General features: G+C 41.9%; 3 protein-coding genes and 3 non-coding genes across 9 annotated transcripts; 3 read left to right on the forward strand and 3 right to left on the reverse strand.

Moving 5' to 3' along the window:
• Nucleotides 1-2,171: 2,171 nt before the first annotated feature.
• Nucleotides 2,172-38,455, reverse strand: NDUFS1 (NADH:ubiquinone oxidoreductase core subunit S1). The gene is made up of 19 exons (XM_004601302.2): nucleotides 38,303-38,455; nucleotides 35,631-35,695; nucleotides 34,265-34,356; nucleotides 33,273-33,380; nucleotides 31,741-31,817; nucleotides 29,848-29,929; nucleotides 29,626-29,756; nucleotides 29,030-29,215; nucleotides 24,494-24,628; nucleotides 23,303-23,417; nucleotides 21,075-21,220; nucleotides 20,648-20,776; nucleotides 17,915-18,044; nucleotides 14,033-14,193; nucleotides 7,944-8,098; nucleotides 6,426-6,601; nucleotides 5,547-5,681; nucleotides 5,028-5,100; nucleotides 2,172-2,491 (listed from the first exon to the last, which is right to left on the reverse strand). The coding sequence occupies exons 2-19, from the start codon at nucleotides 35,689-35,691 to the stop codon at nucleotides 2,400-2,402; spliced, it is 2,184 nt and encodes a 727-aa protein (XP_004601359.2). The 5' UTR covers nucleotides 35,692-35,695; nucleotides 38,303-38,455; the 3' UTR covers nucleotides 2,172-2,399.
• Nucleotides 22,448-22,552, reverse strand: LOC129400546 (U6 spliceosomal RNA). The gene has a single exon (XR_008627769.1). It is a non-coding gene; the product is annotated as a U6 spliceosomal RNA (small nuclear RNA).
• Nucleotides 38,456-38,635: 180 nt separating the features above from the next.
• On the forward strand, nucleotides 38,636-41,686 carry EEF1B2 (eukaryotic translation elongation factor 1 beta 2). The gene is made up of 6 exons (XM_055120526.1): nucleotides 38,636-39,076; nucleotides 39,657-39,779; nucleotides 40,474-40,600; nucleotides 40,873-40,939; nucleotides 41,255-41,380; nucleotides 41,487-41,686. The coding sequence occupies exons 1-6, from the start codon at nucleotides 38,997-38,999 to the stop codon at nucleotides 41,639-41,641; spliced, it is 678 nt and encodes a 225-aa protein (XP_054976501.1). The 5' UTR covers nucleotides 38,636-38,996; the 3' UTR covers nucleotides 41,642-41,686.
• LOC129400652 (small nucleolar RNA SNORD51) lies at nucleotides 40,723-40,799 on the forward strand. The gene has a single exon (XR_008627842.1). It is a non-coding gene; the product is annotated as a small nucleolar RNA SNORD51 (small nucleolar RNA).
• Nucleotides 41,031-41,167, forward strand: LOC129400680 (small nucleolar RNA SNORA41). The gene has a single exon (XR_008627867.1). It is a non-coding gene; the product is annotated as a small nucleolar RNA SNORA41 (small nucleolar RNA).
• A 3,601-nt stretch (nucleotides 41,687-45,287) lies between the features above and the next one.
• On the reverse strand, nucleotides 45,288-96,748 carry CMKLR2 (chemerin chemokine-like receptor 2). 4 transcript variants are annotated; one of them, XM_055121754.1, is made up of 5 exons: nucleotides 96,438-96,748; nucleotides 77,807-77,916; nucleotides 75,704-75,780; nucleotides 57,824-57,884; nucleotides 45,288-49,444 (listed from the first exon to the last, which is right to left on the reverse strand). In XM_055121754.1, the coding sequence occupies exon 5, from the start codon at nucleotides 49,414-49,416 to the stop codon at nucleotides 48,349-48,351; it is 1,068 nt and encodes a 355-aa protein (XP_054977729.1). In that variant the 5' UTR covers nucleotides 49,417-49,444; nucleotides 57,824-57,884; nucleotides 75,704-75,780; nucleotides 77,807-77,916; nucleotides 96,438-96,748; the 3' UTR covers nucleotides 45,288-48,348. The 4 variants fall into 4 exon arrangements, with proteins under 4 accessions (XP_054977729.1, XP_054977726.1, XP_054977728.1 ...); XM_055121751.1 differs by having other exon boundaries at nucleotides 75,704-75,868; XM_055121753.1 differs by lacking the exons at nucleotides 75,704-75,780; nucleotides 77,807-77,916.
• Between the last annotated feature and the right edge of the window lie 47,431 nt (nucleotides 96,749-144,179).

The raw sequence follows: 144,179 nt of genomic DNA on the forward strand, positions 1-144,179 counted from the left end.
GGTGCCCGAGGATTGAACAGGGGTCGGCTGTGTGGTAGGGAAGCACTCTATCTGCTTACTATCTCTCCAGCCCCCTAACGTTTTGTGAAAACATATTTAAAGTTTTAATGGCACATATTTAGGTTCAGTCTAATGGTATAATCCTTAAGTTTTTTCAGATTGCATTTTTTACCTAAGAACAGTTGGTTTGAAGATGTTCTCATCATTCTCAATCCTTCAGTCCTAAGAATTGTCCTGATTCCTTGCAACGTAAATTAGTACTATGAAAAGTTTGAAAATTTCTCAGAAAGTTAAAAATAGGATAGTGGAGATGACCCCAAGGGCCTGTACCCATGCTTTGCATGCCAAAGGCCTGGCTTGGATCCCTTGCACTGACTACTGAGTACCGGTCGGAGCAACCCTGTGCACTGTGATGTGGCCCCAACACATAACAAAATATGTAAAAAAAGGACCAAAGTGATAGCACAGCATGTAAGGGCACATGCCTTGCACGCAGCCAACATGGGTTTGATTACCTGTACCCTGCCAGAAGTGATCCATAAGTGCATAGCCAGAAATAAATCCTGAGCACTACTGGACATGGCCTCTAAACAAAACCAAAACATTTACAAGTAGAACTATGGATATGATTTAGAAATTTAGTTTCTTGGTTTTTATCCAAGGTGTGTTTATGTCGGGGGTTGGGGCTGCAGGAGTATCGACAGGATGAGGCAACACAACTGAAAAAAGATATAAGCCCCGTGTTCTTTATGAATCAATCCTAACGTTCAGTGATGGATGAATGTACGGTAAAGAAGCTGGGGCATATATATCACATTTACAATAAAATACTATATATCACTACAATTAACTCTATAACTGATATTACATAAATATAAAAAAGAATAAATTTTTCTTATAATTTGTGACATAATGGATTGTTATATCTTAAGGGTGCTATAGTAAGTAAAATATCAGTATGGAAAGAAAAGACAAAATATAATCTTACTTGTATGTGGGATCTTCATTTTTTTATAACAGGAGTCATAACCAACAGTTCTCAGGGGGCTATGTGGCACAAGGCACTTAAGTCAGGACTTCACATATACTAGATATGTGCTCTACCACTTGAACTACACTGCTGGTCCTATAATTTGAAAATTAACCACAAGTGTGCTGGGCATGATACAATGACTTCTTGAAGTTTAAAGGGCACTATCCACAGATGTGTGGGAGGTATGTTCAGGCATAATGCAAGTATCACTTGTACATAACCTTTTTCCTATACAGCAAGAACTAATCCTGTTGTATTGTGCATGTAATTACTGGTCATTTTCCTTTCTCCTTAAACACAAGGGTTTGAGTTCTAAATGTTAAAAAAACAAACAAAAAAACAGAGGACTCAGGGACGCAGGGGTTTGGGAGTCAAAAGAACTAAGATCTGAGTAATATTTTTGGTGTCTGGCTATGGATAAGCTACTTAAAATCTTGGTCTACAATTTCTTTTTTTTTTTTTTTCTTTTTGGGTCATACCCAGCGATGCACAGGGGTCACTCCTGGCTCTGCACTCAGGAATTACCCCTGGCGGTACTCAGGGGACCATATGGGATGCTGGGAATCGAACCCGGGTCGGCCGTGTGCAAGGCAAACGCCCTACCCGCTGTACTATCACTCCAGCCCGGTCTACAATTTCTTATGTAAAATGAAATACTAGATAAAAGGTAGAAAAGACCAAATATGATGGTGTATGTACAACCAGAGTACTTAGCACACTGAAAATGCTGAATTAGTTGTCAAAGACTGATCACTGGCATGTGTTTACATGTATATACTATAAAAAATCTATTTACTCAGTGTAATATGTTTAAATGCCCAGAAAGAGTAGAATAAAGTTAGATCATCCTAATAGTGCTCTTGAAGGCTAAAGTTAGTGGACTGTAAATAAGCTCTTTCATTCATCTTATAAAGATAAATGCTCTACAAAGACAATACACATTCTCATGTAAAGAAATTTTCTTTGGGGCCAGAGAGATAGTATAGCAGGTAGGGCATTTGCCTTGCCTGGGTTCAATCCCAGCATCCTATATGGTTCCCTGAGCAGTGCCAGGAGTAATTTCTGAGTGCAGAGCCAGGAGTAACCCCTGAGCATTGCTGGGTGTAACCCAAAAAGCAAAAAAAAAAAAAAAAAAAAATTAAACTATCAGTATACACATTTATTAAAACATTCAACAATGCTCACACAATACATACATGTGTTTGAAATCTCAGTTCTTTGATAACTGCAATAATTTCAATAAGCATGGTAGAATCTTAAATAGTACATCATTGAGGTTATTTTTAAGGAGATAAACCTCTGAACAATCATTCTACATAATTGTCCATTAATGATTTGTAGCAAAACCGGGTTCCAAATAGATTTTTCAGCATATGGATGGTTCTTCTACAGCCTGGGCACCCTCTGTAACAGCTTTGACACATTTGGCCATTGTCTGTGAGGCTCTGCTAATGGAATCTGAAAGACAGCAAGAAAACGTGCATTTTGGTAATACAATTTCACAAAATAACATGGTGAAATTTCCTTGTTGGAACATAATCAAGAACAAATATAGGTACTATAAAATTCTATGCACCCATAAATAAATTACCAGTATGTTCAACCAAAAGGATAAGAACATAAGTACTTTGTTAACTTCCCTTTTAACTTGTACCAGAGCCTCACACATGCAAGGCATGTACTGTACTCTAAGCCACATACCCACTATTTTTTTTGCAGGGTAGGAGGGCACACCTGACAATACTCAGGAGACCATATTGGGGCCAGGGGATCAAACCCAGGTCAGCTGCATGAAAATCATCCTGAGAACAACTGGGCATGCCCGCCCCCCCCTCCCAAGCATTAATGTCAGAAAAGAAAATATATGTTACTGAAAAAAAAAATCACAAAACAGTATGTACAATAAGTTCCACTGAATCATTTATGTTATGGGTAATTTTTATGCTATGTAAATATTTCAATAAAATCATTACAAAAAAAGTAAATGAATAATCTCTTTTTGTTCTGTTTGGGGGAGAAGGGACTGGGCTACATCTGGCAGTACTTGGGGTTTATTCTGTGCTCAGAAGTAAACCCTGGTGGTACTTGATAAAACATGAGGTGCTGGGAATCTAACCAGAATCAACCATATTCAAGGCAAGCACCCTACTACATGTACTCTCTCTCTCTCTGGCTCCTGAAAAATCATACTGATTGTTTGTTTAAATAAATAATATATGTAGGGGAAAAGAAAGATCAAATACAGTTATTTCTGAGTGAGTAGTGGGATCACGGGATATTAAATTGTTCTTTTGGGCTTAGCCATATGTTCTACAATGAATATAACTTACAAAATACCTAAAATTTTTCCTTAAGAGTAATTGGATAAAAACTATACCAAAGCACACCCACATCCCACTGCGAATGGTATCTAAGCTCATCTACTGGCCCTGTTCCGAGACTCCTAATTAAATCACGAAAGAGATCAAATAGCTGCAAAAATGTACTGAATACCAGTCCCTGGGGCAATCTTGGGAGGAAGAGGGCCAAGTTCCTGCCCTGTCAAAGCCCTGGCAGCTGCACTGTCACTGCAACAGCTGCTATCACGCCTATGGCTGGACTTTACCACTTCACAACTGAGCTCAAAAGAAATGACAAAATGATAAAAATTTCAGGTACACTGGGGGTTTTTTGGCTGAAATCTCTAGGTCTTATCAGAGTGGTGGTGGGTGACCCCCCCAATACTTCTAGAAAACCTGGAAGCCACACCCACATTCCACCTCCATCTCTGTGTAAGCTCACTGCCCAGTGAAATATTCTGGATTCTCTGGAGCATGAGGCCAAGGACATGGCCACACAACATCTCCACATTCTACAATACTTAGGGGCACACCAGATTGGACGGGAATGTAATGTAGAAGCCAACTATGCTCAACTAGTAAAAACATTAACACAAAATGCTCAACCAGCAACAACAGCTTAGTAAACCCTCAGAAAAGAACTAATGTCCCCATGGTGAAAAACAACAATTTTCACAAATTTTCTTTTACTAAAGTACTTTTTCATCATTCCATTAGTAATTTAGTGGTAATAAGCAATATATAGAATTATCTGGGGCCCAAGATAATGGTGAAGGGAAGGTCACAGAGGTGGTGAGACTGCTGTTTGAATGCTGACTGTGTATGTAACAAATGCATCATGAGAAACTACATAAACCACAATGTTTAAATAAAACAGGAAAAGAAATTTAATATGAAAAATGTTTTAAAACCTGAGGAAAAATAAAAGAAATCCTATAAACAAATTCCTGGGCCAGAGAGAATTCCAACGGATTGGAATGTGTGCTCTTCATATAAACAAGCTGTTCCTATCCCAAGATTACATATGGTCCCCTGAGCACTGCCAGGAGTAAGTCCTGAGCACAGCTGTGTGTGGTCCAAGACACAACAACAAATTGGATTCCTTAAAAACATTCCTAACAATTCATATTAGAAGCACTGTTTAAATATTTCACATTCAAATATTTGATTGTATTACAGTTCTCAGCAATCTTCAGTCATTTGCCACTGAGAAAAATTCTCTCAAAATTCCTACAGAGTGGGGTTGGAGCGATAGCACAGCGGATAGGGCGTTTGCCTTGCAAGCCGCCGACCCGGGTTCAATTCCCAGCATCCCACATGGTCCCCTGAGCACTGTCAGGAGTGATTTCTGAGTGCAGAGCCAGGAGTAACCCCTGAGCATTGCCAGGTGTGAACTAAAAAAAGTTAAAAAAAAAAAAAATTCCTACAGAGTGATTTTCTAAGCAATTTTACATAAAATCCTTAACTACTCTTGGATTTTTAAACTATGCTTACATTTCAAAAACAAAAATTAAAAGCAAAATTTAAAAATGTGAATCACATCCACTCAAATAGTTGAAAATTTTCAAATACCACTAGCAGGCTGGATTTACAATTCATAATTCTCAATTACCTGACCGAATTCCTTCACACTTTTCGTATTTTTAATCACTTACCTGTCATGTAAAAGTCTTTTATAGTTAGCTGAGGTGGAACAAGAGGATCAGCAAGAAGTTGCTGGTTCACTAGCTATAAAAAAAAAAAAAGAAGAGATAAACAAAAGAGATAAACGGGAGTACAGATAAGTATTCTAGTGGATATACCACTGTAAAAATTACATATATAGATAGAAAGTTGCCAGCAATAGATGCAGGGCTTCCTTCCCTCTGGCCTTGCCTCAGAATGGGAAGGCTCTTCCTCATGCAGGCTTCGAACTACAGCAAACAAACAACTGGAAGCCACCCTCACCCCCTCCAAGGACCCTCCCTTTCTTGGATCATTCAAAATAATTATCCAGAGGTGGAGGGAGGGGAACTGGGGGACATTGCTGGGGGGAAATGTACACTGGTGAAGGGATGGGTGTTGGAACATTTTATGACTAAAACCCATCATGAACAACTTTGTAATGGTGTATCTCACATTGGTTCAATAAAATAAATTAGTAAGTTAAAAAACATATAAGCATTTTTTTTTACCTTGGAGAGCTCATTTGCTTGCTGGAAATAATTAGCCCCTTCAATATCATCATATCGAACAAGATTAGGAGAGACTTCTTCCAACCTGTTTCTGACTTGATCAAGAGTATCATATGGAAGAGTAAAGCCTGCAATCTGTAAAAAATCAGGTATCAGTAATTGATAAAGCTTCAGTACTTAAAAAGAAATTTCCAATTATATATAATTAAGTAAAACAATTCAATACTACATTTTAAAATGTACTGGTGTTCTTTAGCACACACACACACACACACACACAGAAATGGAACTGTCAAAAATAATTCATAAACATACATCAGTCATCTTTAAAAAAGTAGGCTGATAAGTGTTTGGGAATATGGCTCAGCAGCAAAAATGCACTTTCTTTGCATGCCTGAGACCTGAATTCAACTGCCAGCAAACATGTACATATATACCTAAATAAACAAATGAGATAGACAACTCAGGGAGACAGTGCCCCAGGTTTGATAGTTTGATCCCCATTTTCTAGCACCACAAGGTCACCAGAGCAATACTAGGGTTAACTCTCAAGCAAGGGGACAAAAAGGACTGATTATGGAATAAATTATTAAAGAGAAAATGCTATACTGTACCTAACCATTTCTGCTAGCCTACCACTGGTAGTATGCAAAATCAGGAGACAACTTTATCAAATTACACCTCACTAGCTTCACTTTATGAAAAAATGAAAAAAAATGTTTTTGGGTACAAAAGTCAAAAATAAAAATTTCAAATTCCTGTTTTCTTTACACATTATTTAAACATCTCTGCCTTTTGGGCTTAAACTTTTTGTTACAGTGAAAAATCAATCAAGCTAATGTATCAACATCCTTTTAGCAGCCTCACTAAGACAAATACCTCAGAGAGGGCTCTTATAATTTTCCAGTCTTCTCTTGCCAAGCCAGGAGGCGTCACTGCTACTTTAGTTTGCTGGGCTCGGCCCTCGGTATTGACATAAGTAGCCGATTTCTCTGTGTAAGCAGCTCCTGGGAGAATAACATCAGCTATCGGAGCTCCCACATCACCATGATGTCCTAATGAAAGGAAAAATACATTTTAGTAAAAAAGTGATTAGTATATACAAATACAGTAATCATCCATGTTCAATTGTTTTTCTGTCTTTGGGCCACACTTAGAGATGCCCCAGGCCTATTTCTGGTTCAGTGCTGGGGGAAACACATGGTGCCAGGAAATCAAACCCAGAACTGGCATTTGCTCCAAACCTTGGAAGCATCTCCTGACTCCTAAATCCCATATGGTCTGAACGCAGACCCAGGAGTGAGCACTGAGCAAGGCTGGGTGTAGCCCTTACTCTACTCCCAAGTAAAATAAACATATATGTATATAAATTATATAATATATACATATATATACACACACACGCGTTTTAAAAAATAAACTAGTATAATCCAGGCCCCCTGGGCAATGCCAAAAGTGGGGTCCCCATCACACTCTCCAAAGTAGTGGTGAAGTATTTGGATTAAAAATTGAAGTTTATTTTGCTTAGAATTTAACTACCTTTCCCAAAAAAAACTGTTATTAAAGCAAGCATTTTAGGGGGATTCTGCTTTGCTAGATCACACCCAGTGTTCCTCAGAAGCTACTCCTGACTCGACTAAGGGATAGCTTCTAACCAGTCCTCAGGGGATGACATGCCATCCGAGTGACTTCTGAGTGACCTCTTTGGTCCCAAATTATAAAAATTGGAAAGAATAGGGAGGAGGCAAATACACAAATATGCAGACGATCATACACACACTATAGTGCTCCACTAGGTATGTTATTTCTCTTGATAATTATAATGTGGAAATTGCAGATGTACACTAGTGAAGTTTGGCAGGCCGAAATGGTAGAGTGAAATGTAAACAGCAAGACTAGATTCAAAAGGACAAAAATGGAAAATTATAGAAAATAGTACACTGAAAAATAGTAACTCACTAATGGAAAGATAATTATTTGTCTGGGGGCCACAATGGCAATGTTCAGGGATCATATCCGGTGCCAAGATCGAAAACAGGCTGACTGCATGAAAGGCAAGTGCTTTACACTTGCAGTATTTCTCCAACTTCCCATGTTCGTTTTTTTTTTTTTCGGTTCTTGGGACACACCAGGTAGTGTTCAGTGGCTACTCCTGGCTTTGCAATCAGGAATCACTCCTGGCAGGCTCAAGGGTCCATATGGGATGCCCAAGATCAAATGTGGGTTGGACACACAAGGCAAGCAGTCCACCTGCTATACTATCTCTCCAGTCCCAACATGATTTGATTTTTTAAAAGGCTGGTATGCATATGTGAAATACACTGCCTCCTAACTGCCACACCGTTTTTAATACACACAATGTCCTATTCTTTTTCCTGAGTCACGGGTATTACTTACCTTGATAAATAATGAAACAATCCTTTGGCAAATCCTGCCGAGTGATACAACCTCCATCTGCTCCTAGCAAAAATAGCACTTTGGGAGGGTTCTTCCGAATTGCTTCCACCCCAGGTTTATAGCCAAGATCCAAAGCAGCTACCTGGCTTGCAATCCTATAAAACAAATATTAATTTTTAATCAAGTTGCAGTGTTTTCATTATAAAAAAAATTAGTCTCATTTCCATTCCATGCTGCCAGAGACCTTCTCTTACCCTTTCCACCATTATTTACTTAATTGCAGTGCTGTTTTATTATTTTGTTTTCGGGCCACAGCCAGCAGTGCTCAGGGCTTACTCCTGGCTATGCACTCAGAGATCACTCCTGATAGGACACAGGGGACCATGTGGAATTCTGGGTATGGAACCTGGGTCAGCCATGTGCAAGGTCAGTGTCCTGCTCTCTATACAATCTCTCTGGCCCCATCCTTGGCCTTTAAAAAAAAGCCATTTAAAGTATGTATCAAGAACCAGAGACAGGCTAGAGGAGTACATGCTTTGTTAGATATACAGATGGTTCTTTTTTTTTTTTTTTATAAAAAGAGGGCCAGAGCTAATACAGAGGTAAAGCACCTGCCCTACACATGCCCAATCTGGTTAGATCTAACCAGGCCTCTACATGTCTTTTTTTTTTTTTTTCCGCTTTTTGGGTCATACCCAGCGATGCTCAGGGGTTACTCCTGGCTTTGCACTCAGGAATTACTCCTGACAGTGCTTGGGGGACCATATGGGATGCCAGGGATCGAACCCGGGTCAGCCGCGGGCAAGGCAAAAGCCCTACCCACTGTGCTATCGCTCCGGCCCCCAGGCCTCTACATAGGGGCCCCCAAGTATTGCTACAGATAAATACTGAGCAAAGCAAGAAATACCTGAGTACTAGATGATATGACCCAACCCTTCCTTCCCTCCAAACTCCAGGTGCTCGGAGGGGGTTAAAAATACCTATAAATGTAGTAAAAAAAAAAGGCAAAAGAAGGGCTGGAGAGATAGCACAGCAGGAAGGGCGTTTGCCTTGCACACGGCCGACCCGGGTTAAATCCCAGCATCCCATATGGTCCCCTGAGCACAGCCAGGGGTAATTCCTGAGTGCAGAGCCAGGAGTAACCCCTGTGCATCGCCGGATGTGACCCAAAAAGCAAAAAAAAAAAAAAAAAAAAAAAGGCAAAAGAGAATTAAGGGAGCCCAGATGGCTCAGTGGTAAGTACTTGCTTTGCAAGTGTGAAGTAGTGACTTTAGTCCAGGCCCTGTTCCACTTATACTGATGTTCAATCCTAGCAGAGCTGTATGCTAGAGGGGCCCAGGCCAAAAACCAAGTATATCAGATCTCAGGCTACTACAACAAAAAGGGAAGGAAAAGGTAATAAACTGTTTGTTTTGGATCACGCCCGGAAATGCTCAGGGATTCCTTCCAGCAGTGCAGTATTCATGGGACCAAACTATGTCAGGAATTAAATTCCAGCAGACAACTTGGCCCTCTTGAACCTGGCACACAGGAGTCTCCAAGTACTCTATTGGTAACCCCTGGTCACCACCTAGTCCCACTCAAACACAACTTCCTACAACCACCCAGATCCAGGTGGAACACAAGACATAAAGGGGAGATGGAGGAACACACCCACACTGACTGGCTCACGACAGCAGTTTGGAAAGAACTTCTGAGAAAAAAAACTATGCAATACACCTCAGTAAGATTTCAAAGTAATAGTCCTCATTAGTGATGCTCACTGCAGTAAGATCAATAGAAAAGAACCAACAAAGAGAAAGAGAAAAAACCTGAGAGAAAGTCCAGGTTAAAGAATACAGTACATGCCGACTGGTTCAGCCCTTCTGGAAAACAATTTGGACGATTCTCAAAAAATTAGATATTGAATTCCCATTTGACCCAGCAATACCACTGCTGGGAATATATCCCAGAAAGGCAAAAAAGTACAATCGAAACAACATCTGCACATGTATGTTCATCGCAGCACTGTTTACAATAGCCAGAATCTGGAAAAAACCCGAATGCCCCAAAACGGATGACTGGTTGAGGAAACTTTGGTACATCTATACAATGGAATACTATGCAGCTGTTAGAAAAAAGGAAGTCAAGAATTTTGTAGTTAAGTGGATGGGCATGAAAAGTTTCATGCTGAGTGAAATGAGTCAGAAAGAGAGAGACAGACATAGAAAGACTGCACTCATCTATGGTATATAGAATATCAGAGTGGGAGACTAATACCCAAGAACTGTAGAAATAAGTACCAGGAGGGTGACCCCATGGCTTCGAGGCTGGCCTCACGTTCCGGGGAAAGGGCAACTCAGAGAAGCGATCACCAACTACATTGTAGTCGAAGGCCATGTGGGGGAAGGAAGTTGCGGGCTGAATGAGGGCTAGAGACTGAGCACAGCGGCCACTCAACACCTTTATTGCAAACCACAACAACTAATTAGAGAGAGAGAACAGAAGGGAATGCCCTGCCACAGTGGCAGGGTGGGGTGGGGGGGAGATGGGATTGGGGAGGGTGGGAGGGACGCTGGGTTTACGGGTGGTGGAGAATGGGCACTGGTGAAGGGATGGGTTCCCGAACTTTGTATGAGGGAAGTATAAGCACAAAAGTGCATAAATCTGTAACTGTACCCTCACGGTGATTCTCTAATTAAAAATAAATAAATTATTTTTTTAAAAAAGCCATAATATAACATAATATAGTATAATATAATATCTCCCTTATAAATATAAAAAAAAAAGAGTATAAGAGAATAAAGTGAAGATTATTAGCTACTTAAGTGGGGATAGGTGGGAGGGGGTATGTTGGGGTTCTTGGTGGTGGAACATGTGCACTGGTGAAAAGATGGGGGTTTAATCATTATATGACTGAGACTTAAACCTGAAAGCTTTATATTTTTTTCATAGTGATTCAATAAAATAAAAACTTAAAAAAAAAAAAAAGAATACAGTACAGAGGAGGGGTTTAAGATCGTGGAAAAAGTTGACAAGCCAGTGAACTTGAAAATAAATTATGCAAATGTATCATAGTTTTTTCATCCAGTCATGTGTTCAGGGGCATTTGGGTTGTTTCCATATTTTTGCTATTGTCTACAGTGCTGCAATGAACACAGGAATGCAGATGTCTTTTGCACTGTGCTTTTGGCATATATACATAGTAAAATACTACTTGGCTCTAAGAAAAGATAAAGTCATGGAATCTGCTGTAACGTGGATAGATCTGGAGAGAATCATGTTGAGTGTGAAATCAGCCAGAGGGAGAAGAACGTACTCAAAATGATCTCTCATATACAGGATATAAAGAGACTTCGTAGGGCAATATCAAATGTCCAATGGGAATAGAAACAAAGAGGAGGAGAACTGGTCTTCAGTAGGAAGCTTGCCACTGGGACAGGGAGTGGGAGGGTATACTGGTAGTGGACACTGGTGAAGAGACTGCTGTTGGAACAATATACACCTGAAACAATTAAAAATATCTTTGTGACTTTGTTATTCACAGTGATAAAATTAAAAAAGAAAGTAAATAGTGATAACCACCACCAAAGGATCAATATATATGTATACACATATATATGTATATATATATACACATATATATGTATATATATGTGTATACACACACACACACACACACACACATATAAAATAGAGATGGGAGCAGAGACAGAGCATAGGGTAAGGAGCTTGCCCTGCATATATGTACCCAGCCTGGGTTCAGTTCCTTGCATTGCATATAGTCCCCTGAGCATCACCAGAAGTGACTCCAAAGCACAGGTTCAGAAACAGCCCCTGAGGAGCAACAGGTGCAGCCAAATCCCCCCAACCCCAATGTAAGCAATATAACTCCATAAAATAAAATGTAAGCGATATATGAGACATCATCAAAAGGACTATTCACAAATGGGTTCCAACAAGAGTAAGAGAAAAGAGGCAGACTTCTTAACTGGAAAAATAATAGACAAGGACATCTACAAGCTGAAAAAAAGAGTTAAGACTGTTCAGGGTAGGAAGAGAGCTTAAAGGGCTGAGCACATGGTCTGCATGCAGGAGGTCTGGGTTAGATCCCTAGCACTGCATGGCTCCTGGGCATACTGGCACCAATTCCTGAGCAACAGGCTGGAAGTAACTCAAGCACCACCACGGATGGCCCAGAAAAAAAAATCCCCACCAAAAAATTAAGAAACCCAGGGGCTGGAGTGATAGCACAGCAGGTAGGGCATTTGCCTTGCATGAAGCTGACCCGGGTTCGATTCCCAGTATCCCATATGGTCCCCTGAGCACCGCCAGGAGTAATTCCTGAGTGCAGAGCCAGGAGTAACCCCTGTGCATCACCAGTTGTGACCCCAAAAGAAAAAAAAAAAAAAAAAACCCCAGATTCATGAAGTTCAATGGGTTCTAGACAAAATAAATCCAAAAAGAGAAAAAAGAAAACACATTATAATTAATATGACAAAAGTAGAAAATTGAAAATCCTAAAAACAGTAAGTGAAAATCAGTCACATATGGGAACCTCATAATATTATGCACAGCTGTCTCCACAAAAACTACAGGCCAGAAGGTATGGCCAAAATCTGTACTAAGAACCAAAGAGAAAATATTTCCATCTGAGAATATGCTATCCAGCTAGTTACCACTCAGCTTATTTGTTTTGTTTTGTTTGTTTTTTGTTTTTTGGGTTTGGTGCCAAAATTAAAAACAAACAAAATCAGCTACACAATCCTTTGTGTAGGGGTTGTGTTGAGGAGACAGTACGGGGGGGTGGGGGGGGTAGTACAGTGTGCAAAAAATGTACTCTAACCCCAGTCTGATACCTGGCCACATGGCTCCTTATCAGAGCATTACTGTATTTGGTGCTAGAGGTTCATGGGCCCCCTGAGACTATCACTTGGGGGACCTCCCCACCAAAAAGTGAATTTCTAATCACAGGAGACAAGAAAAAACTAGTACTTAATAATAAGTGATAAAACAAAACAAAAAGACATGCACATACACCATGATTATAACTATTTAAGATTATTGGGACTAGAGAGACAGTATAGTGGGTAGTTTTGCTTGTCTTGTATTCAGCAGATGGGGTTGAATATATAGTCCCCCAAAACTGTATCAGGAGGGATACCTGAACACAGGGCCAGGAGTAAGCCCTGAGCACCGTTGGGTACAGTTCAAAATGAAAAATAAACAAATAAATAAACAAATAACAAATGGGGGAAAAAAGAAAACATACCAGATAATATAAATATCTGCAAACTGTAGAAAAAAGATACTTTCCATTTGCATATACCTTCATTCTTCCAACTTTTCTAACTTAAACTTGCATTAACAAAGTCAGAAAAAAGACTTTACTTCAAATAATTTTTGTGTTACTTTCATTTTTATCATTTATTCAAAGCCAGACAACTGCAACTTTTTTCACCCTAGTTTTTGGGCCACACCCGGGAATGCTCAGGAGTTAATCCTGTCTCTACACTCAGGAATCACTCCTGGCTCCTGGCAAACAGGAGACCGTACGGGATACCATGGCCACATGCAAGGCAAGTGCCTTACTTATACTCTCTCTGGCCCAACAATTGCAATTTTAAAACCAAAGTACAGAAATATATCATTTTCAATAGTTTGTCAATTTGCACATTAGGGATCAAATCCAGGCTTCAATAAGCATGTACTCCACCACTGAACTACATCCTGATCTTATTTAAGGTACTTTTATTATCTTGAGTTCTTCCCACATAGAAAGTAAAGATTTCTACTTTACTGTTTAATGTTGCTAATATTTTTTTATTCCTTTTTTGGGTAACACCCGGCAATGCACAGGGGTTACTCTTGGCTTTGCACTCAGGAATTATGCCTGGTGGTGGTCGGGGGACCATATGGGATGCTGGGAATTGAACCCGGGTCGGCCGAGTGCAAGGCAAACGCCCTACCCTCTGTGCTATCACTCCAGCCCCCAATGTTGCTAATATTAAGCCATTTGAAATCTAGGTATCAAAATTGTAGGGTAAATCTAAATGGAACATACAAAATTACTAGAACTTTATGGTATATAAAACAATTATGCAACTTACCTATGAAGGATATTCATAACTTTCCAATCACCAGAAGCACCACTACTTAACCGGACTTTTTGAGCAATGTTGGAAACAGCTGCAAGAATTGCTGCCCCATCATTTCTTTGCAGTGCAGAGCTGCCTAAAACCACCATTGGTTTTTTGGCTTCCTTTAGGACCTGTTCAATTTTTTAAAAATAGTTTGATTAAAAATTACAATATAAGCCTAAAAATGTTGTCCCAAGTTTTAATTCTTTGATGTTACGTAACAAATTTAATACAAACTTAATCATTAACTTGCCAGTACGATGATTATACAGCTAAACAAGTGTCAGATAAAAGATTTTCTAGAAGTAAAGACTTAGAGTGAAAATTATAGCTATAAGTCAAAAGGATTATAGGTAGGTCTTAGAAGAATTGTGGAACTATCAGTATAGAGATAATTCACTTTACGTGTTCTATCTACTCACTATGTTCCACACAAGGAGGTAACAATTGCTTGTTATAAATAAATGACCGCAATAAAGAATACTTAAAAACTTCATGGGCTTGGGGCTGGAGAGATAGCACAGCGGGTAGGGCGTTTCCCTTGCATGCGGCCAACCTGGGTTTGATTCCCAGCATCCCATATGGTCCCTTGAGCACCACCAGGGGTAATTCCTGAGTGCAGAGCCAGGAGTGACCCCTGTGCATTGCTGGGTGTGACCCAAAAGCAAAAAAAAAAAAAAAAAAAAAACTTCATGGGCTTCCTAATCCATTTTTTAGGTTTTGGGGTCACACAAGTGCTCAGGACTTACACCTGGCTGTGCTTGGGAAACAGTTATGCAGTGCCAGGGATGAGAGAGCGCATCCCAAGAGCAAATGAAATGACAAAACTGGAGAAAAGAAAAACAAGGAGTCAGTTACGGACTACACTAACACAATGTCAGTCTGTTGTCTGTATTATTGTCAATAGCTACCCCCAACGAAAGGATTAGCAAGAGAAATATGGCTAGACACTAAAGTAGGCACTTAGCCACAAGATAAATTCCCCAAGGAAGTAAGAAGAGTCAGAGTTGGAGATATTTATCAAGACTCCAAGAAAACATTGACTCCAATTCACCAAGCTTCTCACTTCAAGTTGAAAAGAAAAAAAAAAAAAAACAGCTTAAAGTACTCTACTCTGAGATAACTTCAAGGGCTGGAATGCATGTCTATTTATTTATTTGCTTTTTTTTTTTGGGGGGGGGTCACATTCAGCGATGCTCAGGGGTTACTCCTGGTTTTGTACTCAGGAACCACTCCTGGCGGTGCTTGAGGGACCATATGGGATGCCAGGGATCGAACCGGGTCGGCCGCGTGCAAGGCAGACGCCCTACCCCTACCCGCTGTGCTATCGCTCCGGCCCCCTGGAATGCATGTTTAATAGCCCCAAATTTGATCTTGGGTGTGGCATGGCCCCTGAAGCACCTCAAGGCATAACCTTTATGGCTCTCAAGCACTAGTGAGAGCAATAGTGAATTGCTGGATCCTACCGCTGAACAATCTGGCCTGCACTGCCCCAAGGATTATCAGAAAGAATGGCCACTGGGCCTGAGCTCTTTGGTTGAAGCCAAAAATAAAATAATAAATAGGTTCAAAAAAGTGCCATAAGACTATTATAAAATACTTTCTTCACAGAATCAGAATATTAGAAAAAAAAAGAAAATATTAGAAAAGTAACAAATCAACATATCATTCCAGAAACAGTAAAAAAAGAAGGAAAAAAAACCCCACAAAAACACAGGATGAGAAAGTCAAGCTACAGAAATTACATGAAAAAAACTGAAAGCTAACAAAAAAAAAAAAAAGAATGAAGATAATAGAAAAGGTAGAGAAGATCTAGTATCTGCATTAGTTAATGGATCTGTGGGCCAGTGAATGCCTTCTATAACATACACGTATTCTCTCTCCACACATAACAAGAAAACAACAAATTAAAAAAAAATAGCAAATTAAAAAAATAGCAAATTCTATAATGAATAAAATCATCCTAAAGAATACTAGTTCTGGGGCCAACAGATGAGGAAAACAGGGACACTTTGCAGTAAATGACTTAAACACTTTGTCTTTGTTTTGGGTTGTTTTGTTTTGGGGGGGGGGTCACACCTGGCAGTGATCAGGGGTTATTTCTGGGTCTGCACTCAGGAATTACTTGTGGTAGGCTCAGTAAACATTTGGGGATGCCAGAGATAGAGCCTGGGTCAGCCGCATGCAAATACCCTCCCTGCTGTACAACTGCTCTAGCTCCACACTTTTTTCTTAATAAGGGTTTATTCAGCACTGCTGGGAGGCCTGGGAGCACTCCCAGTAATATGGGTTGATGTGCTGGAGATCACCAGGGTTATTTCAGTAGTTAGTTTAATCACTATAACCCTAAAAGGAGAACTTTGCACTTAATGTTCAGAATAAAATATATACTATGCTCCATGAAAAGAAAGGTAGTAGAACTATACACGTTAAGACATTCAGCACTTTGGTGGTGGGTATGGTTATACTCTATCCCTAAAATATAAATTATTAAAAAAAAAATAACTTAAACATTCTCTAAAGTGTGTGTGTGGGGGGAACCCCAACTGTGTTAACTTCCCTTCACTTCTGCCCCCCAAACACATGCTTTTTGAAATCATTAAATTACAGGGATAAATAATATATCGTAAAGCATCAAAGAAAAAGCACGAGAAAAATCAGGACACTGGAGAATGAGAATGACTATAGGCTTCTCTACAGCAGCTAAACAGTGTCTATAATGCTAAACGGAAAAAGTGACCCTAGAATCTTATATCCTGTGACTGGTCTACTGAGGAAAAAAAGGCAGCCTTTTTTTTTTTTTTAAGGCATTCTTAAGCAAGTAAGAATTCAAATAGAGCACTGATAAGTCTTTCTTGAAAAAATTAAATAGAGGCTAGAGAGATAGTATAGCAGGTAGGGTGTTGCCTTACAGTTGGCTAACCCGGGCTTGATCCCCAGCAACCCATCAGATCCCCAACCACCACTTATTCCTGAGTGCAGAGTCAGGAGTAACTCCAAGCATAGCTGGGCATAGCTCCAAACCAAACCAAAACAAAAACCCCTGTAAAGCCTAGGTATCACAATGAAATATAAATTAAAACTCAGTCATGAAAATACCAAGTAAATGGAGGGGTGAAAATTTCCTCCAGGAGTAACTCTTCCGGTAAAGAAAAGTTTAACCCTACATCCCCACCCTCAAAGGATAAGACTTGGGGACTACAGACAAGAACAGTTAGCATGCCTAGCATGCACCTGACTCAAGTTCAATTCCTGGCACCAGAGTCGAAATGAGTCGTTGGGTCTTCACATTTACCATCTCCACCACGGGTAACTATCACCAGGAAGGCCCCGGGGAGCCCGAGTAAGACTTGGGAAGCCTGAGCAAGACTTGGAAAGCCACCTCACACACACACACAACAAAAAAGATTCTTTCTGTAGTTAATAATTTAATTACTGGTAAATAAAAATAACATGCAGAGCACATATTTTTTTTTTTTTTTGCTGTTTCGCTATCTACTCTCCCAACTTATTCTATGTATGGAAAGGACTATGGTTTCATCAACAGTTATTTGAGGATTATGAATGTCTTAGCTTCCATATTCTTTTTGCTTCTGTTTTTGTCCCTCACCCAAAAAAATACTGCTTAAAGGTTTCTCTCCTGCAGTTCTTAGGGGAACACTGGTGCTAGAAATCAAACTCATGGCTCCTGCACACAAAGCATGTATCATAACGCTTTGAGCAATCTTCCAGGACCCTGGCTTCCTTTCTATACTGCTGTACTTTTAAACAGTAATCAGATATTGACACAAAAGCACCACCAACAAAATACTTAAATGTTAAGATGAGTTAATAAATGCAACTTGAGAGCACCTGGCTGAATGGATGGCTACCGGAAGCAATGTCTTGAAGAACCTTGGGGGAGTCTCCCAAATGGTCATATCTGTAAGTGAGATCCACTGGACTGCCTATAAGGGCCACTTTCAGGTCATTATGAAGCCAGCTGAAATAAAAATAACAGCATGATTTATAATCCTAAATATTTTATAGCTAACTTTTCAAGCATTTATTGATTAGTTTAAAGCTAACTATTAAATCTACTAATATTACAAATATTGGAAAGATATAAAGTATTCCAGGATATAATTATGTACCTGTCTAAAACAAAATTGCAAAAACATACAACGAATTAACTCTAGAAGAAATTCAATGAATTATTCTACTATATAAGAATGCTAACTGAAAATCCACTATAAACAGACATTAAGTTTATAATGTGTGATTTTCTCTTTTTGCCCTATTTGCACAGTAGTCAATTATTTCCTATCTATAAGACCATTTAACTATAGAGACACAGTATAGGGGCTAAAGCTCTTGCTTTCTTATGCTAACCCTAGTTCGACTCCTGACACTCCAGGGTCTCCTATGCCACCAGGAGTCAAGTACCAAGACTGCAGTAGTCTCCAAATATGGCTAGGCGTTGCTCCAACTGAGCTCTCCCAAGTAAACAAAGTTTATGAAATTAAATTATGCCATTCATATTTTCTATGAGGAAGTAGGGACTGGGTTCCTCCAGAAATAGTTATAAATGCAGTAATTATATATTCTGGTTTGACAATACTGGATTTTACCTATAACTAACTCCTCCTTTGCTCTCAACAATCTCCCACTTTAGACAAAAGATCTTATGATCAATCTATTCATGTATCTCTAAAAAATGGAGTTTATGAAATAACGTGTGCTGTTCACAAAAATTTCAGAGAGGACTAATTGCAATTATTGACTCCATACTAGAACCTGGGAAGAAAAAAATTATTATAAAATAAATTATGGAAAAATCTGAAAACAATGATTCTTGCAATGTAATACTGCAATCATAACTAAATATCTGGGTCCAGAGACACATCACAGGGGTTAAGGTATTGACCTTGCATGCATCCTATGTACTATTCATGGTCCCCTGTAATGATCCCTAACTATAAAGTCAGGAGTAGCCTCTGAGTATGACTAAATGTGGCCCAATTCCCACCCCCTTTTCACAAATAAAAATTTTATTTTTTAATAAAGAAAATGTTACCAGTTTTAAAGAAAAATTCACATAAAAATATTTAGGGACTGATGCTGGAGAGACAGTACAATGGATAGGGTGCTTTGCCTTGCATGAGACCACCCTGGGTTTGATCCTCAGCATTCCATAAGTTCCCCCACAAGCACAGTCAGGAGTGATTCCTGAGAATAACAGGAGTACTAACGGGTGTGAGCTGAAGCAATAGCACAGTGGTAGGGCGTTTGTCTTTCACGCGGCTGACCTGTGTTCGATTCCTCCTCCCCTCTCGGAGAGCCCAGCAAGCTACCAAGAGTATTGCACCCGCACGGCAGAGCCTAGCAAGCTACCCAGGGCGTATTGGATATGCCAAACACAGTAACAATAAGTCTCACAATGAGAGACATTACTGGTGCCCGCTCGAACAAATTGATGAGCAACGGGATGACAGTGACAGTGACTAACGGGTGTGGCCCCAAAACAAAAACGAAACAAAAATGGAAACAGAAATTTAGGGCCAAAAGAGCTTGTGTATAAATTACATTTAAATTGTCTCCAAAAAATTATATTCACATGTACTCTCAAAAATAATAATAAATGTAACGTATTCAATATGCCAAAAACAGTAACAACAAGTCTCATAATGGAGACGTTACGGGTGTCCACTTGAACAAATTGATGAGCAAGGGAACGACAAAGTTGCTACAGGGCAGTGCAACACCAGTTAATATGGGTGAATGGTAACAAAAATGGTATACAACAATAATTTCAAGTACCTTGAACTATTTAAAAACAAAGTTGCCAAAGCCAAGGTTCAGGTGCGAAGGCATTTGCACTGTATGCAGCTGGCAAAGGTCTGGTCCCTGGCAGTGCATGGTCCACCAAGTACCCACTAACAAAAAGCCAGGAATGGCTCCTGAGCACCACCAGGTACAGTACCAAAACACACACGAAAACACACAACCCCCCCACAAAAAACATATACACAAACCTCCCAAAACAAAAGGTGGGGCAGGGGAAGTGATCAGCAGAAAAAGTGGTAAGAATATACCTATTAGAAATTGAGCTTCAATTATATACTGGATTCTCTTCCCAGTATCATATGATTCAATACTAGGAATCAGATGATAGATCATTTTTTCATATATAAAATAGACTAACTACTTTATAAATTAAATGCATATGTATTTCTAGCAATAGCACAGTTGTAGGGTGTTCACCTTTCACACAGCCGACCCGTGTTCGATTCCTCTGCCCCTCTCGGAGAGCCCGGCAAGCTACCGAGAGCATCGCACCCGCACGGCAGAACCTGGCAAGCTACTCATGGCGTATTGGATATGACAAAAACAGTAACAAATAACTCTCACAATGAGAGACAGTTACTGGTGCCCGCTCGAACAAATTGATGAGCAACGGGATGACAGTGACAGTAACAGTGTTATTTCTAGCAGTGCAAATGGATTGAATCTAGAACCTCATACATACAAGGCAAGTACTCTACCACTAATCTACCTTTTTGGCGCTACAAATATTTAAAAACCCCGATAAATATTATTACTAACCTCTTTCGAATTCTAGCATTAAATAGTGGTGCCTCAAAACGTGGATTTGTACCAACCAGAAGAACAAGATCAGCCTCTTCCACACCAGCAATTGTAGTATTAAGAAGATAATTGGAACGTAAATCTGTGCTAGAGATACAAAATTAAAAAACATGTTTACTTTCAAACTAATGCACATAACAATTTCTGAAATACTATGTCATCAAACCCACAGCACTTCTAGGCAAGAAATGTTTATGACACATTCTGAAATTACATAAAAGCTTCATATACTTATTGATTCTTCTATAGCTCCTGAAGTTTTGATCACATACTCTGATTTGTATGTGAAAATTAACTAGTTTTCCTTGGACATGTTACAGTTGTAATTTTTTTTTTCCTTTACAACTTACAACCAAAAGAGAAAGAAAGCCTTGAAATTTCTTACCCTGCTCCTGCTGTGGGGAAGACCTCTTCAGTGCACAGACTGTCAGAGTCCACTCTATTAAGTAAATCTTTAAGAGCTACTAAGGCTTCTGCATCCACCAAGCCACCTGCAATAGCTGCCACATCTTTGCCCTGAAAATTCTGTAACTGAAAGTGGACAAAAGGGGTAAGACCAGGGTTGGAGAAATAGTAGAATATAAGGCACTTGCCTTGCACAAGGCTGACCCGTGTTCCATCCCTGGCGCCCGGCCCCCCCAACTCCCATCTCTGAGTCCGCCAGGAGTGGCTCCTGAAATCCACTCACTGGATGTGGCCCCCAAAAAACAAATAAAAAGATATCATCAAGAAATTCTAATTCAACAAAGACCTAGTGAACTGTTCAAAAAAAGTAAAACAAGAGCTCATTCTCAAGTTAAGTATAAAAGACAACCAAAAAAAAAAAAACCCTATAAAAGGTTTTACTCCAATTTTTTTTTTCAGTATTAAAAAGTCTTTTGTTAAACAGGGAATGCTTCAGACATTTGTGTCATCCCGCCCAGATGAGATCCAGAGCAGCCGCGCATGCACGGCCCCTCTGCCCCTTAAAGACTATGATCCGGGAGGTCTACTAACCCATTTTGGCACCCCGCGGCTTCTAATAGGAATGCATCTAGACTGTGAACTGAGCTACAATCCCATGCTGCCCGGGGAAGGGGAAGGATTTTCTCTCTCAACGCTTTCTTTCTACGGGGGAGATAGTAGCGACAGCCGCAACGCCCACGTGGCATCCGCCATTTTCTAGAACTCACAACCCAGAGGTATGAACTTACAGTGATGTGGCGCTCAAGAGATCATGGGATGGGGGTGTTACTGGCACGCTCTCCACCCAGATGAGATCTGGAGCAGCCGCACACGCATGGCCCCTCTGCTCCTTAAAGACTATGATCCAGGAGGTCTACTAACCCATTTTGGCACCCCGGGGGCTTCTGATAGGAATGCATCTAGACTGTGAACTGAGCTAAAATAACAGAAATCTAAAACTGCACGGCCACTGTTGCGGCCGCACGAGCTCATGTAATCTTCATTCTCAGCAATGGAAAACAAATTATCAAATGATGCCTTTTCAGTAGGTTTGATTGTTAGGAGAAAATTCCAAATAATAATAGTGAGTTCTCTGTTGAAATACTGAATGTATTCAAAGTATAGAGAGAATAAAGTGAAGATCATTAGCCACTCAGATGGGGGGTGGGTATGGGAGGGGGTTATATCGGGATTCTTGGTGGTGGAACATGTGCACTGGTGAAGGGAAAGGGGCTTGATCATCATATGACTGAGACTTAAATCTGAAAGCTTTGTAACTTTTGTCAAGGTGATTCAATAAAATAAAAATTAAAAAAAAAAAAGAAATTTGTCCAAATTTGTCCAAATGGCCCTTGCACAGAGGCCATGCGAATCTTCTCAGTATCATTTCAGTTTTAGTATTATGTGCTGTTAAAGTAAGCTTTTTACTCCAATTATTAATCTAAAACTGAGAAGCAAAAGCATACATGGCGCCAAAGCTATTAACAGCAATCTGTTTGGATATTACTTTAAATTAGGAACAAAGTGGCAAAATGAAATCTGAAGACCAAATAGTGTGGGTTTATCATCACTAAACATTAAGTTAAAGTTATCTTCCATTCACTCTCGTCTTTTATGTACTCTGCCTTTCTCTAACCATCTTCTCTACTTTTGTTCTGGCAAGCATATTCAAAGAACCACTTTTGTAGGCATCCTTGGTAAGTTAGTCAGAGATTCCCCCATGCTCTCTTTTATATAATCCCCTGCACAACTACACATAGTAACTTACTATAATTGCCTAGTTAGCATCTTTTTGACTACCAGACTGTGGGAGGTGGGGATCAAAATGTTAGTAGTGAGGCGAGAGTGACAGAATGGTGGAGAGGGCATTTGCCTTGCACATGGCCTACCCGGGTTCAATCCCCAGCATCCCATATGGTCCCCCAAGCACTGCCAGGAGTAATTCCTAAGTGCAGAACCAGCAACCGGGAGTAACCCTTGAGCACCACTGGGTGTGACTCAAAAAGGAAAAAAAAAAAGTAGTTTTTACATTTAGCATAACAATTATTTCTCAATAAACAATTAAATGAAAGGTAATTTTGGTAAGAGAAAAAAGCATTGAACAGAGACAAATCCCCTCTTCTCTACAAAAATCACAAATACTACTTATTTTATATTTCAATTTGTTACCATTCCAGCTACACGAGAGAGTGCATCCTCCCAGGAGGTATAGGTTAAAAGTCCCTTTTCGTTTCTGACCATCGGCTCGGTAAGTCTCTGGCGTTTTAGCCCATCATAGGCAAATCTAGATAACAGAAATTATATTGTATGTAATCTGTGAAATCTGACTGGAGGCAACTATCATTTTCAGGTTTAAAATCAAAATGTTAACAGCTGGATGGAAATCATTACTCTAGGCTGTTCTTTAACTTGTAGCAGCAATGTTAGCTGGCTGTGCTTGGGGATATAGGCCTAGTGGTAGCAGGGATTGAACCCAATGCCTCAAATATGGAAGGTATGTGCTCTTCCACTTGAGCTAGATCCCTGGTTGCTGAAGGCTTTTCTGAGCTACACTAATCTTTTATCATCAACTCAAAATAGAATATTCAAACAGGACCAAAGAAGTTCTTTTCAACTACCTAAATAATCTAAAAACTACAATGATATGGGGCTGGAGCCATAGCACAGCGGGGAAGGCATTTGCCTTGCACGCGGTAGACCAGGGTTCAATCCCCGGCATCCCATATGGTCCCCCAAGCACTGCCAGGAGCAATTCCTGAGTGCAAAGCCAGGAGTAACCCCTGAGCATCGCTGGGTGTGACCCAAAAAAAAAAAAAACTACAATGATAGCTAATAAAGACAAACCCTTTTTAAAATCTTTAGTACCACTAGATTATGTAAGATCAAACTTGCATTTATCCTCTTTTTTTCCAATGAACAAATGAAAATAGATTAAGCAACTTAATCTACATCAATTTCTTTGGAAAAAGAGATATTGCTCAAAAGTTAATTTAAAAGCCAATGATATACCTAGGACTATTAATATCAGCTTTATTGAATTCTCTATATAAACACTAGAGTTTCCAATAATCTATATTCACTAGCTCATTTGGAAACATGAGCTATTCTTCAAACCTAGAATCAAGTGACTGGCGAGATAGGTAATAGGCTTGAGGATGCTTTGCATCCAGAAGGTTTGAACTTGATCCCTGGCATCACAGAGTTCCGCTGAGCATTGCTAAGACCTATCCCCAATAGACTCTGAATTGAGAGTAGCCACTGAGTACCACTGGGTGTGGCTCAAAAACAAAAACAAAAACAAAATTGGTATAGTTTCCTTCAAATCAACTAATATGTCAAAGAAAACAGTATAGCATATACCTGGTTTTATCAGAGATCCACTCTTCATTGATATCCTCATGCATCCTTGGCAAAATCCGCATCACCTCTCCAGTTCTTGTGCTTACCACAATATTACTTCCAACTGCATCCATGACATCGATGGATTCTGTCTTTCTGAGAAAATAAACACAGGTATTTGTGGTTTTGAGAGTTAGAAATGAGGAAAATGTTTCTGATACCTGTCTTGTCATATAACATTACAATACCAATCCTTCACTATTGTAGATTTCCCACAATCAATGTCCCGTTTCCTTTCTGCCACCTCACCCACCCAGTCTCCCTCCCAACCCCTCTTACTCCCCTCACTCCTCTTTCTCTCTCTCTCCTTTTATGCCCTGTGATTTGCAATAAGATACTGAAAGGTTGTCACGTTTATCATTTTACCTCCTTTCAACACTCAGTTCTTGTCCAGAGTGATCATTTCCAACAGCCACTGTCATAGTGGTCCCTTTTCTGTCCTAATTGCTCTTTCCCCCACTATGTCACAAGTTCCAAACAGCCATTTGTGGCAAGCTACCAATCACAAACCCGTCTTAAATCAATTTTTAATTTTTGCTTTGTTTGGTGTTGGCCCATAACTGATAGCGCTCAGGGCATATTTTTGTGCACTGCTTGGGGGGGATAAGGGGGTGGGGAGGGGAGGAGGAACACTCCCAGTGGTGCTTCAGGGAAACCGTTCAATGCCAGGGACTGAACCAGGACTTCTGCATGCAATATACCAGGACTTCTGCATGCAATGTACATGCTACAGCCTACAGCCCTTCAAGCAATCTCCTTGCCCCTCTGCCTCAATTATTTTTTATTGTGTAGGTGGTGGTGGGGATCAAACACCAGGACATCACAGATACAAAGCAAATATTCTACTAGCTGAGCTATACACTTGCTCCCCAAAACAGTTAAAATTACTTTCTGAACTTCAGAAAAAAATGGACCCAGAAGAATTCCTCATTTAAAATATGTGTGTGTAGTCTCATATTTTAATGCCAAATCAAAACTTCTAAATTACAAAAGGAAACTTGAAAACAGAGTCAGAGAGAGTACAAAGGTTAAGGTGCTTCAACCCCAAATGTATGATCATCTAATCTTTGATAAGGGAGCAACAAATATGAAGTGGAGCAAGGAAAGCCCCTTTAACAAATGGTGCTGGCATAACTGGACAACCACATGCAAAAGAATGGGCTTAGACCTCTCCACCTGGCACCATGCACAAAAGTCAGATCAAAATGGATTAAAGACCTCAACATCAGACCACAATCCATAAGGTACATTGAAGACAAGGTCAGTAAAACGCTCCACGATATTGAAACTAAAGGTACCTTCAATGATGACACGCAACTGAGAAACCAAGTGGAAACGGAGATAAAAAAAACAGGACTATATTATTATTATTATTATTTGCTTTTTGGGTCACACCCAGCAATGCACAGGGGTCACTCCTGGCTCATGCACTCAGGAATCACCCTTGGCGGTGCACAGGGGACCAAATGGGATGCTGGCATTTGAACCCAGGTCGGCCGCGTGCAAGGCAAATACACTACCTGCTGTGCTATCACTCCAGCCCCAACAGGACTATACTAAACTAAGAAGCTTCTACACCGCAAAAGATACAGTGGCAATCTACAGAATGGGAAAGGATATTCACCCAATATCCATCCAATAAGATGGATATTGAATACAAAGGCAATCTACAGAATGGGAAAGGATATTCACCCAATATCCATCCGATAAGAGGTTGATATCAAGGGTATATAAGGCACTGATTGAATTCTACAAGAAGAAAACATCCAACCCCATCAGAAAATGGGGCGAAGAAATGAACAGAAACTTTCTCAAGGAAGAGATATGAATGGCCAAAAGGCACATGAAAAAATGCTCTTCATCACTAATCATCAGGGAGATGCAGATCAAAACAACTATGAGATACCACTTCACAACTGAGACTGGCACACATTCAAAAGAACAAAAGCAACCGCTGTTGGCGTGGATGTGGGGAGACCCTTCTACACTGCTGGTAGAAATGCCAACTGGTTCAGCCCTTTTGGAAAACAATATGGATGCTCCCCCCAAAATTAGAAAATTGAGCTCCCATCTGACCCAGCAATACTACTTCTGGGAATATATCCTGGAGAGGCAAACAGGTATAGTAGAAATGACATCTGCATTTCTATGTTCATTGCAGCACTATTTGCAATTGCTAGAATCTGGAAAAAACCTGAGTGTCCGAAATCAGATGACTGGTTAAAGAAACTTTGGTACATCTATACAATGGAGTACTATGCAGCTGTTAGAAAAGATGAAGTCATAAACTTTGCATATAAGTGCATTAACATGAAAAGTATCATGCTAAGTGAAATGAGTCAGAAAGAGAGGGACAGACATAGAAAGAATGCGCTCGTCTGTGGGTTATAAAATAACAGAATAGGGACTGGAGCAATAGCACAGCGGGTAGGGCGTTTGCCTTGCACTCGGCCCAGGTTCGATTCCCAGCATCCCATATGGTCCCCTGGGCACCGCCAGGGGTAACTCCTGAGTGCAGAGCCAGGAGTAACCCCTGTGCATTGCCGGGTGTGACCCAAAAACCAAAAAAAAAAAAAAACAGAATAGCAGACTAACATCCAAGAATAGTAGAAATAAGTACCAGGAAGTTGGCTCCATGGCTTGGAAGCTGGTCTCACATGCTGGGGGGAAAGGCAGCTCATATAGAGAAGGAAACACCAAGTAAAATGTGGCTGGAGGACCCGCTTGGGAAGGGAGATGCGTGCTGAAAATAGACTACAGATTGAACACGATGGCCACTCAATACCTCTATTGCAAACCACAACACCCAAAAGGAGAGAGAGAACAGGAGGGAATGCCCTGCCACAGAGGCAGGGTGGGGCAGGGGGATGGGATTGGGGGTGGGAGAGATATTGGGTTCACTGGAGGTGGAGAATGGGCACTGGTGGAGGGATGGGTTCTCGAACATCATATGATGGAAACACAAGCACGAAAATGTGTAAAGCTGTAACTGTACCCTCGTGGTGATTCACTAATAAAAAATATATATATATTTTAAAAAAGGGTTAAGGTGCTTGCCTAGCAGCTGAGACCACAGCACAGGTTTAAATTCCCAAAGTACCACCAAGTGTGGTCCCCAATTTAGCAAAGAGCCCAGTGAAGTTCCTGAGCACTTGGATGTGGCCTCAAAACTAAAATAAAAAATCCCAACCAAAATGAGAAAAACCACCCAGAAATCACTTTGAAGGGGTTCCAAAGGGCCAAATCTGGGGCAACTGATGACAGGATTCCAAAACCTGTTAAATATGTTTATAAATTCTGCCCACAAAATAAAGCTGGGAAAAACTGAAATTAATTTAGCGTGCAGGAGTCTACAAGACATACACCATCCTAAGATCCATTTATGCGTGGAAAAACCTGTCAAACTCTGAGATACATGGCACCCTGTGGTATTCTGATCCTAACTAAGCCTCTTTTCAGTATTGACTGGGGGCACTGCAAGGTGGGGTAAGCTATGTAAATTGCAGATAAAGTGTTACTTGAGCAGAAGATCAATCCTGACACCCCACTCAGAACCTGCCAGGAATGATTCCTGAGTACAGAACCTGAAGTAAGCTCATCACTGAGTATGGTCCCAAAACAAAACAAAATAAAACAAAACAAACAAAAAAAACCCACAAAAAAAGATCTTTTATCAACAAAATAAGGCTTCCTACTTATTGCCTGCTACCTACCTCATTTCTTGATTTAATCAGGAGAATCAGAGATCTGCCCCCCAAATTAGGAATAAAATGTTTATCCTAGACTTTTAATAAACTGTCTTATAACAGGATCTGACTAAATAGGTACACATAAGAATTGAAAATATGATGAAAAACTACAAACAAAAAAATCAGAGTTTTACTAGAAAGAATCAGTGAATAATTTTGTGATTGAAGAAACTTTGAAACTGGGGTTGGAGACAGAATATGGTGGAGAAGGAGCTTACAGTCCACCGACCCTGGTTTGATTCCCACCACAGATGGTCCACTGAACGTTGCAAGGGTGCTTGCAACTGAGAACTGTCACCAATAGCCACTGAGCACTGACCCAAGTGTGACTCAATCTCCCATCCCCTACATTTAAGAAATGAACAAAAATAAAGTCACCTTTGAAAGAAAGCAAGGATGCTAATGGTAATTTGCACAGGTTGATCCTTATCTTCCAGCAAAAGGATTTTACTTAAAAGGTCCTTAACTGGCACAGTGGTAAAGCACCTGCCTTTTCAATTGCCAACAACGCCCACGCACCAGCTCTGCAACAAAGAGTGTGACTGCAGGTATGCCACCACATAATGTGCTACTCCCTGTGAGCACCACAACCAAGTGTACATGACCCCAACCAAAAGGGTGGCAAGTATTTACAAAAAATTAAGACATTTTAAAGTAAAAAACAGCGATCAAAATAATTAGGAGGAAAATAATTTTTGAACAGCAGATTAAACAACAAAAATACAAAAAAACAAAGATGAATGAATACCTTGTTTCCCAAGGCCGGGCAGTAAATGCATAAGGCTTAGAGGTTAGGGCACCTACAGGGCAGATGTCGATGATATTCCCTGAGAGTTCAGACATGAACATCTTTTCAACGTATGTGCCAACTTGCATATCATTTCCTCTGCCTGTTGTTCCCAAATCATCTACTCCTGCAATTTCACTTGCAAACCTGCAAAATAAAAATGCACCACCAAACAGTCACATCCAGCAAAAGAAATTTTCCTATTAACAAATCACAAATAGAAATATTTTCTAAATACTAAAATATATGCATATATTCTCAATGGCGAGCATAGATGCTGAATAAAAAATAATTTAGTAAGTGTTTGTACTTGAGGCATAACACAAAAGAAAACTGTGTCCACCATGTGTATATATAGCTCAGCAAGTTATGAGTTAATGCTTGCCGAGCAAATAAAGTTGATATTAACGGAATTTTAGCTTGTGGAAAAATATTTAAAAACAATCTCTTTCTTTTCCTGCCAAATCAGTTTTCATCCTTTCTCAGTGTTGTTATTCCACCAAATTCTGCCATTAAGTATACAAATGATAGTCCAATAGGGAAGGGGAAAAAATTACCGAATGCAGCGAGTACACTGTATACATCTAGTCATGATGGTCTTTACCAACGGCCCAATGTTTTTGTCCTCCACAGCACGTTTCCCCTCTAAAAATCGGCTCCTATCATTTCCAAACATCATGGACTGGTCCTTGAAATAGATGATGAGTATTAATCGAATGCTGCTAATAAAATAAACAATTCAGCCAACAACAAAAAAAATTAAGATTATATACACATACCTGCAGATCACATTCACCTCCCTGGTCACAAATAGGACAGTCCAGTGGGTGGTTTGCTAACAAGAACTCCATCACACCTTCTCTGGAGGGAAAATTGTAGCATATAAAATGACACAGGTTACTGATACTCAAAATGCTGACACCTAGGATATTTAAATAACCTTCAAAAATGTATGGTCTCTTATGTATTATTTACATTTTAAAAAAATTTGAATTGAATCACAGTGAGACACACATTTATAAAGTTGTTCACGATTGGGTTTCAGTCATATAATGTTCCAACACCCGTCCCTTCACCAGTGTACATTTCCCACCACCAATGTCCCCAGTTTCCCTTCCGACCCACTGCCCCCATGGTAGGTACTTTTCTCCCTCCCCTCCCTTCTCCCTTCTCTCTCCCTCCCACCCTCTCTTCCTCTCCTCCCCCCTCTTTCCTTTTCGGCCTTATGGTTTGCAATGTAGTATTACTTTTATAGGTTACCAGAAATGCCAATGTAATTATTTCAGTAGTTATTAAACATGTAACATTGAAAAGTTTTGTGTAAATCTTGAATTGTTGGAGAACCAAAAATATGAAATTGCATAATTCATCCCTCCCCAAATAAATTCTGACTTTGTTTTGTTGCCACATCCAGTGGTGTTCAGAGGTTCTGCACTGGCTCTGCACTCAAGAATTACCTCTCGGGGGCTGGAGCAATAGCACAGCGGGTAGGACGTTTGCCTTGCACGAGGCCGATCCGGGTTCAATTCCCAGCATCCCATATGGTCCCCTGAGCACTGCCACGGGTAATTCCTGAGTGCAGAGGCAGGAGTAACCCCTAAGCATCGCCGGGTGTGACCCAAAAAGAAAAAAAAAAAAAAAGAACTACTTCTCGGAGCTGGAGTGATAGCACAGAGGGTAGGGAGTTTGCCTTGCATGCAGTCAACTTTGGTTCAATCCCCAGAATCCCATATAGTCCCCCCGAGCACTGCCAGGAGTAATTCCTGAGTGCAGAGCCAGGAGTAACCCCTGTGCATCACTGGGTGTGACCCACCCAAAAAAGAAAAAAAAAAAAAAGAATTACTTCTCATGGTGCTCGAGGGATCAGATGGGATGCTTGGGATCAAACCCAAGTCAGCCGTGTACAAGGCAAGCTACCCTACACTATGTACTATAGTTCTGGCCCACACTAAATTCTGACCTTTAACAAAATAGAACAACTTACAAAAAGTTGATGGATAGTGCTCAGAAAGTATTTACATCAATTTGAAACAAATACAAACACATAATACTAATCATTTCAGTAGAGTAATAAAATACTTCCCAGATTCATTGTTAATCATAAAGCAAAACCATCACTATTTTTTAAAATTTTTGTTTGGTGGGTTTTGGGGCCATAGCCAGTGGTGCTCAAGGATCACTCTTGGCAGTATTGGAGGATTGAGGGATGATAGGATCATACGCTGTTCTGGGGACTGACCTGAGTTGGTCTCATGCAAGGGACATGCCTAAACCCCTGTACAATTTCTTGTCTAATCCTTTTTAGTATTAACCCCACTTTAAGAAATACAAAAAACCTGTAACATCACGTCCTTTAGTATGCATATTTTTACCATTCCCAGAAACCAAATATGACAACTTCTTTGTAAAACGGTACCAAATTTCTGAGGGATATTAAATATTAAAATGTGCAAACTTTGCTCTAAAAAATGCTATGCTCTGGGCTGAAGAGATAGTATAGCAGATAAGCACTTACCTAGTACAGCGGATTTAATCCTCAGCACTCCATATAGCCCCCCAAGCACCACTAGGAGGAATCCCTTAAGCACAGAGCCCAGATTAAGCCCTGAGAAGCACTGGATGTGACCTCAAAACAAAAAAACTAAAAGTTACACTGAGTCACAATCAAGTACCTGGCTTTCTTAGACTTCTCAGAATTTGTCAGGATGTTCCATCCTTTCATTACTGGCATGGCACAGGCAGCCACAACCTGAAATTCCAACAACAAAAATTTGTAAGTATTTTTATTTATCAGCAATTACAAGCAACCCAATGCACATTACATATTTGAAAACAAAGAACAAAATTTTTTCAAAGTCCAATTGGGGCGGGTGGGGGGGATTGATCCCAAGCAGTGTTCCAGTGTGGAGGCCCCACTGGCAATTCTCGGTGATTAGGGCCATCAGATCAACGCAAGGGCCTGAGGATGAGATGCTGCTCAGGCCCTGTGGTACTGGGGCTTTCCAGGGATACACCCAGGTGTCCTAACCATCATACCAATTCTTTTTTCTCTCTTAGAGAGCATGGCAAATCAAGGAGCTATACCAGAATGACTTTTGCAAGTGGAGATTGTTAGCCCTGGGGTTTGAACTAGACACTTTACACTTACCCGGCAGGAGCTTCAAGAAGTCAATGACTGAGTCATCTTGTGGGCCCCAAGAAAAAAGGTTTTCGTTTCCATATGCTCAATATAATTATCTAGCACTTTGTGTTTGTCTTGGAAGCAAAAAACATTCTACTTCTTAATTTATACCAACAGCTGTACCTCTCTATCTTATTTTTGGTGGAGGTGTTGCCTCAGAGATCAAGGCAAATAACGACCTGCCTCTGAGGTCTATTACCAACCCCCAGCACAACTTTTTTTACAAGAGGTTCCTAAATTACAAGAGTGTCAAGGTATTATAAAATTAAAACTACCATAGTCAGGGGCCAGGAGATAGTACAGAGGGTGTATGAGGCTGAGCCAAGTTCCATTCCTAACATCACGTGGTCCCACTAAGTATCCTGAGTGCAGCTGAAGGTTCCCAAACACTGCAGGATGTAGTCCTGGAAACACTCAGCACTGAGGTTGATCGGGTTATCCCTGGCACCACAGGGTCCAAGGTGCAAACCCGCTCTGCCTAACTGGCTGAGAATTGCAGGAAGAACCCCCAGGGGCCACAAGCATCCTCCTCCCCACCAAAAAAATTCAAATGAAATTGCAAGTAAGCTTCCCTTAAACTTCCCCTAAATTGCAACCCCTTCCACTAAACAAAAATGGCAATGGCTAAAATCTAATGTATTGCTTGACTATTTCACATCCTAAATGTGTTATAGAGCCATCTGGAAATACTGACAGCTATTTTTTTAAAAAAGTCATCTTTAAATTTCTAAATTATATGGCACTTATAAAGCACTTGCATATACCCTCCACTCCCCACAACACCATCATGGGTCACAGAGCCAGGAAAAGCTCCTGAGCACTACAGGATATGGTCCAAACCCCCATCAAAAAAAGATAAAAATCAACAAGAGAAAAAAAACACTAATTTTATACGTAGAAAAAAACAGCTAGAAAAAAGAAAAAAAAACAGCTAGATTCTCCACCATAACAATATTCTAAGGCTGCAAAGTTTAAAAATTTCTACCTTCTATAGCATGGTGTGGAATTTTAGGTATCAAGTACCTTAGGAGCTTTCTCAATTTCAACAAGGCACATCCTGCAGTTTCCAGCAACAGACAATCTTTCATGATAACAAAATCGAGGAATCTGCATGCCAACCTTCTCACAAGCCTGTTGAGACAAAAATAAAATGCACAAGATAACTTTATCTTATTCTTATCTTGTTAAATATAGGAAATCTAAAACTGAGGCCATCCCCTACCTATACAACTACTCTTTTCTATAAATACCTATATCCACATCTATTCTGTGCTTACACCTTGCATGGTACAATATGAAGAAGTAGCTGCAGGCTGTGGCTGAGATTTTTTTCCCCATTTTAACTTTGGACCACCGTATACAAAATTTCCCTGTCTGGGGCTGGAGATAGTTAAATGGACCGGAGCATATATTTTGCATGCAAGAGTTCAGGCACTGCTAGATGCTCAGGGATCCCTCATATAAAGGATATCTTTATATAAAATGTGAAGGTTTTTTGTGTTTTATTGCTTTTCCAGTAATACCAAACCATGGTTAAGGCTTACTTTGGCTTTTGTGCTCAGGGATCACTCATGGCAGACTCAAAGGACCATGTGGGAAGCTAAGGATTGATTCCACGTGAGACACAGGCAAGTCAAGTGCCTTAGCCACTGGACTATTCTCTGGTCCTGAAATATGAAGGGTTTTTAAAAGCAAACTTATTTTCACATGATTTTACTACCCAGTTTCCTTCATAAGGCTTATTTGGGAATGGGAGGAATTGGAGTGATACCTGGTGGCACTGGGGAAAATTCCTGGCTCTAGGTCTAGTGCTCAGGGACTGCGTGGTGTTGGGCAAAAAACAACTTTGCTACAGGCAAGGTAAGTGCCTTATCCTTAGTACTATGTCTCTGGCCCCATACCCTACCCTCAGCCCCCTTTTGAGTATCAAATAATATAAAATTTTAGAACTGTATAAAGAAAATAAGCTATTTTTTTTTTTAATCAGAACATAAAGAGATTCTCCATATACCTACTTGGAGAACAGTAGTTCCTGGTTCCACCATGACAGACTGACCATCAACAAACACTTCAATCAAATTGCTCGCTGCAGTGGTGGTTGTTCGAACTGTGTATCAAAAATATTGCCAAAAAAAAACAAATGAGAAGTTAGTATTATTACAACAGAGAATAATGGGTTAAATTAAACTCTACAAGTCTAAAATTCTTTCCTCATTTTACACTATTTATACTAATTCTCTACTGAGGATTCTCTACAGGATATGGAATTACTTTTAATAGCAGTTTAAATTGAACATTTTAACATTCATGAAATACATACTGCGGAAATGAAATGCATACAGCAGAATGACTCACCCCCTCCCCATTTGGGCACTGATGGACAATCCCTACCTTTTTTTTTTTTTTTTTTTTTTTTTGCTTTTTGGGTCACACCCAGCAATGCACAGGGGTCACTTCTACCTCATGCACTCAGGAAATCACCCCTGGCGGTGCTCAGGGGACCATATGGGATGCTGGGATTCGAACCCGGGTCGGCCGTGTGCAAGGCAAATGCCCTACCTGCTGTGCTATCACTCCAGCCCCCCTACTACTTTTTACTTTTTGGGTCACACCTGGCGATGCACAGGGGTTACTCCTGGCTCTGCACTCAGGAATTACCCCTGGCCGTGCTCAGGGGACCATATGGGATGCTGGGATTTGAACCCGGGTCGGCCGCGTGCAAGGCAAACGCCCTACCCGCTGTGCTATCTCTCCAGCCCCTCCCCTACTACTTTTTAATCTACAATAATTTCTATTTACTTTTTCTGCTTTTATTTTTAAAATTGAGGGCCAGAATATTAGTGTAGCAGGTAGGGAGTTGACTTGCATGCAGTCAAGCTGGGCTCAATCCCCACCATCTCATATGGTTCCCCCATATAGGAATAATTTGAGTGCAGCCCTGAGCACAGCTGGGGTGGCCCATAAACCAAAAATTACAATGTATTGAGTAGCAATGGTTTACAAGAGTAAATATTTATATATGTTAGGGGTGCAAAGATAGCATACAAAAAGCCCACTACCTAAATGACAAACCCCTTACAACCCATTTGTTTTGGGGGAAGTGGGGAGGGCACTAAACACAGCAGTGCTCAGGGATCTAAATACTCAGGGATCACTCCTTTCAGGGCTCAGAGGACAGTATGTGGTGCCAAGGATCAAACCTGGTTGGTCGTGTGCAAGACAGACAAATCACTTGCTGTACTATCACTCTGGCTGTCTCTCATTCCTTTTCAAAAAGCAAGGGTTTAAAGACTTTCAAGAAATATGCCATACACCCATGAAATTTACAAGAGAGAAAGCTCTGTATGTACAAATAAGTATGCATAAAAATAAAATACTCACCACATCCTTTAGGAGATTTAGAAAGGCCAACTAAGGCCCTTCTTACAGGTATTCTTAACATGTTGCTAAGAATAAAAAAAAAAAGAATTATATTATTATAGGGAAAGAAATCGTAATTATATTTTTTGTAATATGGTTTTAAATAATTCACATACTATTTCATAGGAGTATATACATATAATGCTAATATTTCCCCTCAAATACTTAGGATGGATGAAAATACCCACTCTCAAGAGATGAACTGACTTGCAGAAAGAAGGAAAAGCTAAAATAAAGGACAATGTGGGCTGAGAGATAATTAAAAGGGCTTGCCATGCACTTAGCTCACCCAGTTTGAATCCCCAGCACCACCAGGATACTCCTCCAATAACCCCCAAGGACTGTCAATGTGACCCCAAAGCCAAAGAACAAAAGCGAACAAATAAAAAAAAAGAGAGGAAATTTTGTTGCAATTTCCAACTATCAACAAATGAGCAAACTTAAAGTAATTTACAAAGGTTGTGGGGGAAGGGCACACCTGACTATGCTCAGGGCTTACCTCTGGCTTTGCATTCAGGGATCACTCCTGGTAGTTTTGGGGAACCATATAGGGTGCTAGGGATCAAACCCACATAGGTCACGTGCAGGGTAAGCATCCTGCTGTACTTCGCTTCAGGGCCACTTTTACTACACAGTAAAACAAACTTCAAGAGCAACAGTGAACTCACAAGTAATATAAAATAAAGTATCCTTTTCTGCTTTCACTGCCTACTAGCATGCTTTCTAAATTCACAATCTGTGATACTGAGTTTTAGCTTTGTTTTGGTTTTGGGTCACATTCAGTGGTGCCCCAGGTTTACCCCTGGATCTGCACTCAGGGATCATTCCTTGGGGAGCTTGGGGGACCTATGGGGTACTGGGGAACCAAACTCCAGTCAGCTATGTTTAAGGCAAGCACCCTGCCCCAAGCACCTTGCCTATTGTTCTAGCCCTGCCATACTTTATTTTGGTTCTGAGCCACACCAAGGACGCCCAGGGGTTACTCCTAGTTTTACACGTACAAATCAATCCTGGTGGTGCTTAGGGGATGGGGATCTAAACTGGGTCCACGGGAAGCAAGGCAAGTGCCTTACCTATCGCACTTATTTCTTTGGCCCCTGTGACACAGAATTTAAAGACATCAACTCTGTCATCTACCAGTGTGACTCTGGTGAACCCAACTTTCTGTTTTACATAATAATAAAAACAGTATTTCCTAGACTATGAGTTATTAGTACAAGTCAACGGTAGTTAGAGCCAAATTCAACTTAAACTAGTTCTTTCACAGAGGAAAGAAAGTTTTGTTTATTGTTACATCTGGCAGTTCGCAGGGAACCCCCTACTGGAGGTGTTCAGAGATCCATTGTGATGTTTGGGTAGCTGTGTTCAAGACAACTTTCTTAATTCCTATACTATCTGGCTCCTGAAAAGGTTTTCAAGTTTCTTCCTTAACCTCCCATCTCTTTATTATTAGTAAGCAGTGCACATTACCTATATTATTCCTCCTACAAAGCTGCAGGACAGTTATCAATTTCAATTCTACTCAACTTTATAAACTCCTTGACAAAGAACGGTGCATTTTCACCACTTCCCTTTCCTGAGAAACTTGCCCAGTGCCTTAACAGAAATGATCAAACAGTCTCATCAAAAAGTTCCCAGGATGAGCGCCTATACCCCCTCTGAGAATCTAGGGATGGTTAAACATAAACGTAACCAGAATTGGCGACATGAGCGCTACTAAAAATTAAAAGAACAACAATCAATATTTCACGCTACAATGTGAAAACCTGAAAAGCTATCCTTTCGCTCCCAAAACAACACAGAGCCAGGAGTAAGCCCTGCGCACCTCTCCCCACTGCAACGTAGCAAGCTCTGGTTTGAGAGGGACACAGTTCCTGACTCCCCGACTGCTCCCGAGTCCCGTTTCCAGCTCAGGACAAGACGTGCCAGAACCAATTTGCTCCGAGCGCATCCACCGCCAGGGCCCGGCTTTCCAACTCCTACTACTCACTGCACCGCTCCCGACCCTCCTCTACACACAATTCTTGGGGTGTGGGAAAGGACACGGGCATCCGAGAGAAGAGCAAAATCCAGGTGCCCCCCTCCACCCCCCCGCGCATCACGGCCCTTTCCCGATGTCGCGCGGGAGAAAGCTGGTGCGGCAGGTGCGGTGGCGCCGTCACTCGCGACCTTGCGTGCGCCACCCGGGTCTCCCCCCAACCCGAGCCCACCACGCAGCCAGAGAGAGACGCGCATGGTTGCCAAGGAGACAGCGGCCACTCCCGAGTGGTCCAGGAGCGGGGCCCGGGCTTTGAGTGGGGCGGAGGACGCAGAAAAGGACTCGGCCTTCAGGCGACGTCACCTGACCCGTCCAGGCGCCTCTTCTGCGGGCCAGGACCGGTCCGCACTTCCCCCCCACCCAAGCCTGCACCCGGGCCCGCGCTCCCTGCAGCCTCCTTATCCTCCTTCCTGCTCCATCAGTACCGGAGGTCGTGAGGATTCCCGAGGCGGGGGAGAACGGGGGGGCGGAGGACGCGGCGCAGTCAAGGGCAAGAGGAGAAAAGAGCCGCCTGGGCCCAAGGGAACAGTCTTGTCCATAAATAAACTCCTGGAGCCGAGCCTCCTCGGCTCCGTCCGCCCAAACACGACCTCACCTTCTCCCGGGAGCCGCGGAAACCGCTCTGGGGGAAGTATTTGCGCCTGACCCTTGCCTTCAGAGGTCCGGCCGCTATCTCAATATGGCGGCCTCGGCACCTCCGTCAGCGGACCTGAACGACGGAAAGCCGGGAGGGACCAGAAACCTCAGGCTCCGACAATTCGCCCGCCAGGATTGAGTTCTACGCTTTCCGTCCACCGATGAGGGGCGGGCCTAAGGCGCCGCAGCGAGTAGGCGGCAGCGGCGACGGAGGTAAAGCGGAAGAGACCCTCACTTCCGCCGGAAGTGAGAGGGCGGTCCTTAAGGCGGGGCCTCTTTAGCCGGTTCCGGCGCTTGGAGGAGAGCTGCGGCGACTGTAATTTAAAAAGTACATTCTCAGTTAACTATTGACGCCCACGAAGAAGAAAGAAAAAACGGCCCCGGGAAGCGGGGGGGGGGCGGCGGAAATGGCTGGGCGATGACATTACGATGTCGAGACTTTCCCGTTGAGAAACGGACCGATGAGCATACTTTGACCTCTGACCTTCGACCGGACGCAGCGGAGGGAAACGCCTCCGCGTCTATATAAGGGATTTTCCGGCCTCTCGCGGCCCTTTTTTTCTGCCTCTTAGCGCCGAGCGCTTCTCGCCTTCTCGCTCCGCGTTACCCTCGCGGCGGACTCGTGCCAGCAGCAGCAGCAGCAGCCAAGCGCCATGGGTTTTGGAGATCTGAAGAGTCCCGCAGGCCTCCAGGTGCTCAACGATTACCTGGCGGACAAAAGCTACATCGAGGGGTGAGCGGCCGGGCCAGGGGGAAGCCACGTGGTGCCGCCGCTGCAGGAAAAGGAGGGAAAGGTTTAGCGGCCGGCCGGGGGAGACGGGCTCGAGATACGCCGGCTGCTCCTGCCAAGGCATGCGCCCAGGCTGCCACGCGTCTTGGCGGCGTAAAACTTAGTGGGAGATGCTTTCAAGGTGGTCTTGGGTGGCGGCGGACGCGAACATATGGGCCCTGATTTTGTGTGTGTGCGCGCGCGGCTTAGAAAAAAAATTAAAAAGGGGCTGGAGTGATAGCACAGCGGGCAGGGCATTTGCCTTGCACGCGGCCAACCCGGGTTCGATTCCCAGCATCCCATACGGTCCCCCAGCACCGCCAGGAGTAATTCCTGAGTGCAGAGCCAAGAGTAACCCCTGGCATCACTGGGTGTGACCCGAAAAGCATTTTTATTAAAAAAAGCAACCAAAAAGCCCAGACTGGAGCACCTTCTGGGCCGGATGCCGTCTGGCCGAGCGTCCCACGAGTTTATTAGGCCGAGGTGGCGCGGGTGCGGCGTTGGGCGGGGCGTGAGCGCTCATCCTCCTTGGTGCCCTCGGTAGGTACGTGCCGTCGCAGGCCGACGTGGCGGTGTTTGAAGCGGTCTCCGGCCCTCCCCCTGCCGACTTGTATCATGCCCTTCGCTGGTACAACCACATCAAGTCCTTCGAGAAGGAGAAGGCCAGGTAAACCGGACCTTTTGGGTCTCCACCACCGTGTTTCGCTTTCCAAAAGTTGAACTGTAAGGATTTTTTTTTTTCTCCCCTCCTCCTCACTTGGCCCAGAGAATTGGACCCAGGTTCCTTTAGAACAGTATTGCGGGGAGGGGGAGGCGGGTCATTGTAAGCTGAGTTTCTCTGTTCCTTTAGGAGGCTAAGAGACTGAAGCCCTCCATTTTTTCACAGAACAGGTAGAACATGGACAGCAGCAATGCAACTTGTCCCCACACTGCCCTGCCAATTGCCTCCACCCTGACCGGGGCGGGCCCACCTCTTAGGGTGAGAGGGTGGCTCATTCGTTCAGTTCTTGGCCATTCTTCTGAAACCGCCAGCCAGGGTGGAAGTTTGGGCAAGTGGACTCCAATTAACTAGGAATGGAACTGAGCGTACTTAAAATTTCAAACAGAAACTTTCATACTGAAAGAGTAAACCATAGTGAGTATTGCATATACTATCATTGGAACATGCTACTAATGTTGGTTGTGGGAGGAGTTAAGTAGATAAAAGTATTTTTTTACCTGGGAGTGTTGATCAATTACTAGTGCAAAGGGGGGAGGTCTCTTTAAGTCTGGATAGAGTACGTTCTCACTATAAAACTACATTCTGTCAAGGTTCTTGTGTTTGAATTTGTGCCCCCTTCCCTTTCTTTCCCCCACCCAAGTCTGCCAGGGGTGAAGAAAGCTCTGGGCAAATATGGCCCTGCTAATGTGGAAGACACTACAGGAAGTGGAGCTGGGGACAGTAAAGATGATGATGACATTGATCTCTTTGGATCTGATGATGAGGAGGTACTGCATAAATTAATAAGTTGGGTCTATCGTGCTTAGGGAAGCACAGGCTTGGTAACATAATTGCCTGGATTTGGTCCCTGGCATAAACTATATTACCCTGCCTTTTAAAAATTTTCTCACTGGTTGTGTGATGAATAAAATCAAATCACCATCTTTCGGCTGAGTTCCTGATGGATTTGCTTTTTTCTGATAACAGTGGACTTTATTGTGAGAACACCAGCCAAGAAACAACCAGCTTTGTGAAAGCCTTTCATTTTTTTTCTTTACAGGAGAGTGAAGAGGCAAAGAAGCTAAGAGAAGAACGCCTTGCACAGTATGAATCAAAGAAAGCCAAAAGTAGGTCACTTTATAATTTGTGTTTAAGCTTGATGTCCCTTATCCCCGAAGTAATTTTCCGATTTATTGAGTTGGTCGTTGTCTTAAAACTCACCACAGCTACTGGTCTGCAACTGCTCTAAATGTGGCAGTTGTAGCATTCCTCTGTGGAAAAGAAATTGTAGCACAATTAAATGCCTCTTTCTTGGCAAAATAGAATGTAGGCATATACATGTGTGAACAGCACTATGGAGATGATACAGTTTCAGACTTTGAGTATTGTGGTTAAGAAATGCAGTTGAGTATTTGAATAATTCTGTTCCTTACCTTTTTTAGAACCTGCAATTGTGGCCAAGTCTTCCATCTTATTAGATGTGAAGCCTTGGGATGATGAAACGGATATGGCAAAATTAGAGGAGTGCGTCAGAAGCATTCAAGCGGATGGCTTGGTTTGGGGCTCTTGTAAGTTTAATGTTTGTTTTCCAAAACTGGCATCTGGGCTATGCGTGTGGTTTCAGCTTTTCAGTTAGAACTTTCCTAACTTGAGATTTTCCTTCTCTGTTTTTAGCTAAACTAGTACCAGTAGGGTACGGAATTAAAAAACTTCAGATACAGTGTGTTGTTGAAGATGATAAAGTTGGAACCGATATGCTGGAGGAGCAGATCACTGCTTTTGAGGACTATGTGCAGTCCATGGATGTGGCTGCTTTCAACAAGATCTAAATCCATTGTGGATACTTGCTCTTCAATAAAGGCTTGGAGGAACAACCCGTGTCTTGTGACTCTTAAATATGAGAATGACACTTCCACTATGAAGGAAGAAACTTCACTATGTGTAATTTGCAAGTAACACATTGGGCATAAAAGAGCAAACTGCCCTATAAAACTGAGTGTTTCATATATTATGTGAGCAAATTTTCTAAAATATTAATAGAAATGGACTTAGTTTAGTACAATATCAGCTTGTTAGTGATATCTTCATACACTCTGATGCCGTTTTTCCCCAGAGTGCATCATATTTGCCTTACTTGAATCAGGGAGCTCAATTTGTAGAAATCTTATAGCAATAGTTTCTGGTAACTGGACTAATAGCTTTATCGTTTTTTCGCTCTGGGGCTTTACAAGAGTTATATAGTTTTTTGTGCTGGTTTTTCTTGGAAGAGTTGGAACTTAAAATTTTGGAGCTAAGGGGAACTGTCCTGGGGCTAGAGCAATAGTTAGCAGTGGATAGGGCATTTGCCTTCAATCACCTGGCGTTCCATATGGTTCCCCGAGTACTGCCAGGAGTGATTCCTGATCACCAGGGGTGATCCAAAAAGCCAGAAAAAAGAGCTGGCCAGGATCCTCCAGCCAGTGTTACTTGAAACTAGAAAAGTTTGGGAAAAAATCTTAAAATCTTGCATGATCCAGAGGTGAGAGGCCTTCTCCGGAGGAAGGCTTCTTGTCAAGAGTTTGTCATGAGGGGCTGAAGAGATAGTACATGTGCCTGACACACTGCTGATAGGAGTTTAATTTCTGGCATTTCATAATGGATTGTTGTAAATTCACTAGGAGTATTGTGGCCCAAACTCACCCAGTCTTCCCCCCCCCCCCCAAAAAAAAATCGTCATGAATTAGGGTCGGGGCAGATGTTGCAAGTGTATAAGTTCTGTGTGACGTCAAGGGATAACTTGGCTTTAAGTCAAAATGACTTACAGTAGCACTGTGAGGAAGTTCCCTTGATTCTCAGACTGGTTCCTGAGCTTTCCTGGGTGTGTCAGATTGGACTAGTTTAAGAGGTCTGACTTGAATTTGAAATCAACCTTGTGTGGTTGGAATGACAACAGTTTGATAGGTTATGTCACACACCCCTGTGTGGAGTTAGGTTCCTATTTCTGGCCACAGAAGCACTTAAAATATTCACTTTTTTATAAAGTTCATGATGATTCATTACATTCACCATTCCAACTCCAATCCCACCACCTTTTACCTTCACCACCATTATTTCCAATTTTCCCAACCACCAGCCAAGCCTGCCCTAATTTAACTCATTTTCTAAACCACTGCTTTCAGTTCAAGATCTAATATGCTTGGCTAACTGCAGCTCAGGGCACCAGCCAGGAGTCACCACTGGACAGAGCTGACCCCCCCACCCACACTTTTTTGGGTGTGGAGTACAGTTACAGACTTAGCAAACTTGAATGCTTATATTTCAGTCATACAATGATAGTACCCATCCCTCCACCAGTGCCCATTCACCACCAATGTTCCCAGATCCCTCCACCCTGTCCGTCCCCTTCCCCTCCCCCTGTGGCAGGCACATTCCCTTTTACTTTCTCCTTTTGGTCACCCACACTTTTAGGGTAGTTTTTTTTTGGGGGGGGTCACACCCGGCAATGCACAGGGGTTACTCCTGGCTCTTCACTCAGGAATTACCCCTGGCGGTGCTCAAGGGACCATATGGGATGCTGGGATTAGAACCCGGGTCGGCCGCGTGCAAGGCAAACGCCCTATCTGCTGTGCTATGGCTCCAGCCCCTTAGGGTAGTTTTAATACCGATTAACCTTATGTGCATATATTGGTTATGTGGAAGAAAAAGAACACTCAGAAAACCTTTACTGATGGAGAAACATGCACATTTCACAGACTGGACTGGATCTTATTTTTTGGCCTGGGCCGTATCTTGCTGTGTTCAGGCCTTATTCCTGGTATAACTGTTCAGGGAGCAGTCCTGGCAGGGTTTAAGGTGCCCATATGCAGTACCAAGGTCAACTCAAAACAAGCACCTTAATTCTGCTGTACTATCTACCCCTCCCCAAGGGCAGGAATCTTTTCATCCACCTTATATAAAATTGTTAAGTGAAACTGGCGTATTGTACTGAGGTACTATTGATAGAAGCTCATCTGGTCAAGTTATGGTCAAATGCTACAAAGATCCATATGAAAATTTCATTTACTGGGGCTGGCATGATAGCACAGCGGGTAGGGCATTTGCCTTGCACACAGCCGACCCGGGTTCGATCCCCGGCATCCCATATGGTCCCCTGAGCAACGCCAGGAGTAATTCCTGAGTGCAGAGCCAGGAGTGACCCCTGAGCATTGCTGGGTATGACCCAAAAAGCAAAATATATATATATATATATATATATATTTTATTTACAGGGGCCCGAGCAATCGCAGCCAACCCTGGTTCGATTCCCGGTATCCCATATGGTCCCCCAAGCACCGCCAGGAGTAATTCCTGAGTACAAAGCCAGGAGTAACCCCTGAGCATCGCTGGGTGTTATCCAAAAGGGGAAAAAAATTGCAGATGCGGGTGGAGGGTGGCAGGTGAGCCTTGCCAAGAGTGATTCCTGAGCACAGAGCCAGAGGGAAGCCCTGAGCACTGCCAACTGTAGCCCAAAAAAATAAAAACAGCTCATGGGGCAGGCGGGGGGGGGGGCAGGGAGGGCGCATATGTAACTTCTCTTTTATAGTAGTTTTAGGAAAGAGTGTGAATACCTGACCTTGAAGGTTTTAGTTTTATAATCTCACTGCAGTCATTGTAGGCCAAAGATAAATATTAGAAAATTCTAGCAGAAGCAATGTTTTCCCCATCTTAATCTGACTTCATTTATATGTCACTACCTTGAATGTAGGAAATTGCTTAAAATCTCAGGACAATTAAATTTGACATGAGTGTATTGAATAAAATCCTCACCAACCAGTATTTAGTCAAGTAGACCAGCAGAGGGCAGCACATCACTTTCTAGAAAACCAGAGAGCCTGTGGATTCTGGAAATTTCCTTTCACTGCATCAAAGAGGTTCAGTTGAACCTAGTGAATCACTGTATCACTGTTATCCCGTTGATCATAGATTTGCTCGAACGGGCCTGGTAACGTCTCCATTCATCCTAGCCCTGAGATTTTAGCAGTCGCTCTTTACTCATGCTTCGCAATGGTGCCTCAGTAGAGATTCTTCAGGGTCAGGGAAATGAGACCCATAATAGTTACTGTATTTGGCATATGAATACGCCACAGGAAGCTTGCCAGACTCCCTAGTAAACTCTTAGTAAGGGCTCCCAGCAGTAAACTCTAGGTAGTTTACCAGTTTCCTAAGAGGGTGAACTAGGCTATCAGATTTCGCGATATAACTAGGCGAAAACTAGGCGCTTTTGAGAGCTTGACTTTATAGTCTCTGGATGTTGGCCGTTGATGGGATTACATAGTGAATACTAACTAAAAATAATTCACACTACAACATATTAAAGGCATTGAGTAACAAATAGCTCAACCAAGAAAGTGGTTAAAAAAAATTAACAATTTAGTTGAGAGTGAAATTTTAGAATGGTTAATTAAACTATAAATGTCTGATACAATAAGTGGTGAACAATGAAGCATATGATTAAAATTTAGAGTCCAGGGCCTGGGATAAAATATTTAATGATAATTTCATATTCTAAAATAATACATTAACATAGTTTAGAATTTGAGAGATTATATAATGAAGTCCTTTTTGTCTTCCTGGCTTTCTGTTCACCTTCATAAACACAATGTCACCAGGTTCTTATATATTTCTCAGAATTAATCTAAGCATATGCCAAGACTGCTGTAACATATAACACATAACTGTTCTGCACTTCGCATTTGGTCCCTAGAAACAGGCTTGAATATCTTGGAAATTATATCTTAAATATTCCATACCAGTACATAGAAACATACAACCATTTTTTAAAGTTACATAATCCATCGTCTTATTTTAACCTGTCCTTCGGCTCTCTCGGTCACTTTCCATGGTCTTGCTGTCATGAACAGTACTCGTATTAACATCACATGTTAATATGTCCGACAGTATACAGACGCAGCTGTTTTTGAGCCCAAGAACTCAGAGGCATAGACACACATAAAATAATAGATTGTCTGAGGAGGGAGAAATAGTACAAAAGAGGGCATCTGCCTTGCAGATGGCCAGCTTGGGCTTGATCCCTGGCACCACATATAAACCCTGAGCACAGAGCCAGGAGCTAGCACTGAGCACAGCTTAGATGTGGCCCCCCAAACCAAAAAATTTACGGGGGGGTAATTTAGAAAAGGATAATTGAGAGAGAAGAAAAGCGCCTGCCATAGAGGCAGGCAGGGGGGGTGGGGGTGGGGGGGTGGGCGTGATGGAACCTGGGGATACTGGTACTGGGAAATGTACACTGGTGGAGGGATGGGTGTTGGAATACTGTATGACTGAAATCCAATCATGAACAGCCCTGTAATGGTCTAGCTCACAGTGATTCAATAAAAAAGTTAAAAAGAAAAAGATAATTGAGCACAATATTTTCGCAAGCCTCCTAAGTGATTCCAATGACTAAAATCTTGTTAATTTTCATATTCAGCATTAGCGCTGGGCAGCCTAGGAGTTTAAAATGATTCATTCAAAATACCACAGTAAGATGCTATTAAAATACAAAAAGCTAAATTACATGAGGAGGTGATTCAAATACACATAAAATTGGTAAAAATCAAAGTTATTTTGTGGCTAAGCAAGTAAAACTCTGAGATTCCTTTTTCTTCCTTGGATTCTTTAGCTTTTCTCCTGATCACGGGATCTAGGATTTGTCCCATGAGGACCAAGAAGGCAGAGACCATGAAGTCTGGGGGTGATGAAAGTTTGGGGTATACTAAACTATGCCAAACTAGATCTAATTGTCATGACGTCAAGGAGATTAAAAATAGAAGCATATTTCCCACTGATTGGTGGTGTCTGTGCCCCTTTGCAACGAATCTGAGCTGTCAGGTGACTGCTTTGACTAATGGAGTACAGTGGAAGTAATACTGAATCAAGAGTTGGGTATAGCCTTTTTATTTTATTTCATTTCATTTTTTTTTTTTTTGGTTTGGGGTCACACCCGGCGATGCACGGTTTTCTCCTGGTTCATGCACTCAGGAATTACTCCTGGCGGTGCTTAGGGGACCATATGGGATGCTGGGAATCGAACCAGGGTCGGGCACATACAAGGCAAACACCCTACCCACTGTGCTATCGCTCCAGCCCTAGGCATAGCCTTTAAGGGGCGTAGAAACATCCATTTGATCTCTTGTCTGGCTACCCTGAGGTGCCATGTTAGAATAACTGTACAGAAAAAGAAGAGAAGAAAGAGTGAGGAAGAGACACGTGTGGGAGAAGAGAAAGATCTACAAGGGAGGGAGGGACCTGCTCAGCCAATGTCCCGCTATTCCAAGCTCCCGCCACTTGGGTCTTTCCAGTTTCACTGAGGCTCCAGATATTTATGCAGTAGAGAGATAATATTTTCTTCTGTTTGACCATCAGAGTTGTGAGTTTTTAAAATAATGATAACAATAATAATAGTAATAACAAAAAAATTGATTGTTATTTTAACTAGACTTGGGAGCAGATTTTTGGGGGAAGGTTGCACCTGGCTGTCAGGATTAAATCCTGTATCTGTACTCAGGGATCACTCCCAGATACACATAATCAAAAATAGTTAAATTCAATGTCTAAGTATCATTATATAAATAATTACACAGACTAAAGAAATTAATTACACTCGTTTCATTTTAAGGATGCCACTCACTGTCATCTCGTTGCTCATAGATTTGCTTGAGCGGGCACCAGTAACGTCTTAATTGTGAGACTTATTGTTACTGTTTTTGGCATATCAAATACGCCATGGGTAGCTTGCCAGGCTCTGCTGTGCAGGCGAGATACTCTCGGTAGCTTGCCGGGTTCTCCGAGAAGGGCGGAGGAATCGAACATGGGTTGGCTTCATGAGAGGCGAACGCCCTACCCACTGTGCTATCGCTCCAGCCCATTTTAAAGATATCCAGGGATAAGGTTCAGTGGTAGAGTATATACTTCACTTGTCTGAGACCCTGGGTTCAATCCCTCACACTCAGTCTGTTTTTTTTGGTTTTGTTTTTGTTTGGGGCTCACATCTGGTGATGCTCGGGGATTACTCCAGGCTCTGCACTCGGGAATCACTCCTGGCAGTGCTCATGGGACCATATGGGATGCCAGGATCAAAACTGGGTCGGTCACATGCAAAGTAAACACCCTACCCTTTATATTATCACTCTAGCCCTCAGTGGGACCCACTCTTAAACATACATAAATATACTTTAATAACATGTTTTAAGTCCCTTCCTCATCTATGTCATGAGAGCTTTATAAGTTTAAGGAAAGATTGACAAACAATAACTAATATTGCCTCAACAATATTTACTGATGCATCCACTGTATACTTGGCAAGAATGACTCATCATTTAAATTGCTGAGAAAAGGGGAAAATAAAGAGAAGTCTGTTTTTAACTTGTGGGGGTTAGAAATGGGTTGCCAATAAACTGACTAAAACATTAACAAATTAAGGTCAGCTGTATATCTGGGAAGCAAATAATCTGACAGCATCTGTCAGGGCCCCCCCGCCCCACAAAAGCCTGATACCGATTTGGGCGAGAGTGCTGTTTCATTGGGCCGTTTCCAGGAGACACTGGGTCCTGGTTTCAGAGTTCTTGAGCTGTTCACTCACGGTGCCTGAACAGCTGACTTCCCAGAGTGTGTACTTCAGTATCTCAGCAACCGATGCCCGAAAGTGCACTTGGAACTTCTTACTAATCAGTACATAAAGGATAGGATTCAGACAACTATTGAGAAATGCCAAGCCAGTGGATAGGGGGATTCCAGCCTGCAGCACCTGATGGAAAGAACCAGTGTGGTGAATCGTGAGTTCCCAAATGCTGAACAGGTGATAGGGAGTCCAGCAAATCAAAAAGGCCGTAACGACAGCCAGGATTGTCCAGAAATGCTTACTGGAGACCAAGGTGCTTCGCTTCTTCACCTTGAAGATGAGACACAAGTAGCACACACTCATTGTCAACAAGGGGAAGAGGTAGCCCGCGGTGACTTTCACCCAGGTCAGAATGTGGTGCCTTAGCAACGTCAGGTCAGGATCATGCTCATGGTAATTAGTGTAGCAAAGAATGTGATTATTAGACTCCAGAACATCCCGAAAGTATAGGGTCGGACCGCCCATTAGAAAAGCCAAAAGCCAAACAAAGAGAGTCACCAGAAGGGAGTTTTTTAGGGTTCGGTGGCGCTGAGATAAGACAGGATGGATCAAGTGAAAGTAGCGGTCCAGGCTGATCACTGTCAGGAAGAAAACACTGGCAAACATGTTCAGCTGGGCAATGAAGGAATTGGCCTTGCATAACCAGCTGCCGAAGGGCCAGTGGAAATTCATGGCCACATAGGAGATGTAGAGGGGTAGGAAGAGAAGAAAAATGAAGTCTGCAATAGCCAGATTGAGGAACCACAGAGTGCTGACAGTCTTCTTCCACTTGAATCCTGTGAACCAAATGACAATAGCATTTCCCGGAATTCCCAGAACAAAGGCTAAGCAACACAACACCAGAGAGACCCAGTGAGCAACCCCCAAGTGAACTTTTTCCTCCAAGTCAGGCTCTAGGGCATAATATTCTAAGGCATCGGAGTAGTTATCAAAGTCTTCAAATAGTTTTTCCTCTAGATCTTCCATGATCTCGCTAAGTAGAGAATGAGGAAATCTGTAGGAGCAAAGGGGGGAAAAAAAAAACAATTTTAAGAGAAGAAATTTCAACAAACAATAAAGAACACAGGATAAAAATATTCCATCTTTCGCATAGGATACTTTGATTAAACTTTTGGTGTCCAAGGTTTGATGGACCTTGCTTTTCTTCTGTTTATTCTCAAAACTTTGTAAAGTGTTCAGCACAGGGTAAATTTAAGTGATGGCCTCTGTAGCACTGTAGCACTGTCGTCCCGTTGTTCATCAATTTGCTTGAGTGGGCACCAGTAACATTTCCATTGTGAGACTTGTTACTGTTTTTGGCATATCGAATACACCACGGGGAGCTTGCCAGGCTCTGCCGTGAGGGTGGGATACTCTCGTGAGAGTGGGATACTCTCGGTAGCTTGCCGGGCTCTCCAAGAGGGACAGAGGAATCAATCCCGGGTCGGCCATGTGCAAGGCAAACGCCCTACCCACTGTGCTATCACTCCAGTCCAAGTGATGGGCTCTAATAGTACAAATTTCTTTACAATGCTTATAGAGGTGATTAAAAGTGATTCTAATATTCAACAAACATTTAATATTTTTATTAATATATTAATAGAAATTATTATTTCTATTAATAATAATAGAAGATGCAAAAGAAAACAGATTAATACTAACCTGTAATTACCAAGAGATGACTTTAAACCCTGTATTTGAACTCTACTTGCTTAAGCTCTAGACAATTGAACTGCTGCCTCAGCCCCATCTACCCTGACTCACATGTGAGCACTAGAGTTTCCCTCACTGTTTTGCACCCATGTATATTTTTTATTTATTTATTTATTTATTTATTGCTTTGGGGGTCACACCCAGGGATGCTCAGAGGTTACTCCTTGCTTTGCACTCAGGAATTACTCCTGGCGGTGCTTGGGGGACCATATAGGATGCCGGGGATCGAACCCAGGTCGGCCGTATGCAAGGCAAACGCCCTACCCGCTGTGCTATCGCTCCGGCCCCCATGTACATTTTTTAATTAGTTTTGGAGGTTCTCATAAACTCAGGAGACTCATGGGCTTCTGGCTGTACTTGGCCAACTGGGCTGAGCGTCAATACTACGGCCCAAGGGTGTGGTGCTACCCTGGAGTGCCAGGGAGCACCACAGCCACCCCAACTGTGGCTCTGGGACCTCCAGTGTCACACCTGGGGAAGCTTGAGGGCTCCTGGACTATACCTGGGGGCCGAACCCCTGCACTAGCTCCTAAGCACCCCAAACAAAAATGTCTTAGCATGCTCCCAACCCTAGATGCAGCCAGCATCGGAATTCTTAATATTCAGCTCAAATGCCATATTTCCTGAAACTACCTTCCCTCAAATAATGGCAATATATAATTGCTATGATTATAATAATAGTCCATGTTACTGGGAATTTTCTAGACTAATACTATTTCAGTCACATTAACATGTTCTGCCCTTTACTTCCATAATTTAAATGTCGCCAGGAGCAGGTGACTTTAATGGGTGCGGTGGTCCGGGTCAGGGAGACAATGGGATATCAATGTACTGAAGAGCAGTGGATGTGCTTTCAGTGACTGCTTTTCTGGCCAACTGTTCCCATGTGGAAAATGAGGGCTGAGTTGTGCCCGAGTTTCAGAAGAATGGCTGGATATCTATCTATACTTTTTAAAGGTTCCAACTTGCATACTACTGTTTTAAAGCGAAACAGCTGGAGGCGGCATTCAGCACAGCTGCAAATTGGTGGCCCGCGGGCAGCAAACTCTTGACACTGCTGACTTTTTTCAACAGAGAAGGAGGAAAACTATACATTAAACTGTAAACTCAGACTTGGCTTTCTGTGAATGATTTGCCCCTGGGTCACAGGGAAGCAGCTGTAAAATGTAATGCTTCTCAGAAGCCTCTTGAGAGAGCCCTGCATGAACTTTCTGACTAAATTATATATGGAAGTTATCCCCTACAAGTTATCCCCACTTGGAGAGGGGATAACTTTTCCACAAGAAAAAAAAAATGTCATGGACATGATTCTGGATTTGGGGGTTTAGATTAGAGTTGACAAGAATGACACTGCTGAGAAAAGCAAAATAATGGATCAGCAGAATGACCAGAGATATTTTTTTGTTTTGTTTTTTGTTTTTTGGATCACACCTGGCGATGCATAGCTGTTACTCCTGGATCATGCACTCGGGAATCACTCCTGGCGGTGCTCAGGGGACCATATGGGATGCTGGGAATTGAACCCAGGTTGACTGCGTGCAAGGCAAATGCCCTACCGCTGTGTTATTGCTCCAGCCCCAATGACCAGAGCTTTTCTTTGGAGCTGTGACAAAACTACTAGTGCTTGAGAGGAGATGGTGGGTAGGTAGGTGAGTAAATGAGCCTCACTCTGCATCCAGAACTCTCTGCTCATATGACTGCCTTAATGTGGCTCTAATACCCACTGTTTGTACCTTCCACTTTGTAAATGGTGCTCTGCTGCAATATCAACTCAAGTTCATTCCTAGCTCAAAGTATAACTTGGCAGTTCTCTTAACCTACAGGCGACTGGTTTATTGCCTATTCCTAGTGCTTTTTACTAGGTTCCACTTTTAGATGGTAATAGGGATGGGCATTAGTGTCAGAGCAATGCCTATTATTATATTAACATGGAGTGCCATTTTGAATCATAGCAATATTATTCTCCAGGCCTCTGGACAACATTGATCTCTGTTATCATGTCTGTGACTCTGCTCCTTTGCACTCTCCAGTACCATGCTTGGCAGGGGTCCTGACCACCTTCACAAGAAGCATTGTTCTGACACTAACTCCCATCCCTTTTACCATCAAATTCTGTACCAGATGTTCCTAGTCCAGGACAGATTTTCAGTGACTATTGGGCAATATCTAGATGTGTTGACTGTCACAAGATGGTTTAGGAGAGGGACGATATGTGCTACTAGAATCTGGTGGATAAAAGTTAGGAATGCTATAAGACATCCCATAGTATATAGTCCTACCTACAACAAAGAGTTATCTTGTCCCCAAAACCAATGGTACTAAAGTTAACAACAAACTCTCCTGTATTCGTATTATTCAGTCTGAACTCCAGCTGCTGAATCTGTCCCTTACTTGTGGGGTTTCTGATCTTAGAATCTTGACTTGTGCTAGTGTACTATATCCCACAATCAGGCAACAATGCAATCACAGACTTTGCAAGTTACTGGTCTGTTGTTGTTGTTCTGAGAGTCACAACTAGTGGGTCATGTGGGCTACTCCTAGTATGTGCTTGGAGGTCACTCCTATTGGTGCTTGAGGGACCATGTAGGTGGGGGATGAATTCAGGTCACCAACATTAAAAACTTGCTTTGAGGTGGATGTGCTCTCTCTTTCTCTGTGGATCTAGTATATGTGTTTAACAAGTGTTAAAAATGTTTTATGTATTAGTGAAGGGAAGCAAACACTAATGAAGGGATTGATGTTGAAGGTTTTATGTCTGAAACTCAATCATGAATAGCTTTGTAAATCATGATGCCTCCATGGGGCTAGAACAATAGCACAGTAGTAGGACGTTGGCCTTTCAGGGTTCGGTTCCTCCACCCCTCTCAGAGAGCCCGGCAAGCTACCGAGAGTATCTCGCCCACACGGCAGAGCCTGGCAAGCTACCCGTGGTGTATTCAATATGACAAAAACAGTAACAAGTCTCACAATGGAGATGTTACTGGTGCCCGCTCGAGCAAATCGATGAGCAACAGTATGACAGTGACAGTGACAGTGATGCCTCCGTTAAAAAAAAAAAAGAGCATAATATACACAAATGTTTGCTGTAGATGCTAATATTTCAACATTAGGAGATTATACAAGAACTTTCTAGGGTTTAGCTCATCTTGACAATTTTTCTTTCAGGAGACTCCCAAGGGGCCCGTCTGGCAGTGCTCTACTAACAAGGCCAGTGGACCCAACGATACAGTGCTACTTGGTTCTTGTGGTGCAGAGGATTGTCTGAGATTCCACAGGTTAATAGCTGCCCCCAGTGATGCTCAAGGAACCACATGGTCTGGGGATCAAATGAGGGGGTGAGGGGGAATGCCAGGAAAATATCTTAAGCCCAGTACTATCTCTCTGGCTCCAGAGGTGTGTTGCTGTGATCACCACCAATTCCAAATCACTCATTTTCAGGCTGCTGCCAGCACTTGAATTTGCAATATGTTGGATGTTGTGACTTTTGTTGACATTGTTCTTTATATGTCATAAGAAATCATACAGAAATAAAAAACAACAAATCATTGAAGAAATTAAAACTATACAAATATGAGAAATATTTCAAATAAAGTATGTGTTCTTGTGAGGTCTTATCTCAAAATAATACCTGTGAGTTCCAAGTAAAAATGTGGTCAACAAGAAAAGCTTCTTGCCTACTTTCTGAATTTCTGTCAGTTTAAAATTAAGGGTGTTGGGCTGGAGCGATAGCACAGTGGGTAGGGCATTTGCCTTGCACTCGGCCAACTCGGGTTCGAATCCCAGCATCCCATATGGTCCCCTGAGCACTGCCAAGGGTAATTCCTGAGTGCAGAGCCAGGAGTAACCCCTGTGCATTGCCGGGTGTGACCCAAAAAGAAAAAATAATAATAAAATTAAGGGTGTTGGGCTGGAGCTATAGTATAAGAGTTCAAAACCTGGAACCCCACAAGGTCCCCCAAGTTCTGCCAGGAGTGATCCTCCTGCCAGGAGTCTACAGCCATGCCACCCTGAACGCACCGGATCTCATCTGGTATCGGAAGCTAAGCAGGGTCGGGACTGGTTAGCACTTGGATGGAAGGCGTGATCCTTGAGTGCAGAGCCAGAAGTAAGCCCTGAGCATTGCTGGGAGTGGCCCCCAAACAAACTAAAAATAAAATAAAATTAAGGTTGTAAAACTCTTATAAAACTTTTTAGAGCCAGGAATGTAGCTTAAGAGCCTTCTTCCCAGAGTAATGCTGGGTGGGGTTCCCCCCAAAACATGACATTCTAATGTATCATCGGTGATGTTTTTTAATACTTATCTTCTTATTTTTGGTGGTATAAGGGAGAAAAGACACACACAAGAAGGATACAGAAAGAAAATATGGGGTCCAGAGAGATCTCTCAAAAGACAAGAGTGTATATTTGGCAGGGGAAGTGAAAGTCCCTGCCACACACACACACAAAAAAAAAAAAAAGGAAAGAAAGACAAGACAGGGAGATTTGTCCTTTATTTAGCCGTGTTTTGTGTATATATGCATATGTACACACACATATACATATATATATATATATATATATATATACTTTTTCCGTTTATTTTTTTCTTTTTTGTTTTTGGGTGACACCTGGCAGTACTCAGGGCTTATTCCTGGCTAGGAATCACTTTAGGGACCACTTCTGACAGGCTAGGGGGACTAAATAGAATGTGAGGGATTGAACCTGAGATGTTCATATGCAAAACAACTGCCCTGCCTGCTCACTGTACCATCATTCTGGCCCTTCCCACTGGGTATATCCTTAGTTGTTTCTGTTTTGTGAGTGTTTTTTTTTTTTTAAAGGTGATGGAAGGATGGGAATAAAGACTACTTGGTGAAACTGAAGAAATGTCAGCAGTTTAGAAAACAGCAGGCTGAAGAAAGGGGAGGAGGCAAACAATGGGTTTAAGACATCATTCGTTATGAAAAAAGTCAGTCCAGTGGTCTTGACTGTTGGTGAGTTTGCAATGAGTCACCCGATAGTCTGCTCAGTTTGTAAGTACTGGAAAGAGCACATTTATCATGCCAGGAGGAGACTTTGAGACTTGACATAAAGGAGGAAATAGCTACTGTACTCATCTTAAACCAAATGTGCAGTTGAAGAATAAATAATTCTCTGACTGAAATGAGACAAATAAAGAGTGGCCTGATGGTTATATCTTTTCAGTAGCCACTTCAGGAGGTGCCAGGCCTCACAGAAGACATGACTATGTGCAGGGCCCATCCAAATCTGCTAGAAGTGTGTGGAAAATCTGGGTGTGGAACAAGTTTGGCAAACTGTCCACAAAGAGTGGGGCTCTGGTTTCCAGAGAATGCCATGAGGTATATTTACTTCAGGCTTTCAGCTGCCGTGAGGACCTGAGTTATCATGTTCCTGGGTTACATTTACCCAGCTACTCAAGTGGCAAGTGTTTAGGGCTGAAGTACAGAACTATTTATTGAATTGAACAAATTGGCTTCTCATCTAATCAGAGTTAAATACGTGGTAAAACTGAAATTCCTTTCTAAATAAACAGATTTTCCTGCAAGAGTTCTGGCAGAAAGTGCAATGATAAATGGTCTATAAAATCTAGATGATTTGGGGGGAAGGGCATCTGGTAGAAATGAGAATCATGAATTTTTTTTATGTAGCTGTAAATGAGGGTTGGCCACAGAGGGAAACAGTTTATTTATCTACCTTGACCAAAAAAAAAAAATTCTTCTGGCAGAACATTTGGTAACTGCTGAACGACTTAATATTGTTTTCATAATTGTGATTAAGATAGACTTTTAAAAAATAGAATTGCAAAAATATATATCTAGCAGGGTCTTAAGAAAAAATAGACTAATACTAATTTTCTTTTTTTTTCCCTCTCTTTGGGTCACACTGGCGATGCACAGGGGTCACTCCTGGCTCTGCACTCAGGAATTACTCCTGGCAATGCTCAGGGGACCATATGGGATGCTGGGATTCGAACCCGGGTTGGCCTCGTGCAAGGCAAATGCCCTTACCTACTGTGCTATCACTCCAGCCTTAATTTTCTTTTTTTGGGGGGTGGAAGCACATCTAGAGATGCTTGGGGGAACATCCAATGCACAAGATTGTACCCAAGCCCTCTAGGACAAAGCATACTATGCATGTTCTTAGCCCATTAAGTTATATCTCTGGCTGCAGCTCTAGTTTTCTTTGAAAAGAAAAGTACGATATTGTTGACCTTTGTGTAGGTTGCTGTCTCTGTGGATTCCCCATATGCCCTGGTAAAATGAACTTAAGAATTGAATATATCTCCCATAAAAACCCTAACTGTCCTTGAGGGAACATGTATTCTGCTTCTGATCATATCAGAAGACACGAGGTCAGCAAACGATTTTTCAGGGTCTGTTTTCTCAGGGAAGAGGGATATTTTGGAAAAGTATATGAGCATAGTATGAAGTTATCTGGATCATTTCTCAGTATTTCCCACTAGCTATAAAGTATATCCCCATCCCAGATTGATCTGAAGATGTTTAGCACCAGTAGAATATTTTACTGCCCTTTGGATAAATGGCCTCTACTTGGAAGGTCAATTAGCCCGGCAATGCTTTATATAAAGATGCCCTGTTTATTCACCCAAGGGAAGTAAAGGGAATTTAAATTGGAACTGAGGGTTGAGAAAGATATTACTGATTCCTGCTGCTGGATGGGAAGTGATAGAACAGTGATTATCAGATTCAGTTCTCTACTATTCAGACCTGGGATCCTTTAATAGAGAAGTGTCTTGCTTCTCTGTAGCCCCATGTCATTTATTGCTTAGCACCAGGCATTTAAACAAATCACAGTATTTCCTGTTATATCAGAAAGAATGGAAATACTTTGATTGGGCTGGAAGAGAGGGTGTATTTTGTAATAAAGGTCTTTGAATGTCATGTTTAAGCATTTCGATTTTATTTCACTGCCAAATTGGAAACAAATAATAATGCTTGTAACAAGGAGTGTCATCACGAATCTTTGTTTTTGTAAAGATCATCTGTAACAGTTCAAGAGATGCATTGGCAAAGGATGAGAAAAAAAACCAGGGCATCAATTAGGAGAATATTGCCACAACGGAAGTCAAAGATGAAGTGCATTGGGCAAAAAGAGTTGTTAGAATGACAACGAGGGAGATATACTTAAACGACATTCATAAAATCTTCAGGATGCCCAGCTAAACTGAGTCTAATCTTCACAATCAAAAAAAATTTTTTTTATTGATTTGGCACTAAAAATCAATGTCAGACAGAAAATCCCACTAATTGTAGGCACGTAAATGTTTTATTCAGTGTAAAATTACAGGTGTTGGGAGAGGAAAAATTTGCCTTTATGAAAACGTAACAACTGAATCAAGCTGAGTTTTTATTTTCTATAAAAAAGAACTTATAGGGGCTAGAGCTATAGCACAGTGGGTAGAGTGTTTGCCTTGCACGCAGCCGACCTGAATTCGATTCCCAGCATCCCATATGGTCCCCCAAGCACCGACAGGAGTGATTCCTGAGTGCAGAGCCAGGAGTAACCCGTGAGCATCACAGGGTGTGACCAAAAAAAAAAAGCAAAAATAAATAATAAAAATCATGACTAGCCTGCAGATCCAAGCTCCTGGCCCTGCTTTCTGAGGCCATTGTGGACAGAGTACTATGTGTGAAAAATGTGAAAGCCAACACCCACTTACTTTCAGTTGTTTTGATGCTCCACCCAGCAGACTAGTACAGTCCCTTTGGCTCTGTTGATTGCTAGGAGGAAACAGATTGAATGATTAACCCTGGGTCAGGGAGAAATTTTTAGGCTTAATTGCCTTGCAAAACTTTAGGATAATTAGCATACAGGCATAATTCAAGTATCAGACCATAAAATGCTTCAAGGGGTTCTGGAATGAGGCTGTCTTCCTTGAAATCTCGGACCTATCTCTTCTTGGCTGGTGGAATCTTAGACAAATCACCTGCTACCTTCAGAACTCAGTTTTCTCATTTTCTAAGTAGAACTAATATTACTAATTCACCATTGCTGTGACAATCACATGAGAAAGTCCTTTTAAAAAGATTAGGTCAATACTTGGCAGCAGTAATTATTTAATACCTGTAAACATTGATTACTACCAGTTTCAGAGTAAAAAAAAAATAATACATATTGGATGTTTGGAGTGACTGGTAGAAAGAACATAGAATGCAGCTATACAAGAAAATAGGATATATTGTTTCAAGGGTTGAAAGATTCTGAGCAGAAAGCTAAAAAACGTGTTTTGTTTTGTGGATTGCATATTTGGGTGGGTGGGGGAAGGGAGTGGGCCACACCTGGCAGTGTTCAAGGGCTACTCCTGTCCTGTGCGTGTGTGCGTGTGTGCATGTGTGCGTGTGTGTGTATGTGTGTGTGTGTGTGTGAGAGAGAGAGAGAGAGAGAGAGAGAGAGAGAGAGAGAAATTTTGTATCATTGTCACTGTATCACTGTCATCCCGTTGTTCATGGATTTGCTCCAGCGGGCAACAGTAACATCTCCATTGTAAGACTTGTTGTTACTGGTTTTGGCATATCCAATACACCGAGGGGAGCTTGCCAGGCTCTGCCATGTGGATGGGATACTCTCCGAGAGAGACGGAGGAATTGAACCCGGGTCAGCCAAGTGCAAGGCAAATACCTTACCTGCTGTGCTATCGCTCCTTCCAGAGAGAGAAATTTATTTAGAAAAATGTGAGGGGAGAGAAAGAGATAAGTATGTGTTCAAAAGAGAACATGGGCTTTTCCACAGTGGAAAAGCATTCAAGAAAAGACACAAGTAAGTGAGATATGTGTTCAGGGCAGGACATGGGTCTGAAGAGCAAGCTTAGGTGTCATTTTTAATATTCTATCTATTGATTGAGATTGATGCTAATGTAAATTAAAGAATTTTCAAAAATCATTCAGTTGACAAGTTAGCCTGGTTAGAATTTCTTTTTTTTCCTTCTGTTTTGTTTTATTAAAATAAAGCGTATGACAGAGTTCAGGCTATTCTTAGACATTGCTTAGGGGTCACTCTCAGTGGTATGGTACATGAGGGGACATTGTGATGCCAGGGATTGAAACCATGCCTACGACATGTAACACAATGCACACTAACCTTTTAAGCTCCCTTTTTGGCCGTATTTTTATAATATGAAAAAATGGCACTTCAGTCATATAAACGATGACTGAAGAAAAGAATGTAATCAAAATTCTTTTTCATAAAAATTATCAGGGCCTACACTGCCCTGACAATGCTTGCAGTGAGGTCCATGTGGCACTAGGAATCAAACCTAGAGCCTGTCACATGATACTAGAATGTGCCGTAACACTTGAGGTAAATCTCTAGTCCAGAAGATTGTCTTCTTGGGTTTTTGTTTTTTTTTTTAATGTTGGAGCCACACCCAACTTTGCTCAGTGCTTTTTTTTTGCTCTGCACTCAGGGATCATTCCTGGCAGAGCTAGGGAGACCATATTCCGTGCCAAGGATCAAACCTGGATCAGTTACATGTAAAGTGAAAGCCTTTCATGCTGTTCCATCTCTCCAGCCCCCTTCTGATTACATGGTTTACAGTTTTCTTCTTATTTGTATATACCCATGTTCTTAACCTCTACCTGAAGCATAGACATCCCTTCAAAAGAGTGTTTCAAACCGTCAAGTTTCTGAGAATGATGCTGAATTTATTTATTTTTATTAATTAATTAAATTTGGGCTTTTGGGGGTCACGCCTGGCAATGCTCAGGGGTTATTCCCAGCTCTACACTTAGGAAATAATCTTAGTGGTGCATGGGGGACCATGGGATGTTGGGAATCAAACCTGGGTTGGTCACGTGTAAGGTAAACTCTCTACCCACTGTTCTATCACTCAGACCCCAGATGATGTTAAATTTAGAGAACAATTTCACTTTCTTTTACATGCAGTGTCTATGGCTGAATGAAAAAGCTAAACAAAACAAAAATAAACTACTCTTCCTAGCAAGTGAGGATGATTGCATAAGAGGAAACTTAGGGCAGTGAAAGAAGAAGCGAGTGACTTTGGCTCTTTCTTAGACACTTCCTCATCCCTCCCCACCTCCATTTTCAGGACTAGTCAGCATAAAGCAGCTTTTACCATTGAGTACTGTGTCAGATGATCCAGCTACCCAGAATCCAGCTGATTTCTGGGGCTGTTTCTGACTCTACTGCTAAGCCCCTACAAAAAATTAAAGAAAACTGAAGAACCTGATTGCTAGACCAGGAACCTGTAAAGCAACTTCCATCTAGCTCCCAACACCAGTTTCTAAGAACATCCATGCAAATGCATGTTCTTTATTGCTGCCTGGTAGGTTAAGTCCCAAAGTCCCTTTGCTGTTGGATTATGTTGATTTCTCCTTTCTTCCCCACCCCACACCCCACCCCACACTCCCCCTCCAGGGAGTTTCAGTTTATTGAGTTATACCCATCACAGTGCTCCTGAGGCACACCCCATTCCATCAGGCACTCCCAATCTTCTGTGTTTATCTTTAACCTCTCCTTTGTGCTCTCCTTAATCATGTATACCCAAATCAGACCCTATAATTTATAAAGTAAAATTCTTCTGAGGGCTCTGGATTTTGCATATGTAAATGAAATACTGTTTTTCTTTTTTCTTTATGTCCTTTTCTAGTTTATTTTAGTGCAATGTCCTTTTTGTATACACACAGGAAGACAGTTAATGCTATGCTTTTGTAACTTGGGAATTAATTGACTTCGAATAATATTTACTCCTGGGTATCCATCATATTTACTTGACTTAAGTCTTAGTTGCTCTTAGTTCCTAACGCCCCATAAGGGGGGAACCCAGTGAGGGACAAAGACAGACCCAGGGCAATCTGTAAACTAGGCCTGGGTCCATCAAAAAAGGACAGGCTAAATGCCAATGAAGTATAATAACTTAAGAGCACGGTCATGGAACAAACTCTGACACAACTCCAAGACAAGTGACTGTATAAGGTCCTTGCTAGGGTTAGGAAAGACTAACCTGACCTGAGGACTGTAGTCTGGGATATACAGCGAGATGTCCTCAGAAAGAGCTTCCTTTTAAGCTTAACATATCTCTTACTGTTTCCATACAAAATGACTAGAAATATTAAGTAAATTTAAGATGATTGTTTAAATAGATACTGGCTAAGGGAAGAAGAAAGCAATACATCTTTAGATGGAATTCTGCCCTTGGGCGGATCTCCTAGCAGGAATCTAGAATAATTAGCACTTAGGTGAGATTTTGTCCTTGAGTATCTCCTAGAAGAACTTCCCCTGAAGGAAGGGCTTTACATCTGTTTGTTGTTTATGATCATGTTCTACCACACCTATGTGTAACTTCTACCCCCAACCCTTCATGATTTGTCTATAACTAATACTGTAAGACTTAAATAAATGGCCATTGATTACTAATCAGCAGTGGTGGCTCCCATTCCTTCATTCATCTATTACTATCAGCTGGCCGGGAGGAAGGTGATGAGCCCCAAACACACCAAAGAGACCCTTGGGTCACCGCAGGTGGGCGGGTGACCACCCTCGGGGACAGCGACAGTTTGCTCTTGGTGAACTGGACATAGAAGAACCTAGAAGACTGCACTACTAAATGACCTCTCCATTCCTCCTAGATCTTGCTATGATTTTCCCCTCCTAGTCTTCTCATGCCAAAGATACTTTCAAATACTACACAATATTGCTCTTGACTTAGCCTTTCAGGCACAGAACACCAAGGAGAGAGAAGAAAATGAAAAGGGAAAAGAAACTTTTATTTTATTTATTTATATTTTACTGTTACAAGTCTCACTATGGAGATGTTACTGGTGCCTGCTCGAGCAAATCAATGAACACTGAGACAACAGTTCTACAGTGCTATTTATATTTTAAATCTTACACTTATTCATTTATTAATTTACTTGGCTTTTTTGGGCTGTTGGGCCCTCCCCATTGTACTATCACTCCAGCCCTGAAAGGAAAGTTTTAATCTAGATTCTAGCTCTGATCAAAGCCCTCTGATCAAACCCCACTGTTAGTCTCTAAGAACTACATTTTGTCCTCAACCTAGCAGAACCCTTAAAGGGAACCTTTATTATTGGGGGACCAAGGCCTCCTAGAAGACAGGTCCCAGGGCCACATCTCCAGCTTTCCTCTTATGACCTTCTGTCTCTGGTGTTTTTTTTTTTTAATAAAAAAAAAATAGGGCTGGAGAGATAATACAGGTAGTAAGATATCTGCCTTGCATGCAGTCAACCCTGACTAACTGTCTTGGCATTCCAGACTGTTATCTCAGACATAGGTATATTTTCTTGATCCTTTTTCTACTTGCTCCACCCAAAATTTCAGGCTGACAAGATTACCACGAAGCAAGTTATATCAAATCGTAGAACTGCAGGGTTAAATCCTGTCTTCAGTGACAATTTTGATACTTTATTCATCATGACTTATTTTTACATTAATTTTGATTAATGAGTTATTTTTGGTGCCCGTTAAAATTTCGTTTCAGCGGCCTCCTCCTAGTTCCAACTCTGCCATGATCTTAATTCCACTTAAAGCCAAAAGTACAAGGTAGCTTGATGCACTGAAGAAGTATTGGGACCCAGGAGAGATGGTTTTAAGTTTTTGTTTTGCATGTCACTAGCTTGTATACTTGTGGAATCTGATCTTTCCACTTGAGGCCCCAGTTTTGTCATGTGGAAAATGCAGGTGGCATCTAGTTTTTTGTTTTGTTTTGTTTTGTTTTTTGTTTTTGCTTTTTGGGTCACACCTGGAGATGCACAGGGGTTACTCCTGGCTCATGCTCTCAGGAACTGCTCCTGGCGGTGCTCAGGGGACCATATGGGATGCTGGGAATTGAACCCAGATTTGCCGTGTGCAAGGCAAATGCTTTACCCTCTGTACTATAGCTCCAGCCCCAGGCATCGAGTTTTAAACTTTTATGAGAAAGTACAAAGATGGTAGGATAACGCATTCTAGTTCTTTTCTTATTTTCCATACCTCCAAGTAGCACCAAATTCAGTGATCTGTAGAATTGAACATTTAAAAATCTGTTTTCTAGTAAAATATATATTTTGGGACAAAAATATGGAACAAGATCCACACCAAAAAACTTTGGCAAATTGAAAACATTTTGCAAAAGAAAACAAACCAGTCCACAATTATTTTTCCCTTTCTCATTTCTCCTAGAGGGAAAAAAAAAAAGAATGAATTTTAAATCATTGGTTTGTTGGATTCATTTAAATAGGGCAATGTCTTACTGCCTGCTCTTTTTAATCCCAGGAAAAGAATTATTCAAAGATTTCAGGTTTTGAGTGATCCAGACTTGTGGACTCATTTAGCCCTCCCGGGATTTATTTCCATCTCTCAGATACTAGAACCACCCTAATGAGTCACATTTTGTAAAGTGTAACATCTGTGAAAAAAGGTTACAAACACAAAGCCGAGCCCAAAACAGCTGTAGAATGCAGAGAAAATAGAATCTCCACTTTGTTTTTTTCACTTTCTTTTTTTTCTCATTTTCCTTTGTTCCTCCAATCAGAGAGCAGGGCTGCCAGGTTCAAACTGTGGAGTTGCAGGATTGTACGCAGGGCATAAAGGACTCTAGGAATTTGAACTCAAAGTCAATGTTGACAAGGCTGCAAGACATGCCACGAAGCCACTGTACGATTCCTCCAGGCTCTGAGTCCCCAATTTCTAAATTGTTCCTTATATTATGTTTTTATAACTAGGACATAGGGAGAGAAAATATTGGTGCATGTGGAACAAACTTTCTATTCTCTTCTTTCCAAAAAGAAAGATTGGAAGGGGGTGGGGGGGCAGGGTTGAAGGAGAAAAGAACCAGGTTCCTATCTTTAGAGAAAATATTGGGGCATGTGGTACAAACTTTCTATTTTCTTCTTTCCAAAAAGAAAGATTGGAAGGGGGGTGGGAGGGTAGGGTTGAAGGAGAAAAGAACCAGGTTCCTATCTTTATTTGATTTGTTTGTTTTTGTTTTTGTTTTTGCTTTTTAGGTTATACCCGGCAATGCATAGGGGTTACTTCTGGCTCATGCACTCAGGAGTTACTACTGGTGGTGCTCAGGGGACCATATAGGATGCTGGGAATAGAACCCGGGTCAGTTGCATGCAGGGCAAATGCCTTACCGACTGTGCTATACCACCAGTCCCCTATCTTTATTTGTTGTTGTTATTTATCACATTTTCTTTAAGAAAGGAAAGTAAAAAAAAAAATGCTTCAAATCTTAAGTCTGACTTTCTGAAACTTTAAGAATGGGTGTCACCAGTTGAAAAGTTTATCAACTCTAAGCTTATCTTTAAAACCAGCTAAGAGACGCCAGAGAAATAATATAGGGATAAGGTACTTTCCTTGCATGCGCCCAAACCTGGCTCTGCAGTCAAGGATCACTCCTAGAGGGGCCCATCCCCAAGTTTCATATGGGGTGCTGGGGATTGAACCTGAGTTGACCTGAGTTGGCTTGGCAAGAGTCCTACCTGCTGTACTCTCTCAAATACCTAAAGTTTGATTTTAAAGAATATGGACATTGGGAGATTTGGGGGAAGAGAGGTAGAAAGAATCAGCCACTGGGAAGTGTGTGACTTGAGGTTCCTTTCCTAAAGGAAATAGTCAACGAGGGTTTGTTCCAGTCTGGCTCTGAGACTTACTGATATGAAAGGACAGTGGGATATCCCAACAATGCCATCACTGCAGTCTGTGGAATCCTGGTCCTTCTATATTTAGATAAGAAATGGCAGTGTAATGTCGATCCTTCTCAAGATGACAGAGGGAGGGTTACAGCTTCAAAGCTGGGGTGGAGTTGTTTTTGGCAATGTGGTACTCGATATTCTAGGTATTCTTTTTTAAAAGTTCACTGCAAAGTCTCCAAAAGCACTGAGCTAAATACACATATTTTAATGTGTATCTGAGCTGGCAAGAAAGTCAAAAAATCCTTACTGGCCTGCATGGAAACAGGAGGAAAGAGGAGCAAGGGACCAGAGGGATCCCAGAGCTGTTGGCTGCCCTGGCACACAAAGGGCCGTTGCAAAGCTCACAGATGCAGTGGAGCAGGCTACGAAGCTGTATGACCAGGGACCCCTGAATTAAGCTGAAATTATTGAGTCAGAAAAAGATAAATAGAAAAAATATATACAGTAAGTAACTCTCCCTGACTGCTTCAACTTTAGTGCTAGGTCAAAGTTTTTTTTTAGAAAAAAAAAAAAGTCTTCCCTGAAACTTTGTGACTGTGAATCTTTTCTTATATCAATTTATAGCTTTAAAAAAGCCACACGATGAGGGGCTAAGATATGCTTAGGGGTAGAGCACCTGCTTTGCATGTGTGAAGCTCTGGGTCTGATCCCTGGCACCACACACACATATACAAAATTCTAAGCTTAGAATAGAGTTTAAATAGTCCTGAATCATCAGTGTCCTTGAGCTCCTGCCAAAAAGCAGGGAGAAAAAAAAATCATCTCTGTAAGAACACATTTTCAACCTAGGTCTCAGATCCTGGATGAAGTTCAAGTGAACATAAGCTCATGACTAAAAATAAAAGTAAATTACACGAGAAAACAATGCACCATTAGAAAGAGTAAACAGAAAAAAACTAGCAACAGAATTAGATTTACCAAGTTTTCAGACACTGAGTTTATCAAATGAAGAATTAAGTGCATTTATATGTTTATATACAGAAATAAGAATCAAAACAGCTAATGAAAGACAAGTCACTATTAAAAATGACTTTCTGTTTGCTTTGAGGTCACACCAGGCAGTGCTCATGGGCTACTCCAAGCTCACTGCTCAGAGTTCACTCCTGGCAGTGGTTAGGGGATTACATTGTTGCCAGGAACTGAAAATGGTCACCTTCATGCAAAGCATGTACTCCAACTATCTCTATGAGCTACCAGTCAGATTTTATTAAAAATAAAGCAAGGGAGGGGGGTGGGGGGAAAAATAAAGTAAGATTTAAAAAAATTACAAATCTCATATTTCGGAATTAATTTAAAGTTAGAAACAATGGTGAGGGGAAAGGTAACCAGGTGGATTAACAAAAATAAATATATGATAAATAATATACAATTATTTTTTTGGTTTGTTTAGTTTTGGGAGTTATACCAGGTGGTACTCAGATCTTATTCCTGACTCTGCAACTCAGGGATCATTCTTGTCTGTGTTGGGAAACCATATGGGATGTTGGGTATTGAACACAGGTTGGCCACATAAAAGGCAAACAACCTACCCACTGTACTCTGACTTAAGCCCCAATAATGTATAATTTGTAAAGTTAAAAGGTCATGAGAAAGAGTCAAAATACAGAACAGAAATAGGATATGATAAAGGGAGATGATCAACATAAAAGTATTGTCAATCAATTTACTCCTTTAGAAGAAGGTTAATTTAGTGATTAAGTTTAAACATTAATAAGTTAAGCATATATGTTATAATTACTTGAGTATTACACAAATGATAAAAATGGAGTGTGCAACTTCCAAACTTGTAGAGACTAAAAGAAGAAGATATATACAAAAGAGGTTAATAATAAAACACAAATTAAGGTGTTAGAAACAAATGTCAATGTATTGTTAATCAAATAAGTGTAAACTGATGAACTTTTCTAATAAAAGAATTGCTAGCATGAATAATATACATAATCTACTAGGATTTTGTTTAAAAGAGGACACATAAGTACACAGTAAAATAAAAAGTTAAAGGATGAAAAATGAGAAGCTGGGCAAAGACCACCAACAGCAAAATTATTGGCAAAACTTTGTTAGTATCAGAGAAAATCAGCCATAAGGCAAAATAGAGACAAACCTGAAAGGAAAGTCACTGTCACTGTTATCCCATTGCTCATCAATTTGTTAGAGCTGCCACCAGTAATGTCTCCATTGTGAGACTTGTTGTTATTGTTTTTGGCATATTGTATACGCCTTGGGTAGCTTGCCAGGCTCTGCTGTGCAGGCGGGATACTCTCGGTAGCTTGCTGAGCTCTCCGAGAGGGGTGGAGGAATCGAACCCAGGTCAGCCATGTGCAAGGGAAATGCCCTACCCACTGTGCTATCGCTCCAGCCCGAAAGAAAAGTAATAATTCAAATTAAATGCTTAGAAAAGGTCCCAATTGGGAGTTAATGAATGCAGATGAACATCATGCATAGTTATTATCAATATCCAATACTAAGACTAGTGACTTTCCTTCAGCATTACTGAGGACCTCAATCTTTAAAAAAGAGGTGTCGGGGAAGAAATGCCTGACACAGAGGAAGGCAGGGATGAGGTAGGGAGGGAAACTGGGGACATTGGTGGTGGGAAATGTATGCTGGTGAAGGGATGGGTGTTGGAACATTATATAACTGAAACCCAATCACAATCTTGTAACTGTGTATCTCACTGTGATTCAATAAAAAACAAAAAATCAAAACCATATAAAATAAATAAGTAAGTAAAAAGCGGCCATTTTTGAATGAGCCCTTTGATGATTACATTGCTGTAGAACTAACTAAAACCATAACCTGGTAATTGGATGTTTGGGAAAAGAGAATGAATTTGCTCAATAGACTATCAAAACAAGATCATGCAAATCCAAATGGACAATTGGAAACAGTGACATCCTGAAAGTTACGTAAAGGAATGCCTTTTTGGAACTGTGTGTATGTATAATACCCCTCACATGACTCTGGATTGGTTTCCAGTGGACCCTTACTCAACTCTCTGAATCTACAAACAACAAATATAGAAACTTGAATGTTGAATCATTGTTTCTAAGTGTGTTTCGAAAACCCAAGGTATTATATCCCATCATCTTGACTACATTTTGTTTTCTACAGTCATTAAATGTTTTGAAATCACTAGTGAGAAGAACTGGGTATAGATCATTCTGGGTTGTTAGAGAGAAGGAAGAGTTGGAAACAAGAAGCATTACCTTGTCTGATCAGTCTCTGTTCAGTTTTGCTTTATTCTTCACCCTCCCCCCACCACCCCTGTTCATAATCTGGATGACCTCAGAATTTCCAGTTTGAGGGCCAACTGTCTTCAGTTTGGTGATTTCTCCTTCTGCCTATTCTAATTTGCTACTGAATAGCTCTAGCGATTTACTTTCAACTTTACCACTTGATATAGTTCTTTTAGGTCTGTTTGTTGTTATTTGGTCCACATCCTACTATTTTCAGGGCTTTTTCCTGACTCTGGGACCAGAGGTTTATTTCTGGTTCTGGGATCAAATCAGGGTAACTCCCAAGCAAGTATCTTAACCCTCATGCTATCTTTCTAGCTCTAGAGTTCTTTTTACATAATTTTTAGGAATATTTTTCTATTTATATTCTTCATCTGGTGAGACAGCATTCTCATTCCTTCCTCTGGTTCTTTTTTTTTTTTTTTGCCGGGGGGCTGTGGGGGAGCACACCTAGTTGTATTTCCACCTGACTCTGGGCTCATCTTTTACTTTTCTACTTATAGAATAGTTTCTTTTGGTCCATTAAACATATTATTTTTATCTTTATTTAGTTTGGGGGCTACACTTGGTTGACTCAAAGCTTACTCTTGACTCTGTGCTCAAAAAACACTCCAGTGGGTCCCGGGAGACCATACATGTTGCCAGGGATAAACTCTGTGTCAGCACAGGCAAGTGAAACACCTTATCCACTGTACTACTGTACTATCTCTCCTGGCCACACTGAACATATTTAAAATCACTTATTGAAGGTCTTTGTTTAATCAGTTAAATATCTGAACTTCCTAAGGACAGCTTCTATTGACTATTCTCTTTTTTCCCTTGTGTTTGTGGGTTATTGTTTCTTTTTGTTTATTTAGGTCTTGGGGTCAAATGCAATGCTCAGGGCTTACTCCTGACTGCTCAAGGATCACTCCAGGCAGGTCTTGGGGAGACCATCTCTGGTACTGGACCCAGAATGGCCATGCACAAGGCAACTGCCATCTTTCTGGCCCCAGGATATAGTTTCTCATCTCTTTATATAACTACTTCCTAAACATTTAAAATAAAGATAATTAATTCTGGACATCAGTCTTCTTCTTCCCAGGCTTTGTTGCTACTGCTGTTTGTTGACATTATTGTTTTTGTTTCTTTGGTTTGCTTGCTTTTTTTTTTTTAAGGAATTTTTAACCTAATTCAACAAAGTCTATCTACAGTTTGTGATCACTGAAGTTTCTCCCTAGTTTGTAGGCTTATGATTGGACAGAAATTCCCTAAAGCATCCGAGTCAATAAGATTCCCAGTCTTTTGGTGAGGGGCCCCATGGGTATGCACAGTGCAATTTCTACTCTGTCTTAATCTTCTCTTTCTACCTACACAAAGCCTTACCCTCACCCAGAGGTGAAAACTGAATGTCTTTCCAGATCTTTCTCAGCAATGCACAGAGCCCTAGCATGAGCACCTCCTTCTATGAGGATGAGACCTTCTTGATACCAGGTACATTCAGGAATTCTGCAAGTCCCCTCTGTTGTCTCTTCTCTCAAGTTTTTCCATTTAAAACTTTTAACTTATTTTAATGGTTTTCCCCAACTGGTAGTCATAGCCTCAGATAATTGCAAAGTTAAGTAATTGCCTAGAATTGCTCTTGACAAATGCTTATGAGGAAAAAATCATTTTATACTACACAAGTTCTGAGTTAGGTCAAATACAGATAATTTTGTAATTAGGTTTTCTAGGGAACCACAAGATAGGTCACATAACGTTCTCTGGAAATGAAGCTCTCTCAAGGATTTCCAACTCCTCATTGCTCCTTTCAAGGGCTTACATATTGCTGGTCCTCACTGGGGACAGAGGTTGTTAGTTTTCGAGAACTTTCTTGAAAAAGTTATTTTTCAGCGAGAGCCCAGGATGAAACTGGGACAACCTAAAAAAAAAAAACCCCAACTCATTGCTTATACTAGAATGGAGAATTTCTTCTCACTTTTATTTGGATTTTTGGTGGTTGTTCATTGTGGGGGGCCACTCCCAGCAATACTCAGGGCCACACCCAGTTCTGCTTAGAGAGACCATGTGGTGTTGAAGATCAAACCCAGGGCCTCACACATGTAAATAAGTGTCCACTTGCTTGGGCCACATCCTCTGCTCTTTTGTTTTTGTTAGCAATAAATTCACTCCAGATTGTTGCTACAAACATTTGAGTTATTTTCAGAGTACTGAAATTGTTTATGACCGTTCATTTAGTTGCTAGTTTTTCTGTTTTGTTTTGTCTTTTTTTGGGGGAGAGGGGGCACATTATCAGTGTTCAGAGGCTATTCAGGAATGACCCCTGGCAGTGCTGGGGCTATATGTGGTGCCAGAAATTCAAACCAAGGGTCTTTGGGTATTAAATCAAGCACCTATCCCCTGTACTTTCTGGCTCACTCACCAGATTCCACTTTATACGGAAAAGATTTCCAAGGTTATTACTTCCCCATTTTTGTGAATTTCACCTGGTAGAGTTAGGCTAGACTCTGTATATTTGAAAACTACTTGGAGCCTGACCTGCCGGGGCTCAGGCTCTGTTCTCAGAGACATCTCCAGGCACTGCTCTAAGGGGTCCCCTGGTGCTTCTCAGCTGCTGACCAAAGCCCCATTGGCAACAATCTTATGTCCTATATTGTCTCACTGGCCCCACTTAGTTGGTCTATGAGACCAAGCGGCCAATTTAGCCAGGGCTAGGGTCAGGTTTAGTACTAAGGTAAGATTTATGGTTCAGGTTTGGAATGGAGTTAGGAACAGAGTTTAGTTTGGGCTATTATTGAAACTGAGAAAGTAAGGGTTAGGTCAAATGTTAAATTTGGGGTTTGGTAGAATTAGGAAAAGGATTGGGATTAGTATTAGGGCTAGGGTTAAGATTAGGCTTAGGGGGGCTGGAGAGATAGCACAGCGGGTAGGGCGTTTGCCTTGCAGGCGGCCGACCCGGGTTCAAATCCCAGCATCCCATATGGTCCCCTGAGCACAGCCAGGGGTAATTCCTGAGTGCAGAGCCAGGAGTAACCCCTGTGCATCGCCAGGTGTGACCCAAAAAGCCAAAAAAAAAAAAAAAAAAAGATTAGGCTTAGGCATACTGAGGGGGCAGAAGGGAAATTGGGGATGTTGGAAGGAAAATGGATACTGGTGAAGGAGTTGGTGCTAGAATATTACATATGCCTGGAACTCAATCACGAATAATGTAGTTACTTTGTAATTCACAGTTATTCAATTAAAAATATATATTTTAAATATTAGGAATAAAGAGAGATAGAATTTGGTTTGGCTATGGTTAAAGCTGAGAAGGAAAGCTAGGATTAGAGTGAATATTAAATTTATGGTAGTTGGAAGGGTTAGGCTAAGACTAGGGTCAGGGTTAGTATTAGGTTTAGGCTTAGGGTTAGAATTAGGTTTATAGTTAGGGCTAGAAATAGAAATAGAGTTCAGGTATGGGTATAATAAAAGTTTAGAATGAAAGCTAGGATTATGGTGAATGTTATATTTAGAGTAATTGAGAGGGGTACCCAAGGCAATGGCCAGGGTTAATATTAGAGTTAGGGGTGAGATAGGATAGATATAGGTCTTAGGTTTGGCCACGGTGGAGTTTAAGAATAAAAGTTAAGATTAGAATGAATGTTAAATTTAGGGTAATAGGTAAGGTGAGGACCAAGGCTAGGGTCAGGATTAGTTTTATAGCTACATTAAGAATAAGGATAGAGCTAGGGCTTAAGTTTGGCATGGATAAAATTGAGAATGCAAGTTAGGATTTAGGTGAATGTTAAATTTAGTGCATTTGTAGGGGTAGGCCAAGGTTGGGCCAGGGTTAACTCTAGGGTTGAGATGAAGGTTAATGCGAGGGGCAGGGGTTAAAGACAGATACAATATTACGCATTATGTCAAGGGAAATAAGTGAGTAAAAGAAAAACTGAATTATTTCACTCATGTTGAATTTAAGAAAAAAAGCAAATGAACAAAATAAAAACAAATTATTATATACAGAATTCATTGGTAGTTACCAGAAGAGAGAGGTTGGTGCTGAGAGAAGCAGAAAAATTGTTGCTTTATATCATTTTATATGCCAATTATATAATAATGTATATAGAAACTAGACTTAGAGGTTCAGAATTATAGCAGTGTAGCTTATTTTCTCCTGGCTTGCAAGCTTATGGTCATATGTTCAAAAATCCAGTGTCCTACATGCACCAAGCATTGTCCTGCTTAAAATTTACCTGTTCTTTATTATAACATATACTACTCAGAACATGAATTCTTCATTATCATACACAAAAATTAAGATATTTTATAATAAATATATTTCTCACTTCTTTCAATTTCAAGGAATATTCATAATTTGGATGAAAATTAATCTCATAATTTAATTTATTTATTTAGGCTTTCAGCCAAACTTGTCAGTGCTAAAGGCTTACTTCTGGCTCTGTGCTTAGGGATTACTTCTGGATTCAAGGGATCATATGGGGTTTCGGGTATTGAATCAAGGCTGTCTGCATGCAAGACAAGCTCCCTACACACTGTACTCTCTCTGGACCTATATCATTTAATTTTAATAGCAACACCTTTGTACAGGAGAAATGAGAAAGGAGAAATAAAAGTAACGAGGAATGAGTTTTTTTCAAGTTGGTGCCCAAATGAATACCCTGCCATAGTGGCAGTGTGGGGTCAGGGGAGACGGGACTGGGGAGCGGGGGAGGGATGTTGTGTTTACTGGTGGTGGAGAATGGGCACTGGTGAAGGGATGGGTTATTGAACTTTGTATGGGGGAAACATGAGCACAAAAATGTATAAATCTGTAACTGTACCCTCACGTTGACTCACTAATTAAAAATAAACTATTAAAAAACAAAAAAAAACTTTGAAGCTATTTTGTCTGATACTAGGCAAACATGTAATTATTTTCCATCAGAAAGTTAACAAACAACTTAATTAGCAGATATTAATTTTAAAAGACTGGAAATAATCTGAAAAGATTCTTATGTCACATGCTTTTTCTATTTGGCAACAGCAAATGAGTTATAATATTTTAAGAAGATTAGCACTGCTTGTAATGAGAGTGTTACACTGAAAGGACTAAGAGGTTTTAGTAACTATATAATATGATTATGATACAACATGCTATGATACGCTAAGATTATGTGATTCTTACATGTTGTGACCTTACTAGCAAAATTTAAGAAGCCTTAACAGCTTTAAAACTTTGTTTTATTCTTAGAGAAAATGTAAAAAGTAGGATCTGACAACTTATCACACACATAGAATAATCTGTTAAAAACTAAATTTTATAAATATATAATACAATTAGTATTATAGTTATACTTCTTTACTTTGTTTTTTCTTAATAAATAAAGGTCTTCAGGGTTGGAGTGATAGCACAGAGGGTAGGGCATTTGCCTTGCACGAGGGTGACCTGGGTTCAAATCCCAGCATCCCATATGATCCCCTGAGCACCACCAGGAGTAATTCCTGAGTGCATGAGCCAGGAGTGACGCCTGTGCATTGCTGGGTGTGACCCAAAAAGCAAAAAATAACAATAATAAAAAGATAAATAAATAAACAAAGGTCTTCAGTTATCACTCTAGCAAGGATAGCCCACATTTTTTTTTTTTTTTTTTTTTTTTTGCTTTTTAGGTCACACCTGGCAATGCACAGGGGTTGGCTCCTGGCTTTGCACTCAGGAGTTACTCCTGGCAGCGCTCAGGGGACCATATGGGATGCTGGGAATCGAACCCGGGTTGGCCGCATGCAAGGCAAACGCCCTACCCGCTGTGTTATTGCTCCAGCCCCAAGGATAGCCCACATTTTAAAAAACTTCTTTATCTGTATGGGTAGTTGAAGTAATCAGAGAAAAAGCACATACTGTTTTCTTTACCACTTGTGACTTTGTTTTTAGATTTTACAATACCCAGGGAAATAGTAAGTTCTGAAGACACTGGACTACATTCTTTTTTTTTTTTTTTTTTTTTTGCTTTTTGGGTCACACCTGGCGATGCACAAGGGTCACTCCTGGCTCTGCACTCAGGAATTACCCCTGGCGGTGCTCAGGGGACCATATGGGATGCTGGGAATCGAACCCGGGTCGGCCGCGTGCAAGGCAAACGCCCTACCCGCTGTGCTATCACTCCAGCCCCCTGGACTACATTCTTTTAGAAAGTATTTTTCATGTTCATCTGTGTTTAGAATCCTATTTTCAGAAAACTCAACCTGTGACAGGAGTTGAACATGAGATAGCTTCCAAATGGGAAGCAATAGTTTTAATTTTTGGGGGGAGGGGTTGCTTTTGTTTTTACTTTTTCTTTTGTTTCTGCAGAAATGGCAAAGTCATTAAAAACAAAGGTAATGGTATGCCCGAAATTAAAGCGAACTGTAATGTAATATATAAAGCCAGACTGCATCTTCTGCTGAAGGGAAATACGATGATTGGATCCCTTGACAAAAATTTAAATTGTGGGTTATAGATGAGATTAAAAGTATTGCATAGATTAAAAATCACCAGTAACCGTGGGTAGAAGAATAGTCATGTTCTAAGGAAATGGACGCTAAAATATACTGAGGAAAGGGGGCAGGATGCATGTAGCATCCTCTCAAATGGTTATACAATACTTGAGAGTGTAAAAGCAAATCAGGTATTTAACTGTTGGTGAGTTGGTAACACTAAATGTTTAACTACAGAAAAAGAGATGATAGAGAAAGAAAATATGTAAGTATTCTTTACACTTCAAACTTCTCTTTTCAAACAAAAGCATTTAAACATATAAATAATTACAGATCAACCAGATGTAGTAAAATATTTACAATTGGATTACAAATAGATCATTGTTCTCTGTACTATTCTTTCTTTTTTCTCTGAGTATCTGAAAGTCTTTACAAAAAATTGGGAGCAAATACAAGTTGCTTACTATAGCTTAACTCTTTCATACCACTGTGCTTCTATTTCAGCATTTAATGGTTACCTTAATTGTGATTAACTGAGCAAGCATAGATCGGCATACTAATTAGATTCTTTAAATGTTTTCCTCCAGAAATCAAACTCTTTACATTATTACTTACTCCCTTCTCTAAGAAATTCCATAATTAAATTTTTTAAAAAAATGATTCTCTGCAAAGCCCTTTGTTGCTAGAATGTTCTTTTAGTGAGGGCTGTACCTGAGTAGTGCTCCTGGGATACTCCTGGCAGTGCTCAGGAACTGAACCCAGGCTTCTACATGTAATTTATGGACTCTGGCATGTTAAGCCATCTCCACAGTCCCATAAGAATAATTCTTAGTGCATATAGTATGAACAGTAAGTATCACTGAAAGAACAAATGAGAAAAAAGTCTTAAAATAACTATGATCTGCTGATAGGCTAATAGTTTACCTACTAAAATCAGCTCCTATCATTATGATCAAAATTAAAAGCGGTTTACTTCTTTTGCCCAGCTTTCTCTTTTTTATTGCAAGGTGGGAGAATTTGCATGCTAGATGTTTGAGAAGCCAAGGAAGCCAATCGGAATGAAACTGAGCCAGGAAATAGTTTGAGATCGTGCTGCAGGGTTCCTGGAGGGAGCCTCAGAGAACTTTGTCATTGCCAAGCTCGTGGGGCCCTTGGGTGTTAATGGCCCTGAGGGTAGAGATGCAGCCTCAGATGACCTGAGAGGGGAAAACTTACCACACGGGATTAGGCTGGCTTGAAAGCAGAAGTGACGCTTACTGCATGAACATGGAGGAAAGAAGTCAGAAGACCATCTGTAAAGCCGGGTGACAGAGGAATAGTCAGTGGCATACGGCGTGGCTCTGAGCAATGTGCTGCAAGAAGAACCAAGGATAAATAACGCTGCAGGAGAACGATCAGCCAGGAGTGAGAATTCAGGAATCAGGATTGGAGCAAGAACCAAGAGGAAATAAAACAGATGTGGAAATAGCTGCCACAGCCTGTGACATCAGTTTTAGCCTATTTGGTTGGTTGCCCAGCTGGGACTGCGAGAAGAGTTAACCAGCAAATAGTCTTTCGTGACCAAACCCCAGGGCTGACCCTAGGGCTTGTTAATGGTGCTCGGGACAGGGTGTGCCCCCAATTTATTAAATTATTTTTTTAAAATATTTTAGACCAGGGGCTGGAGCAATAGTAGAGTGGGCCGACTCTACTATTCAATCTCCAACCACATAATGGTCGCCCAAGCCTGCCAAGAGTGATCCCTGAGCACAAAGCCAGGAGGAAGCCTGGAGCACAGTTGAGTGTGGGCCCAAAACAACAACTTGACTCAGACTTCTAAATGGTAAGTGTTCCTGTTGTCTCAGAGCACGATGGGTGCCTACTGTTTGTCAGTGTCCTGAACTATTTTCAGCTCCAGCTCAGAATTGGCCAGAGTTGATCAAGGTCTAGCTTAGAGTCTTCTATTTTTCATCTTTTCGTCTCTTGTCCTGCTCCCACCTCCTCTCGTGCAAATCTAGAGGGTTACTTGTTCACTAGGCAACTTCTGCTTCAAATAATTTGCTTACATTTTTAGTTTTCTCATTTTGGGGTCACCATGTTGGTGTCTGGGATCACTTTTAGCAGGACTTAGCACCACTGTGGTGCTGGGATAGAACAAGAGTGTCCTGCATGCAAACATGTGCCAGCCCTTTGAGCTATCTCTCCTGTCCTGTTTAAGATATTAATAATTTTATGCTGAGTGACCAAATATTATCATTGCTAAGTAGTTAGATGTTTTTGGCTTTTTTTTTGCTTTTTGGGTCACACCTGGCGATGCACAGGGGTTACTCCTGGTTCTACACTCAGGAATTACTCCTGGCGGTGTTCAGGGGACCATATGGGATGCTGGGATTCGAACCCGGGTCGGCCGCATGCAAGGCAAACGCCCTACCCGCTGTGCTATTGCTCCAGCCCCAGTAGTTAAATGTTAATATATTTCATTTTTTTATTATTTGTGGAGATTCTGGACCCCTCCCAGAGATTCCCAGCCAGTTTGGCTTGCAGTTCAGTGCAAGGAACTGAGGTTGCTGCTTGGTTTCTGTGGTGCCAGGTGTTAGCCTGGTGGTGTTTCAGGACGACACCTGGAAATGCTCGGGTTATCATGTGATACTAGGGACATAACTAGGGTTGTTTGCATACAAAGCATTCACCTTAATTTCTATATTATCTCTCTGGTCCTGAATAGTTTTTGTTATTGTTTTGGGGCCACACCCAACTGTGCTCAGGGATCACTCCTGGCAGACTCGAGAGACCACTGTATGGTTGGAGATTGAATCAGGGTTGGCTGTGTGCAAGCAAGCAATCTGCCAACTCTACTAAATAAAAAAAAATAATAATTAAAACAATTGTGGGGCATACCTTGTGGTCCTCAAGGTCCCCTGCTGGCTCTGTATTTAGGGATTATTCCCTGCAGGGTACCAGGTGGTACCATGAACCAAACTCAAGGCTCCTGCATGCAAAGTATGCAGTTCGTCCTCTTGAGTTATTCCCCTGGTTCCAAATATTATTCTTTAGCAAATATGCAAAGCATTTTTAAGGTGGTATCTTATCATAATGCTTATAAAGAATTATACTGTTCATCCACTTGATGCAGCTGAAGTGGAACACTTCAAAGAAAACCAGCACAGTTTTTCTTAGTTCAGAGATTTACCAGAAGACACGGCTGATGATGTAGGGGCCTTGAAAAAGGCCGATTTAGAGTCGGGTCTGATCACAGATATTTTCCCATGGACAGTGATAGTGTCATCTAATGTTTCTTCTGTTTTATTAGTAGATGCATTCCATGAAGAAATACTTTACCTATGCTCAGGCTTGTCCTAAGGACTAGCTGAAGGACGAAGTCCAGATGTCACCACTGTGCTAAGAACAGTTACTGGGAGGAGTTACAAAATCAGCATGGGCGAGGACAGCTAAGAGGCAAAGCAGAGCGGTCAGACATTTGAAAAACAATTACCCTGAGCTGACTGATAATTTTGCAATAAGAAATTCTGGAAAGAAACTATTTTACTTTCATAATAAAATTTGTGAGCTCTGGGTTGGGCTAATCTTTTTTTAAAAGATTGAGTTGCTATGATTTGCAATTTTGTGGATGATAGGGTCTCATTCAATATTCTAACACCATGTCCTCAACCAAACTGTGTGTTTCCCTCTACCATTGTCTTGGTGAATATTCAAGTATATATATATATATATATGTATATATATATATATATCACTGTCATCTGTCATCCCGTTGCTCATCGATTTGCTCGAGCGGGCACCAGTAATGTCTCATTGTGAGACTTGTTATATTGCTATTTTGTTATATTGGTGTTTTTGGTATATTGAATATATATGTGTATATATATATTCTTACATTAAGTATAAGTATATATATGTATATAGTTATATACATATATGTTATATGTATATAATATATATATACTTTATATGTATAAGTATATATACATACATATATACTTATATATACATACATATATACTTATACATATAAAGTTGTATAAGAAGAGGGGGTTCACTTCCCCACCCCCCCAGTACTTATGGCTTGTCCAGAGAAATTACAAAGGACTTTAAAATGGGGGGGGGAGAAGATTGGTAGTACTCTAGCTGGTCTTCCCAGATTTTCTCTGTTACTTTGTTTTTGCAGTCTTTTTACAATTGTGCAAGTTGTAGGCAGCTTGTCAATTGACATACGGATAAGTTCTGGCTACTAAAATGCAATTGATTATTCCCCTGTGGATATTAGCTTGTTTGGCAACTGTTTATAAATTCATTTCAACATCCCTGATTAGCCTAAATATGTGTGATACTTTGAATTTACCTTTTTTTTTTTTTTTTTTGCTTTTTGGGTCACACCCAGCGATGCTCAGGGGTTACTCCTGGCTTTGCACTCAGGAATTACTCCTGGCAGTGCTTGGGGGACCATATGGGATGCCGGGGATCGAACCCGGGTCAGCCGCGTGCAAGGCAAACACCCTACCCGCTGTGCTATCGCTCTGGCCCCTGAATTTACCTTTAAACCCATGATAATAGCTTGCTGATTCTCTGACATTGTAAAACCTTTGAAATGTGTTAATTATATCATCATACATACTTTGAATTACCTATTTAAATAACTATCAGAACATTAAGAGTAATAAAAAGTGCCCTCATTTTCCCCTCCCCCATTAAACCAAAACCATGTTTTTATTTTTATTTTATTTTATTTTTTTGCTTTTTGGGGTCACACCTGGCAATGCACAGGGGTTACTCCTGGTTCTGCACTCAGGAATTACCCCTGGTGGTGCTCAGGGGACCAAATGGGACACTGGGAATCGAACCCAGGTTGGCTGCATGCAAGGCAAACACCCTTCCCCCTGTGCTATTGCTCCAGCCCCAAAACCATGTTTTTCTTTTGGGGCAGAGGGTTTAGGTCATATCTGCAATAGTCGGAGTTGCTTCCAATGGTGCTGAAAAACCACTATAAGTGCTAGGGATCAAATATGGGACTCTGGGGTCCACAAATGTCTCATTAACACATGTGCTCAGGAGTGACTTCTGGCAGAATTCTGGCAGAACTCACTGCCAGGGGACCATATGTGGTGTGGCTGATCAAACTGGGGTTAAGAGATCATGTGCCTTAACCCCTATGCGCGCTCTCTCTCTCACTCCCTCTCTCTCTCTTTCTCCCTCTCTCTCTCTCTCTCTCTCTCTCTGGTCCTAACGTGTTTTGGGTTTAGTCTGGACTCATATCCAGCTAGACTCTGGAGTTACTTCTGACTCTATGCACCAGGGTCACTCTTGGCAGTGCTCAAGAGGATAAATGTGGGGGCTGGAGTGATAGCACAGCGGGTAGGGCATTTGCCTTGCACGCGGCCAACCTGGGTTCGATTCCCAGCATCTCATATGGTCCCCTGAGCACTGCCAGGTGTAATTCCTGAGTGCATGAGCCAGGAGTAACCCCTGTGCATCGCCAGGTGTGACCCAAAAAAGAAAAGAAAAAAAAAGAGGATAAATGTGGTGCTGGGACTGAACTGGGATTTGATGTACACAAGGCACGCACCTTAAACCTTGTGCTATTTCTCCAAATTTAACCATTTTTAATTGTAGAAGTTTCAGGCAAGAATTCAGAAAATTAAGTATAAAAAATAAGTATAAAGTACAAATTCTTGCCCTTTTTGCATCTAAAAGAAGCAAATACCAAACACAGCAATCTCTAGTCTCCCAGTACTAAATCCTAGACAATGGTCACAACTAGATTGTCATTTTATTGTTTTGCTTCAGGGCCATAACTGGTGGTACTCATAACTGGTGGTGCAGGGTCATAACTGATACTTATACTCCTGACTCCATGCTTAAGGGTAGGTCCCAGTAGTTCTCAGGGGTTCATGGGATGCCAAGGATTGAATCTGGGCCGTATGCATGCATAGCATGTACTCATTTCATCGAACTATCTTTCTGACCCTCTCCATGTCAAAAAAAATTATTAGTCAATTATAAATTATTCATCTGTGATCTGGGGAAAAAGACTTATCAGTTATCTACTAAAGGTTTCTGTAAAAGTTACACAAGTGGGGCTGGAGCAATAGCACAACGGGTAGGGCATTTGCCTTGCACACGGCTGACCTGGGTTCGATTCCCAGCATCCCATATGGTCCCCTGAGCACTGCCAGGGGTAACTTTTGAGTGCAGAGCCAGGAATGACCCCTATGCATCGCCAGGTGTGACCCAAAAATAAAAAAAAAAAGTTACACAGAGGGCAAAGGGATCAGGAGAATATGCCTTGATCTGCAACATCCTGAGTTTGATTACTAGCTCTATATGACCTCCACCCCAGCACCTCAAGGTTGGCCCTTGTGGTTCCTGGAAGTCTGCATTGCTAGGACCAAGCATTGAACCATCAAGTCTGCAGAGCTAGACTAAATTTCACCAGGAATAGTCCAACAGGTCCCTTCAGCACTACTTGGGATTTCCCCTCCCCAGAGAATTATACAAGGTAATACATGTAAGGAAGTGCTGGAGAGAGAGTTTAGGAGTTGATACATTCATTTGCATTGCAGGCTGCTGATCTTAGTTCAGTCCAAGCAACACAGATGGTCCCCAGAGCACTGCCAAGAGTCACTCCTCTGAGCACAGATCCAGGAATAACCACTGAGAACCACAAGGTCTGGCCCAGACCTCCCCCACAAAAGAAAAGAGATACTGTGGGGCTGGAGTGATAGTACAGCAAGGGCGTTTGCCTTGCACGCAGCCGACCAGGGTTCAATTCCTGGCATCCCATATGGTCCCCCATCCACTGTCAAGAATATTTCTGAGGGGGCCAGAGCGATAGCACAGCGAGTAGGGCGTTTGCCTTGCACACGGTCGACCTGGGTTCGATCCCCGGCATCCCATATGGTCCCCCAAGCACTGCTGGGAGTAATTCCTGAGTGCAAAGCCAGGAGTAACCTCTGAGCATCGCTGGGTGTGACCCAAAAAGCAATAAATAAATAAATAAATAAATAAATAAATAAATAAATAAAATATTTCTGAGAGGGGCCAGAGCGATAGCACAGCGGGTAGGGCATTTGCCTTGCACACGGCCGACCCGGGTTCTATCCCCGGCATCCCATATGGTCCCCCAAGCACTGCCAGGAGCAATTCCTGAGTGAAAAGCCAGGAGTAACCCCTGAGCATTGCTGGGTGTGACCCAAAAAGCAAAAAAAAAAAAAAAAAGAAGAAGAAAGGAAAAAGAATATTTCTGAGATTGCAGAGCCAGGATTAACCCTTGAACACCACTGGGTCTGATCCCAAATGCAAAAAAAGAAAAGAGAGAGAGAGAGAGAATGTATGAAAGAGTTCATTGCAATACTCATAAGTTGTAAATTTATGTCCCATAACCAACATAAATTTTGTTGAAAAGTAGCAAATTTCAGAGACCCCAGCTAATTTAATGATTAGTGGTTCTGATGACATCATTCTATATTTTTGTGATCAGTTTAAATAATATTGTAAAGTTACATTTTATCCAAAGATAACATTTGGCTAAAAAATACCATGGTAAGCAATTAAATAATGGTTTCCTACAGTTACAGTAAAGCTTTAGTGTACTCACTCCTTCCTTCAGAAAACAGGACATTCTGATCCTGCGATAATGTTCAGCTAATGGAGTTTATTTTGCATCAAATGATTCACATCGATGAGTTCATTTTTTTGTGTTGAAAACCAGTGCAGCATAGCTGGGCTTCTTGCTCTGCTCTCACTGACTTGCTAAAATACAACTGCTGGAGAGCACATCAATTGTCTGGCTCGGCAAGCAAAAGCCCAGCTTTTCCAAAGACATTCTATTTGGGCTTACTCTTGAGCTTAATGAATGAGTTATTTATGGATTGCTTGAGAAAAAAAATGTAAGAAGGAAGAAATGGTCATTCTCTAGGCAATGGTAGAAAAACACTCAGTGAATATGAATAGATTCCATTTGATATGACTCAAAAACAAGATCTTGTGCTTTTAAAATAAAGCTTTAATTTATTTTAAAGAATAAATAAATGGGTACAAATGTTCTTGCAAATATCCCTCGTACAAAGTAAAAAGGAGGTATAATCATTCTTCCTCCCTGTGTTCTGGGAGAGAAAACACATTTTCTGATGCATTCAGAAAATCTGACAATGCCTTCTTTATGCAATGCTTGGTGTATTTTGATCCCATCCAGGAGATAAGCAGTTTTACATGTATGTAGAAACCCACTACCGCCTGTTCTTTCCCCATTCAATCTCTCAGAAAATTAAAGGCAAACCATGGGGACTTCTTTTTTGTTTTTAATAAAATTCCCAAAGGAATACATCTAGCAAGAGGGGAGATTATTAAAGTCACGAAAATCATGAAAAGCAGACCCCAGGGACCTTGATGAAGAGCCGGCTGTCACAAGAAGCCATCTCCATGGAAATAAATGCATTGTGTTGATGCAACCCACAAGAGCCCTTTAGCTCACGCACCTACCCACCTCTCATGCACACCTGACCCCAGCTCTCAGAGCCTTGCTATGGACTCCCACCACCCACTCACTCCAACTAAGGGCACCTTCTGTTTGCTTTCAGGACATCCCCTGTCAGTCCTTGCCTGTGACACAGCACTATGCATGTTCTTCATACTATAAAGCTGACTCTTTCCTAAGTGGCTTGATTGCAAGCATCTAAATGGAGAGGACAAACTAATCATAGGCTATGAATAAACAGAAGCAAAGCCATTGCCACAAAGCTAGGCCAGCACGCATATATTGGGGAATCATGAAGCTAGCTAGCTTCAGGCTTACACATAATGTCTGCTCAGGTTTACACACGACAGATTGTTGCAGGGCAAAGCCTCCCTCCTGGACACAGAGAAGAGAAGTTAGCTCTCTGACTAATCATCTAGAAATCTTCCCATTTTCTTGCTAGTACAATAAAGAGCTCGAAGTATGCAAGTGTTTGTGTGCGTGTTGCTTTGATAAAAATCATTTCAGGTTGGGTGGTTTTATTTGGAAATAGAGGTGAAAAAACATAAAAGCCCTTGTGAAAGATGAACAAAGAGAAAAATTTATGTTTTGTATTATAGATATGATCAGATAATAAATAATCATTTATATCAACTTGGTGCTTTCCATGAGGTAATCAAGTAATTCATTTTGCTAATTTTCTATCTTCAGAATGTGCTGGTGATTTTTGTGTTTAAGGAAAAGAAAATAAATAATTCTAAAGCACACTGTAATTATACCACACATACACACAAATAATTGAGTTTGGGGACCACACCCAATGGTGCTGGGGGGGCTACTTCTGGCAATGCATATGGGATCATGTGGTTGAATTTGGGGCTCCTGAATGCACTTCAGCTCTTTAAACCTTCTCCCTGGTCCATGTCTTTTCAGATTGAATGTTTCCGTGGCCTCTAAATTCTAATTATTTAATCTCCATTAGAGTTTCTGCCTTGCATTCATCACCCCCCCTCACTGCCCCACTCCGCCCCACCACCTCAGAGCCTACTGGTAAATGTTAGAGCTTAAAAATAAAACTGTTCAGTGGTTTGATAAAGCCATTCATGTCTGTAGACATGTGGGCAATACCTCGTAATTGTTTTAGACCGAAGAGGTAAAAGTGAAATTTGAGAAGTTAATTTAAGTTCTTAATTATCGTAAATTCATTAGTACCTATTTTCAGGTCTTTCCCATTGAAGGTGTGAGAAGAATGTTTTGTACAGAAGGAAAGCAAGCATCACTACTCAAATTTAATTAGCTCAAGACTTTTGGTTCATAAGTGAGAAAGCTTATGAGGCTTTTCCCTAAACCATTATCAAGAACAAACCAGTTTATTATAAACTGCATGAATATCTAGTCATTTGTTGCTTATGGTAAAAACCAGTATACCACACTACAATCAAAGGGAAGCAATTACTAAGTGCACCTAATTTTAAAAGTAACACTTAACACTTAAAAAGACTGTGTTTCTGGGGCTGGAGCGATAGCACAGCAGGTAGGGCATTTGCCTTGCATGTGGTCAACCCGGGTTCGATTCCCAGCATCCATATGGTCCCTTGAGCACCGCCAGGAGTAACTCCTGAGTGCAAAGCCAGGAGGTAACCCCTGTGCATTGCCGGGTGTGACCCAAAAAGCAAAAAAAAAAAAAAAAAAAAAGCTGTGTTTCTTAGTCTGTTTCTGATGTGGCCTTCTTCCCACAATGTTTCTTTCTTATGGGGCGCTCCCCTAACCCCAGCCTTATCCTATGAGTTGGATCCCTAGTCTTGTGCCAAGGTCCCCCCATTTATTCAATTTTCCCTGTATCCCCAATTGAAAAATGTTGATTTAACACATTGCGGTTAATATCTCGCATTTCCTGAGTGCCTGTTAAGTACTATATAATACAAACAACCTAACATGTAATTTTTCACAATTAATGCTCACAACAATCTTCTAAGGTACTATTATTATTTCCGAAAGGTTAAAAGAAGTTGAATAATTAGCAGAACCAGGGAAGCCCAGACTAGATTTCTGGGTCTCTCTGACTTCAGGGCCTTCTTTTGCTAGCAATTAACTGTTCCTGTCTTTATCTCATCTCCTAAACTGTGAGAGTAGAATGGTTTTCTCCATTCCTTTTCTTTCTTTTAATAGAAACATTTCAAAGTTAATTAATGAACAGTGACTTACAAAGTTATTGATAGTTGAATTTTAGATATACAGTATTCTAGCACTAATCCCACTACCAGTGTCAACTTCTCCACCAGTGTTTCTAAATTCTTTTTCACCACCCCCAACTAACTCCCTACACCAGCCTGCCACCTTGACAGGCAAATTTTAAAGTTTGGTCGTTCAAGTTTGAATCTCATATTTTCAGTGTTATCGAGTCTGTGGTTTGGTGTTTTCTACATTTTTACAGCTCGAGCACAAAGTACTTGCCCTCACTTGTGAGTGAGACTGGTGTTCACTCCCTGGCATCACCACCATCACCACCATTAACAATGGGAAGACGAGAGAAAAGAAAAATCTCAAGCAGAGTGTAACAAAAGTAATAGGCGTGGAGCTGGAGTGGTAGCACAGTGGGTAGGGCATTTGTCTTGCATGTGGCCTACCCGGGGTCAATTCCCAGCACATCCTATATGGTTCCCTGAGCACCTCAAGAGTAATTCCTGAGTGCAAAGCCAGGAGTAAACCCTGTGCATTGCCGGGTGTGACCCAAAAAGAAAAAAAAAAAGGTGCTCAATAAATGTTTGGTGAAAGAAGGAGGAAGTGTTCTCAATGATCAAGACTATCGGATGTCTATCATAGTTTTAATGTTAGGTATAATTTCCAATAGGTGTGTATAAATAAAATAAAGTCAAATACTTACATAATAAAATAACTATATATAACATAAGTGTTTATTAAATTAGTAATCCATACTTTATGTCAAAGCAAAACAAATAACCTTTTTCTTTAGCTAAAACTGGCTAAGGTAGACTAACATTTTTTCAATGTGGTATAACTTAATAAAAAATCTATGTCGGGGCTTGAGCAATAGCACAGCGGGTAGGGCATTTGCCTTGCATGTGGCTGACCCGGGTTCGATTCCTAGCATCCCATATGGTTCCCCGAGCACCTCCAGAAGTAATTCCTGAGTGCATGAGCCAGGAGTAACCCTGTGCAATGATGGGTGTGACCAAAAAGCAAAAAAAAAAAATGCACTCCCTAATGTTCCTCACTTTTGTAATGATCATTTTATATGCATTTATTATGATGGCTTTTTGTTGCATATGGACTTCTGTTGTAGGTGATTGTGTGATGACTTTATAATGAGGAACAATACCCAAGGAATTTAATGATCATACAAGCTGGCCATCTGGTCAACCCTGAACAATTCCTTAATAACTATTTTCTCTTTCACATGAAAAGAAACAAAATCAGAATTTCGGAGAATAAACCTGGCAACACGGACGACCTGTTTTGCATCTGCATGAGTCCTGAGAAAAGAATTATTAAGTTCTTTATGTATTAACTCAGAGAGAAGCCACAGCCAAGCCTAACATGGTAGGCACAGTCTCCGGACCCAGATTACTGGAGCTTTCTTGGAATGGGGGGTATGTCAAGTCCCTATTCTATTGGAGGGCCAGTGCTCCTGCTTCACCTGCTTCCACTTACGGTTAAATGTCCTGGCCCCAAGACCAATCCTGGAGAGAAGCCACGGCTGAACCAAACCTGGTAGACCTGAGACACAATGTTGCTAAAACATCTTCATGAGGCAGATGCTGGAGAGCTAGGCTGCAATGAGCCACCCCATGACATTGCCAAAGTTCACCTTACTGACAGCTCAGTAAAAACACAGAAAATCAGTTGGGAAAGTTGCGTAGAAGCTCACTAAGCTCACTGAGTGAAAACAATGGCGTAGAAGGCTCAACTAGCAAATCCTCAGACGATGACTTTCGTAACACCATTATGAAGTATGTGTTGTAATAAGCAATCTAAATTATTTTGTGCCTGCTAAGGGGACAGACAGAGGGGTGGGTGGGTCACATGGGATATTGGTGGAGGGAAGCCATACTGGCAGTGGAATTGCTGTTGGGATATTGAATACCTGAAATGACTGTATTATGAATAACTTTGTAAATCACAAGTATTTAAATAAAGTTTCAAATTAAAAAATTCTTTATGTATTAAGCTTTGTGAAATTCATTACTTCTTCACCTTATTTGGAACTTCATCTAGGGATTGACTTTCTGTTGATGATAACAATAACAAGAAGGCCCCCAATTTGGGGCAGGGGTAGAGTGATTTGCATCCATACCCAGTTATGCTCAGAAACTAGAAAGTAAATGCTGCCTAAGTATATCTTATTGCAACCTGAAAATGTCTGCAGTCGAAAGTGGGCACAACGGGATTATAGTCAGAGTTTTAGTTTATTATTTATTGGGATCTTTCCATTAACTGAGGCAGCACTCAATATATCTCTACATAGTGAATATGGCACACTTAAGAGTCACAAAAATATATATTACATATATAATGTGTTTTGATATACGTTTGCATCTTTCTGTGCAAGATTTTTCAAGGGTGCTAGCAGAGTCCATGGTTAGTCCATGGTCTTTTAAAACCTGGAGAGAACTGGGAATCAAAAAGAGTTCTTTTCTCTTATAATACTTTTTTATTGCTGTTAGAGAAGTGAGAAGGCCCCAATCAGGCCTGCTTGTGCCTGATGTTTTATTGTAAATAGCTCTTCACTCTCAAAACTCATATTTATTTGCCACTCTCATACCCTCCTCCTCTAGAAGTCAAAGGCTAGTCTTTTTCCTTCTTCATAGACAAGTTCTTCCACCCACAGTGTGCCTTTGATTGAGAACAACTTCCTTAGGCCCTCCCATCAGGGGTTCAATCAAGTGCAGACATTTTCATGTCACTAAAACTCAGGATGAGGGCGCTATGAGAAAGTACAGTCCTTAGGGCACAAACCTACCATGGGTTTAACCCTTGGCACTACATGGTCCTCCAACCATCACTAGATGCCACCCTGGAGGCCTTTCTCCAGAACCCCTGGGCATGGTCTTGGAGATCCCCAGCACTGCTGAGCTAATTAGGTAATCCGTGGCATCACAGGACCTAAGCAGCACTGTATCCTCTGGTTCTTGTTTTGAACTAAGGGCAGGTTTGCTGAGAATTTCAAGGAGGGCCCTCGGTCTTCTTGGGCTTCACTTGGGAACTCCTTGCCAAGCCTCGCTAAAACAAAACAGAACAAAAACTCAGCATAGGTCACCAAGGCTGATTTCTCTTACCAGCCCACCTGCTCTATAAACAGTTCTCTTAAATGCTCCCCTCCACATCCATCCCTCCCATTTCTGAAGCCTGTAGTCTGCAGAAACTGTGTGTACTTTGGAGTTCAATTCTATCTCCTAGCAGCACAGTTCCAACTTCCAGAAAGCAAAAACTTCCATTAAAATCCTCATCTCTTCTCTCAACACACCATCCTGTCAATATTTGCCCGACTGACCGTGACACAAACAGTGGCTCCTCTCAGTTAATGATCAACCTCCCTCCCTCCAGAAGGTGGAAAATTGCAGACTTCAAAAACCAGTTATCAAATCTCCAAATATCCATTTTCCTTTGCTTGACTATGGAGATAAAAACAGAGTTGTTTTTTTTTTAAAAAGCCAAACAGTATTTAAACCATTTAAAAGCCCTCACTTCTTTTACTCACTTGGATGAATTTCTATTACAAATGAAGTCTTAATTTGTACTCATTCTGTAGAGAATTCCCTGAGCCAATGTTTCACACACTCAAGGTCAGAGGGGTTCAGTGATACTGTTTTCTGACCAAGGGGCCAATGGCACTGAGCTTGGATGGCTTGCAATCCCCGGGATCAGCTCAGTTCACATAGAGATAAACTCTGCCACAGTCAATGAGAGGCACCGTTAAGCCCCTGTCCTTCTACTCTTTAATCACCTGGCCAATTTATAAGCTGAAGGAAGGATTTCATAATAGCTAGCAAAATGTTTATTCCTGGGTTCAGGGATGTGATTCAAGTGGAAGAGCACATGCTTTATATACAAGAGGTCCTGGGTTTAGTCTCCTGTATCATACGGCTGAACATTGTCCCTTCTCTCTCTAATCTTGTGCCTGAATTATGCATACTTTGCTTCCCCAGATACCATATTGTTTTTAGAAATGGACATCTATCATCTTATATTTCAGTTATCAATAATCAAAACATTATGATCATCAAAGAATAGGAATAAAAGAGAGTCTGAATAAAACTATATCTGGGGAACAGCACAGTGACTTAGAATACCTGCCTAGCAAATGTATGGTCCTGAGTTTGAATCCCTAGTGTCCACATACACTGTAACAATAATGGATGCTCTATCACTGCATTGCAAACAGCACTATCTGCAATTTCTAGTGCTATAAGTGATTTCTTTCTTTTTTTTTTTAACTTGAGTCACTGTGAGATGCAAAGTTACAAAGCTGATCACCATTGGTTTTATCACCATTGGTTTTCCAGTATACAGTATTCTAACACCCATTCCTCCACCTGTGTACATTTCCCACCACCAATGTCCACAGTTTCCCTCCCACCCCTGCCTGTCTCTATGGCAGGTACTTTCCTTCTTTCTCTCTCTCTCTGTCTCTGTCTTTGTCTCTCTCTCTGTGTCTTTCTGTCTCTCTTTGTCTCTCTCCCTTTGTGCGCCTCTATCTCTCTCTATCCTGTTTGGGGCATTATGATTTGCATATAAGTGATTTCTGGCAGTACCACAGTCAGATGTGTGTAAGCATTACAGAGGGATAATGTGTAAGTACTACCAAGCGCCCTGGATGAGCAGTGCAACTAAAAAGGTGTGTGGGTGTCATGTTCAGGAAATATGACTCTTGGCATGCATGTGTGTGAGCACAATAGCAACCCCCAGCATGCACCAACACCATGACTTGAATATCTCATTTAAAAGGTAACAATGCCCTGTTTTTGTTGTGCTTTGTTTGGCGGCCAGACCTAGAAATGTTCAGGGATTACTATTGGCTCTGAACTCAGGAATTACTCCTGGCAGTGCTCAGGGGACCACATGGGATGCCGGGGACCTAACCCAGGTCAACTGTGTGCAAGGTAGGCGCTGTACCTGCTGTATGGTTCCTACAATGCCCTGTTGAGGACGTGACTGAGCACCACAGCCTTGATAAGTACTCCAGTTTGGAATGAAATACCCACAACCTGATGTGCAGCCCTCAGCCAGCATCACGGGGTAAGTATGTGTGAGTCCCACAATTAGGGATGTGTGCAATCCTTAGTCATTGCAACAAAGTCATCAACAACAGCAAGGGGAAAGGGAAAGGAACTTTGAAAGAACTGTGTTTTTAAAAATTAACAAAAGATTTGTCTCACCAAATATTTACTACATATTCAGTATACATGTTAGGTACCCATTACATACCTCACACTAAGTTACAGTTTGCTAACATGAAAATTAACAGCTAACAAACCAGTTATGGAATAGTTTGTTACTTAAATAAATTACATATTCATTGTTTATTAGCAAACTGTTACTTAACTGAATGGTTTATTAGTTTTGTTAATGAACAAAGGATTGGAAAGGAATTGTCAGATGGTTCAGAGGCTAAAGCATGTGCCTGGCCAGTGTGAGGCTACAAATTTGATCTCTGGTGCTAGCTGCATGCGTGAGCCTGGAGGCTCTGTTCTTTATGCCTGCCTGACAGCTCTGCTCTTTGTGACCTCTGGCCCTGCAAATGCTTTCCGACTACACACAGCCCCAGTCTATAATAGAGAGCTATAGCTAGAACGTGTGCAACCCCTGGCAAGCACCACAAGCAAAGGTGTGAGCGCTACATAACCAGCTGTGTGTGTTAGTTATATAGTCTCTTCCTCCACCTGGGTCATGACAACATCAACTCAGGAGTGAGAAGAAGAAAAATAAAATAACATACATAATACAAAATATATGCAAATTTAAGGGGTTTTGGGGTGTTTTTTTTTGAGGGGGCAGGTTTGGGGCCACACCAACCAGTACTCAGGGTTTACTCCTGGCTCTATGCTCAGTGATCACTCCTGGAAATTCTTGGGGTATCATGTGGCATGCTAGGGATTGAATCTGGGTCAGCTGTGTGCAAGGCAAGAGCTTTCTTTACTCACTGTATATATGATCTTCCAAGTCCCTTTAAAATTTAAAAAAAAAAAGACTGGGAAAGAAGGTAGACTTGGGAGGGCTGGAGGGAATTAACCCATCAGATTTATTTTACCGGAAAGGAAACTAAAATCCAGAGATTGGGGCTAGAGCAATAAATAGCACAGCGGGTAGGGCGTTTGCCTTGCACGCGGCCGACCCGGGTTCAAATCCCAGCATCCCATATGGTCCCCTGAGCACCACCAGGAGTCATTCCTGAGTGCAGAGCCAAGAGTAACCCCTGTGCATCGCCGGGTGTAACCCAAAAAGAAAAAATAAAATAAAATAAAATAAAATCCAGAAATTCTGGTCCTCAAGCTATAAAGCAGGTGGGATACAGAGTTGGTGCTGCAGCTGGGGGAGGGGGGGTGACAGGCAAAGTCAAACTAACAGTGAAAAGATATCAAGTACCATAGATCTGAGGCATAATCAAAACTGTTCCATTTATGGGGCTGGAGTGATAGCACAATGGGTAGGGTATCTGCCTTGCACGCGGCCGGCCCGGGTTCAATTCCCAGCATCCCATATGGTCCCCTGAGCACCGCCAGGAGTAATTTCTGAGTGCAGAGCCAGGAGTAACCCTTGTGCAATACCAGGTGTGACCCAAAAAGAAAAAAAAACAATCCCCTGTCCCATTTAAGAGAATGTTAAGGTGTTCCTTAATCTTTATTGGACTGAGTATCTTTTCTGTTTAATCTGGGAGGAAGGGAGTGTCATTTAGCCCAATCAGGTTTTCACACAGGACAGGCACATGCTCTCCCACTGAGTTACTGCCCCAGTCCCTAATTTTTATTGTGTTCAGTTCTATTGTGACTTGACTACTTTTTAGAAGTTTTATGAGGCATAAAACCTTTACTGAAGTTAATTCACCAAAGAAAACAAGTAAATTAGGCCTGGTGTGCCTCATTGGATGGATTTAACTTCTTACAGTTTATGTGAAAATTGAGGCCTAAGAAGAAAATTAAATAGAAAATTTCAATACTAGTTTGATCCCTTGCACTGCATACATACCCCAGAGCCCTATCAGGAATGATTCCTGAAGTCAGGAGTTAGCCCTTATTACTCATCCTTGTGAACCCCCCAAACAAACAAAACAAAACAGAACAACATTTCTTAAAAAGATGAAGAAGGAAAGAAAAGAAAGCATATGAGGCCAGAGAAGTAGCACAGCAGGTAGGGTGCTGGCCTTGCATATGGTTAACCCGGGTTCGATTCCTATCACCAGATATAGTCCCTGAGCATCGCCAGAAATAATTCCTGAATGCAGAACTACGAGTAGCCACTGAACATTGTCCAAAAAATGATAAGCAGGCAAACAAACAAAACCCCCATAAATATGATAAAGTCACTAAATAACTAAAGTAATGTATGGTAAGAAAAGGTTAGGGCAGTGGCCAGAGAGAGAGAAAAAGCACAGTGGTCAAGATGCTTGCCTAGCAAGACCACGCCTAGAAAATCTAGGCTGTATTACCACTACTGGAGGCAAAGTGAGTGGGGTGGAATGAATGAGAGTAACGTTGGAGCTCGGAAAAAATAATCTTTTTCAAATTTCAATATCCCTTGGCTTAAAAACCAGGCCAAGAAATGAAGAAAATTTCAATACTGTAGCACTGTAGCACTGTCCTCCCGTTGTTCATTGATTTGCTCAAGCAGGCACCAGTAACGTCTCCATTGTAAGACTTGTTACTGTTTTTGGCATATCAAATACGCCATGAGTAGCTTGCCAAGCTTTACCATGGAGGCGAGATACTCTCGGTAGCTTGCCAGGCTCTCCGAGAGGGATGGAGAAATCAAACCCGGGTCAAATGCATGCAAGGCAAATGCTCTACCCACTGTGCTATTGCTCCAGTTCTCAATACTATAAAGTTTCTAAATTATTAATGCACAATAGAAGAAAGTTGGGAGAAGTTTAAGGGCTCACCTGAAGGGATCTGTCATTGGGGCATAAAAAATATTGCGAGAAGAGAGACCAGAAAGTATTTGAGTTTCCAGAAAAACTAAAAGAAACCTAGTGGTCATCAAGCTCCCTCCCAGTAGCACCAGGAAAGACAGATGCTTATCAGAGATGAGAGGTCTCTACTCTACATCTACACAGACAATTATAAAAAATATGCTGGGCCATATTACCACACCATATTTGATATGTTGATGTGTTGATGGAGTTCAGACAGTAAGCAACAAATCATAGAGAGTAATAATATATATATATATATTTCGAAGAGCCCGGAAAGCTACCGAGAGTATCCCGCCCACACGGGCAGAGCCTGGCAAGCTACCTGTGGCATATTCGATATGCCAAAAACAGTAACAATAGGTTTCATTCCCCTGACCCTGAAAGAGCCTCCAATCATTGGGAAAGACAAGTAAGGAGATACTGCTAAAATCTCAGAGCTCGGAGGAATAGGGCCAGGGCAGTAGCTCAACTGGTAGAGCACATGCCTTGGATGTGTGGTGTTTGGGGTTTAATACCCAAGACTGCCAGATGTAGGACTGGTAGCCCCAAGAACTGCTGGGCATAGCCCCTCTAAAGAAATTTTTAGAGCTGAAGAGATGGCTCAAAGGGCTAGAGCCAAGTCATTGTACACAGGAAACCTGAGTTTGATCTCTGGTACTGTATTCTCACCTCCAAAGCACTGGGAATGACCACTGAGCACTGAACTATGACTACCCCCTTAGTGCCACTGGGTATGATTTAGGAATAAAGAGTTTAAGAAAAAATGAGGGGGCTGGAGCAATAGTACAGTGGGTAGGACTTTTGCCTTGCATGCAGCCGACCCAGGTTCGATTGCAGCATCCCATATGGTCCCCCAAGCACTCCCAGGAGTAATTTCCTGAGTGAAAAGCCAGGAGTAACCCCTGTGCATCGCCAGCTGTGACCCAAAAAGAAAAAAAAAACCCAAAATCCAAAAACATTCCCAAAAAGAAAACGATCTATCCTATCTTCATCTATTCTCCTTCAGAGACCTAGGGCTCATCTTTCCAGAAAGCAATTCCCCCCCCCCCCAAATGCTCTTTCTGCCTCCACCCCTTATTAAGAACTCATTTGAAAGCTGTAGAAATGGCTGAAAGGGTCAGAGTGTATGTTTTACTTGTGGGAACCTTAGGTTTGATCCTGGCAAACCTCCTGAGCACTGCCAGATGTGCCCCACCCCTGCCCCCATAGAAGCTAGTTGTGGGATCCAGGAAACACATACATCACCAAAACAAACATTATTTGACTAACTGGAAGTGTTCTTTCCCATCCTTTTGTTGTATTGACAGAACATAAACCTCATGTTCTAGTATCTAATATATAATATTTTATTATTATTATTAATTTGGGGGCCACTACTCGGAGGTGCTCAGGTCTTACTTCTGACTCTGCACTTAGACATCAGTCCTAGAAGTGCTCCAGGGACCATATGACAAGCTAGGGACCCAAGTTAGATTGGTTGTGTGCAGAGCAAGTGCCCTATGCCCTGTTCTATCTCTCTGGCCCTCATATGCCAGAATCACACTTTCCTATCAATTCTTGGATGCCTGTTAATAAATATATGATTAAATTTTGTGTTTTATCTTGGCGATGTCTTTTTTCCATTTAATATGCATCCCTTTCTAATAAAATTGAGTATAGAGAAAAAGTTTTTCCTTCCCTTCCTATTAATTCACCTGTCATCCATTTTCTTCAACCGCACTTACTTTGTAAATAATTATTACACAATGAAAATAAAATTGTAATTTCAATTAAAAGCAACTGTCCATGCTACATAATCCTCCAAATGATGATCTTCTAACACTTGCAAATCATTTTAGTGAAATGGTCAACTCCTTAGCCAGACTCGTTAGGTATTTAGATTGCTTCTAATTTTTTTTATTTCTCAAATTAGAAAAAAAAATTTTTTGCATAAAAGTTGTCTGGGGGCTGGAGCAAGCGGCCGACCCAGGCTCAATCCCCGGCATCCCGTAAGGTCCACCAAGCACTGCCAGAAGTGTTTCCTGAGTGCAGAGCCAGGAATAACCCCTGAGCATCGCTGGGTGTGACCAAAAAAAGCAAAACAATAAAAAATAAAATAAAAGTTTTCTGTCTTTTTAAAATTAGTTCCATAAGTAACATATATAAAAAGGGGGCTGATACGTCAAAGACAGAAAATATGTTCCCCCGGGGCCAGAGCGATAGCACAGAGGGTAGGGCGTTTGCCTTGCACGCGGCTGACCTGGGTTCAATCCCCGGCATCCCATATGGTCCCCCAAGCACTGCCAGGAGTAATTCCTGAGTGCAAAAGCCAGGAATAACCCCTGAACAACGCTGGATGTGACCCAAAAAGCAAAAAAAAAGAAAAAAGAAAATATGTTTCCCAATGCATAAACATACTGAAGAAGTGTTCACAAAAATGATTGCTCTTGCTGGCTTAAAAAGGGAAGGTTGGGTTATAAATATTTTAGACAGAGGACAATTAAGTCACAAAGTAACAACAACAAAAAAATGTGTGCTATTCTTTTATAAACCGAAAGACCTAAGTCTGAGATGGAATTATACATCTAAGCCATGAAAAAAACTTAAAATCCTCACACAGTCTGAAAGATATACAAACAGGATGACAAATTAATTATTCATAAGAGGAATTACTTTTGTTAGGTAAAACAAATGGAAACATAGTAGAAGATTCATTTAACAACAAGTTAAAAAAAGTGGAAACATATTAAAAGATTCAATTAGCAACAAGTTGTGGGAGCTGGGTTGGGATGAGTTTGTTTTAAGAGAAAAAGGCAAATTAAGAGAGTAATTACTGAAGAAAGTTCCATGACTTTCTTCCAAACTTTCATTAGTTTGCATTTATAGCAAAGGATAAAAGCTACAGACAAAAGGCAATTTCTGCTGTAGTTGTTTGACCACCAAAGGAACAATACAGTAGCTAGACCTTTTCTTTCAGCTCCTTGCCTGCATTTACTCATTTGTCCCTCATTAGCAGAGCCCAGGTACCAACTATTCTAACAGGCAATTGATGATGAGATTTTAAAAAGCACCACCAACAAAGACCTGGGTTTTTCAAGAACCACAAGCTTATTCATCTTAAAAGGAGGAAAGGGGCGGGAGAGAAATAACCCACCAAACCACATTACAGCTCAATGGACAAATTTCTTCCCACCTCGTAATCTAAGGGCAAAATCAATTTTCATCTAAGTACCATTTCCTCCTGCTCTTTTTTTCTTGCCTTACACTAGCCACAAACTGTTTCTAGGTCACAACTATTTAAAATCCGCATTGATGGACTAAAATGGTCAAGGTGAAAGCTAGGACAAAAATCACTGAGAGCTCTTTGTACTCACTCCCACGGTCCAGCAACGTTGTGTCTCAGGGTTGGAAGATTCCGTCTGTGGTTGTCGCAAACTCCAGGATTCTGACAGGACCCAAGCTAGAAATCTGCACTTACAGTTTTGCTGCGACGAGAGTCCTTTTCCCCCCTCTCTCTTCTTTTTTTTGCTAGCTAGAAGTAGGTCCAAAAAACTGCTTTGTAATTAGATCATCTGCAGGAATCCTCTTCAAGTCAACTGCCACAGTGTCAGTCTGAAGAGAATAAACAAGAAGGCACTTAGCAGTTAAGTTTTGGAGGAGGAACTATTGTGAAGCCGGGTGTAACCTCCCAGATCCTCCAGAAAGGAATGAAATGGAGGGTGGTTTTCGGCACTGCTATGTGCTGCACGCTCTTTCCAGACTCCTCACTTGGCTTCTTCAAGTCTGGTTTTTGCAATGATACAGTAGGAGAGACCGATGTTGCGGTTTAAATGTGGTTCTTCCTTGCTTCCATCACACTCCAGAATAAGTCATCATATGTTCCAAGAGTGGGAAGTGGGAAAGCAACGAACATACTGTACAAATGAATTCCTTTGCTCAGTCATCTCTGTGTGTGTGTGTGTGTGTGTGTGTGTGTGTGTGTGTGTGTCTACGTTTTGGTTTTGGAATAAAAATCATGGCTATTGGCTGCCAGGCTACGGCTAGAAATCAGAGATAGGCGAGGTTCTGATTATTCTTCTTTCTTGGGGGTGGGGGCAGGAGGGGACTTGCTTATGAAGTCAAATTAAATTAGCAACAATGGAATGAAAAGAAATTTGGCCTATCAAAGGAAAGCTCTTCAAATGCCCTGCAGACTCCAGGGCTCATTAAGAGTTGAGATTTCATAGTTGGTTTCAGGGTATTTTCGAGATCAGATGAATTAAGACCTCGCTTTAGTTGTGTAGTTTAGTTTTTTATTTCTTTACTTGGGTAGGTTGAGAAAGTATGCTCCAGGCTCTGAGGACATGAAACGTTTGATTTTTATCTCTCATCTCATCTGTGACCCTGGCAGGTGTGGGCACTTCTGGGCACTGAAGACAAGACTCAGAGTTCAGAAATTCGGCGGATGGTAAATGTGGAGACTGAAGGTAATAAGCGAGTCTTGATGTAGTTAGCTTCTGCCAGCAGACCAAACTATTTCTGGGAAGTCTAACATTAGGGTGTGTATTGGCAATTGAACACAACTAGGTGAGAAAACACTCATAGGCTAGCTCATCAAACAGTGCTTGTTAAGTGAGCGGTCAGACAAGCAAACAATTTTGGATTTGTTTGCCAGGAAAAGCTGAAAGTTACAGAACTGGCCACCCCCCAAATGTGCCTCTTTGGCATAAGGATTCTTTTGAGCTGATTATTTTTCAAAACCTTTAGACAAAGATAATCCCATACTGGAATGGAAGTTAACCCTTTGGAATGGGAATTTACATTTATAAAGGAAATTTATATCAGAAAGGGGGGGTCTATAGGGGATAAGGTTTTTTTTTCTTTTCTTTTTTTTGGGGGGGTCTCACCTGGTAATGCACAGGGGTTACTCCTGGCTCATACACTCAGGAATTACTCCTGGCGGTGCTTGGGGGAACATATGGATGCTGGGAATCGAACCCGGGTCGGCCGTGTGCAAGGCAAACACCTTACCCACTGTGCTATCACTCCAGCCCCAGAAGGTGTTTTCTTTTGAGCAATATATCAGGGTAACCTTTGTTGGCTATAAGTCAGCCTCCCCTTCTCTCCTTTCCTCTTTGGAAATCTCAGTCCCAGTCTCGGATTTTGCTTTGGGTGATTAAGGGCAAGCTCAGTAATCTGGCTGCTTTTGAGTCATATTTTTTGTGAATTACTGTACCTATATAATTGTGTTACTTCTCCTATTTATCTCTTTTTCAGAGGGTCTCAGCAAAAGACCATGAAGGGCTCGTGGAAAATTAGTTTTCCTCCCTACAACACCATGCCTAGAAAATCTAGACTGCAATACCTCTAATAGAGTTAAGGTGAGTAGGGTGTTGATGAATCAGAGTAACACTGGCATTTGGGACAACAAGCTTTTTCAAAACGCAATATTCCTTGGTCCATAAGGATGTACACTCTTCCATATTTGCCCAGTCCCTTGATTACACAGAAACCACTGCTAATAATCTCAGTTTATTTGTTTTCAGTATTATCTGAGCACAGACAGATACCCTATTGAATGCCCAATTCAATAATGGGGTGTTCAGACAGCTCTCTGCTGGAAATGCCGATCTAGTCACCATTTCTCATTCCTTTGCATCAGCAATATTAGTATTTACCGATAGTTCTAGCAATTAACTCTAATCACATGAAAGCCCTTTTTAAAATTCAACATTTCTTTCTTTTTATTTTGGGACTGTGAGTTACAATATAGTAATGTTTCATTAACATGGAAGGCTCAACTAGAAACAACAGTTTAGTAAACCCTCAGTCAAGGACTTAATGTCCCCATGGTGAGATATAACAATTTTCACAAATTTTCTTTTACCGAAGAATTTTTTTTAATAATTCCATTAGCCACTTAGTGGTAACAAGCAATATAAAATAAATTACTGTGGGCCTGCTATGGGGTACAGGCTTGAGGGGTGATTAGGAAAATGGCAACAATGGTGAAAGGAAGGTCACAATGGTGGTGGGATTTGTGTTGAAATACGGAATGCCTGTAACAAATGCATCATGAACAACTTTGTAAACCACAGTGTTTAAATTAAGTGTGTGTGGGGGAATAGTAATGTTTCAGGAATATCAATGTTGTTCCACCATCAGAGGACATGCATTCTCCCACTACTATCCCCAGGTCCCCTCCTCCACTCCAAGTCTCCCCTCTTCACTCCACCACTTAGAAAACTCAGTTCTATAGGCAAACTCTCAAAATCTATTATTGGCCATTGTCTATTCCTTTATTATAGTTCTTTACACTCCATATGTGAGTGAGGTCAGTTGGTTTTTGTCCTTTTGCCCTAGACTCACTTTGGTCAACATGATGCTCCAACATGATGCATTTAAGTTGCAATAAACTGAAGTATTTGATATTTTCTCATAACTGAGTAGTATTCTTTGTGTATATAGTGCATAACTTAAAAATTTTTTGACCCACTACCGGCAATACTCAGGGGTACTCTTGGATCTGCACTCAGGAATTATTTCTGGCAGTGCTTGGGGAAGCATATGGGATGCCAGAGATCAAACCCGGGTCAGTGCAAGGCAAGCATCTTACCATTGTACTATCTCTCCAGCCTCTATATTGCACAACTTCTTTATCCACTTAATCATACTTGGGGTACCTGTGTTGTGTACAGATCTTGGCTATTGTGAATAATGCTGCAATGAACAAAGGAGTGCAAATATCTATTAAAATGAATGTTTTTGTAATCTCGGTGAGATGCCAAGCAGTGAATCACTGGGTAATAGAAAAGCTCAATTCTTAATTTTTTGAGATGTTTTCATACACTTTTCCATAGGCTGAACCAATGGATGAGGGCTTTACCAGCATTGATTGTATATAAGCTTTTCGATGTATGCCAGTCTCCTTGGGCTGATATTTCATTATTGTGGGATGATATCTTATTATTGTTTTGATTTGCATTTCCCCCATTATAAGTGATGGAGTACTTTTTCATATGCCTGTTGTCTGTCTGTGTGTCTTGTGATGAAGAACATGTTCTGCTCCTGTCTGTTTGATAAAGCTGTTGTTAAGTTTTGTGAGCTATTTATATATCTTGGATATTATCCCTTTGACAGATGTGTGGCGAGCAAATATTTTCTTCCAGACAGTTGGATGTTTGGATATCTTTTATCCTAGTTAAAGTCTCTTCAGTGTGCAGAATTTTTTTCATTTGATGTAGTCCCATTTATGTGTGTGTGTGTGTGTGTGTGTATATATGTGTGTGTGGGTGTGTTTGTGTCTGTCTGTGTGTCTGTGTTTGCATCCTGGACCAATGGCATCAAATCATTGCAGAGGTTTCTGAAGTCAACCTCCTAGAGAGTTCTGCCTCTCTTTACCTCAATATCATTTATGGATCTGGGTCTCAGTTGGAAGGCCATTTATTGAAGAGGTTTTCCATAATCCATTTTATGCACCTATCTCCTTTGTTGAAAATTAACTAGCCATGTAGTTTAAGGCTTATCTCTGGGCTTTTAATTCTATTCCCTATAGTTTGTTGAGCATTTCTGAGAAACTCCCCATTTTGTGAGCACAGTTCTCACAAAAGGTTCAGTTCTTCTGCCAATGGGCCAATCAACCAAGAGACATGGTGACATGTCAAGAAAGGTCTTTATTGGCAACAAGCCAGCAGGTTGGAAGATGGCATACTTCTGTTCTCTTGCCAGAAGGATCACAAGAAGCACTTTAAAAAAACTCTTTGAGGGGAAGAGAATATAACTCATTTTTAGGATGGGTGGTTGTAGACTGGTGAGCACCAGAGAAATCAGTGAATTTTCTCACGAGCTGGTCCTCTGAAACACACTTCTGATATAAGTACAAACGAAGATTTCCGATTTTCTGATAATTGCTTCTGCCCACTTATCCTTAAGGAAGAAAGCAGGGGAGAATTCTCAACATTTTCAACCATTCCTTCCAGAAAAGTTTTCTTGTTTCTTATGTTAAATTAAACACTATTACTATAGGTTAGCCAGTAAAATGGTTACATAGTGTTTATGGTTGTTATGTAGAGTTATTGTACCCCCACCAAAGTGCCCAAAACCCTTCACCAATGTCTTCATTTCTTCAGGCCAGCTTCACTTTGACATTTTAAGCACACCTTGTAGTTGATATATTATTCAAAGATGGTTGAAGCTAAAATGTTGATCTTCTAGAGATAACTTACAGGCTACCTCAAGCATGTAATGTGTACAACAATCATTAGCTAGGAAGTAGGGTGCCTTGGTTAAACTAGTAAGTCAGCTCATCAGCTGATAAGAGAAACTTCACTGTGAATTGCAGAGTTAGTATTTAGCCCCAGGAATTCTGATTCTTAATATTATGCCATTAAGAAACTTAATAATTAGACTGCAAAAAAATAGATCCATATTTAAGTGAGTAACAGGAAGAGGTAGGAATAACTTCTACCAAATAAATGGATTTCAGGAAATATTACTACATGGTGAATCATCGCATGTTTTCTGAAACATGCCATATTTAGGATTTCAAGGGGTCTCAGAAAAAGTGTATGTGTGAGATGTAAAGAAAAGTCTCAGGAAACACTACTCAGAGGAGAAGAAACAGAGTCTACCATATTATTCTGGGGAACCCTATCTTCCTCTCCCTAATACAGCATCACTACTGGTATTTGAAATGTTACAATTAGAAAAGTATTTTTTTTCAAAAACCTTGATTTGCGGGTTAGAGAGTGTAAAAAATTCAAGCATGCATGTGCGGAAGGGTGATGTGTGATGATGTGTGTTCGAGGACTCTCGGGGTGGCTTCTCTCTCTCTCTCCCCCCCCCCACCCTCTGTTCGCATTTGGTGCTCTCAAACTGCTGTGTATGAACCGGATTGGGATGGCTCCTCCTTTGTGCTCCACTTCTGTGTGTGCCGCTGTGCTCTCTTCTGTCTATCTCTGACTCTGTCTCTGTAGTCTCTCCTCTGGTCTCTTCCAATCTCTCTTCTTCTGATCTCTGCTTCTGGAGCCTTTCTTCTTCAGTCTCTGGAGCCTTTCTCGCTCTCACTTCTGACTCTGACTCTTACTTCTGACTCTGACCCCTACTTCTGACTCTGACCCCCTCCACTCTTACAGTCTTAGTTTATATAGCAATCATATAGGGTGGTGATACAAACGTGGGTTGAACATTAACAAATCAACAAAGAAGGGTAAGACCACTCCTCCAGGAAATTAACTCAAGGATAAAATCTCATCTAAGGAGATTACTCCAGATTACTAGGAGATCCGCTTAAGGGTGGGATCCTATCTGGGGTGTGTTGCTTTCTTCTTTCCTCAGCTAGTAATCCACTTAATTAGTTGTAGTAAATCTACTTCTAATATTTATAACAATGTCATTCTGTATGAGCACAGTAAGAGATATATCAGACTTAAAGTTTGGTCCTTCCAGAGGACACCTCACTGTATATTCCAGACCACAGTCCTCAGGCCAGGTTAGTCTTCCTAACCCCAGCAGGGTCCTAGTCTCATCGTTACTTTTGGATCATGACAGCATTTGTCTATGACCATGCTCTCAACTTTTAGTTGAGTGTTGTGGTGCTTTGGCCTGGCCCATTTCAATGCCAGGGTAGCTCACAGCTTGCTCTGGGTCCATTCAGTCCCTTGTCGGGACCCTGCTTTTGGGGTACTAGGAACTAAGGGCAACTGAGTCAAGAAAGCAGATGCCCAGGTGTAAATATTATTGGAGTCAATCAGTTCCCAAGTTACAAAGCATAATATTAACTGTCTTCCTGTGTCCATACAGAAAGGACATTGCTTTAAGGTAAACTAAGTTCCCTGCAACGAGGCTGAAAGGGCAAACCCAATGTTATCCTACAGAGAGATGGTATAGGGCTTAAGGCACTTGCCTTGCATACTGCTTACCCTGGCTTTCCCCACACCACATATAGTACCTCAGTCCTGCCAAGGATACCCTGACCACAGAGCCAAAAATAAGCCCTGAGTACTGCCAGGTGTGGTTCAAAACAATCCCAAGATATAAGAATTTTTTTAATTTTTGGGTCTGGAGCAATAACACAGCGGGTAGGGCATTTGCCTTGTATGCGGCCGACCCGGGTTCGATTCCCAGCATCCCATATGGTCCCCTGAGCACCGCCAGGAGTAATTCCTGAGTGCAGAGCCAGGAGTAACCCCTGTGCATCTCAAGGTGTGACCCAAAAAGCAAAAAATCAAAACAAAAAATGTTTTTTAAATTTAAAAAAAAAATAAACTGGAGCCAGAGAAATAGTACAGGGTAAGGTATTTGCCTTGAATGCAGTTGACCTGGGTTTAATCCCTAGAACCATATATGATCCCTGAGAACCAATAGATCTATCCAATAATGAGAGTGGGATTTTGTTCTCAACTATTATTTTTTATGAACAGCTAGGAGTGATCCCTGAGCACAGAGAAAGAACAAGCCCTGAGCACAATGGGTAAGGCCTCAATTCCCCCACCTCGAGTCATTTTTAATTAAAAAATTTTTTTGACAATATTGTTAGTGTTAGATGCTCCATTCCTTTACACACTAGATTCCCTCACCACACTTGGTAACATCGGCTTCGTTGTCATGGTCCAAGTTTAAATTTTCATTGGCTATGTCCATTCCCTTGTTTTGTTTCTTTATGTGCCATGTGTAGAAATCATCCAGTATTTGTCCTTCTCCCTCTGAATTACTTGGTTAACATAACCCTTATAGTTTCATCTGCATTCTAGCAAAAGGTAAGATTTCACCATTTCTTACAGCTCAGTATTGTTTGATTATATGTTCATCCCATACTTTCTTTAACCTACTCATCTGTCCTTAAGCACTTGGGTTTTTTTTTTTAATTACTGTTTCAATTTCCCTACTAATAACTTGTTATTTCAGATTTTGTTTCCTCCTGATTCAGTTTTGGGAGTATTTTTTTATTTCAAAACATATTTATTTCTTCTAGGTTTTAGAGTTTGGGGACATAAAGTTGTTCGTAGTATCTTCTTAGGATATTTTGTATTTATAAGGCATTTGTTGTAATGTATTATTTTCATTTCTGATCTAATATTCTTTTTTTTCTTCATGAGTCTGGCTAAGAGTTTATCAATCTAGTTTATTCTTCTGGAAAACTAGCACTTGGTTTCATTGATCTTTTGTAATGTTTTCTAGATTGTAATAGTTTTATTTTTATATTATTTATTTGTGCCTAATTTTATTTTGTTGTTTTAGGAGAGTCCACACCTAGCAGTACGCAGAGATTACTCCTGATTCTATGCTCAGGAGACCATATGAGTATCAGGGATGAGACCTGGGTCAGCTGCGTGCAAAACAAGAACTGACCCCTGTACTATCTCCCTGACCTTACTCTAACTTTTGTTATTTCCTTCTCTCTACCTACTTTGGGTTCCAGTTTTTGTTCTTGTTCTGATTTCTTGAGATGTAAGGTTAAATCATTGATTTTATCTCTTCCTAACTGCTTCGTGTAAGTCTGTATTGCTTTGAACTTCCCTTAGTCTAGCGTTTGCTATGTCCTGTAGATTCTAATAGTTTGCATTTTCATTCTTGCTTGTTTAAAATATATGTACATAAAATATATGTACATGGAAGGATGTGTGTTTGGGGGCTCTCCGGGTGGCTCTCTCTTACCCCCCACGTTTGGTGCTCTCAAGGCGCTGTGTATGGACTAGATAGGGACGGCTGTTGGTGATGGGCAGACGAAGGATGAATGAGGACCAAGTTGGTTACTGATTAGTTGCCGCTTATTCCATTCTCCCCATACACCTGTTCCAATCTCTCTGAGCCCCCCATTCTAGCCTCACACTGCCCCTCATTCCTGTCTCCTTCTGTCTTTTCTGCTCATCTCTCCACACTCCATCTTGCTCCCTGCTCTATCTATCAACTCCTCCAACTTTCTGGTCCCTCGACTCCCAGCACTCTGGACCCATGCTACACCCAGTCTGGTAGCAAAATCAACATAAGACAGCCCTTCCTGACTGCCCATCAGGCTCAAGGGTGGTAACACATCCAGGGGTGTTCCTCTTCTCCTTAGTTCAATAACTTGATTATTTAATTAACATCTTAATTAACATCTCAATATTAGTTATTTTTTGTATGGACACAGTAAAAGATACATTGAGGTTTGTAGGGCAACTCTCCTGGGAGCATCTTGCCACAGACTCAGACTACAGTGCTCAGGCCAGATTAATCATTCCTAACTCTATCAGGGTCCAAATCTAGTTATTCTTTTTGGATTATGACAACATTTGTCCATAACCAAGCTCTTAACTTACAGTTAAGCATTATGGCACTTTGGCCAGGTCCATTTTGATGTCCTGGGTCACTTGCCCTGGGTCCATTTAGTCCCTCATCGGGATCCTACTTTGGGGGTGCTAGGAAGTAAGGGTAACTGAGGCTTAAGTTGAGAGAACAGATGCCCAGGAGGTAAATATCATTGAGAATCAATTAACCCCCATGTTACAAAAGCATAGCATTTACTGTCTTCCTGTGCCAATACAAAAAGGACATTACTCTGAATTAACTATGCAAAGGACTTAAGGAGAGAAAAGCAGGGGCTGTAGTGATAGCACAGCGGGTAGGGCGTTTGCCTTGCATGTGGCCGACCCAGGTTCGATTCCCAGCATCTCATATGGTCCCCTGAGCACCGCCAGGAGTAATTCCTGAGTGCAGAGCCAGGAGTAATCCCTGTGCATCGCAAGGTGTGACCCCCCCGAAAAAAAAAGAAGAGAAAAACAATATTTACAAGTTGACCCCTCCAAAAAAAGAAGAGAAAAACAATATTTATAAGTTAACACAGCACAAAGAAAGAAGTTACAAATAAACACAGAGGAATGGGAGCACTGTGATGGGAGTAATCCAATAAACTTGAGCTTCATGTGGAAAGGCAGAAAGGACAAACCAATGTTATCCTATACTTGTTCATATCTAAGACAATCTTTATTTCTTCTTTAATTCCCTCTTTGAACCATTGAATGGTCAACAATATGTTATTTAGTCTCCAAATGTTAGAGCTTTCTCAAATACCTTTCTATGGTTAATTTCTATCTTCACAGTATTGTGATCTGAAAAGATGCTTAATGTGATTTTTATGTTCATGACTTTATGGACACAAGTTATGCCCTAGCATGTACTCTATCTTGGAGAATGTTTTTGTACTCTGGAGAAGAATGTGTACTAGCCTTTTTGAGGTAGAAAGCCTTGTGCATATCTGTTAATCTCCGTTTTTCCAATCCCTCCTGAGCTCCTGAGAGGTCTGTGTTTTTTCTTACTGATTTTCTCTCTCGTTGATCTGTCCAATGATAAGAATACAATTTTGTTCTCAACTTTTTTTTTTTTAAGAGTCAGAAACAGGGTTGTGGGAGAGGAGATGAGAGTGTGGTGGGGGTTGGAGGGCATGGGAGGAAGAGAAGGAGGAAGTATATATACATCTCAGGTAGATACATGGGTGAATCTCTAAGACAGAGAAAATAGATTGAGAATGGGGCCAGACTGGTTGGTGCTCAGGCATTACTCTGGTTCTGAGCTCATGGATCTCTCCTGGTGGAGCTTGGGGGATCATATGGGGTGCTAGGGATCAATATGAGTTGGGAACATTCAAGGCAAGTCCCTTACCCTCTATATTATTGCTCCGGCCCTTGAGAATGGGGTCTTGGATCTGAGTAATAGTACTGTGGTAGGGCACTGACCTTGCACAGGTCTAACTTGTGTTCAATCCCCGGCAGCCCATATCGTACCCCCGGCCTGCCAGGAGTGCTCCCAAACTCTGAGCCAGAAGTAAACCCTGAAAACCACCAGGTGTGGCATCAAAACAACAGCAGCAAAAAGAGGGAGGCTTTGAGATATTCTTTTTTTCTTTTTTTTTGCTTTTTGGGTCACACCCAGTGATGCACAGGGGTTACTCCTGGCTCTACACTCAGGAATTACTCCTGGCAGTTCTGGGGAACCATATGGGATGCTGGGAATCGAACCCGGGTTGACTGCATGCAAGGCAAACGCCCAACCCGCTGTGCTATCACTCCAGCCCCTGAGATATTCTACTGAATTACTGTTGATGTATCTCCTCTGGTATGTCGGCAGTTGCTTTTAGAACTGCTGCCCATTCATTTGGTGCATATATGTTGAGATAGTTCAGTACTTGCCCATTAATTCTACTAAAAAATTTTATTGAATCACTGTGAATTACAAAGTTTTTCATCATTAAATTTCAAGTATACAATGTTCCAATACCAATTCCTTCACCAGTGTCCCCTTCCCTTCACAAATGTCCCTAGTTTCTTTCCTGCCTGCATTCTGACCTTATGACAGGCATTATTTATTTTTTATTTTTATTTTTATTTTTTTGCTTTTTGGGTCACACCCGATGATACACAGGGGTCACTCCTGGCCCTGCACTCAGGAACCACCCCTGGTGGCGCTCAGGGGACCATATGGGATGCTGGGAATTGAACCCGGGTTGGCCGAGTGCAAGGCAAACGCCCTACCCAATGTGCTATCACTCCAGCCCCATTATTTTCTTTATTGTTTTTTGTTTTTCATTTTCCTTTTTTCCATTTTAGGCACTGTGGCTTACCATACTGTTGTTACTGATAAGGTATTATGCATGTCACTTTGCCTTTTTTTTTAGCACTTAGGCCTAGTCCAGAGTCACCATTTCCCTCTATTATTGTCACAGTGATCCCTTACCTGAACTATTCCACCTTATCTATCCCACTGCCAGCTCCCTTGGTGGCAAAATTCCTCCTAAGGACAAGTTCTCCTGCTCTTCAGTTTTTTTTTTTTCCTACTGGGCACCAGTTATCTCCCTACTACGTTTAAATCCAGCATATGAGAGTGATTATTCTATGTCTGTCCCTCTCTTTCTGGCTCATTTCACTTAACATGATACTCTCTATGTCCATCCACCTATAAGCAAATTTCATGACTTTATCTCTCCTAACAGCTACATAGTATTCCATTGTGCAGATGAACCAAAGTTTCTTTAACCAGTTGTCTGTTCTCAGGTACTCGGGTTGTTTCCAAATTCTGGCTATTATGAACAGTGCTTCAATATACATACAAGTGCAGATGTCATCTCTACTGTGCTTTTATGGAGGACATATTCCCAGAAATGGTATTTCTGGGTCATATGGAAGCTCAATTTCTAGTTTTTTTTAAGAAATTTCCATATTGTTTTCCAAAGAGGCTGGACAAGTTGGCATTCCCACAACAATGAATGAGAGTCCCTTTCTCCCCGCATCCATGCCAGCACTGGTTATTCTTGTTCTTTTTGACATGTGCCAGTTTCTGTGGTGTAAGATGATATCTCATTGTTGTTTTGATTTGTATCTCCCTATTGGTTGGTTAGTGATATAGAGCATTTTTTCATGTGCCTTTTGGCCATTTGTGTTTCTTTTTTCGAGGAAGTTTCTGTTCATTTCTTCTCCCCAATTTTTGATAGTATTGCAAGATTTTTTCTCATAAAGTTTTACCAATGTCTTATAGATCCTGAATATTAACTTCTTATCTGATGGGTATTGGATAAATACATTTTCCCATTCTGTGAGCTCTCTTTGTATTTTTGTCACTGTTTCTTTTCAGGTGCAGAAACTTCTTGGTTTAATGTTGTCCCATTTGTTTATCTTTGTTTCCACTTGCTTGGTCAGTGATGTTTCATCTTTAAACATGCCTTTCGCTTCAATATCATGGAGGTTTCTGCCTACATTTTTCTCCATGTATCTTATGGATTTATGTCTGATATTGAGGTCTTAAATTCATTTTGATCTCACTTTTGTGTGTGGCATTAGACAGAAGTCTGAGTTCTTTTTTTTTTTTTTTGCATGTAACTGTCTAGTTTTCCCAGCACCATGGTTGAAGAGACTTCCCTTGCTCCACTTCACATTTCTTGCTCCACTTCACATTTCTTGCTCCTTTATCAAAGATTAAGTGATCATATACTTGAGATTCTGTGTTAGAATATTCAACTCTATTCCATTGGTCTGTGGGTCTGTTTAAATTACTGTTTAAGTGCTATTTAAATTACTACTGATTTGTAGTACAGTTTGAAGTTGGGGAAGGTGATGTCACCCATCTTCTTTTTCCCGAGGATTTCTTTAGCTATTTGTGGGGGTTATTGTTCTGTATGAATTTCAGGAGTTTTTTTGTCTATTTCTTTGAAAAATATCATGGGTATCCTTATAGGGACTTTGTTGTATCTGTATAATGCTTTGGAGAGCTGTAAATCTTAAGGATACTCCTTTGTATGTATGTAATTTTCTTCATTGTTCTTGCTGCTTTCAGTATTCTATATCTATGATTCGGATTAGGTTGTATCTTGGAGTCTTTTTATTTTGGTCTCTTTTAGCTAAAACCTAAAACCGTTTGGGCCTCTTGAATCTGGGTGCCTGATCTTTTCAACTCTGCTTTTCCAGTAATCAAACTTCTCAGTAATGATTTCTTTGACTAAAGCTTCTTCATTTGAATTGCCTTCCTGGGTCTCTGAGACCTCTGGAATTCTTATGCTGTTTTCTTGAATTTATCCCAGAGTTCTCTTGTCTGCTGTACATTTATTTTGAGGGTTTTTTTTCTCATTTTCTGCATCTTGTTTTGGAGTTCACTAATTTTGTCCTCAGCTACAGATACTTTGTTGCTGAGAACTTCCAGTGAATTTTTCATTTCACCTACCAAACTCTTAAGTTCTGTCTCTCCTAGTGGCAGGTTTCTCATTTCTTGTCACATCCTTTTGTGTTTTATTGCCTGCCAATTCGATTGTTTCTTTGAGTTTTTTCAACTTCCTCAAAATTATCTCTCTAAACTCCTTATCAGAGAGGTTACATACTTGGTTATTATTGGTTGAGTCTTCTGGACTACTGTCCTTGCTAAGTGTAGTGGGAATCTATGTTGCTATCCCATTGTGATTTGTACTGTTAGGAGGTATTACTTGTGTGCTGTTGTGTGGCTAGTTGACTGGGAGACAAAATGGCAGGAGACTCCTCACTAGTGCTTCCTTACAAATAGGGCTCCAATATACTGTTCAGATTGAGGGTTGGGGCAGAGTCAAGTTAAGCAACCTTTCCTTTCACAGGGGTCCTGACCTGGGGGGCAAAATATTGGGTGACTCCTGCTTTCTAACCTTCATTAAATCTTAGTATGCGCAAAATGTTCGTCAATATCATTACCTTCTTTAGTTTGAACTATAGTTTGGCTGAAACAAAGATGGATTTTTTTTTTTTTTGGTTTTTGAGTCACACCTGGCGATGCACAGGGGTCACTCCTGGCTCTGCACTCAGGAATTACCCCTGGCGGTGCTCAGGGGACCATATGGGATGCTGGGAATTGAACCTGGGTCAGCCACATGCAAGGCAAACGCCCTACCCGCTGTGCTATCGCTCCAGCCCCAGATGGATGTCTTTATTAGATACTGTTGTTAGGGTACCTAGGGCTGGAACTATAGCACAGCGGGTAGGGTGTTTGCCTTTTACGAGGCCAACCCGGGTTCAATTCCTCCGTCCCTCTCGAAGACCCCGGCAAGCTACCGAGAGTATCCCGACTGCAAGGCAGTGTCTGGCAAGCTACCTGTGGTATATTCAATATGCCAAAAAACAGTAACAGTAAGTCTCACAATGGAGAAATTACCGGTACCCGCTTGAGCAAATTGATGAACAATGGGATGATAGTGCTACAGTGCATTAGGGTACCATTTACCTGTATGATTACTGGCCAGCTATTTGTTCTGAGAGTTAAAGCTCATCTCCTATAAGCTTCAGAAGCTTAGATTTTCTTTCTCAATTTGTGCAGTCACTCTGCCCTTTGGGGAATTAAGTCCATCACCTTTTGGTAAATTATTGACATAAGGTAATTTATTGCCATTTTTCTATGAGAATTTGGGTGTTTTTGCAGTTTAACTTTATTTCTTTGGCTTTCCATTTTTTTCATGACATGCACTTAAATACTATTTACATTGCAATCTGCTTTTGTTTACCTTTTCTTGTTAATTTATTCAAAGTATTTATTATTATTATTATTATTATTTTCTTTTTATAATATAGCTTTATAATTCCTCACAGGAATTCTTTTTAATTTATTATAGGACAAATAATTTTATAATGGATGATTTTCAAAACCTTGGATCACTTAAGAATTTTTACTTTGTCTATTTAAAAAATGTTTTCAATAGGTATGTTACCCCAAATTGCAAAAATAATAAAAGTTTTCTGTAAAACAAACCGGAGAATATACAAGTAAATAATGAAAAAATCCTTAAACTTCAAAAGACATAATATTCCTTAATAATTTGATGTACATCATTCAGATATTAATATCTATGTGAGTATTTTTGATATCTAGAAAGTTTTCTGACATCAGTTTCCTAATTTATATGCTTTAAAATAGAATGCTAAACAAACATACAGTTAAAAAAATACCATATTGAGTGGTACACACACACACACACACACACACACACACACACACACACACACACACACAAAGCACAGCGGGTAGGGTGTTTGCCTTGCCCACAGCCGACCGGGTGTGATTTCTCCGTCCTTCTCGGAGAGCCCAGCAAGCTACCGAGAGTATCTCACCCTCACAACAGAGCCTGGCAAGCTACCTACGGCATATTCAATATGCCAAAAGCAGTAACAACAAGTCTCACAATGGAGACGTTACTGGTGCCTGCCTGAGCAAATCGATGAGCAACAGGATGACAGTGATACGGTGATTTTCTTTTGGTTTTTTGGGTCACATCCATTGGTACTTAGAGCTTACTCCTGGGTCTCCACTCAAAAATCACTCCTAGTGTAAGTAGGTGACAACATGGGATGCTGGGGACAAGGCAATTGTCCTATTCTCTCTACTATTGCTCTGGTCCCAAACCAAAGTAGTTTTACTTTAAGAAAACCATATAGTGTACACCCAAAGTCCTAATTTTAGTTTCTGTTTTAGATTAAAGCAGGTAAGTCTTAAGTTCAGTCTAGTTGTACCTTTCATTGCTCTCCTTCTTTCCCCCATTTTATGCTTTTTTAAAAAATGTATCTTTCTGCTTTTAAGTAGCATAACTTGCCATTTATAGAAGACTAATTAGTATTTCTTACAGAGCTGACTTAGAAGCCATGAATACCTTTGGCTGTTGTTTTTGTAAATTATTTTTTCTTATTTCCTCACATAACCTTGCAGGTTAGAAGATTCTTAGAGGTGCTTTTCATTCAAGACTTTGGCTATATCATTACCATTCTCTCCTTACTTATAGAATTTCTTTTGAGAACTCTGATATAAGCTCTATGGACATTCCTTTATATATCTATCTTTTCTTCTATTTTTCTGCCTTTATGAGTCTATCTCTCTTTTTTGTTCTAACTATTTTTATTACAATATACTTGGTATTCTTCTGTTTGTGTTTATTTTGTTTGGAACTGTTTGAGTTTCCTAAATCAATATACATGTCATAAGGAATGATATTTTAAAAGGGGAGCTGAGATGGAGAGACAGTTAATTAGCCTGAGTGCGTGCTCTGAATGCATGAGACCTGGATTCAGTTCCCAGCACTTTATGGTGTCCTGAGCATGGACCTGTGTGGTACAAACAACAGTAACAACCACAAAAATTTTTTAAAAAAAGAAGCTTTGTGTTAATCTAATAAAGCTCTAGTGGAGTTAGTTGTTCAATTTTATTAGGAACATTCACTTTCTCCACCCAGGTTCCACAAGGAAAGACGGGTTAGTAACTTGGTCTCTCGTCTATTAATCAGATCAAGGATATAATTATTATTTTTCTTTCTTGTGTGATGTTAAAATATCACACTTGGCCCAGGCATCCTAATAATCTGGTAATAGAAATTTTCCATATAATTATTTCAGAGATCACAATCTGATATTGATTTTTATCAATAATCTTTTCTAATTTTGTATTATTTGCAAGCAGAAGGTAATCCCAAGACATAACCACTTTGGACAGCATTATAATACACTGGATATCATATGATAAAAGCTATTTATGAAAAGGGAAGACTTCATTGTTTTCCATATTTTCTCTCTTATACAGGGAGAGGCTTGTCTCCTTGTGACAGTGCCCTTCTTAAGCTTGTTTCTGCCAGATAGGCAAGGCTGCAATACGTTCTTGAGCATTTATTAGATTGGATAGTGTGAGGAGAACCTTGAGAAACCTTTCCTAGGTAGTAAAAGAAATTTATAGTCAGAGACACAGTTGCCTGGGAGTTTACACCCAGGAGCAACTTAACCACACAGGGCACTGGTGGTGGGGTTGGGGTTGGAACAAGGAATACCTGAAAACTGGCTTATGAACAGTTTCATAAATCACAGCACTTAAAGTTAGGGAAATAAAAGGAAAAAAAGCATCGAGAGCTCTTACTCCCTGCAGGAATATGGAGAACAGTTTATTTTATTAATTCTAATTTGAATAAAACTTCTCTTTTTAAATATTTCTTGATTGATATACTGGAGAGACCATATGTGGTGCTGGGATTTGAACCAGGATTAAAACTGCAGCCAAATTCTCAGTAAGTACCTTAACCTTTTAACTATCTATCTGGCCCCTATCGAAACATTTCTAACGAGAAACATTTCTACTGAACCTAGAGTCCTTGTCCCTGCTTCCCAGGGATAGAGCACAAGTTTGCAGCTGCTTAAATAGAATACAGTCTCTTTATCAAAGGAGGTGGTAAAATAGTTAATAAACTCTCAATGCTGTATTTAAGCAAAAGGCAGGTTCTTATGTGGTAGCACACACAGAATCAGCACTGCATTGTAAGTAAAATCAAAATCAGCTCAGAGCAGTAAAAGGCTGAAGTCTTTTCTAGTAACTATTATTTTCCAGATGAAAATTAAGCATCTGATAGAGGCTTCTGTGTTATTAGTAGCAGATGGAAAGTCTTCTGAAGAATCAAGCACAGTATCCGCATTTTGGGGGGAACAAGCTATGAGGTTTTGGAGTGAGGAGGTGGCTGGCAGTCAGAAGCTGTACTAGAGGTTGCTCTGAGCTTAGCAAAACGGTCTCTCTGAGGTCCATTTTTATATTTCTCACCTAGGTTGTTTACATCTCTTTTTTCATCAACCATCTGTTCTTTTTTGCTCTATAACCTTAGTTTGTTATGTCTTCTTGTCTTGACTCTCTGCTCTTTTTGCTATGTCATCCTCAGTTTATGTTTTTTCACTCTATCACCCATTTTTATTTTTTAATCAGCAAACAACTGAGGTTCAGACATGTTTTCTACTGTATTGTTTTCAAAAAAATGCTTAGGTAGTAACATGTTTTTCTCAGTGAATCTGTCTTAAAATACCTGAATGTAAGGTTTTGTGAATGTTAGATATTTTTTGAGTTTATTTTTGTGTCCAAATCAAGACAGTTATGTCTGTACAAGACAATCCATTTCCTGTTTATAGAAATATTTTTCATGAGGATTTCTGGAATTGCAGTCAAGGGTTTACATCTCAGGAGGCATGAAAACCTGATAAGAAATTTCAAGCAACAACAACAACAAAAAACACTGACCTTTTGTAAAAGGTCAATGAAATCAGGAGCTGGTTCTTTCAAAAGGAGAACAAGATCAACAAATCCTTAACTAGACTCATTCAGAAAAGAAGAGAAAAACATCAAATTAAATAGGACCAGAGATGACAGGAAGAAATCATAATAGACACCTCAGAAATACAAAAAAATCGTGAGATTATTACAAATAAGTTTTTGCCACCAAGCTTGAGAACCCAAAAGAAATGGATAAATTCTTAGAATCATATAAACTCTCAAGATTGAGCCAAGAGGGAACAGAAAACCTGAATAGAAATATCTCAAGTAAAGAAATTAAAATAGTAATTAAGAATCTCCCCAAGAATTAATGCCCAGATCCATATGGATTCGGTAGTGAGTTCTACTAAAACTTTAAAGACTTAAGTCCCCATATTCTCCAAATTCTTCCAAAATATACAGGAAACAGGAATCCTCCCGATTCCTTCTATGAAGCCAATGTCACTTTGATACCTACAATGGGCAGAGACACAACTTAAAAAAAAATTATAGACCAATATTCCTTTTGAGCATCCATGCAAAGATCCTTAACAAAATCCTAATGAACTAAATCCAGCAATACATCAAACGAATTTAACATCACAATCAAATGGGGTTCATCCCAGGTATGCAAGGATGATATATGCAAATCAATTATATAGCATATCAACAAGAAGACAAAAGTCATATGGTCATGTCAATTGATGCAGAGAAAGCTTTTGATAAGATCCAACACCCATTCATGATTTTAAAAAAACCCTGCCCAAAATAGGAATAGAAGAAACATACCTCAGAGTAGTAAAGGCCATTTACCACAAAACCACTGCCAATATCCTACTTAATGATGAAAAGCTGAACATCTTCCCCCTCAGATTAGGCACAAGACAAGGACATCCACTGTAAGCTGACTGCTGGGTCTGGCTCCCCCAATAAAAAACCAAAATAAATAAAATATCAAATTTTATAAACTATGTAATTTAGGTTAGTTATCATTATCTCACATGGTCTGAGTGATGCTTGTAAAGCATGGAGTGTATATGTGTTAGCTGTCCGTCGATGAATACTTTCTTTAGGTAATAAAATTCTATCCATCCAGAATGGATGCTCTATAGGTTTTAGTCCTGTATATTTATGGAACATGATGAGGAGTAGGAATGTTTTCATAAATTAATACATTTTCTCTTTCAAGTAACTTAGCGATATTTAATCCGCATTCATTTATCTACATACATCTTGATTGTTTGATGTGGTTAAACCAATAGTTTGAGTGTACTACAATCTATTACATATCCTCTTCCTATTGCTATAGAATTTCTATTCCCTGTTACTTTTGAAACATTTTATTTTCTTTCACATGCTTCTTGTGACTTATGTGGAATACTTCACATTCTATATATTTGACATTACAAAACAACGTTAAGATTATAAACATTTTTCTCAGTGAGTCTGGCTTGACATAAGTTCAGTCATCCTGTGAATGTTAGTCATTTCGTGAGTACAGTTTCTGTGTTCAATCAAGACAGTTATGTCTGTTCAGTAAAAAATGCCAAATGAGATCTATGCCCAAGGATGTATGTGAAACCTAGAGATCCTTCCCCACACCACACAGGACCAGAAGCTGCTGGGGCCAAAGCAGGTGCTCACCTCTGCAAAGGTGTTTGTGCTGCATTCTGTAGAGCATATGTGTGGGCAAAGGTGTGGAACTCTGTGCTAGAATCTTTGTGGTGTAATCCTTTCTCTGGGGAAACTGGTAGCTGCTCTCCTGAGCTTAGGAAGAAGTATTTCCTCTTTTTAATAACCAAGGGAGGTAAACTGATCTTTTAATTAATTGCGCTAAAAAAAAAAAAACAACAACTGAGGTTTGCCAGTGGTTAAATAAGTTTGCTGTTTTACTAGTGAGTAGGCATATGGCTGCCATCCTTGGCACTATTCAAAGAGAAACGATTGCTCTGGGAGTTTAGACTAGCCTCAGCTCTCCACTCTAATTATGCTACTTTTCTTGTGAAATTGCAGATTATGGAGATGATGTAAGTGTAGTCGAATTTTTCTAAAATGTCATATTTCGGGCAAGGAACAAGATGAGTGAATCAAACATATTTCCTGGACCTCTGTAATAGTTTAATCACTACTTTTGATTTCTTCACTAGGAAATTGGCTGTCTGGGGTGGGGGGGTGGTAACTGCAAATGTGTTTTGTTGGCCCCCAGAGTGTTTTCTAGAATCTGAATTAATTTTCCACGTTTGATAATCAGGTGATCTTACGTAGCCATTTGGAGGGTCTACTCCTCATGAGAAAAGAATGCCATTTGGGGGTGATAATGGGCCTGTATCCATGCAAACACCCTGCAGGAGGAGGTTGTGTTGAACATGCTTTTGGCCCACCTGCTCATTTTTGTCTGGGCCTTCAGGAATTTGTACTTTTGATCCTTATGTCTGTTTATATGTATTTTTTTAACTCTTGAGTGCTTTCATTTAGGAAAATTGAGCACACAGAACAGCACATTATTGGGCCATCATTTTTTTTAGTACATAAGGCATTTTAGATTTGATTGTTTGAGAAGGGGGGAGGAGGCCTCTTGATTCCCTGAATGCATTATAAAATCTGACGATATCGACAAGAGCAATTTTAACCAGCTTAACTATGAAACAGTGGGGCACCATAGGAGGTGCAACTGGGAATCATTGATCCAGGAGCTGGCAATAAGGGAATACACTGTGGAGAATTTAAACACAATAATAAAATCAATTAAAGTCCTGCTGCTTTTTGTGATCGCCATGTACCAGCAATTCTAAACAAGAGCCACGATGAAAAATAATTCTTCCCTAAGTGGTCCTGAAAAATTGGTATTATTACTGTGAGTCTTAATTATACATTTATGAAATTTATTTGTAATAGTTATACATTTTACATGAAAGTGAATTACTTATTCTTAATTTGATTTTTGTCACTTACTCCTTAATAGACAATAAACTTTTGCATAGATGTTAATTGACAAAATTCTTAACTACAGAGGCACCCTGGTGCCATGTTGTGGACTCACTTTTGCTTTCTAAATCTCTTTCTTTCTCAGGGATTTAGCTGAATAAATCTCAGTAATGGATCCAACCATGAGCACAGTTCCTGTGATGCTAACATTTAAATAACAGCCTTAAAAACACAACATCACACAATCACGGTAAAGATAGAGAATTGGAACTTAAGGCCATTCAACTTCTTTGTCCCAGGCCACCACTTGGTGTTTAGAATTATATTTAAGGGAGAGCTAGTCCAGGGGTTAAGTCACTTGTCTTGCATGCAGCTCATCCTGGTTCAAATTCCTGGCACTGAATATGCACACCACTAAGGGTCACTCCTGAACACAGAGCCAGGAATAATCCCTGAGCACCGGGGGCAGGGGAAAAGGAGGTGGGTTCCTCTCTCCAAAAATTGTATTTGAACTCTAAAACTGAAGAAAAGAGTTATTGCAAAGTACACTAATTTTGTTTGGCACATGTAAATTTCAGTCTATAGATGAACTCTATGTCTCTCTGTCTCTGTCTCTCTCTGTCTCTCTCTCTCTGTCTCTCTCTCTCTCAATAGCAAGAATGACTACCAAACTTCACTTATTGGCCAGAGGCCCTTGTGCTGTTAGCAAAAAACCTTGTCCCTTGTATAGCTCACTATCTATACCTGAGAGTTTAATTCTCTTTTTAAACAAATTTAATTTGGAAAACATAAAAAAAAATCATGGGTCCAGGGGATGGTTTCATGCTTGCACGGATCAGAAGTGCCAGCATTACAAGCATGAGACCACAAGTTTGCTCCCAGTGCCACCCACACAAAGTGGGTATGGTCCCAGCAGCTCTGCTGCGTGGCACTACCTGACACTGGAACATGTTGAACAGCCTATGAACTGCCTATGAACAGCCAGGTGTGTGTTAGCACCACAACTAAAGGTGTGCAAGCACTGCTTCCAGATGTGCCACCCCCGTGAGCACTACGTGAGAACCAGAGTGAACAAGTATAACTACCAGAATGTGTGTGAGCAGCAGAGCTAAGAGTTTGCTTTCCAGGAGCAGGTTTCAAGCACTGAAATAAAAAGTACATTGCCCTTGTGAGCATAGGAGCTAAATGTTCCAGCCCACAACCGAGTGTGTAAGCATCCTAACCAACGATATGTGGGACTCCAGTCATTGCTACAACAGCAACAGAAAGGAAGTCTAGGAATTGAATAATTTTCATTTTAAAATTATGCTTGGGGGGCTGGAGAGATAGCACAGCGGGTAGGGCGTTTGCCTTGCACGCGGCCGACCCAGGTTCAAATCCCAGCATCCCATATGGTCCCCTGAGCATGGCCAGGGGTAATTCCTGAGTGCAGAGCCAGGAGTAACCCCTGTGCATTGCCCTGGGTGTGACCCAAAAAGCAAAAAAAAAAAAAAAAAATTATGCTTGGGGTCCAAAGAGAAAGCAGAGTAAGTGAAGCACTTGCATGTTTTCAACCCCTGACTGATTCCACATATGGTCCCCTGAACACTGCCAGGAGTGACCCCAAAGCAGAAAGCCAGGAGAAAGCCTTGAGTACCTCAGGGTGTGCCTAAAATCCACACACACAAAAAAAATCTTTGCTTTAAAGCTAAACATTGATTCAACAAGTACAGCATTACAAATTATGTGATTTAATAGTAGTCAGCATTGTACCTTCTCCAGGTTTGTCCATTGTATTACAATTCAGTTTAGGGATCATAGAGATAGCACAGCAATGTGCTTGCTTTACATGTGCCGACCATGTTTAATCCCCGGTATCCTATGTGATCCCTGTCCGCACTGTCAGGAGTGACTCTTGCTCACAGAGCCAGGAGTAAGACCTGAGTACACCCATGTGTAGCCCAAAAAAGAACAATATAAAAACTCAGTTTATTGGGGGCCGGAGCGATAGCACAGCGGGTAGGGCGTTCGCCTTGATGCGGCCGACCTGGGTTCGATCCCCGGCATCCCATATGGTCCCCCAAGCACCACCAGGAGTAATTCCTGAGTGCAAAGCCAGGAGTAACCCCTGAGCATCGCTGGGTGTGACCCAAAAGGCAAAAAAAAAAAATTAATAAAAAAAACTCAGTTTATCAAATTATATACTGAAGTAGGGGAGGAAAAATATCTTTTCCCCTTTCCATCTAAGTTTACAGTTAGGACCCCTGTTTTGCAAAAAATATGTTAATATAAAAGAAACTTACCAACTTAATATATCTGACGTGATATGGAAGGAAATGAAGACTCAAAAAGAGGAGTTAAACCTCAACATTTTGAATAGAAGAATGTCATGAAAATGGGAGAGATAGAAAAAGTACTAGCTAATGGGCCAGAAAGATTGTCTAAGAGTTAAAGCACTTGCCATGCATTTGACTGACCTAGTTTGTTCCCCAGCACCATATATGTCTCCCAAGCACTGCTAGGGTGATCCCTAAGCAGAGAGCCAGAAATAGGCCCTGAGAATTGCAAGGGGTTGACCTATCCTTTCAGATAAATAATGTACAAAGGATACTAGCTAAGTGTAATAAACTGGTGAGAGACAGCTGGAGCTGGCCACGCCGACTCCTCTTGGTATCATGGACATAGGGATGTTCTTTTGGTACCATGTTAAGCAAATTAAGTCAGATGGAGGACAGACACCATATGATCTCACTTACCTGTGTAGCACAGAAAGTATAAACAAGAGAATAATAATAAACAATGACAAACTCTGGGCATTGGACTATAAAACTGATTAGCAAACAGTAGGGAGGGGAAGAGGACTCAACCGGAAGAAATGTGGGACAGGAATGAAGAGTCACAGGCACTTACTGGGGCTTAGTAGTCTTGCACACTGATATCATAAATATTTACACTATTGTAACTGAAGTAAATAAAAATAATTCTGAAGAAAATATTTAGCTATAACAAAATCAGGGGAAAAAAAAGTCTCCTCCTTGATGTGTGCTGAAAGTAAATAAAGGACAAAGCATGAAGACCTGTATCTGTATTGCAAACCATGATGCCCAAAAGTTAGAGAGAGGATAAGAAGGAAATTGTCTGCCATAGAAGCAGGGGGAGGGGCTGAGCGAGGTTGGTGGGAGGGATACTGGGGACATTGGTGGTGGAAAATGTACACTGGTGGAGGGATGGGAGTTTGATCATTTTATGACTGAAACTCAATCATGAAAGCTTTATAACTGTATCTCATGGTGATTCAATCAAAAATAATGATAATTAAAACAATTTAAAAATAAAATTATGCCCGCATGAAAGAAAATGTCTCCTCCTTGAGTGAAGAGAGGTTACCTTTCTCAGCAGGTTCTCATCAGGTTTTGCGACCTCTGAAGCAGGCCACAAAGTCCATGCTAAGTTTTAGTATTTCCAGTGGAAGGTGAGAGTTTCTTCCTGTAGTGTTGCCTCTCTCATTCCTTCATGATCCCATTTGCCAAGGTGCCAGATTTGGGAGTAGTAATCAGAACACTGTCACTAGATAATTATTTACATAAATCATTATCACATCAGACTGCAGCCCAGATATTTATGGCCAAATTGTTCATTATTTATGAAAACTGCTAAAGTGGCAGGGGCGTTGCCCAGGAGTAGAAGACTGACTGCCTTGTAAGGACATTGCCCTAAGTTTGATTCCTAGCACCATGAAAACAAAATAGAAAACCAAAGGCATAGCTGTTCTTTTTACCTCTTTTATACCAATAATATATATTATTTAGACAAATAGAAATAGAACCTGGTACTGTCAACAGTCAACATAGAAAGCTCTTCCTTCAAATGAAATAATGATATGATGTGCTGTACACTCTATTTGCACTGTATAATTACACTAATGAGATCTATTTAATATAATGAGACTCTACACTTAAGAAATGTTAAGTCACGCCAAGCATGCTGTTTGGTGTTGCCCAGTTATTAAGCCATTTAATATTTTCCATTTACATTTTATGAGGTCCAGGAAGAAAAGTGAGGATAAATTTGTTTGTTGAATTACAAGCACAGTGACATGGAAAACTAGAAGCATCTCTTGCATCCTTCCAGTCAGTTAGCAACAGAGTTGCAAATTTATAGCTTTAAAATCTACCAGTCATCTCCAGTGAACACAGATTTACAGCATTTAAGGAGATCATCAAAAGAGCATATTTAATATCTTATTTTCCCTGTCATTTAAGCTATCAAAACATTGCAATAAATACTTCCCCTGAAGAAAATCCAAAATTATCATTATACTGATGCATGTAAGGTTAATAAATGCAACAACAGGGCACATTTGGCTCTAAAACAGAATATGATAATAGCACCAAAGAAATGACTTGTTAAGTGTCTGCCTTCTATGCAGCTGTCCCTTGTTTGATGCCTGGAACCGCATGATCTTCTCCCACCCCCAACAAATGCAGAGCAGGGAGTAGTCCCCAAGCACTTTTAGGTGCTGTTCAACCCATACCCCCACAATGACTTATGGAGAGTAAAAGCAAAATCACATTAATTAAGTAATATTGCATCTTGATATAGAAAGGCACCGACCACACATCTTCCTGAAGAGGGTTTTTCCCTTGCTAGATCAGAGACTCTCAATTTAGTGATTAGTCACTTGTTTCAGAGGGAATGAGAGGGAATCACTGCATACTAATTTTCATTGCATACTAATTTCAAAATCTTGAACTTGATGAGAAACTGAATTTTCTTTTTGCTCTGGGGCCACACCAAGCAGTGCTCAGAAACCTCTCCTGGTGCTGCTCAGAGAATTACATGAAGAGCAAACACCACTCTTAAAGAAGTGCAACCCTCAGCAAGCATCTTGGCCGGGTGTGCAAAGCACTGCAGCCTGATGTGTGACTAACCCCTGGCCAGCACCAGAGCTGAAACATAATGCATGAGCTTAACAGCCAGGCATGTATGGGGAAGCTGGTCCTCACAACAGTAAAAATAATGAAGGGAAGGGAGTAATGTTTTCAACCTTTATGTTACTATTATGATTACTTGCCATGAATCCCCCAACATGCTTTCCAGTTATACATCTCTTGATGAACTCAGGTTCTCAAGAAAAAGAAAGTTTACCTTGAATGTGTGAGACCTGGGCTCAATACCCAGAACCACAGGGAAATAAAAACATTAAAAGAAAAAAAACAGAAATTTGTTGTTTAAGAGGCCAGGACTCTTTTCCCAGACAAAGTTTATTGGGGAAGGAGATCATTCTTGAATATAGAGAGGCCGGGTGTAGAGATAGTTCTACCAAGATGGCTCTCAAAGGAGAGACTGTACAGTAGTTTTCAAGGGTGAGAGGCTTAAAAGGACTCAAAGTACTAGTAACGTGAAAGACATAAATCTCTGAAGAAACAAGATACTTGGTGGTGTAAAGATCCTGGCATTATTCCTGTCTCAAAAATTTCAAGACTGGAATCAGGGAACTGTTCAAAAGGTTGAAATGCTTGCCTTGCCTTCGTGGGGCCTCAGGTTCAATCCCTTATAACCAGAGCCTCCCGAGCACCAGTGTGTGTAATCTAATCATGCCCCGGTACCAGTGTGGAGTACCTACTTCTATCCTGCAAAGAATTTTCAGAGAGAAGGACCCAGACGGCAGAAAAAGGAGCAAATGAGAGAGCTCCCCCAGGCCAACAAAGGAGAAATGGAATTAAGGACAGAATATTGTTGCAAGGCCCTCGCCAGAGAGGTCAACTGCAGATACCAGTCATTATCACCAGCGGCTTTTCCAACAGACAATACAGCATCAGGCTGAAACGCTTCAGAGATGACCAGAGGGTGGAGTGGGGATAAGACTCTTCGTTCAAAATAAGGAGGTCACTGGTAACCTTACGCAAAGCAGACCAAAATGATTTGTGGTTCTGTGTGGGTGTGAGGAGTGGAAGTAGTGAATGTGAATGAACTTTTACGGTCTTTCCACTTTATACACACATACACGCACTTTGCATGTAAAAGGCTTTTACAAGTGAAAAATGGTTTGCTGTGGCCAGAGCTATAGTCCAACGGGAAGGGCGTTTGCCTTGCATGCGGCCGACCGGGGTTCAATTCCCTGGCATCCCATTGGATCCCCGGAGCCAGGAGGAACTTCTGAGCATCTCTGGGTTTGACCCAAAAAGTCAAAAAAATATATATATATATATATGTAAAAGCTTGCCTTCCAAAAATTCTTTTTTTTTTTTTTTGTGGGCCACCCTGGGACTTGATGTTCAGGACTGAATCCTGGCTTTGCAACTCTGGGACCCCTCCTAACGGGCTTACGGGACCACATGGGATGCAGTAGACCAAACTACGTTGGCCGCCAACAAGGCAAACTCCCTTATCCGCTGACCTCTCGGTCTGGTACCCGAGTCCCGTGGAGCTTTGGAGGTCGCATATCATCAGCCTTGGACTCCAGCAGCTCTGTCACTAGGATGATGAGTGACACATCTTTTGGGGCCTCCGGGGATCGGCGAGGTGGTGACTTCTGAGATGGGTCCCGGGCCCGCTATTGTAGCCCGAGCGGAAGCGGAAGCGGGTGGGTGTGAACCGTCCAGCGGGGCGGGGTCTCAGCCTGCCCGGGATGGGTGGGTGGGGGTGGTCCAGAGACCGCCGCAGAGATCCCGGTAGCCGACCGGCTGCTCCCTGAGATCGGGCACGGGCCCGGGCCGGTAAAATGCAAGCTGAAGCGGGCATGGGTGAGTAGGATGCTGAGCCCCGCAAGCCCCTCAAGGATGCGGCCTGCGCATTCCCGAAAGCGCCCCAGGGATCTGGACCAGAGACCAGGTCTCCGGGGTTCCACGTGGCCGCGGCTCTTCTCCAAGATGGGTCGGTGAGATGCGTCGTGGGATGATGGATCTCCGAAACCGCTCGGTAAATTCAAGAGGAAGCGGCAGTGGGTGAGTGAAAGCGGCGCCGTCCGACAGGGCAGGGGTTTGGCCTTGACCCACTTTGGATCCAGAGATCAGGCCCGCTGGGCTCGGCGGCTTCTAGCATCTTGTATGGGATGTGGTGTTTGTTTTTGTTTGGGAGGGGTGTGTGGAGGGGGGGCAGCGCGGGGGAGTGTGTGTCTCACCTAACAGTGTTCAGGGGCTCCTCCTCGCTCTTTGCGCTCAGGAGAACTGTGTGGTACAGGGAACCGAATCCAGGTTCTCTTGGATGCAGAGCATGTGCCCAGCCAGCCCATGGAGCTGTGTCTCTGCGCCTCTGTGGAGTGTTTGGTGAAAACGGCTACAAGGAGAGAACTGAATCGACTTCCTAGATCTAACGAACATTCTATGGACTGGAGCAATAGCACAGCGGGTAGGGCGTTTGCCTTGCACGCGACCGACCCGGGTTCAATTCCCAGCATCCCATATGGTCCCCTGAGCACCGCCTGGAGTAATTCCTGAATGCATGAGCCAGGAGTAACCCCTGTGCATTGTCGGGTGTGACCCAAAAAGAAAAAAAAAAAACGGCCATTCTATGAGAAGTGTGGAAATGGAGGCAAGTTCAGTGACAGTGAGAAAGCCATCAGCCATGTCCAATATTGGTAGCAGCCTAAAAGATGACTGTGTCTTCAGTGAATCAATGGGGTAAGGGAGAAAGGGCTAAGGAGGACAACCATAAAATAGAGACTAGAGACCATCATAACCAAATAAAGCATGTACGTATTACTTAAATTCTAATTTAAAAAAATTTAAAATTTTAAAAAATATTTCCTGGGCATTAGGTAAGAGAAATTTCTTAATTTTATCCTTATTAATTTTGTCAGATGAGTATGGATAAGTGGCTTGTTAGAGACAACCCTTCTAACTATGTTACTAAACTATAGAAATAAATACATAAAAAACCCTTTTAGTATTACATAAGTATTTATAGGTTCAATATGTATCTGAGGTTTTTTTTTTTTTTTGCTTTTTGGGTCACACCCGGCAATGAACAGGGGTCATTCCTGGCTCATGCACTCAGGAATTACTCCTGGCGGTGCTCAGGGGACCATATGGGATGCTGGGATTCGAACCTGGGTCAGCCGCGTGCAAGGCAAATGCCCTACCGGCTGTGCTATTGCTCCATCCCCTGTATCAGAGTTTTTAAATATCCCAATGTCCTAATGATAAAGAAAGGACTTAAATAAGAATACAGCTATCAGGCTGAGATGACCAGAGGGTGGAAAGGGGAAAAGGCTCTTTGTTTAAAATAATGAGGTCAGAGGCTAGAGAGATAGCACAAAGGCTAGGGCGGTTGCCTTGCACAGCCGCCTGTGGCCAATCCGGGTTTGATCCCCTGCACCCTATACGGTGCCCCGAGCACCGCCAAGAGTAATTCCTGACTGCAGATCTAGGAGTAAGCCCAGAGTATTGTTGGGTGTGGCCCCAAAACAGAAAAGTTAGATAAAAGCATTAAAAAAACTTAAAAAAATAAATAAATAATGAGGTCATTGGTAGCCTTAAGGAGAGAAGACCAAAATGACTTGTGGCTTAATATACATGTATATGTGTGAATGTATGTGTGTGGAAGAGGTGGTGGTGATTTGAAAGTGAAATTTTACTTGCTTTTATTATATGTACTCATACATGCACTTTATATGTAAAAGGTTTTTTTTTTGTTTGCTTTTTGGGTCACATACAGCGTTGCACAGGGGTTACTCCTGGCTCTGCACTCAGGAATTACTCCTGGTGGTGCTGGGTGGGGCGGGGACCATATGGGATGCTGGGAATTGAACCTGGGTGGGTGGCATGCAAGGCAAACATCCTACCCACTATACTATTGCTCCAGCCCCGTAAAACAGGCTTTTAATAGTTTAACATGGCTTGCCTTCCCAAAATTCTATCTTGCTTTTTTGTTTTTTCACCACACTTGGCAGTGCTCAGGGAATACTCCTGGCTCTGGTCTTAGGTATCACTCTTGGAGGACTCAGGGGGACTTTATCAGATGCCTGGGATCAAACCTGGGTTGGGCACATACACAAGTGCCTCACCTGTTGTACTGTCGCTCTGGCCTCATCCTTCCAAAAATTCTTAAATAGAATTTCAAGGGAAGGAAATGCCAAGGAGCCAGTGAGCAAGGAAAGAGCTTAGTGGCAGGCAGAAGTGGGGACAGCAGAATTGTACCCCTAAATCTTCTTACGTAAATCTTCTTATGCCTCTCAGAGAGCCCGGCAAGCTACCGAGAGTATCCCGCCCACACGGCAGAGCCTGGCAAGTTCCCCATGGCGTATTTGATATGCCAAAAAGAGTAACAATAACCAGTCTCATTCCCGTGACCCTGAAAGAGCCTCCAATCATTGGGAAAGATGAGTAAGGAGAAACTGCTGAAATCTCAGGGCTGGGGCGAATGGAGACATTACTGGCACCCTCTCGAGTAAAGTTGATGAACAACGGGATGACAGTGATACAGTGATACAGTGAAATCTTCTTGCCAACTCATACCAGGGAGATCCATGATTCTATGTATTACACACACACACACACACACACACACACACACACACACACACACACACAGTAGAGTGGGGAGCAGTATACCCACCACCTGCCCTGTGCCTGTAGTTCCTGTTAGAACCGGAGGCTCTACCCCACTCGGGGGAGCTGCTGGACCACCCAGGGGAGGGCCAACCTTTCCATACTCTTCCCAGTCCTGCGGGGGCCCACTGTGACGGTTCCAGCAGAGCAGGCCAGCCCCAGGCGCCTGTAGCCAGAGTCACAGCGGGGGAAACAGCGCTTCCTTAGGAACGTGGCTCTCATCTCTGAAGGGGGTGGAGCAGAGGAGGAGCTTCCACTCTGGGCTCACCTCCCAGGCCTCTGGGCAGGAGTGGCCCAGCAGGCGCTGGAGCGATAGCACAGCGGGGAGGCCGACCCAGGTTCGATTCCCAACATCCCATATGGTCCCCCAAGCACCACCAGGAGTAATTCTTGAGTGCAGAGTAACCCCTGTGCAACCCTGTGCAATGCCAGGTGTGACCCAAAAAGAAAAAAAAAAAAGAGTGGCCCAGCAAAACCCCACCTCTGGCACAGCAGGACAGCCACGTCTGTGTGTCCTCCAAAGAACTGGCCTCAGCTTCCCTGGCACCAACCTCGGCTTCCCTGGGGATGCAGCTCCAGCTGCCAGGATTCTTCTAGGCTGCTGAAGAAAAGTGGTCATGGATTAAGTGGCTCCCTCGCCCCCACCCCCACCATGAGGATTTTTTTTTTTTTTGAAAGGAGGCCACACCTAGAGAGGGTCAGGGGTTACTCCTGACTCTGCACTCAGGGATCACTCTTTGCTGTCTTGGGGAATGATATATGGTTCTGGGGATCAAAACCAGGTCTGCCACATACAAGGCAAGTGTACCTTTGGCCTGAGCTCTGCCCTGGGGGACCCAGTATCAATGGCACAGGGCGCATCCTCTACAAAACCAAAGGCGGAGGAGAGTGTTTCTGGGGGCCTTCATGGGGGGCACTGCTGCACCCTGAAAGTCTTGCCGTCCCCACTGAGCGGTACCCGGGGACCGGGCTTTGCAGGAGGACATGTGACCCCAGTGGAAACACAGGCTAGCAGCCACGTACTAGTCTCCACAGAGACTAGTAAATGTGCGGTGCTGCCTGCAGGATACTGCCCTCGGAGACTGGGACTCACCCACGTGCTCCAAGGCTGCGAGTTCCCTGCCGTTCAGCTTCCCTGTGGGGCTGCGGCCCGTACCAGAAGTGCAAGTGGGGCTTCTTCCTTACCTGGTTGATGTGGTCCAGGCTGGGGGCCTGGATCTTGTTCAGCCCTGATGTGCATAGCTCCAAGCTGCTCTCTGGGCTCAGCCCAACCTCCAGTTTCTCCCGGGATGCCAGAAGATCTCCTATGACGTCACTTGTGATCTCGACCACGTGGTGCGCTCCCCATGAACCACCGTCTCCGCCACTTAGAGAAAAGTTGCCGCAGAGCTCGTGGGTTGGTGCCTGCCTTCCTGGGGGGCGGGGGGTTTACTTTGTGTCAGCGCCCCTCTGACTGGAGGCAGAGTTGCAGGCTTTGAAGTCAGTGGGTGCAGGAGGTGATCAGTGCCTGTGTGTCCTGGAACCCATCCTGCCTTGTATCCCAGATTTCTTCAGCGCCTTGGATCCAGGCTTTCCTCTGTGCAGTGGGTGGAGGATGCACTTGTTCAGCCCTAGAAGCTCCCCTTGGTAGGTGCTGAGCAGCTCCAGTTCGTGCAGTTGACCCCTTTTGTGGCCTGCTTGCTAGCCAGCCACTCTGAAGGCCTCCGGCACTAGCGTGGGGAGCCACATGCCTGTCTGAATCCACTGTTGACCCTTGGCGAGAGTCTTAGAGGTTGACTGCAGTGCCAGGTCGGTCCAGAGAACTGGCAGTTTCTCCCAAACCGCTTTCATCTCCACCCAGACTCTGGCAAAGGTCTCCTCTGTGGCTGGGTTTTGGGTTTCCTCCAGGCACTTCCCTTTCTCCAGCATATGCCTGGCATCCAAGCTCCAGTTCCCAATTGCTTGTAGTTCTTCACACCTGCAGCCATGAGCTGCGCAGCTGCAGCCGAGTCCTTCATCACTTCTGGCTGACCGGCTTCTTCGGGGGTCCTCTAGGTGCTGGTTCCACGCCTGAGATCTACTCAGGGCTCATTTGGACTTGGAAGACTCCACTTCTTCCCCTGTCTTGATGATGAAGTTAACTGACCAGCAGACTGCCAGTGGTCTGCTGGTGGATGCGCTGACGGAGATCTCCAGGTGTCTTCGGCCAGTCGGTTAAGCAGAAGCGGGTCGGTCATCAGCTGCATCTCCAGGTTTAGCTCCAAGACTGCCGGCCTTGCTGGAGCAGAGGCAGCTTGTCACGGCCTTCTCCCAGCCGTGCTTGCAACCCCTGCAGGCTACTTTTGCCCAAAGACTCGCAGCACCACATCTCCAGACTCAGCCACCATTCCCTGCCGTCAGCTATTGCTTCCTCCCAGTTTAGACCCGAGTGGGACCTTCCAGGGCCTGGCTGATGAACTTACTCAGTTTCTCCACCTGCACGGTCAGGTGGAACCTGTGGGGAAGCAAAAGTGAAGGAGTGAGTGAGGAGAGTCGGGGTGGGTGGGAGTGGGGTGGAGAGGGAGTAGGGAGGGGGAGAGAGAGAGAGAGAGAGAGAGAGAGAGAGAGAGAGAGAGAGAGAGAGAGAGAGAGAGAGAGAGAGAGAGAGAGAGAGAGAGAGAGAGAATGCAATGAAAGATGCTGGGGCCAGGGGAAGGGCGTTTGCCTTGCACATGGCTGACCCAGGTTCAATCCCCAGCATCCCATATGGTCCCCCAAGGACTGCCAGGAGTAATTGCTGAGTGCAGAGACAGGAGTAACCCCTGAGCATCGCTGGGTGTGACCCAAAAAAGCAAAAAAGAAGGAGAAGGAGAGGAAGAGGAAGAGGAAGAAAGATGCTTAGATGCGTGATGTGTTTGGGAGCCAGATAGATAATATTGGGGTTCAGGCACTTGCCTTGCATGAGGCCAACCCAAGTGTGATCCCTTGCACCTCACAGGATCCCCCAAACACTGTTAGAAGTGGCCCCTGAGCACAGAGACAGGAGCCCCTGAGTACTCCTAGGTGCTTCCCCACAAACTTTCCCTGCAGCCTGGAGGGGTAGGGCAGTGTTATTCAGTCAGTCTTCTGTGAACAGGTGCCGGTCCGCAGAAATTCCCTGCCAGCAATGGAATAACTAACCAGCCTCTCACACACAATACACCTGGATAACACAGTGGCGCTCAATACTGCTCCCTCAGGGGAGTCCCACCTGTGGGGTGGATGGAGACACCATTTTGCCTGTCTTGGAAATGCTTCTATTTTTACTGGTGTGTTGATTGAAAAACTACTGTAGTGAAGCACATGCCCTGTATGTGTGAGATTCTGGATTTGATATTCAGCACCCCATGAACCTTCATGGCAGAGCCTGGCAAACTACTCGTGGTGTATTCGATATGCCAAAACCAGTAACAAGTCTCAAAATGGAGACGTTACTGGTGCCGCTCGAGCAAATAGATGAACAACGGGATGACAGTGCTACAGTGCTACCCCATGAACCTTAAGCACTGCCCGGAGTGCCACCCTTCCCCCAAATGATCACAACAGCAGCAGAAACAGCCGCAGCATTACCACTAACTCCACAGCGAGCCTGAGGATCTGATTGTCAGGCTGACTGACATTGTTCTCGTGTGTTTGGAAGGCCTGGGTTTTGCACGCAGTTAGAGAAGGCACCAGATTCCACTTTTGCTATGAAATGATTATGACTATGACCCCGTGACATTCATTGTAGCCTAGTTTCTCTTCTCAAATGGAATCCTATCACTAAGAATTAGAAAGAAACCTTTAGAATTCTTTTTCCTTTGTTTTCAGGGCCACAGCTAACAGTGTTCTGGCTCAGTGCTCAGGGTTGCTTCCAGTGGTGCTTTGGGAGCGATGTGTGTGGGGGATTGAACCCAGACCTCTTGCACACAAAGCTGTGCACTCCAGTCTATTGAGCTACCCGCCGGCCTAGAATTCCTCCTTTACTCTCACAGCCTTTTGTTACGGGGCATAGAAAGTTTGCTGTATTGCTGGTTCTTTAGGAGAAAACGGAGTCATTCAAGCTGGTCTCATTAGAAAAGCAGTCACAATTTGGAGAGTTTGAACAAATAGATTCTTTGCTGAGTGTGCAGAAATGAATCTCAAAGCCAAATTTGCAGACCCAGGAAGCAGCTATGTTTCATTATCAGAAAGATATTTGCTGAAGTCTAAGGCCGCCGCGACAGTTTTTATCAGTTACAGTGTCACCAGCCAGGAAATCACCGTTTGCAGAAACCTGCCACCTTGATCTCCAGCTTCAGAACCACGTCACTTGGTTTTCCTATTTACTGACAGCAGAGCTTATGCTTGGATACTGGGACCCCTGCCAAGGGGTCCAGAGATAAAGCACACACAATCTGTGACCATTTTAAAATCAGAAAAACAGTGGGTCAGGAGATTGCTCAATGGCTAAAGCTCCTGTCTTGCAAACATAAGCACTTAGTGTTGAACCCACCACATGTGCCAGGGGGTGACTGACCCTCGCAGTTCTGCTGTCTGTGATCCTCAAGGGCAAGAGCGATAGTCCAGCCGGTGAAGCATTTACTTTGTAAATTGTGTGTCCAACCTGGTTTCGATCCCTGGCACCACATAGGGTCCTTTGAGCTCTGCCAGGAGTCATCCCTGAGCATATAGCCAGGAGTAAGTCCTGAGCCCTGCATGTTGTGGCCTCCAACCCCCAGCCAAAAGAAAAAAAAATTAAGCATCTCTGTGATCCCCAGGGCTGGAGCAATAGCTCAGAGGGTAGGGCATTCGCCTTTCATGCGGTCAACCTGAGTTTAATTCCTCCACCCCTCTCGGAGAGCCTAGCAAGCTACCGAGAGTATCTCGCCCGCACGGCAGAGCCTGGCAAGCTACCCGTGGCGTATTCGTTATGCCAAATACAGTAACGACAAGTCTCACTATGGAGACATTACAGGTGCTGCATGAGCAAATCAATGAGCAAGGAGATGACAGTGACAGTGACAGTGACAGTGATCCCCAGTGCCTCAAGTGCTTGAGTTGTGATACTAAGGGGTGTAAACCCTGGTGAACTCTGCCGTTAAAAATTTGTATAAGCCTTTACACTACCGATATATCAAGAGTAGTGCACCACATTTGATTGAACTTAAAGTAGAAGGCAACCAATCTCGGGGAAATATATTTATACATATATATATATTTAATATATTTATGCACACAAGGCTCAACCTTTAAGTAATGGTTACTAATCTCTTATAGAAAGGTTTAATGGCTCCTAGGTGAAATACAACAATCTTCACACACACTATCCTCTAAGAAACCCTTTTTGTCTCATTTTTTGCAGATTATTTGTAATAAGCAATATAAAATATATTAGTTCAGTTCTGCTTTGGCAGCTGGATTTGGGGTTTGGGGTGGAAATATGGTAGTGGGAAGGTGCAATGGTGGTGGGATTGGTGTTCCAATATTAATTGTAATCAAATATTGTGAACAACTTTATAAAAAAATTAAAAACAAAAGAGTGCAGGCCAAAAAAAAAATTGTATTAGCAAAAGGGCAGAGAACTAGCACAAGGGTTAATAGCACTTGCATTGCAAACTACTGCTTCTGGCCAGCTATGGTTTGATCTCTGTGCTGGGGCTATCAAACCTGAGTCAGTACCTCCTGTGCTATCTCTCCCGCAAACTCATCAAGTAGTACACATTAAATATGTGCACTCTTTTTGTGTATCAATGAAACCTCATGTAGGTTTGATTGATATCCAAGTAAACGTGTAGTCACCAGAGTATCGCCAAGAGTTGTTCCTGAGCAGAGAGCCAAGAGAATCCCCCGAGCATCTCTGGGTGTGGTCCATCAACACGCCCTCCCCTTCCTCCAAGGTGTACGGGTCGGGCCTTGTGGCCTGGAGTGTGTTCTGTGGCAAACTTGTGTGTAAGCTCTACAGCGACCCCTGGTGAGCATTGCAACTGGAATGTGCTTGAGCACCGCAGCTGAAAGAATGAGTCTCGGGAGCAGTGGCCCGGCATGCAAGCATCGCGACCCTGCTGCCGGAATTCCAGGGGGAGCACCACAGCTTAATGTTTGACCAAGCGCACGTGTGTGCGCGTCTCAGTCCTTGTAACAGGAAAGACAAACAGCCCAGCAAATGCTGGAGGGGGTCAAACTCGCAGCCTTACTCTTGTGAGGTCAAGGCTTTTGGTCACCCTTTCTAGTCTTTTAAAGTCATGGTTCATTTAATGGCAAACGAAGTCACTCAAAAGTAGAACATCATTCTCAGTGTGTATTTTGTCCACTAAAGCAGCTTTATTGTGGTTTAGTTGATAGACAAAAGGGTGCACGTGTTTAACGTGTGCAATTTGATGAGTTTGCAGGAGAGCTAGCGCAACAGGTGCTGACTCGGGTTTGATATCCCCAGCACTGCTTACTGATCCCTGCCAGTACTGACTCAGAAAGCACAGAACCGGTAGTAATATCTGAGGACTGCTGGGTGTACCCCAAAACCGAAATGAAAATAAAACACCAAACCCACAAAACAATAAGAAACAAATCCCAAACAAAACAAAACCAAACAAAAAACAACCAAACACCTCCTCAACAAACCAAAAACAATTGGATGAGTTTGCATATATGAATAGCCCATGCAGCTCAATCAGTGTCGTGACTTATTCATCACCTCCAAGTTTCCTGTGCCTTCTTCTCTTGCCTCTCCGTGGGTGTGGAGTTTAACAGGAGACCTATCTTCTTAATTGCATAATAGAATGGTCTTGATTATAGGAACTCTATTGAAATCTCTAATTTACCTATCTTGTATAATCGAAACCCTATAGCTATTGAATACAACATCCATTCCTACCCCCCAAAACTTTTCCCTCCCCTAAACTATGCTTTTTTTTTTCTTTTTGGGTCACAGTCTGCGATGCACAAGGGTTACTCCTGGCTCATGCACTCAGGAATTACTCCTGGTGGTGCTCAGGGGACCATATGGGATGCTGGGGACCATATGGGATGCTGGGAATCACCCGGATCCTCCACGTGCAAGGCAAACTCCCTACCTGCTGTGCTATCGTTCCAGCCCTAAACTATGCTTTATTTTTTTAAAAAAATTATTTTATTTTCATAATGTTCCTAACACGTCAGAGCCTGGCAAGCTACCCGTGGTGTATTTGATATGCCAAAAACAGTAACAAGTCTCACAATGGAGAGGTTAGTGGTGCCCACTCGAGCAAATCGATGAACAATGGGACGACAGGTGCTACAGTGCTCATGTTCCTAAAGTATGCTTTATAAGATTAACTTCTTCCTATTCAGTATTTCTGCCTTCCTAGCCAAAGAGTAAATTGCTATATAATCTTGGATTTATTTTAGTGCTCAAATACATAAGCAGAATTATGTAGCTAATTTTTGGGTTTTGGCGTTTCGTTTTTTTTTTACTTTTTGGGTCACACCTGGCAATGCGCAGGGGTCATTCCTGGCTTATGCACTCAGGAATTACCCCTGGCAGTTCTGGGGGACCATATGGGATGCCGGGAACTGAACTCAGGTAGGCCGCATGCAAGGCAAACGCCCTACCGCCCCCCCCCCCCCATTTTTTGCTTTGTTTTGAGGCTGCACTCAGTGGTGCTCAGGATTCACTCCTAGCTCTGCACAAAGGGATTGATCAAGGCAGGTGCGGGAGACCATACAGGTGGCAGGGATCAAACCTTGGCTGGCCGGTTGGCCAGTCGGCCGGCCGGTGTTAGGGCACGGTTTTGGATCTCCGGCAGCCGACAAGGACCATGCAGGAATGCAGTCAGCAAGCAGGTACTTTATTAAGCTGGCTAGCCAGGGTTGTGCACATGCACACAGCGACACAACACGCAGGTCCCATGTGCGGGGCAAGGCCCCGAGCTTCTTCAAAGGAGATCTTACATAGGTCTTCACCGGTCCTTACAGCAGATCCTGCGCATTTCATAGCCAATAGATTTGTAGTGATACATATTTTCCTAACCAATCCATTTAGAAGGACATCACTCCTTAGACTGTATAGTTTTAGAGATCAGCATTTGTGTCAATGTTCGGGAATGTCCTGGGTTTTAGGGCAGTCAGGGGTCTTGTGACATCTGATTATCTGGTCTGACCACCCTTCTCGTGACTTGCAACTCACGGTGGTACCTGTATCTGAGTTCCTTGCTCAGGGGCAGACAAACCAGTTATTTTGCGATGCCTAAATTAATTCCTACGGTTTGTCCTGGGCAAATTCCTCACAGCCAGTGCATCTGTTCTTAAGCCAGGACAGTTTTGATGACTTTTTAGAAAATTTAAACCTTTTTAAATTGAATCACCGAGAGATGCATAGTTACAAAGTTCATGACTGAGTCTCATTCAGTGTTCCAAAATTCTTCACCAGTATACATGTGCTTCACCAATGTCCCCAGATTCCCTCCTGCCACCCTCACCACCCCACCAAGCCTGCCTCTAAGACACTTCTCTCTCTCTCTCTCTCTCTCTCTCTCCCTCCCTCTCTCTCTCTCTCTCTCTTTCTCTCTCTCTCTCTCTCCCTCCCTCTATCTCTGTCTCTATCTCTCTCCTGGGCATTATGGTTTGCAACATAGGTACTGAAAGGTTATCATGTGTATCCCTTTACCTACTTCCAACACTCAGTTCTTGTTCAGAGGGATCATTTCCAACTTGATGACTATTTTTGTACTACTTGCCTGTTCTATATTCCGAGCTGAGCCCAGCTGCTCCCTCACCGATGAAGTCTCGATTGCAGCGGTTCCTAGAACTACTCTGTTCCTGAATAAAAGCCTGACTTACCATCTTACCAGCATGAAGGGATACATTATTTTCTTTAATCATGGCACAGTGGAGGAAACTTTCTGCATCATGGAATGGGCCCTGCAAGCACCGCTGCTCCACAGCCTACATACACCGGGATCTCTCTTCTAGCGCCCTCGGACCACCGCTCCAAAGTGGCTTAGCTTGGGTGCATTCCGCGCTCTACTCCCAAGCCTTGTCTACGCTCCTCTGTGCACTTCCTTGTAAAAACTTGTTCATGAAGAGGACTCCTGAGGCTTGGCATTCTTCAGGTATATCTAATCAGAATCGACAACATCCTGCTCCCCAGGTCTGACCACATCAAACAGGGAAAGTGATGTTCGTTCACACACCATCCTGTGCCAAAGCTTATCCAGTTGAGCTTTTGAAAAAATGGAACAGAAACTCTATACTAGCTGATGAGAACCTGCTTCCCCAGGTAGTACTTTTCCTCTGAGAACAGGGAAAAATAATTCCTCCTCCCTACTCTTCTCCCTTGTTTTTCTAGTGTCTGACAGCATCGAAGTTCCTCAGACCGGTTTAAACTGGGCATTGTTTGAAGGGGCTTATTTCAGAGCACTTCAATAGCCAAGGCCAGTTTCGCTCTTACACAACAGACCTTAAGTTAAACACTACCCATCCTAACCGGGGCTAAACTGCATTTGCACTTTGATTGCTCTCCCCCGCCTTCTTTTGTTTTTCAAAACACCTTTTTTTAAAAAGACCCTAGGGAAACTTTCGGGCTAACACTTAAGGGGGGTCTTCCTATTTGCAAACCAAATACTGCTGAAAGTTCCATTGTTTGATTTGGCTGGCGTGTTTTTCTCACTAGACGCCAGCCTTCAACAGGAATCCCCTTGCCTTCCTTTGACTACTAAACCTTCTCTTATTTGTGCTGTTTTCCTCTTAGTAAACTTCTGTTCTCGGACCCAGGCCTCTCCTCGACTCTATGTTGCTCCTTGCCCAGGCTGTATCCGATGCTGAGAGCAGTCTCAGCCCCAGTGTGAAGTCCCAATTGCAGACATTCCTATTCCTGGGGAATCAAGCCTGTGTGAACAATTTTAACCGTGTCCTTAATTATTTTCAATAACCCCAGTTTTCTTTAAAAGCGGCTTCTAGCGCTGAATCTGAAGGGGTGCTGTTCTTGACCTGGTGCTCTCACTTCTGCCCTGACACAGGGTTGCGTGCTGGGCACTCTTCAGACCTCAGGGGTCGGCTTTTCTAGCTCCCCCCGTCATGGCATAGCTGCTTTAAAAAAACAAAAACACCACAATGTCAAGCAGCGATTTTGCCAAGCACCGGTAAGGACATAGACGTGTCTGCTGCAGCCTCTCGGTGAATCAAAGCCACCAGGGACCCTAGCAATTTGGTGTAAAGCGTGTTCACTGTGCCAGTTATTTCAAAAGTGCGCTCTGGACTTAGGTTCAGCAGAAAAAGCAGGACCCACGCAGACAGGGAAACAATTGTAATGATGGGTGATTTCCCATCCCCCCCTCAGAAACAAGGGGCATGGCAGAAAACAGGAGGACACACACCGAGGGCACACACTACTCGGGGGACACCGAGAACACAGACCCCCTGAGGACATCAGGAGCACGAACTGCAAAATGAGTAGGAAGAAGGGGGAACTGCGGCCACTTAATCAAGAAGAAACGGGGAACCAACAGAAACAAAGCAACAAAAATTTCTTACATGGCATCCACTTATTCTCGGATTTTTGATTTCTGTAACTTTTAATTATTTTAATAGTGTTTTAGGATCCTCTTTTTTTTGTATTAGATATAATGTCTTCTTGCATTTTTTGATTTTTGAGCCCATTTTTCAGTTCAGCTAACACTTTCTCAGTTTTATGTTTTTCTAGGAACTTTTCTTTCATTGGTTTTAAAAATTGTTTTTAAAAAAGAATAAAAATATTATGTGTTGGTGGGGGGGTGGGGTCACACTGGCTGTGCTCAGGGCTGACTCCTGGCTCTGCACTCAGGAGCACTCCTGATGGGGCTCAGAAACCACATGTGGTGCCCTGGGTTGGAAACGCTTAGCTGTGCGCAAGGCAGGCGCTTTAACTCCTGAAGTATTTCTTTTTTTTTTTTTTTTTGCTTTTTGGGTCACACCCGGCGATGCACATGGGTTACTCCTGGCTCTGCACTCAGGAATCATTCCTGGCGGTGCTCAGGGGACCATATGGGATGCTGGGAATCGAACCCGTGCAAGGCAAACGCCCTACCCGCTGTGCTATTGCTCCAGCCCCCAGTATTTCTATTTCTTTCGTTACTTTTTGACACTATTTCATGGCAATCTGTTCTATTTATATATTTTTCTTATTGCTAATTCAAGGTTTGAGTGATTTCCCTGCCCCCCCCTTTTTTTTCTAGGGTTAAGATTTGATTGATTATTTAGATATTTTCCTTTTTTTTTTTTGTTTTGGGGCCACACTGGGCAATGCTCAGGGCTTGTTCCTGGCTCTGTACTCGGGGATCACTCCTGGCAGGCTTATAGTACTGGGATGGAACTCAGATTGGCTGAGTGCAAGGCAAGTACCCTACCCGCTGTGCTATCGCTTCAGCCCTAGATATTTTTCTTTGTGGGTGGAACCTCCCCAGCAGTGTAGGGTTTCAGGGCCACTGTGGAGACAGGTGTGAGGGTCATATGAAAATACAGAATGAAGGGGCTGGAGTGATAGCACAGCGGGTAGGGCGTTTGCCTTGCACGCGGCCAACCCGGGTTCGAATCCCAGCATCCCATATGGTCCCCTGAGCACCGCCAGGGGTAATTCCTGAGTGCAGAGCCAGGAGTAACCCCTGTGCATCGCCAGGTGTGACCCAAAAAGCAAAAAAAAAAAAAAATACAGAATGGAACCTTTACTCCAGGCGTGTGCTCCAGATCTCTAAGCTACCACAAGCTTTCTTTATTCTTTCAGTGTTTGTCTTTGTAAAGGTTCCTCTTACCACCGTTTTCCTGTATCTCATGTTATATTGGGTTTTTATTTTGGGGTTCTGTGAAGGTGCTGTGCGTTTGTTAGCCCTAGCAGTGTACAGGACTTACTCCTGGCTGTGTTCGGGGGACAGTATGCTTTGTTGGAGATTGAAGCTACATTGCCCATGTGCACGGCAAGTGCCTTGACTCCAGACTGGTCTCTTCGTGCTAGTACTTTCTGTTTCTATTGAAGTCACCTTGCCTGGCACCGTTCTGTGAATTTCAGCTGGCGTTGGGGAAGATTTGATCTGATATCTTTTGCATTTAAAAAAAGGGAAGAAAAAAATAAAAAAAAGGGAAGAAAAGAAAGAAAGAGAGAAAGAAAGAAAGAAGGAAGGAAGGAAAGAATGAAAGGAAAGAAAAAGAAAGAAAGAAAGAAAGAAAGAAAGAAAGAAAGAAAGAAAGAAAGAAAGAAAGAAAGAAAGAAAGAAAGAAAAGAAAGAAAGGGGCTGGAGTAATAGCACAGCGGGTAGGGTGTTTGCCTGGCACTCGGCCAACCCGGGTTCCATTCCCAGCATCCCATATGGTCCCCTGAGTACCGCCAGGAGTGATTCCTGAGTCTAGAGCCAGGAGTAACCCCTGTGCAGAGCCAGGTGTGACCTAAAAAGAAGAAGAAAAAAAAAAGAAAGAAAAAAGAAATTTTTCAGCCATTGGTTGTCCCAACATTGGGGTTTAATTTCCATCTATCTGTAAATTTTCCTGTTTGTTTCTGCTGGAGCAATAGCGCAGCAGGTAGGGCATTTGCCTTGCACGTGCTGACCCGGGTTTGATTCCTCCGTCCCTCTCAGAGAGCCTGGCAAGCTACCAAGAGTATCACGCCCGCAAGGCAGAGCCTGGCAAGCTACCCGTGGTGTATTTGATATGCCAAAACCAGTAACAACAAGTCTCACAATGGGGACCTTACTGGTGTCTGCTTGAGCAAATCGATGAGCAACGGGGTGACAGTGACAGTGACAGTGTTAAAAATATTTGGGTAATTATAAACAAACAGGGACCCAGTACACTGTGGACAGGGCTCTCCCTCTGCAGGAACCCTGGGAACTGCCCATGCCTGTTGTATTATACGGGACTCCCCCAAGCGGCTCAGCTCACTGATCACTGATCTTGGACTTTGTGCTCAGTAGAAATCGTGGGAATTGCCAACAACAAAAAATAACACAGGGCACTCAGCATCCTGCTCCAATGCACCACGTTGTGCCCCACCAAAGGGGCACCGGACTGCCCTTGGTCTAGTTGGCAAGAATCGGTCATCTAAGGACTAGACGCTAGTACTCTCTCGCCTGGTGCAGAATCACCTACTTAGTCCTTGAGTGAGCTCCTTTGGAGCCCAGACCCTCTTCCTGTATGGTGCATGAATATGATTTCCGGGAAGGAGATGCTTTTTTCTAAATGATACCCAGTAGCTCAGGAGCAAGAGGGACCAGCAGGTCTGCGAGTGTCGTTGTGAAAGAAGCTGGCAAGATCGGCAGGCAGAGAGGACAGGGATTAGAACATTTCGGAGCTTTTTCTGGAAAGGGATGGGGGCCAAGTGCTGGATGGGAGTGTTTGAGGAATTCTTAACCATCCTAAAGTTTAGTATGTTTTGTGTTCCGTGGCTTGCCCTAGGTTCCGAGTATTTGTTACGAAACGGAACCTGAGATAGGAAACGGAACCTGAGATAGGAATCCATGTTAGAGACCCGTCTAGAATTCTTTTCGTCTTATTCTTATTCTCCTCTGTCATTTATGCTTTCCAGTTTCTTATTTTCAATTTGGGGTTAACTCCAAGCCGCATTCCAATAGTTCTTCGTGGTGCTACAGGAGCTGTGCAGTACATGGGATCAAACTGAGGTCAGCTGCATGCAACGAGAGTGTGTTAAGCCCTGCTCCTCTGAATTCTGTCTTGAGCCGCTTGCACACTTTATTCGGTGGTGCGCATGCTATTCCCGGATCTGTGTTCAAGGGTACCTTATCTCCTGTACTATCTCTCCGACCCCCATTCGTGCTTTCAAAATGTCTTTCGTTTTTTTCTTCTTCTTTCCTTATTCCTTTTTTCTCCAGTCTTGGGAGTTGAACCCAGAGCCTCACACTTACAAGACGTGCTAACCGCTTAGCCATGTTTCCTGTCTTTATTTCGTTTTGTTTTGTTTTGTGGGGTCATATTCGGAGATACTCAACGGTTACTACTGACTCTGAACTCAGGAATTACTCCTGCCGGTGCTCAGGGGATCAATAGGATGCCAGGGATCGAACCCGAGTCAGCCACAGGAAAGACAAGAGCCCTGTTTACTGTACTATTGCTTTGGCCCCGCATTCCATGTCTTTAAGGTAACATTCATAGTTTCAACAATGCATCCCATTAAATTGGTCATTGTGACTCTTTTTTAAGTGTAGTTATTAAATATATTCACATTGTTGTTCAAATTTCTAGTACTTCTTTTTCTTGAGGTCTTGAAACTTCAGAACCAGGGATCATTAATATCTCCTCCCTTCTTTTTCCTATCTCCCTAAATTTATCTCCTGTACGCTCTCTCTCTGACCCCCACATTCAGGCTTGTTTCTGTGTGTGTGTTTGCAGGTTTTTATATGTAGCACTATCTGTAGCACTGTCATCCCATTGTTCATTGATTTGTTCCAGCGGGCTCCAATAATGTCTGCATTGTGAGACTTGTTGTTACTGTTTTTGGCATATCGAATATGCACGGGTAGCTTGCTGGGCTCTGCCGTGTAGGCGGGATACTCTCGGTAGCTTGTTGGGCTCTCTGAGAGGGATGGAGCAATCAAATCCGGGTCGGTCGCACATGCAAGGCAAATGCCCTACCCTATCTACCCTATCTACGCTACCTACGCTATCACTCCAGTCCAAGGATGAATATAAGATTAAACTTTTTGCATCTGTAAAATACTTTAGACTACAACAAATATGATGTAAGTGCCTATTAAAACAAAAACAGCTGATGTACCAGGGAGATAGTACATGGGTTAATGTGATCCCCTTACATGCCACAACCCCATTTATATGTACTTCAAAAAAAATTAATGAATCACCATGAGATACAGTTACAGACCTATAAACTTTCATGATTACATTTCAGTCAAATAATATTTGAGTACCCATCCCTCCACCAGTGCCCATTCTCCACTACCAATGTTTCATTCTATGGTTTGACTTATTTTATTTTATTTTATTTTGAGGGCCACTCCAGCAGTGTGTATGGAGCCTGGACCTGTTGGATTTTGGTGATGTGGCACTGAGGACTGTCGATCTACTCCCCATGGTACTTAGGGGTTGGAGATTGTACAGGGTTCGGGAGAGATAGGGCTTGGGGATTGAATGATATCCTGATCCTTGAATGATTGTAGAAATTTCATGTGAATGAGTTCATGCTGTGTGTGTGTGTGTTTGTATGATTTACCATTTTTTTAACCAAATGTCGCCATGGTCATCCATATAGTCACTTGTCCTGGGATTTGCCTCTGTCTTTTCTATTATTTCTTTGTCTCCCCCTCGCCCCCAATCAGCTTATTTCTCAAATAATGTCTGGATTGACTCTGCCTTTTTTTGCTGTTGTGAATAATGGTCCATGAATAGGGACGCTGAATGTCCTTTTGAGCACCGTCCTGAAGAGCGGCGTCAGTCAGTGAAGGTGAGATTGCTGGATCATATTCTTGCTTCTGATGTTTGTGTGGCGCCCTAATTCTGCTTTGTACAGAGCTGAGCTTATTTTACATTTGTACTTACAGTACTCTTGAATTCCAATTTCTCCGTTATTTCTCCTGAACTGTTATTTTTTGGGGAGGGACTATACCCAATGGTGCTTACTTTTTTCTCTATGCTCCTTGACCGGTGCTCAAGGGACCAAGTTCAGTGCCGGATCACTTCTCGCGGTACTTGAGAGACCATGTCTAGTGCCTTGCTGAACCAAGGTCTGTCACATGTAAGGCAAGTGCATAACTGCTTACTATCTCTCTGCCCCTGTTCTGTTCTGTATGAGAGTGGCCATCCCAATTCATATGAGGCACAAACGTATCGTTAATAGTTTTGAGCTGCATTTCCCTGATCTTTAGTGGGTTTAAGCATCTTTTCCTAGGCTTCTTGATTATTAGCTTTTCTTTCTGGAGAATTATCTAACTCTTCACACTTATGCGTATTGTCATTAAACACAGGGCCTTATGTATTCAAGGCATGCATTCTACAAGGCATATACATCCTCTGTCTTCACTAATTTTTTTTTCTTTTTGGGTCACACCCGGCAATGCACAGGGGTTACGCCTGGCTCTGCACTGAGGAATTACTCCTGGTGGTGCTCAGGGGACCATATGGGATGCTGGGAATTGACTCCCCCCCTCCCCCAGCATGCAAGTGTGCAGGCAAATGCCTTACCTGGTGTGCTATCACTCCAGTCCCCCTCTTTGCTAACTTTTGTTGGATTATTCATTTTGTTCTTTTTGAGTTCTCGAAGTACCCTCTATATTTGGTAAGAAATTCCTTATTGATGCCAAAGAAATAGTACGGTGGTAAGGCACTTGCCTTACACACTGCCAACCTGGATTTGATCTCAAAAACTACATATGCTCCCCAAAACATGGCTAAAAGTTATCCCTGAGCACAGAGCCAGGAGTAAACCGTGAATGCCACGGGGTATGGGCTCAAAAACAGGAAAGAAGAGAGAAAGAAAGGGAGGGCAGGAGGGAAGAAGAGAATAAGGAAATTTCAATTAGATATTTGATTTGCAAGTATTTTCTCATATTCAATAAATTGGCCTTCCTGCTATTTCCTTTGACATGCAGAAGTTCTAAAATTTAATGTGGTTCCATTGGTTTTTATTAGGATTTCTTTAGGACAGTGAATTTTTATTTGTATTTTAATTAATCGCAGGGATTGTTTTACTGTTAGTGATTATTTTAATATGGGCTTAATTTATAGTTGTCTCACCACAACCTAAATCCTTCAAAATATTGAATAAAGCCTGTCTTACCATCTTTAACAAATGTCATCAAACATTTTTCCTTTTTCACTTGAACAGCAGAGTTTTCGTCCAAGCTTTTCAGGGGGCGAGAGGCGAAGGGGAATGTTGGTTCTATGTGCCCTTGCTGTATTCGAAGGAGTCAGGAGTCAGGAGTCAGGAGCCAGCCCCTGCTGTCAATATTAATCGAAGAGTTCCTCTAATTTGTTCTTCTGCACAGTCTCTTTTTACCACCTCAAAAAGGTGAGCATGTGGTTTTGGTTTTGGTATGGTTTTTCTTTTCTCGACTTCGGTGCACTGTGCCCACCCTCACACCCCGCCACACTGTGGACCGACTACCGTTGCCTGAAAGCGCGCCTCCTCTGACAAATTAGCAGCAGCCTCCGAGGGCCCATCAGCCCTGCCAGTTTCCATGGCACCTCACTTCTTCAGGAGCTTGAGCTCTCTCTGGACCCTCCATGCACTTTTGT

The sequence above is a fragment of the Sorex araneus genome, chromosome X (assembly GCF_027595985.1).
Source record: "Sorex araneus isolate mSorAra2 chromosome X, mSorAra2.pri, whole genome shotgun sequence".
In the NCBI taxonomy this organism is placed as follows: Eukaryota; Metazoa; Chordata; class Mammalia; order Eulipotyphla; family Soricidae; genus Sorex; species Sorex araneus.

Coding starts and splice junctions, on each gene's coding strand:
- CMKLR2 (XM_055121755.1), bottom strand. CDS start 49,416: ATGGAAGATCTAGAGGAAAAACTATTTGAAGACTTTGATAACTACTCC.
- EEF1B2 (XM_055120526.1), top strand. CDS start 38,997: ATGGGTTTTGGAGATCTGAAGAGTCCCGCAGGCCTCCAGGTGCTCAAC. Junction 40,601..40,872: donor TTGGATCTGATGATGAGGAG/GTACTGCATAAA, acceptor TTTTCTTTACAG/GAGAGTGAAGAGGCAAAGAA. Junction 40,940..41,254: donor TGAATCAAAGAAAGCCAAAA/GTAGGTCACTTT, acceptor TACCTTTTTTAG/AACCTGCAATTGTGGCCAAG.
- NDUFS1 (XM_004601302.2), bottom strand. CDS start 35,691: ATGTTAAGAATACCTGTAAGAAGGGCCTTAGTTGGCCTTTCTAAATCT. Junction 31,818..33,272: donor AAATTGAGAAAGCTCCTAAG/GTACTTGATACC, acceptor TTGGAATTTCAG/GTTGTGGCTGCCTGTGCCAT. Junction 29,930..31,740: donor GAGAAGTCTAAGAAAGCCAG/GTACTTGATTGT, acceptor TTTTCCCTCCAG/AGAAGGTGTGATGGAGTTCT.